The sequence below is a fragment of the Delphinapterus leucas genome, chromosome X (assembly GCF_059928025.1).
Source record: "Delphinapterus leucas isolate spDelLeu-1000000601 "Yukka" chromosome X, BTC_Dleu_Yukka2, whole genome shotgun sequence".
Lineage (NCBI taxonomy): Eukaryota > Metazoa > Chordata > Mammalia > Artiodactyla > Monodontidae > Delphinapterus > Delphinapterus leucas.
The window spans coordinates 112,727,670-112,862,737 of record NC_143150.1 but is presented as its reverse complement, the minus strand read 5'-3'; the positions used below and the strand labels follow the sequence as shown (position 1 = coordinate 112,862,737).

The 135,068-nt window shown below is 40.3% G+C and overlaps 2 protein-coding genes and 1 pseudogene across 4 annotated transcripts; 1 reads left to right on the top strand and 2 right to left on the bottom strand.

Annotated features, from left to right (window-relative positions):
* Window positions 1–14,230: 14,230 nt before the first annotated feature.
* APOO (apolipoprotein O) lies at window positions 14,231–80,433 on the bottom strand. Of its 3 annotated transcripts, XR_002642834.3 has the most exons (12): window positions 80,237–80,423; window positions 57,755–57,862; window positions 56,535–56,654; window positions 52,765–52,819; window positions 49,616–49,711; window positions 41,359–41,450; window positions 37,852–37,932; window positions 26,344–26,409; window positions 22,885–22,964; window positions 22,450–22,545; window positions 22,283–22,363; window positions 14,231–21,731 (listed from the first exon to the last, which is right to left on the bottom strand). XR_002642834.3 is itself a non-coding variant. In XM_022560480.2 (9 exons), the coding sequence occupies exons 1-8, from the start codon at window positions 80,243–80,245 to the stop codon at window positions 26,374–26,376; spliced, it is 597 nt and encodes a 198-aa protein (XP_022416188.1). In that variant the 5' UTR covers window positions 80,246–80,423; the 3' UTR covers window positions 22,577–22,964; window positions 26,344–26,373. The 3 variants fall into 3 exon arrangements, 2 of the variants coding, with proteins under 2 accessions (XP_089760800.1, XP_022416188.1); XM_022560480.2 differs by lacking the exons at window positions 14,231–21,731; window positions 22,283–22,363; window positions 22,450–22,545 and having other exon boundaries at window positions 22,577–22,964; XM_089904674.1 differs by lacking the exons at window positions 14,231–21,731; window positions 22,283–22,363; window positions 22,450–22,545; window positions 49,616–49,711 and having other exon boundaries at window positions 22,572–22,964; window positions 80,237–80,433.
* On the bottom strand, window positions 62,976–63,535 carry LOC111167512 (peptidyl-prolyl cis-trans isomerase A pseudogene; annotated as a pseudogene).
* Window positions 80,376–107,426, top strand: CXHXorf58 (chromosome X CXorf58 homolog). Its single transcript, XM_089904675.1, has 9 exons — window positions 80,376–80,759; window positions 84,014–84,149; window positions 85,143–85,242; window positions 87,894–88,006; window positions 88,650–88,761; window positions 98,997–99,128; window positions 103,875–104,104; window positions 106,256–106,418; window positions 106,960–107,426. The coding sequence occupies exons 2-9, from the start codon at window positions 84,034–84,036 to the stop codon at window positions 107,134–107,136; spliced, it is 1,143 nt and encodes a 380-aa protein (XP_089760801.1). The 5' UTR covers window positions 80,376–80,759; window positions 84,014–84,033; the 3' UTR covers window positions 107,137–107,426.
* Window positions 107,427–135,068: the final 27,642 nt, after the last annotated feature.

Sequence of the window (135,068 nt, the reverse complement as noted above, 5' to 3'; positions counted from 1 at the left end):
CATTAGAAGTGGAAGGGAGATAATATTTAACATTTATTTGAATTGAAAAATAAAGTCAGATTTTCTTTAAGGATTTCCATTCCCTTTCACCTAATTAACTCCTACTCTTCCTCAACTCTCCACTTAAATGTCACTTCCTCAGGGAAGCCCTCCCAGACCACCTCCTAGTATACATTCCACTAACACCTCCTTCATTGCAGTCTTCCCATTTGTGACTTGCTGTTTATCTGTGAAATTCTTTAAGATCTATCTCTCTCATTAGAACAGAAGCTCACAACGGCAAGAATCATGTCAGTTTTAGGTCCACCATTGGTTGGTGAGCAGGGAGAGGGTTAATATTTTGCACATCTCTTTAAAAGTTAGTTTGCTTTGGCTGATTGGTTTGACAATGAGGACTGGCTGTGCCATTAGGTGTACAGCAGGCACTTTCCATTAACTGAATGAGCTAAGTGAGCTGTGCTGAGATTTCAAAGCAATAAAAATAGATTTAAAGTATGTGCATAATGTACAGTACATCAGAAATCATGTTCTTTGCAACTATTTAACCTATGATTTTACAAATATAAAATGTCAATTCAAAATGTACAAGAGAAAATTTGAAAATTAAATTTTTAAAAGATGAAATATATGGAGAGGTACATAGCTGTTCAAAATTCTTTTGAACAGAAATGCTTGAACGAAACTGAAATAGTACAATCACTGCATGCACACAGGACTCCCACTTCTACTCCTCCTGGGTGGGCGTCAGTCAGCATCTGCTTGAACACATTCTGTGCTGGGGAAGTTACTACCCTACATGCTAGCTCAAAGCACTGTTGGAAAGCTCCATTTGTGAAAAAGTTCACCTAGCTTGAAGTCGAAAACTGTCTCTTTGTTGTTTCTATTCACCCAACTGTGGCCTTAACTCTGCCACTGGAGCTGGAATAGCCCCTCACCCACTGAGCAGGCTTTTAATGATTCCAAGATAGACACATCCAATATCCAATCCTTTAAAAATTCTGTATTATATTATTTCTTGGCAGGGCACCATCCTTCTTTGAAGATCTCCATTCCCCTTCACCTAATTATAGACTCCTACTCTTCCTCAGTAATCAGCTTATTTATTTTATTTTATTTTTTTTGCAGTACACGGGCCTCTCACTGTTGTAGCCTCTCCTGTTGTGGAGCACAGGCTCCGAACACGCAGGCTCAGCGGCCTTGGCTCACGGGCCCAGCCGCTCCGCGGCATGTGGGATCCTCCCGGACCGGGGCACGAACCCGTGTCCCTTGCATCGGCAGGCGGACTCTCAACCACTGCACCACCAGGGAAGCCCTCAGCAATCAGCTTAAATGTCACTTCCGGCACCTCCAAGCAATGTGTCCATTTTCTACGCAGGGAAAGGGGGAAGGCAGAAGGTAAAATACACAGCCTGTCCTTAAACAGCTTGTCCTTTTAAAAAAAATTCTGTAGCAAGCCATCTCAAAAAAAAAAAGAAAGAAAGAAAAAAGAAAGCCTTCTCTAATCACTTCCATCTACATTTCATTGGCTGGGACGTGTCACAAACTTTACCACTAAGCAAACTCTTAGTGGTAAAGGAGGCTGGGAATTCTAGTATGTTGCTTTCCGATTACTCTTATAGAAAGCCATGGGTATAAGGTGAGCAAAGTGATAAATCACATATTGGAAAAATTACAAGCTATGGTTTTAGAAGTTATTTGGAAGACTGTAAAGTAAACTAAATAATCGGCTAACAAAGTAGTTATTAAGACAAAACAAACCTTTGACAATGTGTAAAGCTACGCAATTTTCTAGCTGGGTCAAAGCAAAAATATAAACAGTTCACCAAAAAATGTAGATTCGCAAAAAAATAAAAGGTAGTATACATGGCCTGACATTGCTTTGCTCTTAAAATTTTCCAGTGACTTCTCTTTCCACTCCCAACTCCAACCACCCCACCCCAAAGTGTTAAGTGGTTGTGACGTCCACGTTTCCTAATCAGCATGTAAGTCAGAAATTCTTAAAATGCATTTTAAATTGTGAATCACACCAGGACATGACTTTGTCTATAAAGCAATTTGATTTTTAAGGCAACTTAATTTTAAAAAGACTTGCACACAAATGTTCAGTTGATTACGATTAAGACCATTTTCTTCTGGTGAATCAGCATGATTTCTTCATCAAATTATGCATTTTGTCTGCTTTGTGGAACATTGGCAGTTTCATTTCCTGTTAAGGAAACAGTATCTTCAAAACTCAGATAAACCTTTGCCTTTACTATTTGAGTACTGGAAATAAACCAGGAAAAATCTCAAATAAGTCTTCATGATTATTTAAAGGTTTAGAAGGGGATTATTTGTTCTGATTGAAAAAAATTATCTTTTCATGTGAGTACTTTATATGGAAGGTCATTTCTGAAGCTTCTGTGGCTGATGTGGTTGGATTCGTACCTAACTTCTTTCTTCTTGTAAAATAGAATCCTGTCATCATCACAATCTATACTCTCCCACCTGGACTCTCAGCAGGAACCCTGGGGTGGCTCCAGGGGTAAGAGCCCCAGTTCTCTCAGTATACACTGCATACAAACATCCTAACAACTTTTTTCAAAGTGTTTCATTATTAGTGTTTTGTTTGAGAAAAAGTCCAAAAGAGGATCTGGTGAAAAGTCTACAGGATAAGGAACATGAGGAGAAAGAGACAGCATTTTAAAATAGAATCACATGATTTGCAAGCAGGGAAAAAGCAAGAAGAAAAAAAAAGAGGGGTGGTGAGAAATCATAGAGAAATTGTGCTGAGTGGCAGGGAAGAGAGGCTAGTACCATACTGAACATTTTTTGAAGTGTCTCTATAGGCGTTGGTATGACAGTGACCTTAATGTACCAATAGCATCCTGTAGACAATACAGGGGGGCTACATATAAGGTTGTTTGGTTTCTGTTTTTTTTATGGAACGGTCCAGATTTTTAGTTTTCTGTCTAGAAAGCAAAAAAATCAAAAGTGCAAATACCATGGCCTGCAGAGGCTCTAGTTTTCGCCCAGCCCACTCCCCATCTCCCTCCTTCTGTTCATTAGCAGAACTCCCCTTCCACCTACATGGTCCCGGTGTCCTGGTAAGATTATCAGTCAGGATGCCCTGCTCCTTTCGAAGCTCCCATCACCCCAGGACTTGGCTCAGGGCTGGGTGTACCCAGGCTCCACAGCTCCCACTAGTTCACAGGCTAGAGGCTGTAGCCAGGGGCTGTTGGCTGCCACCTTCCTCGCCTTGAGGGAGCATCTGCTGTGAGAGGCCTGTGGGAACCAGAGCCAAGCGCTGGGTTTGACATGTTCCTCCTCCCCTTGAACTCTTAGCTCACGCTCCACCGTGAACCACAGCCTCCCCATTTATAGGTTGCCTCATATTCTTGAATCTACCCCATGAGGGTGGCTCTTCTCCCCACCTAGGTGCTAAATGGCTTGGCAGCAGGCCATGTTGTGTTGAGTTTTTTTCCCCAAGAAACAAGGAAATGTAGTTAAGATCTGTTCAATTATTTTCTTGTGACAGAAAGTATACTAAAACCAGAATGTTTTTCTAATAAGCGAGCACACTAGGTGGTTGCTTAAAAAACAGCATTTATGGTACAGAACTTACATTATCTCATTTAATCTGCACACGTAACCTGTGAGGTGGATGTTCAAGTTTATGACCTTGGAATTTTGAGCTGAATTATAAATTGCAATGAACGCAAGTAACTCTGACTCCAAATTCTGTATAAGAAAACAAACGGCCCATAACGCCTCCTCTTCATGCCCCCCCCCCCGCCCCCGGCAGCTAACAAGCAAACTTGCACCACCTTGTTATTCCTGGTTATCTCAGGGATAAAGGATGTTCAAAGACAAGGCCTTACAAGCTGAATAAACTGGACAAATTATCCACTTGAATTTCATCAAATACATTTCCCAAGCAACAAAGTAGGTGATTCAGCATAGAAAAAACTAACTGCTCATGAAGATAACACATTTTCTGAGAGTGCCTTTGGCCAACCTTAATAACTGTCTCCGCAGGAGAGGCCTACATTTGGGGAATGGAGGGAGGGAGGACAAGCCAGTTGTTGGACTGGGACCTTCCAGAACCACAGATGTGACCCTTAACAAGATAGCTGACCTGGGCCTTTCATTTCTTTGACTTTATTTATGCTTTTAATTCCAAAGTTGCAAATAACAGGAAATGAACCACAGTGTTAGCCAGTTAACATCAAAGGTAGAAGGAGAACAGGAGGCCGACTGTGAAAAAGAATTAAAAGGGTAAACATTCCAGTGAGTCACAAGCATTCAAAACTCACTAGAACCACAAGAAGCAAATAGTGTGGGAACCCAGAAGTGGACACCCCAAGGAAGAGCAGACCTGGAGCTCTTTGAAAAGTATAAAGTTCTATACAAATGTGAGAAATAAGACATAAGTCACAGGGAAAATATTCATAAGATAGAAAAATGATTTTTAATGGGAATTGATTTGGAGATATACTGACCTGCACTACGTACACGCTAGCCATTTGTTCTTTCTTGTAGAGAGAATAATCCTTGAAGGATACTTGCTCTTATATTTTTCAGACCGTAAATATCACAGATTATATGGTACTTCAACTTTGAAATGAAAGTTTGTGTGCTGTGTTTTAATAAAAATGGTAAATTTACAAATCATGGTGCTGAGAGGAAAGCAGTAGCAATCTGCTTTTTCTCTTTGGCACAGTGGTTCCCAGCCTTGGGGAGTCTTACAAAATACTGATGACTGGGTTCCCCCCGCTCGCCTGCCGGAGAGAACCTGATGTCATTGGTCTGAGTACAGCCTGGACATCGGACATTTAAAAATCACCCCAGGTGATTCATATGTGTGGTTAAGGGCAAGAAACACTGTCCTCAAAATTGCTTAGAAAGCAAGGCAGCTGTCCAGAGAAAGAAGGGAATTTCTTTTGAAAAAAAAAATTATTTATTTGGCTGCTCTGGGTCTTAGTTGCAGCACGTGGGATCTTAGTTGCCGCATGGGCATGCAGGATCTTTAGTTGGGGCACGCAGGATCTAGTTCCCTAACCAGGGATCGACCCGGGGCCCCTGCATTGGGAGCACTGAGTCTTAACCACTGGACCACCAGGGAAGTCTCGGGGAATTTGAGGTAGATGGAATCCATAGTTCTGATTCCATCCCCCTTAGCTTAGCACCCTCCACCACAGCTGTATCCTCAGAGAGTTTCTACTCCAAGAAATCTGGGCATCAAAAAAAACTTTTAGGGAATTCCCTGGGGTTCCAGTGGTTAGGACTCCACACTTTCACTGCCGAGGGCGCAGGTTCAAACCCCGGTCAGGGAACTAAGATCCTGCAAGCCACTCGGTGTGGCCAAATTAAAAAAACAAAACAAAAAAACACCTTTTAATTTTCCCATTCTTTCAGATGTTTGGGAGAAAAGGGTATAAAGGAAAAGTTCCACGGCTGGCATCTGTCATGCTGGGTTTGCTCACCACCACTTAGGCTGAGTTTGAACGCCAAAAATGTTCGAAGTTAGACTGTTTAAGGGATGTGACCTGCATGTGTGTGTGTGTTTTAACGACAATCAGAGAAATCTGGTGTAAAGGTGCATGACATCACACTTATTGCTACCTCCATCTGACCAAAAGCTCAGGTAACTTTAGTCATAAAAATATTTATGTAATGATGCACAAGCGGGTGCTTTAGTTTCTGTCTAGGTTTATTTCACCTAACAATTAAACAGCGCTAGATGAGGGAAAAAGTGATCTGTAACTTCCCTTTGTCTCTGAGAACTCATTCTAGTAAAGTAAAATGAGGTTTAATGAGAGGAGGTAAAAAAATAGTATAAAGAAGTGAAAATCAGATTGAAAATGAAGATACATTTTCAAGTCTGATCTCGAAATGAAACGTTCACTGCTGTGACTTCATTACAATTTCATTTTGATCATTTCAATTTGATATAAATTCTGTTCCACCTTTTTTTCTGTGTCTGCCAAAAACATTGGTATTTCCTTGATGTACACTTCTGAATCTGCAAAGAGATTAAGATTTACATATCTCTGGGTTAAAACTGAAAGAGAAAAACAGCATGGAAGTTCCTCAAAAAGTTAAAAATAGAACTACCACATGATCCAGCAATCCCACTTCTGAGTATTTATCTAAAATGGCTGAAAGCAGGTTCAAAGAGATATCTGTACACTCAGGTTCATAGCAACATTATTCACAATAGCCCAGAGGCAGAAGCAACCCAAATGTCCTTAGATGTATGAACAGATGAACAAAATGTGGTATATACATACAGTGGAATATTATTTAGCACTAAAAAGGAATCCTGTCACATGCTACAATGTGGATGAACCTCGAGGATATTATGCTAAGTGAAATAAGGGCAGTCACTAAGGACAAATACTATATTATTTCATTTATATGAGGTATCTATCTAGTCAAATTCATAGAAACAGAAAGCAGAATGGTGGTTCTCAGGGGCTGTGGGGAGAAACAGGGAGTTGTCATTTAATCGGTATTATAGGGGAGCAAAACTTGCCATCCCAAAATGTGTCTCTTCGGCATGTGGATTATTTCGAGCTGAAAACAACCAAGGCCCAAGACTCAGAAAGAACCTCTGACCTGCCGCCTAACTGCCTAAAAGAATTTAGGTAAAAGGCCTGCTCCCCAAATAGAGCTATCACCAGAGATCTCTGTAAAGAACATGGGCGAGGTGTGATGAAGGAGACTCAGCAGGGCCTACAGAGATCAGAGTCTACTATGTACCCCACTGTCTCTGCCTGGCCCAGCAAACATTGTTTATGAAACATTTGCTTATGGTTCCATCTTCACAATGAATTGCCTTCCTCTCCTTTGAAGTCCCAAACCACTACCCCCAACATGCTCTTTTGTCTTTAGCTGAAGATGGTATTCAAGGTGAGGGCTTAGGCCGTTTTGGGGAATGACTTAGTTTCCCTGGGTCTCTCCCATGTATACATGTTATTAAACTTTTGTTTGATTTTCTCCTATTAATTTTTTCATGTCAATTTAATTCTTAGACCAGCCAGAAAAACCTAGGAGGGCAAAGGAAAATTTCTTCCTCCCCAACAGTACAGGGTTTTAGTTTTGCAAGATGAAAAAGTTCTGGAGATTTTTTCACATCAATGGGACTATATTTACTACTACTAAACTGTACACTTTAAAATGGTAAATTTTATGTTATGTGGTTTTTATGACAAGTTTTTAAAAATCTTGGTTTCAAACGTCAGAAACAGAATCTGGGTACCTTAAAGGAAGAAAATTTGGAAGATGACGTGACCACTCATGGATCAAATCTGAGAAGGCTGAAGATCCAAACTGTAAGAACAAGAAAGACTGGGAATCAGGAAATTGGGTGGTCCCTTGAAGTTGGTGAGTTTTGCATGTTCCTTTGACTGGGAAGCATCCAGTAATAAATCTCGGGTTCATAAATATCATGGAGGAAAAAAAACTAAAAAAGGAAGGCTGAGCTAAAGGAAGTCAAAGGGTTTAGGCAGCAGGTGCCCTCCGTTCTAAATTAGGACAGGAACAGTCATGCAATTGCAGACTCTGAAACAATAAAAGGCAGAGGACTCAACAGTACTCCGAAAAGGTATTCCATTGTGATGTATTTTGATCTGAGTCTGTTCTCATTCTATTAAAAGAAAAGTCTCTCTTTGGTGGGAACTAAAAACAAAATCTGATTCATATTGAATTTTTTCCCAAAAGTTACACAAAGGGAAATAATAATGCCAACTGTGAGAATTGAAGTGGAAATCAGATCTCAGCCCGACTAGAACAACCAATGGGGACAATAGACAATAACTGTGACTCTAATGAAATTCATTTCTCAGCTGAAGGCACTGGGCCTATGTTTCTCTTGTTCTATTCTTAGTACTAAATTTAACTTTTCCCTTTCAGGGAAACAGCTCTCTTCAGTTTGAAACAATAGATATTCACACTGCATTCCGTATTTTCTGGGTTCTCAGTGTTGCCTAAAATGTCATGACCTCCTCTCTTCCCCCACAATATTTCCCCTTCTGGGGGGGGGTCACAGCTGTTTTCAGCACATGAGAGTGGAGAGTTGGGGTAGGCGGTGCAAATCTACGCAGCAGGAGCAGTAGTGATGAAGTGAGGGAAGGCACAAAAGCTGTATCTTACTCATCTCTTCCTCTCCAGTGCTATGCTGCCATTTGCTGGCATTCAGGAAATTTTGTTGAATGAATAGGACAGACAAATTTAGTATCTTTCTACACATGAAAATGAGCTAAAAAATTTTAAAGTAAAAGTGGTTGTTGCATTACAACACCTCAATAAATGCTAAAGTAATGTGTGGCTGAATGAACTAGATTTCCTAGTAACCATGCCCGCTGTTGCCTTTTAGGTTGTTGTGGTGCAGGGCCCAGCTGCCTACCAAATACACTCTCCAATCTCTCTCACATTAAGAGAGTCCCAGTTTTTCACTTGGCATATTGTTTCTCAGCTAAAAGACATTTGTCAGACTCCATTGTAGCTAGGTTAAGTTATAGTCAACAAGTAAGCTGAAGTAATGGGTGGAAGTTCTGGGAAGTCTTGGAAGGGAGATGGCATATGCACCATCCTCTCTTCTTCTATCCTGCTGCTTGGAACTATGGTGTGATGGCTGGAGCTCCAGCAGCCATTTTAGACCATAAGGATGAAGAGTCTATCCTAGAGATGGCAGAGCGGAAAGCTGAAGGGAGCCTTAGTCCCTATGACCATGAAGCTGTCACACCAGCCCTTGGACTGCTTACTCCTAAGGTTATTTTATTGGGGAAATAAACTTCTGTATTTTCAGCCACTAGTTTTAGGCTGAACCCAATCCTAAGAGATACAGCTGTGATCTCAGAAAATAAAGAACTAGGAGAGAGGTCTCATACCCTCCCCTTTCTCTCCTTAACACATCACACTCAGTTTAGGGAGGGTACCAGTCCTCTACCTTACAAAGGTACCCCTTTGTTTTCATGATATATTCCTGTATTACTGCAAAGGTAGTTTAATTTGACTGGCAGTCTCCTGGCTCCTGACTCCTCTTCCGTATTGCTAGAAGACAGTTCAGTGCCACGGTGCTTACCAAAGACTCCCCTTGGCCTCTCTGCCGCCTTCCCTTGTGACCTCTTCTAGGCCTGCCTTCTCCCTACGGCAAAACTGTCCAACACCCTCTTGCAATCTGATTAAACTGATTCACAGTGAGAATGAATAATAGTCTTCATCTAGGGAGAAGGGTAGGCGAGCACACATTCTATGGGTGTATAATTCAGAATGCATTTGTCACTTGGGGAGAGTGAGAGTGGAACATGGTTGTAAAATGATTTGTGAGGTCACAAAGGCGGTGAGGCACAGGTCTGGGACACGAATCCAGGCCTTCTACCTCCTGGTTCAGTGTTCTTTCCTTCAAGCCAAGGAGTCAGGCACATTAGGCACTCCACTTCAAAACCGGTGTTGCCATGTCCAGGAAGAGCATGTGGAGGGTGAGACGAGTGCCTTATGAGCTCTGCCAAGTTATAATCTGTTGGCAGAGCTGAAGCCACAGGAGTGGGAGGCACATGGGGAGGATCACAGGCTGAACTTTTAACCCAAAGGCTCTGAGCGGCACATGATGGGAAAGGGAAGAGGCTCCCACTGTGTGCACGTGACTTCTCTCGTGTGGCTCTTTCATGGAAGGCTTGTGAGGAATAGATGAAACTGCCCAGAAGGCATCTCTATTGCTTCTTCCAGGGCTAAATTTGTGGTATGGGTCTCGTATCTTCTTGGTGATATTCAGAAAACAGGCTATATAGAAATCTTTTTTTTAAGTTGTAAAATTAACATAATGTAAAATTTACCATCTTAACCATTTTTAAGCATACAGCTCAGTGTCATTAAATACATTCACATTGTTGTGCTACCATCACAACCATCCATCCACAGGACTCTTTTCATCTTCCCCAACTGAAACTCTCTTCTCATTAAACACTAAGCCCCTGTTCCTTTCTCTGCAGCCCTCAACAATCACCATCCAACTTTCCGTCTCTATGCATTTGACTACTCTAGGTGCCTCATATAAGTAAAATCATACAGCATTTGTCCTTTTGTGTCAGGCTTATTTCACTTACCTTAATGTCTTCAAGGCGCATCCACGTGGTAGCATGTGTCAGAATTTTATTCCTTCCAGGGCTGAATTATGTTTCATTGTATGGAGAGATATAGGAATTGTTTTTAAAGAAAAGATACATACATGTGTACATAAACAAAGACACTGAAGTTATCTGATACTGTACAAAGGGGTTGAATTTTGAGTCTATGCTTCGTGCGGTGAGTATAGAAGGAGCTGGACCATGGACTCTGTCTCCCTGCTCTGAGCCCTTGCAGCAACATGTTCTGATGTCTCATGACCTTACAGCCACATATTAGGTGCCAGTGAAGAGAGACAATACAATGTGGGCCCGTCCTTCAAGACAGCTCACAGTCAACCTGGGAGGCAGACACAAGTAGCTTTAATATGACAAACGTTACATCAAAATAGAGGTGAAACAGATGAATTCTCCCTAGGAGGCGTCAGAATGATTACAGGGTGACCTTTTTTTTCAGCGTGACCTTTGACTAGGCCTTTGAGAACAACGAAGACGGGAGTATCTGGACTGGCGATCTCAATGTCAGGACTGAAACTCTCACAGGTGTTATGTGGGGTTCCTGTTGCGATGGTGGTGAAACAAATTATACCCAAACTTGGAAGCGGAAAAACAGCCCTTTATTTATGCTCATGGATTCTGTGAGTTGTCAATTCCATCACGGCTCAGCAGACACAGAGGGTTGCTGCTCCACTGCATCTCGGCTGGAAGACCTGAAGCCTGGCTCAGTCGCATGTCTGACAGTCTGCCAAGATCATAGCTGGAACCATCAGTGGAACACCTACACTTGGCCTCTCCGTGCGACCCGGGCTTCCTCACAGCATGGCGCCTGGGTTCTGAGGGCAAGCTTAGTGAGGCGACCAGGTGGAAGTCACATTGCCTTTTCTGACCTAACCTCAAAAGTCATGCAGCTCACTTCTGCTGCATCCAATTTGATATGAGGAAATCACTAAGGTCGGCCCGCACTCAAAGGTTGGAGAATTAGATTCCTCCTTTTGGTGGGAGGTATGGCCAGGTTCTACAAGAACATGTGGAACCAGAAATACTGCTATGGCCATATTTGATCATAGCAGGTTTGGCGGTACATGCCAGAGGCTGGAACTATCTTGGCATGGGGACTCCCTGTGGGACAAAGGCCGAGTCCACGAGTACAAATCAGCTACAGGAATATAAAGAGTGGTAATCTTAGGCCACCATTCCAGCCCTTGCAATGACTAATTTCAGTAGTGAGCAGGTAGTAATGGCCATGTGTCTATCTTTCATTTAGGACTGACCGATTCAGACCTACTAAGCCCCTAGGGTTCTTGAATACAATGGGGGGGGGGTTTGAGAGAGAGAGTGCAATATTGGATTGGCTACTAATTTGGGTATGTGGGTGTTTGAGCAATTAACTTGGTTACAGGGAAGTGACATTTGTACCTCCAAGCTGGTGAAAAGGTCATACCTACTACAACTTTCATATGCTAATTTGTGGGCCTACCTGCCCCTCCCACCAGATTAGAAGCTCTTTTAAGGACAGGACCCATCTTACCTGGTCTCCCCAAAGGATTTAACAACAAGCTTGGCCTTTGGAATTACACAATTCTTTCTTTTTTAACATCTTTATTGGAGTATAATTGCTTTACAATGGTGTGTTAGTTTCTGCTATATAACAAAGTGATCAGCTATACATATACATATATCCCCATATCTCATCCCTCTTGCATCTCCCTCCCACCCCTCTAGGTGGTCACAGAGCACCAAGCTGATCTCCCTGTGTTATGCAGCTGCTTCCCACTAGCTAGCTATTTTACATTTGGTAGCGTATATATCTCCATGCCACTCTCTCACTTCGTCCCAGCTTACCCTTCCCCCTCCCCATATCGTCAAGTCCATTCTCTATGTCTTCGTCTTTATTCCTGTCCTGCCCCTAGGTTCTTCAGAACCATTTTTTTAGATTCCATATGTATGTGTTAGCATACAGTATTTGTTTTTCTCTTTCTGACTTACTTCACTCTGTATGACAGACTCTAGGTCCATCCACCTCACTACAAATAACTCAATTTCATTTCTTTTTATGGCTGAGTAATATTCCATTGTATATATGTGCCACATCTTCTTTATCCATTCATCTGTCGATGGACACTTAGGTTGCTTCCATGTCCTGGCTATTGTAAACAGAGCTGCAATGAACATTTTGGTACATGACTCTTTTTGAATTATGGTTTTCTCAGGGTATATGCCCAGCAGTGGGATTGCTGGGTCGTATGGTAGTTCTATTTTTAGTATTTTAGGGAACCTCCATACTGTTCTCCATCGTGGCTGTACCAATTTACATTCCCACCAACAGTGCAAGAGGGTTCCCTTTTCTCCAGACCCTCTCCAGCATTTATTGTTTCTAGATTTTTTGATGATGGCCATTCTGACGGGTGTGAGGTGATACCTCATTGTAGTTCTGACTTGCATTTCTCTAATGATTAGTGATGTTCAGCATCCTTTCATGCGTTTGTTGGCAATCTGTAAATCTTCTTTGGAGAAATGTCTATTTAGGTCTTCTGCCCATTTTTGGATTGGGTTGTTTGTTTTTTTGATATTGAGCTGCAAGAGCTGCTTGTAAATTTTGGAGATTAATCCTTTGTCAGTTGCTTCATTTACAAATATTTTCTCCCATTCTGAGGGTTGTCTTTTCGTCTTGTTTGTGGTTTCCTTTGCTGTGCAAAACTTTTAAGTTTCATTAGGTTCCATTTGTTTTTGTTTTTATTTCCATTTCTCTAGGAGGTGGGTCAAAAAGGATCTTGCTGTGATGTCATAGAGTGTTCTGCCTATGTTTTCCTCTAAGAGTTTTATAGTGTCTGGCCTTATGTTTAGGTCTTTAATCCATTTTGAGTTTATTTTTGTGTATGGTGGAATCACACAATTCTTGATTTAAGTCTCAACTCTGCCACGTGCTAGTTGTGTGGACTTGATCATGCCAGACTTAAGGGTCCTCATCTCAGAATTATTAAAATGATTCAATGACATTATTTTGCCCTGCACCAAGAAGGCAGCCAATAAATATTAGTTTCTTTCTTTCCCACTCAAAAATGTATGGTCAGGGGCTTCCCTGGTGGCGCAGTGGTTGCGAGTCCGCCTGCCGATGCAGAGGACACGGGTTCGTGCCCCGGACCGGGAAGATCCCACATGGAGCGGCTGGCCCCGTGAGCCAAGGCTGCTGAGCCTGCGCGTCTGGAGCCTGTGCTCTGCAACGGGAGAGGCCACAACAATGAGAGGCCCGTGTACCGCAAAATAAAAAAAGTATGGTTCCCCAATTCCCACAATGATAGGAGGAGGAGTTGGGAAGCAGGAAGGGACCAGGGGCTTTAGGAATAAGAAAGAGGAGCTGGCATGCCTTGGGGAGCAGGGAGGAAGCCCAGTTACTAGAGCAAGTTAAATCCATTTCATTCATTGATGAAATAAATATTGATTCCATCTCACTAGGTCCTAAAGACTATGCAAGAAGCTGGGGATACAGCAATGAGGAAGAACAAGGTCTCTATCTAATCTTTGCAGACTTTTGGAATTTATACTAGTCATTAGTATATTCTATGTGGGGAAAAGATGGTGTAGACAAAAGATAGACAAACAAAACATAGTGATAGTGCAAGAAGGAAAATAAAACTACCTTACACTGGTTGATTGGAACCCACCCAACTGAAGATCGATTTAGGTCAAGACCTGGATGTCAAGGAGCTAGGCTTGCAAAGATCCAGAGCAGGGCTGCTAACCCCCAGCACTACTGACATTTGGGGATGGATCATTCTTTGTTGTGAGACTGTCCTGTGCATTGCCAGAAGTTCAGTAGCATCCCTGGCCTCTGCCCACAAGATGCCAATGGCACCCACTCTCCTAAGTTGAGACAGTCAGAAATGTCTCCAGACATTGTCCAAGTGTCACCTGGGGGGCAGAATTGCCTGATTGAGAACCACTGGGCCCAGCCTGCTTGGCCTCACCAGTTCCAGCTGCCCCTCCCTCTCAGTGAATCTGTCAACTGCGACAACTGGCAATAGATCTTGAAGATGAAAGAGGTAAACCACGAAGTGAGAATACTTCCTGGTTCAACCTTTCTTCATGGGCTGCTCTTCTTCCCCACTTGCAGCCTGCAACTGGGGTGAGATAGTATCAGAATACCACAGAGTACACAGTCAGGCGGGTACCATGGGACTGGGTTCTGCGTCACTCCCCTGAAGAGGACCCCCCAGCAGTCCATCAAACTTAGAGGAGGGCCAGGCAGCCACATTTCTATCATTCAAGACCGGATTTTTAGTTGCTTTTAGCAGTTGTCTTAGTTAACTGGAGAAAATAAATGTAAACAACTCTACCTCAAATTTTATCATGTAAACTCACCATCTCTAAATATCATCAGCTTCCTAGAAATAAGCCACAAATAGAAGTAACTGAGCTAATATCACTTGAACTTCCTAAGTATACTTTTATTACATTTTGAGAAATTCCCTCATTTTCATTTCAGAGACTATGTATAACACGATATGGGACAGAACAGGGTGTTGGGGCAGAGTTCAGGTAATAGGGGTGTTGCTTGGGCAATGCAGGACACAAGGTCTTTTTTTTTTTCATTTTTAAAATTGTGATTTAAAAAAACAACATAAAACCTACCATCTTAACCATTTTTAAGTATGCTATTTTTAAGTTCAGTACTGTTAAGTATATTTACATTGCTATGCAAAAGAACTTTTCCATCTTGAACTTTTTCATTTTGCAAATCTGAAACTCCAGAACTCCAGAACCTTTCCATTTTGCAAATCTGAAACTGTACCCATTAAACAAGAACTCACCCTAGTTCCTGGCAACTGCCATTCTTTCTGTTTCTATGAATTTGACTATAGTAATACCCCCTTAACCATGGGGGATACATTGTTCCAAGACCCCCAGTGGATGCCTGAAACCACAGATAATACCGAACCCTATATACATACAGGCATACCTCATTTTATTGCATTTCACTTTATTGTACCTTGTAGACACCGCATTTTTTACAAATTGAAGGTTTGTGGCAACTCTGTGTCAAGCAAGTCTTTTGGTGCGATTTTTCCAAACATTTGCTCATTTCAGGAGGTCTCTGTGTCACATTTTGGTAATTCTTGCAGTATTTTAAACTTCTTCATTATTATTATACTTGTTATGGTGATCTGTGATCTTTGACGTTACTATTACAAAAAGATTATGACTTGCTAAAGGCTGATGATGGTCAGCATTTTTTTAGTAATAAAGTTTTGGTTTTTTTTTTGCGGTACGCAGGCCTCTCACTGTTGTGGCCTCTCCCATTGCGGAGCACAGGCTCCGGACGCGCAGGCCCAGCGGCCACGGCTCACGGGCCCAGCCGCTCCGCAGCATGTGGGATCTTCCTGGACCAGGGCACGAACCCGCGTCCCCTGCATCGGCAGGCGGACTCTCAACCACTGCGCCACCAGGGAAGCCCAGTAATAAAGTATTTTTACTTAAGGTACATACATTGCTTTTTTAGACAAAATGCTATTGCACACAATAAACTACAATACAATATAAACATAACTTTTATATGTCCCAGGTGGGATGGCGCAAGATTTCATCACACTACTCATAATGGTAATTTAAAACTTACAAATTGTTTATTTCTGGAACTTTCCATTTAATATATTGGGAACTTGGTTGACTATGGGTAACTGAAACTGGGTAACTGAAACTGCAGAAAGCAAAACCATGGATAAGGGGGGACCACTGTACTTTAGATACCATATCAGTGGAATCACACAGTATTTGTCCTTTTGTGACTTATTTCAATTAGAATAATGTCCTCAAGTTTCATCTATATTGTAGCATGTTGACAGGGTTTCTTTCCTTTTTAAAAAAATTTTTTTGGTTTTAGATTTCCTTCATTTTTAAGGCTGAGTAATATTCCATTTATGGATATATTCCATTTTATTTATCTGTCGATGGGCATTTGGGTTGCTTCCACCCCCCAGCTATTGTGAATAGTGTTGCTATAAACACAGGTATGCAAATACATACACAGTCTTTTAAAAAACATCTTTATTGAGATATAATTCACAAACCATACAATTCACCCATTTAAAGTGTACAATTCAATAGTTTTCCATATATTCAGAGTTGTACAACCATCACCTCACTTTTAGAACATATTCATCACCTCAAAAAGAAAACCATTAGCAGTCACTTTCCCTCCATGCCACTGCCCATGATGGTCAGTTTTATGTATCAACTTGGCTAGACTACAGTCCCTAGGTGTCCAATCAAACACTAATCTAGGTACTGCTGTGAAAGTTATTTTCTAGATGTGATTAAGTCCATAATCAGTTGACTTAAATCTAAGTGGGCCTGATTCAATCAGCTGAAAGGCCTAAAAGCAGAACTGAGGTTTCCCTGAAGAAGAAATTCCACTTATGGACTATAGCTTCAGCTCACACCTGAGAGCCTGCCCTTCCTGATGCTCTGTCCTATGGATTCTGGACTTGCCTAGCTAACCCCCACAATCACCTAAGCAAATTCCTTGCAATAAACCTCTCAGTATATATCTCCTACTTGTTCTGTTGCTCTAGTTGAACCCTGACTGATAACACTCAACTCCACTCCCACCATGCACAGCCCTAAGCAACCACTAATCTACTTTCTGTCTCTATGGATTTGCCTATTCTAGACATCTCAAGTAAATGGAATCATACCATATGTGGTCTTACAATACAATATGTGACTGGTTTCTTTCACTCAGCATAAGGTTTTAAAGTGTCATCGATGTAGCATTTATCAGTACGTCATTCCTTTCCATGGCTGAATAATATTCCATTGTGTGAAAATACATTTTGTTTACCTATTCATCTGTTGATGGACATTCAGTTGTTTCCACTGTTTGGCTGTTATGAATAATGATGCTATGGACATGTGTGTACAAGTTTTCATGAGGACCATGTTTTCATTTCTCTTGGGTATATACCTAGGAATGGAATTCCTGGGTCATATGAATACTCTAGGCTCAATATTTTGAGGAACTGCTGGACTGTTTTCTTCACATTCTCATCAATGCTTGTTATTGTCTGCCTTTTCTATTATAGCCATCCTAGTAGATGTGATGTGGTATCTCACTGTGGTCTTCACTTGTATTGCCCTAATGACTAAGGATGTTGAACATCTTTTTCATGTATTTATTGGCCATTTGTATACCTTCTTTGGAAAAATGTCTGTTCAAATCCTTTGCCCAGTTTTAACTGGGTTATTTGTCTTTCTGTTGTTGAGTTGTAAAAGTTCTTCATATATCTGGACACCGACTCTTATCAGATATACGTCTTATTATACAAATATTTTCTGCACTCAATGGGTTGTCTTTTAATTTTCTTGATAGTATTGTTTATAGCACTAAAGTTTTAAAATTTTGAGATAGCCCAATTTATCTGTCCTGTCGCTTGTACTTTTGGTGTTGTATCAAAGGAACCATTGCCCAACCCAAGGTCATGATTTACTCCTTTACCAAGATTTACTCCTATGTCATCTTCTGAGAGTTCTGGTTTCAGCTCTTACATTTAGGTCTATGATCCCACACAGTCTAAAAGTCTTACCTATTTGGTAGTGCTTTCCCAGGGAAATATTTATGGCACCATCGAAAAACAAACAAACTATTGTGTTTAAAACAAAATGTGCAATGTGTGCTCTTTAGCATTCTGATCTGGGCTGAGAACAATATTTGAAATGAGCTAGTGCTCTCTCTGTAGGACAAATAAATGCTTTCATAAGTACGTCACTTTTGAATGGAGTGCAGTTTATGACCTATTTACTTATGAACTAGCCCAAACAGCTTGCCTCCATAGCGTGAGGGAAGGAAGAAAGACTCTATTGTAAGAATCAGAAAAAAAAAATCCAATCACTAATTTGGTCTAAATAAGGAAGCTTAGTTTTTGGTGGCTTTCAAAAACTACTTTCTTGTTGCTTGAGGAAGACAAATAAAAACTGTTTTTTAATGTCTTGTGACCTGGAAATATTTAATGTAAATATAATAGTCCTTTTATATTTATGTTTTTCCTCTAAAGCAGAGGGGAAGATGGCACAACATAAATGAGACAAATAGCAGCTCAACATGCTGTTTTGCGTGTCCCCAAGATTACCCACACATTCGGCAATTCGCTGAGATGACTCACAGGACAGCATATGGTTGTCCTCGTGGCTTAGGTTTATCACGGCAAAGGGTACACAACAAGACCAGCAAGAGAAAAAGACAAGGGCAGAATCTGGAGAAATGCACGCATAAGCTTCAGAGGCTCTCTCCCGCCCAGCCTAACAGGGATACATGAGTGTCTTCCCTTCTCCAGCAGAAAAACTGCCACCACACATGTGCAGTGCTTCTGCCGCAGGGAAGCCCATTAAAGAGACTCAGCACCCAAGGTTTTTACTAGGGGCTGGTCGCAGAAGCAGCCCCTGCCTAGCAACTACCAAAATTCACGATCCCCAGATGGAAATCAGGTGTTTGCCATAAATCACATCATTTGCACAAACAATCTACGTGACCTGACAGAGCAGAGTCTGGTGCCTCAGCCTTTATCAGCTTGGGGAACTTCTGAGAAGCTGAGTTTCCTAAGGGCCAACCCTGCAAGAAAGTCTTTCTAAAGATGGCAGTCTCAGGCCTGCTATGTTAACTCTCTTCTGCACAGAGGCCATCGCATTCACTTAAGCTCTAATTTGAAATTTACTTAAGGAAACATCCAAATTTGGTGTCTAATGATATTCTGATTTTGTCATCATTTTAGTGAGATGAAGTTTATACTATCAATGAATTTTAAAAAGTATATTACAACAGTAGATATTGTATGGTGCATGTTTAAGCTAAGAGATTTTTAAAGGACAGTGGCATACCTTACTATGCAAACAGATATTAATTTTAAATTAAACATATCTATCCATTAAAGCACGACTTGCAGGATCTCAACTGGTACTACTCTTAGCCAGACATTTAAATTCCTATTCATACTGAAAGTAATAAGACATTAAATCTTGTCTAGGACTTCCCTGGTGGTGCAGTGGTTAAGTATCCGCCTGCCAATGCAGGGGACATAGGTTCGATCCCTGGTCCAGGAAGATGCCACATGCCTTGGAATAACTAAGACCGTGCGCCATAACTATTTAGCCTGCACTCTAGAGCCCGCGCACCACAACTACTGAGCCCGCATGCTGCAACTACTGAAGCCCACGTGCCTAGAGCCCGTGCTCCGCAACAAGAGAGGCCACCATGATGAGAAGCCCGTGCACCGCAATGAAGAGTAGCCCCCGCTCACCGCAACTAGAGAAAGCAGCAAATACCCAGTGCAGCCAAAAATAAAATAAATAAATTTATTAAAAAAAATCATTCCTCCAACCACACTCAAATTTGGGGTCACTAACAAAATCCCAGTATTGTGTCAAATAAGCATTTAAAGGACTCACTAATGACTTCACTTTTGAGTGTGGGGAGCAGTCTTCGCATCCTGGATTTTCCTCCATCTTTGCATTTGTTTTTTGTTCCACCTGTCCTGTACACTCCCAAAACAGGCCAGCACTGAAGTGAGTCTTCAGTGTGTACCTTCAGGGTGTACCTGAGAGGAGAGAGAATTTACGGAGTGACTTTGCCAATGCTGAGTCTGAAGACTACGTCACAGGTGGGAGGGTGGGCAGGGAGAAGAGTCACTTCCTTTGCTTTTCTTTTGCCTTCAAGAGTCACAGCTAAAGTTGAACAACTAAGTTCTAGAGCTGATTAAGATGATAAAGGCCCTTAAATATGAAATACAGGTGACTCAGCACTGAACAAAATGTGAAATAGTGAAACGCTTGTTTATGAAAACAAACTTTTCTCCCACTGAGAAATGTGCTTGGCTATCATTTCATAAACTTAAATAAGCCTGAACTTCGGTTATATCTGGAGTTTGACCTAATTGTACCTTTAGAACTATGTGCTGGCTAATTATTGACTTGGAATCTGAACCTCTCAGAAGGGAAACAAAACATCAGACAGGAGGTAGACAGGGTGAAAACCAAAACCTCAAGCAAGTTTCTTTCAACCAGTGCTGAACAAAACCATTATTGCAAATATTTACTTTTAATTAAAATTAAGCCTCGGATGAGGGTGTAGTCCCACAAATATACTGCTGGTCCCTCTGACAGTGGTTTTTGCATTAACTTGGGTGGGTGCAATGAATTAAATAAAAAGTGAAAACGTACACTCACGGTAAATTCCTCAGCTCCTATAAATAATCATGAATAGTGCTGGTCACAGACGAAAATGTTCCTCTAAATACCCAGCCTTTTCCAAAAGATTGTGCCAAGTGTGTTCATCAAGATAGGACAATGAGGAAAACATAATCTCTTTTTTTTGCTGAGCTCAAGCATTCTGAATTTTATCTTTAAACTAATGAAAATCATCATTACTCATTACTTGGCCTAATTTTAACTGTCACAGATTTGCTATTTAACCACAAGCTAGTTGCATTTTTCTATCTCTGTATGTGAACACAGGCATTTTACATATATTTTGAATTTTCTTTGAGCCATTTAGATATAATGTCATTGATCCATTAGGGAAGTGCTTTGCATCACACAGGCCTCTACTGGGCTGGGATCCAGCACTGCACTTAGCACAAAAGCTGCTGACCCAGCAGCCCAGGCACCTGCTACTCCACTGCCTGGGTGGGTAGTCCCTCAGCGGGCCTCGATTCTTCTATCTACTACTATTATTGTGACTCTGTCCCAAGGCGTGACATAGGTGATAAGATTGATGAAGGCATTCTTTAGCGCCACTAGTCTCTTTCTTTCCCACTGAAACAATTGCTTTTAAATCTTGATTTTTGACAAAGCAATCTTTCTTAGGACACATTATTACAGAATAAAACATGCCACATCTGTCTCTTCAGAGAAGCTTAAATCACTCTGTATGGTAGAGAACGTTGTCTCCAAAGCCCTAAAGTTATTCAAATAGAACCATCCTGATTAAGTTAGAGATAAATTGGATTGAGAGTCAGTCTTATTATAAGAAAAAAATGGTCATAAGAAACAGAGTAAAGAGTGTAAATGTAAGTAGAGAGTACTACCTCAGGACAGAGAAAAACAGAGTACAAATGCACCGAGGTCAGGAAATAAGCCAAAAAGGAAAGATAGAAAATAGCATTAGAAAAGTATAAACAGCTAGGGAAATGTAAGATACTATAATATGCAAAATTTATATTCCCTGCAGTTCAAAGTTCATGGAAGGCATGCAAAAAGTATTAAATACAAAAAAAGGCAGCACTGGATACAAACAGCCATGAAAGGAAAAGATCATAGTATAAAAGCAACTGAGTTGCCCTGGGTGATTCACTTGTTATCCTAAATATGGGCCAGATACTACTGGGTGCCAGCTCTGTGAGACCCACCGTCCTTGGAGGAGTTAAGAGATTTTAAGGCAATGTTTCAACACGACTAAAGTATTAAAAATGGAAGTAATACCTTCCAATTAGGAGACTCTGAAACACCTTTTGATTGATGATCTCCAGAGCACACTGTGGTGGGGGCCATTCCTTCATCTTCTCTAGATCAAGAGTGAGGAAACCTGTGGATTCTCTACTTTCTGGAGGTGACAGAGGAAGCCAAGCCAACGGGAAAAGCCTGAAACAATAATAGTATATTTATAGTGAGATATTATAATTTAGGCACAGCTTTAATGTATTTGGTTGACTGGTATAGTAACACGAAAGTATTTCAGTATAGCAGGAAATAAAAGATTTCTGGGTCACTAGGGGGATTATTCTGGAGACAAATATGCTTCGGCTCATTAATCCAGTAACAATGCTGGCACCGTTCCTGTCATCTTGGCTCTGTCAAATGTATTTAACATTAACATGTGCATGTTCCATTTGTGTATTGCTATCTTACCAACTGCTATCGGTTCTGGAAGGTCAACAATTTAGGAATTAAATTGACACTATAAGAATACAAAGATGACTTATAATTTCTAAGCTTGACTGAGATTTGGAAATTCTCAATCCTCTTTCATATAGTTTCCCCACCCATCCTTCCTGGCTGGCTGACAAGTCAAAAGAAACTCCTGCTGTTCCCACCAGCACCGGGAAGACGGAGTTCAGTGAGCTGTGCATTTAGAGGCCACAAAGGCAAATACAAGGCCTACATACAGAGAACCAACACACACAACCACATACCATTCCTCCGCTGGCAGAGGACAGAGACTACGTCATTATGCATCTCCCGCTGGCAGTCAAGAACCGGAAGATCTGTACAAGCTGGGAGGCAATGGCACACAATAAGGGGTCACGGTCACTGTTCTTTTGTATGTCTTCTCATCAGGGTCAGGCAAACTTTTACTTACAAGTTTTGCTCCTTGTGCTGGCAATAGAAGCATCGTCTCTCTGCTCCAGAGCCACTTTTCTCAACTTGACCTTTGGAGACTGCCTGACAGCTGATGCTAAGAAGCAGAGTGAATGGTTTTAACATACACACATACCATGCACACACGCATACCCCCCCACACACATACAGGTACACTCAGAGACACACACAGGGACATGAGATACACTTAAACTGTCACTCAATAAATAATAAGAGAAAAAAAAGCAGGACAACTTTTTTTTTAACTTAGAATTTTAATTATGTACATAAATAGCAACATGAGAACGAGGAGTTCTAAGGCTTATACATTATCTCTAGGTGAAAGAATTTCAGATTAGTCCACTTGGAGTATGGCATCACCCAAGATAACAAAGAGGCCTAGTATAGTTTTTCCTGAAGAAGAATGCCAACTTACTACATTCAGTACTGACTTCTCTGCCATTTTTCTGTAGAAATACTGGTTTATCATATGGAGTTTCCAATGTTTACCTATAACTAAAAGAAAAAGAAAACCATAAACAAACAGTTCCCCCCAAAATAAAAACAGCTCTAAGATTTTGCAGTTTGAAAATTCTTTAGGTTTAAGTGATCACATCAAATACTTATAATACCATTATATGACCATGAGGATGACAATGAGCCAGAGAAATCTGTAATTATTTCCATTTTATAAATGGGTACACTAAAAACCAGAAAGGTTTTGTGTTACATCAATACTACATGCAGATTCTCAGCTAGCTGGGTATGTGAGATAAACAGATGGATGGGTGAATAAATTAAAAATAAACGCTTAAATGGCACAGGACACACTACATCGCTCCCCTTCTGAAAACCAAACAACTACATTTCCATCCATCTGCTGGAGGAGAGCACGATTACATCATTGCTAGTCTGACGCATACCTTTCCTCACATCACCCCATCATTCTTTTCTGGAATGAAACACACATCAAATCCAAAGACAACAAAGACAAACCAACTCTTCTCCAGATTGCCTTTTTCCTAATACATAATGAATCTACTTAGCAATTAGAGGTTTATAAATATTTTAGTTTTAATATAAAACTAAAAATTCTTAAACATCTAAACCACTAACTTACCTTTTCTATCTCTGTTTATTAATCTGTTTTGAACTTCTCTAAGAATTCAGTAGATTTACTGCATTGTTAAAAAAAAACTACAAACTGCCAGTAATCTATATTAATAAGGATTCAATAGATCATGGTAGTCCCTACTAGGAAATTATGAAGCAGCTAAAGGAGGAATGAGATAGATCTATAAGTACCAACAGGGAAAGATGTACACAACATATTAAGTGAAAAAAAAAGCAAGTTCGTTCAACATAACTAAACATAACACTGCCTACAAAGTATTCTTACCAAAAAATTGAACCTAAATCTGATTTAGCCTTCAGATCCAACTATCAGTTTATGGGAAATGCAGAGAGGAGAGGAACCAAGAGATAAACAGAATGACACTAAATGGATGCACTCAGCCACAGCCAGAGCATGGGAAATTTAGAGGACAAATAAGCCCAGTTTTTCAACAAATAAATGATAAGAGAAAAATGAGGGAGAAGGAACTATTACAGTTTAAAAGGGACTTAAAACAGCTGAAAATAAAGACAGTTTATATCTTTGTAAAAAAATTAAAAAACAAAAAAATAAAAGGGACTTAAGAGACTCATCAGTCAAATGCAGTGGCAGATCTTGTTTGGATCATGACTCAAACAAAATAACTGTAAAAAGTTATTAATGAGACAATCAGGGAAATCTGCAAACTACCTGAATATTAGATGATATTACAGAATTAGTGTTAATTTCTTTAGGTGTGATAATAAAACTGCACTATGTGCCTGCATGGAGCTTTCAGTATACTTGCAAAACAGTACAAGGAATATGATCTCATTCTATCAAAAACCCAAAAGCATGTATGGATGCGTGTGCATGTGCATGTGCGTGTGTGTGTGTGTGTATGTTACACATAAAGAAAAAAGTCTGGAATGATGTACCAAACTATCAACAGAAATTACCTCTGGGAAAGGAATGGAGGACAAGACAAGCTTTAAAAATATTTATCTAAAAAAACTCTTTACAACAAATATGCATCACTTTTATAATTAAAAATTACGTCTCCAATAAAGAGCTAACAAAAATTAAAAATGAAATCAAGGCTGTGTATATAGTAAGCTGAACTCTGGCCCAGAATATTTTTGAAAGAATGAAGTGGATATGTACATGGTTTTCCTTTATTCTGTGGCTCGTTGCCCCTGTAAAGAAATATAACCATATTCAGTGTAAAGTCTCTGAAGGACATGTGTGACTTCCTGGCTGCTTACCCACCAGTCGCCTTTCTAACAGCATATCTGATGCACATCGGGCTCCACTTTCCAGAGATGCCAGTTCTGCGGTGGGGTCTACGCCTCTGCTTTTTAACAAGCTTCCCAGGTAATTTGTATAACAAAATTTGAGAAATGCTGATTTGGGGTTACTATATGAAAGGCTGTGATGTGAAAGAGGATCTGGATTTATTTTCTGTGACTGCTAAGGCAAGATCAGACCATTGTGTAGGAGTTACAAGAAGACGTATTTTTGCTTAGTATAAGAAACAGCTCCCTAAAAATTAGGACTGCCCAAAGATGGCTGTCCTGTGGGGTGCTTTTCCTATCAGTGGAGGTGAAAAGTGGGAACACACAGGGCTACAGAGAACTTACACTTGAGGCTGGGGGTTGGGCCAGATGATCCTTTTCAAATTCTAAGATTATATGACTCTCTAGGTCTCTGAAAACACAGAGACAACTTGAGAAAGAAAACCTCAAACCCAGAGCTTTCATGAGTTTTAAATAGTAGCCATGCCTTATGATAAATGTGACACTGATTTTTTTAAACAAATTTCTATTATAAAGAAAATGCATATTCATTGCAAAAAATTTAAAAATACATAAAGTTATATAGAAGAAAAAATATAAAAATCACCCATAATCCTACTATCTGAAGATACATACTTAAATTTTTGTTGTATTTCCTGGTCATTATCCTCTCTAAAAATGTATCACACTAGCCTTTTTTTTTTTAATTTAATAATTGTGCATATGTTCCCATGCAATTAAATATTATTGAAACATAATAACATTCCTCTTTATGGACATACCATAATTAAACCATTTTCCTGTAGCTGAATATTTACATTGTTTCCAAATTCAATATAATCTAATTACCATGAAATCATAAGTGCTATTATATAATTTTTAATATATACACAAAATACTATTAACATAACTAGTGTTTTCTACTTAGCAAGTACTCAATGGGTAAATATTGAACATATGAATGAAAACAAATGGTGAATTGAGTATACGACCAGAAGAAATCACACTGATTGACTTTATCAGATACTATCCTAAATTTCTCTAGACTCAAGTTACTCAAATCCACAAAGAAAGACAACGACACCTATGAATTCCCTATGTCACTTACTCTATATAATTTTGAGCTTCTCTACAATAGTCATGCATTCATCAAATGTTTATTGAATGATTATTAGATGCATACAACTGTGCTTACTATAGTGAAATGCTGTCTGAAAAAAAAATAAGCCTAGGAAATAATTGTTTGAAATAGGTTTATAGACAAATCCCAAATGTCGAGTTCTAGCTTGTATAAAAAACCCAGGTACTTCTCAGGAACAAACACAATTAAAAAGTCACAGCACTTAAGCCCAGAAATTAAAGATGGAAGGAAATATCATCCTGACCCTTATGTGTCCACACGAAGTTGAAATGGCTATAATTAATCAAATTAAATTAATTAAAGACAAGTCATTTCAATTGGTGCTAATAATGCTAAAAATAACCACAGAGTTTTCTTGTTCTTTACCTGATTAAAATGGGCAGAGCATGGAGTATTCTACTTATTTCCGGGTGAATTCTTCACATTTTCCGACTTGTAAAACAGAAAGTAAGAATATTAATGCAGTTTGAAAAGAAATAGTAAAACTTCTAAAGAAATGGTAGACTGTTTCAAAGTGCACATCTTCACCATGTGACTGAATATTATCTGATGCAAAGTGACCCATGTCTCGGTAAACTGAAGGAATTCCTAGGGCTCCCTGAGGGCCCTGCTATAGAAAGTGACTCAGGCACAGAGGAGAGCAGGAAATAAAGCTCCATTAATCCTCACTACACAGATTCGGCCAACAGCTGATTTGATAAAAAATCCAATCAATAGTGAAAAGATTTCTTTACTACTTCATGCCACTGTAATTGTTAAAGAAGGTTACTGAATCACTTTGCTGTACACCTGAAACTAACACAACACTGTATACTCCAATAAAAAAAAAAAAGAATAGTCATCATGATCTGAAACTAAAAAAAAAAGGTTTCACACCTATGGGGCGGTTTCCTGTGGGTACTCCGCTCCATATATCATCCACCATAGGGGCTAAATCACAAAACATGTTTACTCTGGAAGAGGTTATAACCAGACGGCACCCATTCCGCCTGGCCACCATCTGGGAACATATAATTAGGTCACGTCATCAATGAAAAGTAAGGTAGGAAAGGTTCTAGTGGGAAAAGTTCACGTGCTAAATGTTTAAGGCCTTACTTGCTTTCCCAGATGTTTTTAAGACTTTAACTCTGAAAACACATTAATAAGACCTGCTGTACGTCGAGGATCTGAGCTCTCATGAGATGGCAATCTGAAAAACACTAGGCTGTAGTTGGGTGGGCAATAGGGCTGTGATTCTGTGGTCTAGACTTGGTGCAGGTTCTGCCGGTGGCCTTCGCTCAGAGTTATCCATGGGTGAAGGAGGGGGGGAATGTGAGAAAGCAGGAACACATGCCTAACCCTGTAATTTCAGAGCATGGCTCCTAGGCAACTTCAGGCTTACTGAAGTGGTTGAGAGCCTGTCTCTAAGCATAGTGATCATACATCTTGGCTTGCCCAAGTTATACATACTGGTTTATACTTATTGTCCCAGCATAATTAATAGTGCCCCGTTTCACTCTCAAGAGTATCCTGGTTTGGATGATAAATTGGATGGTCACCCTATCTACAGACCACATTCACTTGATGATGGAGTTCTGGGGAAACAGGCCATACGTATTGCTTGGTGGATCATCACACAATATCCAGGTCTACTTGTTGCTCTGAACAGAGCTCTACAGGACTCAGCGCCTATGCCTTACGCTATTCCTTGAGAGCCACTTTCACACACACACACACACACCAGAGGCATTCTTGCTGTTGCTCTTCCAACTTGCCAAGCTCTTTCCTGGGATAGGACCTTTGCAAAATAAATCCCTTGACCTAGACTGGTCAATCCCAATTTTGGTCTGGCTAAATGCTATTCATCCTTTAGATCAAGGCTTTCCCCTGTCCTCTGCCCTTCGATTCAGATAAGAACCTTTTATTCACATTGATAGCATCCATGCACTTCCTGATTTGTGTAATTCTTTCATTCATGTTTGAATCCTTCACAAATATATATAAGTTTCATGAGGGCACAATACTCCTAGGACCTCCTAGCACACAGTATTCAAACATTTGTTGAATAAACAAATGAAATGAGGTAGAACCTAGAGACCTGATGAGTGTTTAAAAAAAAGTTTGGGTATGTAATTAATGAAGAAGAGATAAAAAGAGGCTTATGAAGGCAAGTGAGATAACTATGTCCAACAATTGGGTCTGTCATAAAAACCATGTGGTTCCCTACTTAGTTAATCAAAAATATAAGATATATTATCTTAGAATAAGATAAGAACATAAGATGCTAAATTCATAAACTTTTTTTATCCTTTGGACATTAAGAAAATGAGTACATAAAGACATTCTTCTGGTTGAAGAAAACAACTGTTGCTAGGAAATTTTTCTTGTTTGATTACATATCACTTATAGTATAACAAAACATGACAGCCAAATATCTCACTAATGAAGTATTGAACCCATCCACCCTATTACAAATCAGATCTCTCTTGGCAGAAACCATCATCATCTCAGCAAAAACAACATTCTGACTTCAAAAGACAGTTTGTGACTTAGCACAAGCCAGAAATCAAATTTTTTTGCATTTTCGGACAGTTTTATTTAAAATATTTTACAATGCAACCATTCTCCTTATATCTAATTTCAATACATATTGGGTTTCATTGTTTTTTTAAAGTGATTGATACATTTTATTTAACCCAACACATCTAAAATACTATTATTTCAACATGTAATCAATATAACATCAATCAACATTAAAATTATGAGATAGTTTACAATCTTTTTATTTGTACCATGTCTTCTAAATTTGGTGTGAATTTGCGCTTACAGCATACCTCAGTTCAGATTAGCTACACTTCATGTAGTCAACATCTGGTGCCTGCCATATTGGATTGCAAAGGGCTAGAGGAATAAGCTAAACAGCACTGCACTGTGATGGTTAATTTTATGTGTCAACTTGGCTAAGCTACAGTAGAAATTTTATTTTCTTACCATGTCCATGAACATGAATAATAATTTCTATTAGCAAAATTGAAACATTTGTTTTAATAAAAATATTTATTTCTAATTAGTATGCACTGCCATATGAAGGGGGATTTCTAGCCAAACCTCTGAGGTACAGCAATCCACTTGAAATGTCTGATCGCCTCACCAGTTGAATTATTTTGATCAATTACTTAACTCCTCCAAAATGCAGTTTCCTCGTTTATAACATGGAGATAATAATAGAACCTGCCTCACAGACTCTTCCTGAGCATACAGTTAGCACACAGGGCCAAGCTCACAGCAAGTGCTCAATAAAAAAGACCTATCCCAAAAGAAGCGAAACTGAGTTATCTGTAGTGACGTGGATGGACCTAGAGACGGTCATACAGAGTGAAGTAAGTCAGAAGGAGAAAAACAAATACCGTATGCTAACACATATATATGGAATCTAAAAAAAAAAGGTTCTGATGAACCTAGGGGCAGGACAGGAATAAAGACACAGACGTAGAGAATGGACTTGAGGACACGGGGAGGGGGACGGGTAAGCTGGGGCGAAGTGAGAGAGTGGCATGAACAAATATACACTACCAAACGTAAAACAGATAGCTAGTGGGAAGCAGCCGCATAGCACAGGGAGATCAGCTCGGTGCTTGCTAGAGGGGTGGGATAGGGAGGGTGGGAGGGAGACGCAAGAGGGAGGAGATATGGGGTATCTGTATATGTATAGCTGAGTCACTTTGTTATAAAGCAGAAACTAACACACCATTGTAAAGCAATTATACTCCAATAAAGATGTTAAAAAAAAAACTACCTATCCTATGTGGTAGGTCACTTAACTTTTTTGATGAGGAAATAAAAGGTAAACATAAATGACCTGTTACAGACCCCAGTGAAATTCCAGTTCACTGGATGTGGTAGGCAGAATAACGGCCCCCTCAAAGATGTTTCCACCCTAATCCTGGAACCTGTGACTGTGCTACCGTACATGGCAAAGGAGAATTACAGTGGCACTGGAGTTAAGGCTGCTAACCAGCTGACCTTACAATAGGGAGATTATCTTGGATTATCTGGGTGGGCCCAATCGAATCACATGGGTTCCTATAGTCTAAGAGGATGGAAGACAGGGTCAAAGAAATGGGACATGAAAAGGACTCATTTGCAGCAGCTGGCTCTGAAGATGAAGGAAGAGGGCTGGGAGTCAAGGAATGCTGCAGCCTCTAGAAGCTGGGAACTACCCTCAGCTGACAGCTAGCAAAGCAGACCTTGGTCCTATAACTGCCAAGAAACTAAATTCTGTCAACAACCTCAAGGAGCAGGAAGCGGATTCTCCCCTGGAACCTCCAGAAAGGAATGCAGCCCTGCTGACACCTTGATTTACCACCGGACTCCTGACCTACAGAGTCTAAGATAATAAATTTGTATTACTTTCAGCCAGTAAATTTGTGGTCATTTGTTATGGCTGCAATAGGAAACTAAAACAGATAGGAGGACTTTTGACTAAGGAGTATAATAAGCCCTAGGGCTCCATTTTCCATCAGGAAATGTTACCTTCTCCTAAGCAGATGTCACATGACATCTATCATGGTTACCATTTCTAAAGTCTGTCCATTTTCTCAGCTTCTCACATGGATAAACTCAATCCTTGAAACAGCCCCATGAGGTAGTACCCCCATTTCCCAAGAGCACCAGAGCAATTTCCCAAGGTTTCAAGGCTTGTAAGAGGTGGGGGTGGGGTGGGAGTGGGGGAAGAGCCCGGTGCACCCACTCTGGAGTCCACTCTCTTGGCCACTAGGCCATGCTGCATCCTGCCTTGTCTACCTTTCCTCATACCAAAAGTGTATGCCTTTCGAAAAAGGAGACTTTTTTTTTCAGGATTTCTTACTTTTTATTTTGTTAAGTAATGATGTTTAAAAAAAAAGAAAGGGACTTCCCTGATGGCACAGTGGTTAGGAATCTGCCTGCCAACGCAGGAGACACAGGCTCAATCCCTGGTCCGGGAAGATCTCACATGCCGCGGAGCAACTAAGCCCATGCGTCACAACTACTGAGCCTGCGATCCAGAGCCCACGAGCCACAAATACTGAGCCTGTGTGCCACAACTACTGAAGCCTGTGCGCCTAGAGCCTGTGCTCCGCAACAAGAGAAGCCCACGCACCGCGACGAAGGGTAGCCCCTGCTCCCCACAACTAGAGAAAGCCCGCGCATAGCAATGAAGACCCAACGCAGCTAAGAAAAAAAAAAAGAAAAATCATTGCCTAGTACCTTTATTTCTTAGAATTTTAAACAGCAAAAACTAGAAAGGGCACAAATTCAGAACAAATTTAGCTTTATGGAAAACCCACCACATTGTCCTTATTTTTATTTTATTGTGGTAAGAACGCTTAATATGAGATCTGCCCTCCTGACAAATTTTTAAGTGTACAATACAGTAATGTTAACTATAGGCACTATATTGTACAGCAGGTCTCTAGAATGTATTCATCTTGCATAACTGAAACTTTATACCCATTGATTAGCAACTCCCCATTTTCCACTCCCCCCAGCCCCTGGCAACCACCACTCTACTCTCTTCTTCTATAAATTTGACTATTTTAGATACTTCATTTAAGTGGAATCATACAGTATTTCTCCTTCTGTGACTGCCTTATTTCAAAGATGATCACTTTAAAATCACATAACTTACAGCAAAACTTGAGTGTGTTTAGAAAGCTAAGGAATTTCGAATGGAGAAAAAGAAAGCAGGACACATTTATTCAGATTGATGGCTGCTGCTTCCCTTTCAATTTCCTGCTGAGCCAGCAAAGGCTTGAATACAACTATAAAAAGCTCAGCTTTAGAAGTTCTGCTCAGTTTTCATGTTAGTAACAGGTTTACATTTCTTTTATATTTTCCTTACCTTCAAAGAATTATTAAGATTTTTCTTTTTAGTTATTGTTGGTCTTTAACAGTCATTCTACAATTCTTTGATAGTAACTTGTCACATTTTTAAAAAATCTAGTGAAAATTAAACATGACTTTTAATGAAACACACTGCTGTGTTTGGCTAATGTAGAAGACAACTCCAAAAGAGCTATCTGTGACCCTGGGGCCTGACACCCACAAATAGCCTCCATCTCTGAAACTCAGGCTTTGAGCTGGGACTATTCTGAAAGGGTTTCAGATTAGCAATGGACAATCAACAGTTTCATGCTTTTATTAAACATCTAGAGTCAAAGAGTGAAAACCGTAATGGAAAAGATCTATGAATCAACTACATTAAGTACTTCTGATCATCAAAAGGCACCAAAACTGAAGAAACAAGCCTCAAACTGGGAGAAGACATCTGCAAACATGTGACCAAAAATATTAGTATCTAGGAAAAAATAAAGAACTCTTATAAATCATTAAGAAAGGAACTAATGACCCACATGAAAAATGGCCAAAAAGGGCTTCCCTGGTGGCGCAGTGGTTGGGAGTCTGCCTGCCGATGCAGGGGACACGGGTTCGTGCACCGGTCCGGGAAGATTCCACATGCCGCGGAGCGGCTGGGCCCGTGAGCCATGGCTGCTGAGCCTGCACGTCTGGAGCCTGTGCTCCGCAACGGGAGAGGCCACAACAGTGAAAGGCCCGCGTACCGGAAAAAAAAAAAAAAGGCCAAAAGACACGAACAGGCATTTCAAGAAGAAACCAATAAACATGTGAAAAGATGCTCAACCTCATTAGTAATCAAAGGAACATACATTAAAACAACAATGAGAGATTCTGAGACCATTTTGACATGCCAGACAGCGAGGAAACTATTGCAGAGTCCTTGTGTCATGTCAAAAGGACGCAGAGCCAACTTCTACTGGCCAAAATGGAACAATCTGAACTCCAACAAGGATAAGAAATACAAAGCATTCAAACCCAAATATATTTAAATCTACAAATTCAAAATGATTCTAAAAAAAACCCCCACTAATTGGTGACCTTCTGAGGATGAGAGGGAACCAATTTATTATTTTGAAAACCAGATAAATAAGAGCAAAAATTGAGCATTTATCCTATCTTTCCTATAACTGTGTAACTAAATAGTATATGAGGGGAAGTAGTTCCTTATTAAAGTGTTCTAGCTATTATGTGAAAATGAAATGACAGAAATAGAATATCACCATTTTCCAACTCCCAGTGAGTCAGTAGGTCTAGGCATTGAGCCTCAATAGCCACTAACACCAAAATGGTAAAGTGAAGCAAAAACTTAGATGCCTACATAGACTTTGCCAATAGGATCAAACACGAACTTGATTAGCCAGCCTCTGGATCCAGTGGCCAATCTACAGGAAACGTAGAGGAGAAAGGAACACGTTCAACTGCACCGTAAGTGTGCAAACCGCAAAACCCAAACTGTTGGAAACTCTACAGGTCTGACACGCCAGGTTCCTTTAACAGATACAGTGTAAGGAAAATAAGAGGATGGAAGGGGAACCAGTAGATTAAGTGACTTAAAAGGGAAAAAAAAAAGACTTAAAAGGAATATCAAGTCAGAAATAATCATGGGCAAGACTAAAGTGACAGGGATAAAGACTTAGGTGATAAAGCCATTAAGAAAAACAGGGAAGTTACTTCCTACTATGGAAGTCAGGATAGTAGGTAGTTTTGGATGGAAAGAGAGGAATGTGATTGGGGTGAGCTACATGGAAGGGCTTCTGGGGAGGCTGGCAAAATTCTGGGTTTTTGTCCTAGATGATGGTTACAAGGGTGTGTGCCTTATAATAATTCACTCAGCTATAAAAAAATCAATTTAAAAATTGTTGAAGGAAAGCACGTTATTGTGGCAACTGAGGAAATCTGACTATGGACTGTATATTAGATAATGATTATGTAAACAATGAAATGTCAACTTTCCTGAGCATGATAATGGTATTGTGATTATATCAGTAAATGACCATGTTCTTTAGAAATATATGCTGAATTAGATATGGGTAGAAAGCGCAGTATCTACAACTAACTCTCAAATGGTTCAGAAAAATAAAATACACATGTGTGTGAGCACCCAAGCATGTGTAAAAAGACAAAGCAAATGTAGCAAAACGTTAATTGGTGAATCTATGTGAAGGGTATATTCATTATACTATTCCTGCAACTGTTCTGTAGTTTTGAAATATTTTTTCAAAATAAAAATTGGGGAACAAAGTAAAGACATACACACGCACACACACACACACACACGCACAGACAAACAAACACACCCCACAGTGAAAAACTATTTCAAAGGCACCAGACTGGCAAAAATGGAAAACTTGTCATCTAGTAAAATTGATGTGCAGACATTATGAACTAGGAATCCTGGCCTAGAAAAACTCTTTTTTTTAATTTAATTTAATTTAATTTAATTTTTGGCTGTGTTGGGTCTTCGTTGCTGAGCGCGGGCTCTCTCTAGTTATGGCAAGTGGGGGCTACTCTTTGTTGCGGTGCGTGGGCTTCTCGTTGCAGTGGCTTCTCTTGTTGTGGAGCACGGGCTCTAGGCGCGCAGGCTCAAGTAGTTGCCGCATGTGGGCTCAGTAGTTGTGGTGCACAAGCTTAGTTGCTCCGCAGCGTGTGGGATCTTCCTGGACCAGGGATCGAACCCGTGTCCCCTGCATTGGCAGGCGGATTCTTAACCACTGTGCCACCAGGGAAGTCCCTGGCATAAGAAACTCTTAATAAACCATGACACATGTACAGAAATATGCTCAAAGCTGTGTGTGCAACGACAATATACTGAAAGCCACCTAGTTAGCCATCAACACGGGTATCTTCCCACAAAGAAATATTCCATAGCAGTGTAAATTAATAAATTACGGGCATACACAACCCATTAACATAATGTTTAGGGAACAAAACAACTTGCAAAATAACACATATAGTAAGACTCCATCTAAACTATATATTTATTTATATGTATATTTGATAGTTATTTATATTATAAAGGCAAAAAACAGGCAAGCTCAACTACAGTGTTTTAGAATAAATACGTTATGTGGTTCAACTAAAAGAAAAAGTTTAAAGAAAAACAATGGAATGAAAAGCACAAAATTCTGGATAGTGGTTCTCTCTGGGGAGATGGAAGGGCCCAGGAAGAACTTGGAAGACATTGGTAATTTCCTATTTTTAAAGATGGATGGTTTGTTGGTATATGTATGGTCATTATATTGTTGGATTTTAAACTGTAAATATACATATATATGCAGTTATTTTATATTATATATGTTGTGTTTTATGACATATTTTATATGTTCTTTTATCTCAAAAAAAGAAAAAAACCTAGACCCATTATGATGACAATATTTCTGGACACACCCATCTTTGCTTCACAGTTCAGACAAAGAATTCATTTTAGCTGAAGCAGATAAATTCCTCTTCACTGACCAATGACAGGACTGAAAGACCACCTCATCCAAACTTCGTTGATAGAAGACTCAGTGCAAACATTAGAATTAATTCCTAAAAGGGAAAAGAGATGTGGCAGAGCAAAAAATGCCACAGACTGAAGGTTTCTGAGAGTAATACAGCTCCATGGGAAATAATATAATTGAGAACTGAACCATCATTCATACCACTTAAAATTTCAGGGCCCCATTATTTGATAGTGAAATGCCATTGTCTTTTATTGATTTCCCTGCCCCCCACTTGTTGGACTTTGTGGGTTTCAGTATTTTTTGTTTGTTTTTGCTTTATTAACGAGAGCAAAGACTTAAGCTACCCTGGAACAGGAATCTTTGGGGGCCCGGCAATTCTTTGAAGGGAACTGAAGAACACCTCATGGAGGAGATATTTGTTTCTTAGCATGTCTGGAAATTGGTTTTCAAGTTAGGCTTCAATTACCAGTCTCAATTAGGTGCAATCTGATTCATAATTGTTTGTACTATAATAATGTAACAGATGTACCTACTTTTGGTTGTAAGTAGTCAAAGAAATTTGTGGAATACGGGGATCTAGTTCCCCTGCACTGGAAGTACAGAACCTTAACCACTGGACCACCAGGGAAGTCCCTCAGGGCCCCATTTTAAACACAATGTCCACAAATTTCTTTGACTATTTACCACCAAAAGTATGTACATATCAAATAATTCCCCAAATCTAACTATATCGAATCTTGAATTAATAAGGCCTTCTGATATTTTTCATTTAAAACTTGTGCTAAATGTTTAAGTAGTCAACATCCATTTTATTATCTTCTATTCACAACAGATAGCTGTCAGGACAACTGTGCTTTGAGAGTAAGTGAATGGAAGAACACTAAGCTCTCAGTGACGCTCAAGAGGGCAAGAGCATAGAAGGAAGACCAGAGAAGACATGCAGACCAACCCCAGGCTAATTAGGCATCTTTACTATCTCGCTCCCCAAAGACTTGCATGTAAATACGAGTAGCTATAATATCCAACGTCTTCAAATTACAATAAAATGCTGTTCTGCTTAGCTTGCATTCCAACCACAGTCCCATTGGTGTGCACGTGTCTGCCTGACACCACAGTGAGCGCTCAGAGGCTCCCAGGGGATCCCCCCCCCACCATAGCTTTCATGTGCATCGGTTCTGCACTGACACCACAGTGAGCACTCAGAACTGAGGAGTTTCATTTTCTACATTTCTTTCTAAGGCTGTGTATAGTTTTCCTGACATTCTGTTTCCTTTCCCATATTAAACTCAGTGTGGACTTCAGGAATTTTTTAAACAGGAAAGAAAGCTTCCAAAGAAAATGTCAGAGAAATGAAAATAAAACTATGAGCATTTATTCTTTAAAAGGGATTGCCAAAGGGCACTTGATATTAATATAGAACTTCCTACTCAAGAGCTAGTTTAAACAGGCTCAACAGAGACTAATTCATTTACAAATCACCAGTACAATAATTAGTCTTAAGATTTCACTGGAAGATTATTTATGTAACTAATGAGGAGGGCTTATAATTTATTCTGTTAATGTTACTTCCAAATTCCAGTTTGAAATCCTGGGTTTTGAGATAGGTATGTATGTATTTATCTATTTATCTATCTATTTATTTATGGGCCATGCCGCATAGCATGCGAGATCTTAGTTCCCCGACCAGGGATCAAACCCATGCCCTCTGCAGTGGAAGCTCGGAGCCTAACCACTGGACCACCAGGGAATTCCCTAGGTATTTATACTTTTTAAAAGGGTATTCTGATTTGAGATGACAGGAGTCAAAAGTGTTCTATGATACAGAAGGTATGTTAATAATAAGAACCCTAATTCTTCCTTATCGAGCTGTGCCTCTGAGTGCTTGGAGGAGGCATGATGCCTTGTTCTATACTCTCTAATCCTTATCAGAGGAAAGAGAGAATGTCCCAGCAAACATGGGCAACATTTAATCAGCTAAGTGGCTGTGAGAAGAGACAAAAAAATGACCTGTCCTTATAATTCCACAACCTTTTCCCCTCTGCTGTTTGCCCACCAGTCAGCACAATGGCCTGTAACTGGTGGCTGGTCCCGTATATGCCCTTAACTGGGCCCATAGGCTAGGGGATGAACAGTTACAGTACTGATAACGCGAAGAACAAAGCCTATGGTGAATGAAATATCAAGAGGAGTCTTGGTTATTTGTCTTTTGCTGGGAGCATAGCATGTTCCCTTTGAATCTAGTTTTGATAAAACTTTCAGATAATATGCAACACTTGGAGCAAACTGTAAATACAATACAGTGGAAATTATGGTCTAAGACTGGGGTGGAATATATTTTATGGCCCCCACTTATTCAGCCCTGCTGAAAATAATCAAATGCACAGAGGTTCTATTGCTCCTCCAATAAAGGCCACCAGAGAATCTGAGCTAGAAGCATAAGGAAATACAAACAGAAAAAGCAAGAGCAAGCAACAGGGCATCAAGAATTTTATAAAACCCGACAGAAACCACATATTTAAACCAAAAGGAAGATAATGAAAAAGATCTTTCTCACCTTTTGAATGTTCTCCTTCCACAAATCTTCTACGACTATGTATCCACGTAAACCCCAGTCATATAATTTCTCCCCACTGACCTTGAAACAAAATATAAAAGATCCATTGCTATTCCATACATGAAGTAGTAAGGAAGAGAATTTTGTTTTCTTTTGCCCTGTTTCCAAAAGAACTGTATTTAAGCATACGACAAACACAGGAATCTTGGAACATACACATTAAAACTGTGCAATGTAAGCAAATAAAAGATAGTAAGAATGATAGCATAAAAAGAAAAAATAGTTTCCCAGTGTGTAGTTACTGTTTAAAATAATTTGCCATAAATTATAGGTGTATATTTCAAACTTTCACAATTTCAAGGAAAAAAAATGTAGATCATTGCTGATATGGGAAATGCCTGAAGATCAGACAAGAAGGAAGGCTTCTACCTATCACATCTAGCACGTAACAGCCAAACAAGTCTGAAAATCAAGCTTAAAATCAATCATTCATTTTTGGGGCTAGGTAAAAAAAATAGGTGAGCCCAGTAAAGATACTCTCAGTCTTCCCAGATCCCTCAAAACATAAAGTCTTTGAGTTTCTACAGCGATTTTGCCTCCTGTTTCAAAATCCTTTCTACAACATCCTGAGAGGTAGGCCCCAGGGTCAGAGAATATTTTGGGGTCAGTGAGCTCACTACCTTAAAATGCACTTGTCCAACTTTGGCCTGTTGGCTTTAATTGTTGGAAACTTTTTTTTTAAATATTGAGCTTTCTTAAAAAAAAATGCTTCCAATAATCTGCATTTGTTCGTCCTACTTATGACCATATTGATTATTCTTCTAAATGACAGTACTTCAATTTTCTGAAAGCAGTTATTATTCTCTTCCTAATTTTTATAATAATTTGTCTGCGTATAGCATTTTACTTTACAAAGCACATTCACATGATTTATCTCTATTCTATACAACAACCCTATGTGGTAAGTAGGCAAAGACTGTAAGGAAATATTCAGAGGCCGAGTGACTCGTCCAAGATCACAGTGCTAGTAAATCCGGGGGTTGCTGCAACATGCTGGTTTCTTAGAAGTTATATTCTTCCAGTTGCTCCAACTGTTCTTAGGATATGATATGATTCTCACACCCACTGGTAGACATATCAAGCATTTATCATGAGTATGGCACTGTTTTCAGTGCTTTAAATTTGAGAGAAAAATAATATTTGCCATCACTTTAAGGGTTTTCTTACAGTACTTTTCTCCAAACACTACTGAACAGAAAACAGAATATAAGTGATTAAGTGGCTTGTCCAAGGTCATGGCATTCATTAAAAAAAAAAAGAAAAAAAAAGAAGAGGAAGTAGAAAAGAAACTGTGAAATAGGAACTAAATGACGCTAAAACGGTATCAGAAATTCTCTTTCAGTCGCTGATGTTGCTTTGTTTTATTGTGGCAAATACACATAATATAACATTTACCATTTTAACCACTTTTAGGTGTACAATTCAGTGGCATTAACTACATTCACAATGCTATGCAGCCATCACCACCATCCATTTTCAAAACGTTTTCATCATCCCAAACAGATCACTAATGTTTTATATCTAGTGAAACTAGTTAATTGCTTTGCTCTGGCTTACCCTAGGTACAAAATAAAAGACAAAACTCCTTCCCACTGACTTTAAAAATAAATTACAATACAACTCAGATTTGCATGCTACTATCTTGGTTGTGAATATAAAAAATCTTTTGCAACATACGCTGTGGCATATAAGATAAAAAAAGGCCTCTACTCAGAGGGCAGCCACATATGCTTCTCAACCAGCAGCCAATTTACTATTTAAACCATAACAGACTGAGATGATGTTTGATTATTTTTATGATCTAGGGCAGGCAGACACGATTCACTGTTCCAGAGCTGGGGCTGAAGCAGGCAGAGGATCAGTAACTGTCTGCCTCCAGGACTGCTGTAAGCAATGACAAGGCCATGCTACGAAGATCTTACTGGTATTTGCCACCAAAGGCAACAATTTCCCGCAGCTGGAGCCACTGGGCTCCCACCTGCAACTGCAGCACCGTCTAGGAATGTAGACTCGATACTGTCACAAGGACTGCAGGGGGCACAGTTTCAGGTCATTTTGGCTCAGAGCCCTCAGGGCCGAAATCTGGTGATGGCACTGCTATTCCTCCTAGGACCAAGTGTCAGTGTGAGATGGCAATTCTGGCAAATGAGTCCTTGTCTCCGTAAGTTGTCTAGGACCTCAAAACCTCGAGTCTGCCTTGCTCTTGCCAGTTTTCCAAGGGACTCTACATGTAGAGTCGCACTAAGTCCACACACCACTGCCCTGAGAGACTCTAGTCTTTATCAGTGGTTCTCAAATATTATGGGCTTGCTAAAAATCCCCCGGAGGGCTTGCTAAACCACATATTGCTGGCCCTAACCCTCAGAGTGTCTGAGTCAGTAGGTCCGGGTTGGGGCCTGAAAATTTGCATTTCTAACAAGTTCCCAGGTGATCCTGATGCTGCTGGTCCAGGGACTACACTCTGAGAACTGCTGGTCCAGCTGTTATGGACTGAATTGTATCCCCCAAAATTCATATACTGAAGCCCTAACCCACAGTGTTAATACAGTAGACTGTATTTGGAGACAGGGCCTTTAGAGAGGTAATTAAGGTCAAGTGCATCATAAGGGTAGAGCTCTAATCTAACTACTGTCATTATAAGACAAGGATGATACACCAGGGGAGTGCACGCACAATGACAAGGCCATGTGAAGACACAGGGAGAAGGTGGCCATCTGCAAGTCACGGAGAGAGGCCTCAGGAGAAACCAACCTTGCTGATACCTTGATCTTGGACTTCCAGCCTCCAGAACTGTGAGAAAATAAATTTCTGTTATTTAAGCCTCACAGTCTGTGGTATTTTGTTACGACAGCTCAAGCTGACTAAGGCATCAGCTTCACCCGTGTTCTTGCCACTGTGTTCTACTTGCCAGGATGCCATCAAACTGAGGCCTGAAGGGTAGGAAAGGAGCAGCCAATTGACAGCCCTGAGAAAGGCGTTCCCAGCAGAAGGGACTGCACTCCCTGTAGTCCCCAGCAAGGAAAGCGAGGCTAGCACCATGATGAGGGAGAAGGCACAGGGGGCCAGAGCACAGGCCTGTGCCTGCAACTCCAAGGAGGGCAGGTTGTGACCAGATAAGCCCAAACTGAGAATGACCTGTAACTAGCAGCTTTGGAATTTGAGTCTCTAGATTTCCATGTAATTATGCAAAAAAAAAAAGGCATAGCAAATTTTCTTTGATTAATATTCAAATTAGCATGCATTCTCTGAATACTGACATTGGAAGGAGGGCCAGAACTGAGGTACATAGTGCAGAAAAACATTTAAATTTGTTGTAGTTCATTTACATGTGCAAACAAATTTTAGTCTGGTGTTAGAAAGGCTGCAAAATAAAATTAAATTAAGCAGTAAACCCATACATACATAAGCAAGAACAAAGGACATGCAAGCTTACTGAATCTAACTTACCTGGACAAATACAATGGCTTGTTGTGGATAATAAAGAGAGGCAGCTAATCCCATGAAAACAGGTGGATACACCAGCTTCTTTATTTTTGAACCTATTAAAAAAAAGGTTATGGACACCATCAGAGTATTCATTATCTTTACCATTACAGTTTGTGTCATATATCTAACATTGAATAAGACTTCTTTGGTCTTAGACTGACAGAGAATGTGCCTAATATATGAACCAAAAAGGACCACCACATTTTCATAGCTTTAGGAAGATACAATTCACACAACTCACCCACTTAAATTGTATCATTCAATGGCTTTTAGTGTATTCACAGAGGTACAAGGCCATCACCACAATCAATTTTAGAAGTCATCACCCCAAAAGAATCCCCACATCCGTGAGTAGTCACTCCCCAATTCCTCCATGACCTCCAGCCCTAGGAAACCATTAATCTACTTTCTAACTCTATGGATTTGCCTACTCTGGACATTTTGTATAAATGGAATTATATAATACATAGTCTTTTGCACCTGGCTTTTTTCATCAATACAATGTTTTCAAGAGAACCACCATTTCTAAGGAAACAGAAAAAAAGATTGTTTTAAAAAGAAAACCACATGTTATTTTGGTTTCTAAGGTTTACATTCTTTCATAGTAAACTGGCTTCCTATTTAAATACTGAATGCAAGCATTCCTCTCCTCTTCTTTCCAATACCCCATAAAAATAACAGTAAAAGAATAAAACACAGATAATAAGCCCACAACAAAGAGAAAATGTATGGAGGGGCTATTGGCTATTAAGAAGGGTCAACCAAGGTTCAGAAAACGGAGAGTGGATGGGAGCAAAAGGACAGACAGCCTTTAAATCCTGAGGAGGGGCCACAGCAGAGGAGGGAGCAGAATGTCCCTGGCAGCCCAGAGATGTCAGGTACCATGCAGGGTGGAGAGGGCAAACAGGGATCAAAATAGGGGGAGAAATACAAGTCCTGTGCGTGGACCAGGTGAGCCTCTCCTGCCTCCATGCCATGCCTGTGCAAAACTGCCTGTGGCCATGCCATCTCGCCAGACAAAATCTTAAAAGGGGGCAGGGTATCGCTAAAGAAATGCCATGGATTTGCTGCTAAGAACCGAGACAGCTGGTGTGAGTGCATGTGCGTGTTAGTGCTGAAGACTCCAGCCTTCCTCAGGTGGGCACTGTCACCCCCCCACCTAAGGGCAGGCCCCTTTTGGCTCACCCTGAGGGAGAACCTGCTTGCCAGCAAGCCCCATCTACACGCAAAATGTTATTAGAGTTTCAATTGCCTTGTTCTTTCTTGTTTTGTTTTTTGCCTTGTTCTTAAACATGACTGTACAACTGAGGAAAGCCTGCAACATACAAGAGAAGATCAAGACAAGCAAGAAGGAAAAATGACCCTAAAGGAAAGAGAAGAACTTAAAAACAAAACTAAACCTGTTATTAGGTATCATCAATAAATTCAAGAAGCTACTGCATTAAAAGAAAAATGAGTTCTGTGAAGAGAGAGCAGAAAAGAGCTCTTGGAAATGACCAAAGTAAACTAATGCAAAAAGAATAAAATAGTCAAGAAAATACAAGAGACACATGGGGTCAGTTTAAATAGCTCAATCACAAATGAATTCGAGTTCAGGAAAGAAAAAGAATGAGAGGAAATTTTCAAATAAATACAAGATATATATTTGCCTACAGCTGAGGGCTGCAAGCCACCAAAATGCCCAACCAAAGAATGAAAACATCTATATGTAGTCACAGCACCATGCAAGTTTAGAACACTGCAGACTAAGAGAAGATCCTCAAAGCTTCCAGAAAAAAAGAAAAAAATGAATCACTTCATAAGGAACAATCACGCAGACTGGTTGCTGACTCTCACACCTGCAACGCTGGGTGCTAGAAGATGCAGCCAGAAAAGTTTTGATGGAGAACAAATTCTACAACCAACCAAATGATCACTAGGTATGAGTCCTTTCAGACTTGCAAAAACTTGGAAAGTTTACCTCCAACATAGGCTTTTTTGAAAGTGACTTAAGCATGTAGTTCAACAACATGGCAGCAAATCTAGGAGAAGACAACACGGACCCCAGGCAAAGGGGGTCAAACCCAAGAAAGCGTGGAGCCATGGCCCAAGACAACAGCTGTGTTGACTGAGTCTCAGTCTAGACTGTGAGAATGCGTAGAGCCCTGGGAAAGGGGAAATGAACAGACAGAAGGATGGAGAGCTGGGAGAAATGAGAATGAGATTAAGAAAACTGGTAGAGGGTAAAACTGGAGAATACACTAGAAATGGACTTGACACAAGAAACAGTCTCCACTCAGAGGCACGGGGTTTTTGAGATGGGACGCATATAGATGCTAGTGCAATGTATGTTACTCACATTTACAAAGAAGAATGTAAGTGCTGTTTATCGGTCTTAAACTTTAAACAGACAAATCCCCCAAAATGGAACTGGGGTTACAGAAGAGAATACAAATACTATCAATCTAGACTCTTAATATTATGTTTCTCTCCCTGTCCTATTGCCTTGACCAAAAGGCTATAATTACTCCAGAAGAGAAAAGCCTTTTACACCCCTGGAAGCCCACCTGTACACTTGAAGCTTTAAGCACCTGGGCAGCTCATGAAGGTGAGGACCAGGTGGAGGACAGCAAACCCTCCAACCAGCCATTTTTCACTCCTCTAGGGAAAGCTGATAGGCAGCAGCTCTTGAGCTTCTAGCTCCTAGTGGTTCACACAATGAGCTGGGGGCCCCAGAACTTCTGGAAGAAAGTGCAATCCCCTGTCTCCCTGCCTATCTCCACACCCACACCTCCCAAGAAGCCAGTGGTCTAAACTGTAACCGTCAGCATTGCCAGAGGGGAACCACTGGCTGCCAGTGCTGCAGGGAGCCACCAGAAGGCAACAGTGGTGGGCAACGACCACCTGCCACCCTTGGGTGTCCTGGTTGGGCCCACTTCCTCTGAATGATCATCCACTCATCTCTCTTCCAGAGAAGTACCTCTTGTCCTCACCACAGTCCTGGCCACCCTCACCACCATTATCTGCTGAATGCTCAAGAAACCTATCCATATGATCCAGCAATCCCTCTTCTGGGTATATACCCAAAGGAAATGAAATCAGTATCTTGAAGTATCCCATGTTCACTGCAGCATTATTCACAATAGCCAAGACATGAAACCAAACTAAGTGTCTTTCAATGGAAGAATGGATAAAGAAATTGTGGTATATATTTACCATGGAATATTATTCAGCCTTTAAAAGGAAGGACATTGTACCATGTGCAAAAATATGGATGAACCTGGAGGACATTATGCTAAGTGAAATAAGCCAGACAGAGAAAGAAAAAACAGTGCAAGATCTCACTGATATGTAGAATCTAAAAAAGTCAAATACATAGAAGCAGAGAGTAGAAGGGTGGTTATCAGGAGTGGGGAGGTGGGAGAAATGGGGAGGTGTTGGTCAAAGGGTACAAAGGTGCAGCTATGTAGGATGAATAAGCCTAGAGATCGAATGTACGGCATGATGACTACAGTTAGTAATACTGAACCCTGGACATTTACTAAGAGAGGAGATTTCAAGTGCTCTCATCACAAAAAAGGTAACTATATGAGAAGATATATTAATTAGCTCGACTCTAGTAATAATTTCACTATGTATACGTGTATCAAGACATCATGTTGTACACCTTAAATACATATAATTTTTATTAAAAAATAAAATTAAAATAAATAAAATGTTAGACTGAAAAAAAAGAAGAAAAGAAACTCCACCAGGAGGGACCTTCTGAGGACCTGCTGCCAGCATAGGGGACCAGGAGGGGCCTGAAAATCATTCTGACCACCCATGAACATACCTACCCTCCCACTCCCCACTCATCTTGCTTAGGGACCCCCCACCCCAATGTTGTACCCCAGCACCCACGGGAAAAGATCTGTTGTTTGGTACGTGCGCATGAGTATGTGTGCATGTGTACTTTTCTGAAAAAGAATTAAGGTTTTAAATTATTTTAATACAACCGAGCCCTCTCAGGAAAAGGAAGAAGAGAGAGGAACAAGCAAGAAAACAAAAGCAAAGGCAAAGGACCCGCAGTAGTGGTGTCCTTCTGCTGCTGTTCTGCCCAGGAGAGCATAGTCCCCAGTCGTCCGCAGGACAGTTACCACAGTGGATGTGCAGGAGATAAACACAGTTTAAAGAGCACACATGGCACAGGGAGCTCTCTTTAGGGCTGTAAAACTGCTCCACGTGCTCTACCCATGGAGAGGGAAGGAGGAAGCTAATTTCACTTGATTCCACGTTCCTGGCTCCCTAACACCCAGTCAAATTCCAACACCCTGGCCTTGGGATCTTCATAAATTCTAAACACTATCTAAATAACATAGGAATGCTTTCCTAGACAGCTTTACAGAAGGAAGGGAAAGAAGTTTGGGACAAAAAGCTGGTTCAACTATTGCCCAAGCTGATTAGTAACAACAAACTGCATTTAATTCTTATATATTCTGCACAAGACGGGAGGAGGACACAAAAACTACAACAGGAGTTCATTCCACACACTGGGGGAGTGGCACCAGGGTAGCATTCTTCCAGATTCTAAAAGTGCGGTTAAGGCATGTATAGGAAGGGTTTGTTTGTTTGTTTTTGTTTGTTTGTTCTTTTGTGGTACGCGGGCCTCTCACTGCTGTGGCCTCTCCCATTGCGGAGCACAGGCTCCGGATGCGCAGGCCCAGCGGCCATGGCTCACGGGCCCAGCCGCTCCACGGCATGTGGGATCTTCCCGGACCGGGGCACGAACCGTGTCCCCTGCATCGGCAGGCGGACCCTCAACCACTGCGCCACCAGGGAAGCCCCGGCATGTATAGGAAGGTTTTTAATATTGAGAAATGGTTATCAACTAGTCTCTATAGTTATCTTTTATGGGGACCGATTACAGGGTTCATAATCTTTATAATTTAGGAATTTTTGTGAAGTCTGAATTTTACAATCAATGAAACTTCAAGTAGCTCATAAATTCATCTCATTATAATGAAGTATTTTATCATCCTGTATTTCCTATAAATGTTTTGTAATCCAGCAGTAAGGTGTAGTAATATCTTTAAGTTGATATTTGTTAGCTTTTAATTCTAAGTATATATATATATTTTTTGCGGTATGCAGGCCTCTCACTGTTGTGGCCTCTCCCGCTGTGGAGCACAGGCTCCGGACGCGCAGGCTCAGCGGCCATGGCTCACGGGCCCAGCCGCTCCACGGCATGTGGGATCCTCCCGGACCAGGGCACGAACCCATGTCCCCTGCATCGGCAGGTGGACTCTCAACCACTGCACCACCAGAGAAGCCCCTAATTTTAAGTATATTTTTAAAAACTATTTATTTATTTCACTGCATTAGGTCTTAGTTGCGGCACGCGGAATCCTTGTGGCATGCAGGCTCTTCGTTGCAGAGCATGGGCTTCTCTCTAGTTATGGCGCATGGGCTCTAGAGCACAGGGGCTCAGTAGTTGTGATGCACAGGCTCTCTAGTCGTGGTGCAAAGGCTCCAGAGTGTGCGGGCTCAGTAGTTGCAGCACACAGGCTTAGTTGCCCTGTGGCATGTGGGATCCTAGTTCCCTGACCACGAATGGAACCTGCGTCCTCTGCACTGGAAGGTGGATTCTTAACCACTGGACCCCAGGGAAGTCCCTAATTTTAAGTATTTTTACAAGTTTTTATCGTCACTGACTGAAGGTACAATACATCAAGAAATTAATAAACTCTCCATTAAATCACTGTTACTAGGAATAATAGCCTGATCTTTTATTTTAATATAAATTTATGTTATTTATTTTTGGCTGCATTGGGTCTTCAATGTTGTGCATGGGCTTTCTCTAGTTGCAGAGAGTGGGGCCACTATTCGTTGTGGTGCGTGGACTTCTCATTGAGGTGGCTTCTCTTATTGTGGAGCATGGGCTCTAGGCACGTGGGCTTCAGTAGTTGTGGCACGTGGGCTTCAGTAGTTGTGGCTCGCAGGCTCTAGAGCGCAGGCTCAGTAGGTGTGGTGCACGGGCCCAGTCGCTCTGTGGCATGTGCAATCTTCCCAGGCCAGGGCTCAAATCCACATCCCCTGCATTGGCAGGCGGATTTTTAACCACTGCACCAACAGGGAAGCCCTAATAGCTTAATCTTACTAGTGAAACATTTACAGTTTCTCAGGTGTGACAGATCTTCATTAATGAAAGTTCACTCTTTCTGTATCAAAGAGCAACAGGAATTTGACCAAGTAAATGTGCCTATAAAGGATAACTAATTTCTTTTTCTTTTTTTATTCTAATTAATTTTTTTATTGGCGTATAGTTGATTTACAACGCTGTGTTAGTTTCTGCTGTACAGCAAAGTGAGTCAGTTATACATATACATATATCCACTCTTTTCTATACTCTATTCCCATATAGGTCATCACAGAGTATTGAATAGAGTTCCCTGTGATATTCAGTAGGTTCTTATTAGAGAAAATGATCTTTTTTTTTTTTTTTTTTCCCGGTACGCGGGCCTCTCACTGCTGTGGCCTCTCCCATTGCGGAGCACAGGCTCCGGACACGCAGGCTCAGCGGCCATGGCTCACGGGCCCAACCGCTCCACGGTATGTGGGATCTTCCCAGACCGGGGCACGAACCCGCGTCCCCTGCATCGGCAGACGGACTCTCAACCACTGTGCCACCAGGGAAGCCCCTGATCTTTTTTTTTTTTTTAACATCTTTATTGGGGTATAATTGCTTTACAATGGTGTGTTAGTTTCTGCTTTATAACGAAGTGAATCAGTTATACATATACATATGTTCCCATATCTCTTCCCTCTTGCATCTCCCTCCCTCCCACCCTCCCTATCCCACCCCTCTAGGTGGTCACAAACCACCGAGCTGATCTCCCTGTGCTATGCGACTGCTTCCCACTAGCTAGCTATTTTACGTTTGGTAGTGTATATATGTCCATGCCACTCTCTCACTTTGTCACAGCTTACCCTTCCCTCCCCCCATATCCTCAAGTCCATTCTCTAGTAGGTCTGTGTCTTTATTCCCATCTTGCCCTTAGATTCTTCACCATCTTTTTTCTTTCTTCGTAGATTCCATATATATGTGTTAGCATACAGTATTTGTTTTTCTCTTTCTGACTTACTTCACTCTGTATGACAGACTCTAGGTCCATCCACCTCACTACAAATAACTCAATTTCATTTCTTTTCATGGCTGAGTTAATACTCCATTGTATATATGTGCCACATCTTCTTTATCCATTCATCTGTCGATGGACACTTAGGTTGCCTCCATGTCCTGGCTATTGTAAATAGAGCTGCAGTGAACATTTTGGTACATGACTCTTTTTGAATTATGGTTTTCTCAGGGTATATGCCCAGCAGTGGGATTGCTGGGTCGTATGGTAGTTCTATTTTTAGTTTTTTAAGGAACCTCCATACTGTTCTCCGTAGTGGCTGTATCAATTTACATTCCCACCAACAGAGCAAGAGGGTTCCCTTTTCTCCACACCCTCTCTAGCATTTATTGTTTGTAGATTTTTTGATGATGGCCATTCTGCCCAGTGTGAGGTGATACCTCATTGTAGTTTTGATTTGCATTTCTCTAATGATTAATGATGTTGAGCATTCTTTCATGTGTTTGTTGGCAATCTGTATATCTTCTTTGGAGAAATGTCTATTTAGGTCTTCTGCCCATTTTTGGATTGGGTTGTTTTTTTGATATTGAGCTGCATGAGCTGCTTGTAAATTTTGGAGATTAATCCTTTGTCAGTTGCTTCATTTGCAAATATTTTCTCCCATTCTGAGGGTTGTCTTTTCGCCTTGTTTATGGTTTCCTTTGCTGTGCAAAAGCTTTGAAGTTTCATTAGGTCCCAGTTGTTTATTTTTGTTTTTATTTCCTTTCTCTAGGAGGTGGGTCAAAAAGGATCTTGCTGTGATGTATGTCATAGAGTGTTCTGCCTATGCTTTCCTCTAAGAGTTTGATAGTGTCTGGCCTTACATTTAGGTCTTTAATCCATTTTGAGTTTTCTTTTTGTAACCAAAAGTATATAATTTCTTTCATTTTATTTTTTTACAATTTCTATATATGTTTAAAATCAAATATACTGGAGAAAACAACCACATCAATTATACATCAAGAAGGCCATATTCAGGAACTAACTCATTATTCCAAAAACTGGTAAGTGAAAAGAATCAAATGTATATGTTATGTCTCCCTTATGAACTGTTTAAAAAAAAACTACAAAATTGTACCTACCTCTAGCCAAAAGGAGTCCAACAACTCCAGAAAAACCAATAACACCAAGTCTTGGAAAAAATCCAGGAGGTGCATTTTGGAGATATTCATAGCTGTCTATAATAGAATCAGACCAGGAAACAGTTTTATAAATTGCTCATTAAAAAACAAAACATGTACATCAACTATATTTCAATTAAACATAAACAAAAAGAACAAAACAAAAAAGTCAAATATAAGCAGCGTATGTAGTAGCAAATGCTTTTCAAATAATGTATTCTTTGCTTTCTGTTAATATGCTTCTTTTCAACAAGTTCTTTTTATGTAAGAGATAAACATGATTTACTAGTTACATCGCAAGTATCCAATTTTCAAACACTTTTTAGCCTGATGACATTCTGACAATAAAGTAATGTTAGATTACCTTCATATTCCTGAAGGCAACAGATCTGAATCAATTATTCATAAGGGCAGAAAGACAAATACAGGAACCCCTTGCTATCCAAATAGAGAAACAGAATAAATTTGGATAAATCTTTGGATAGATCTGTCGCTATCTGAAGCTTTGCTGCTTGCTCTCTAAAATTCAGGAACCAAATACATTAGACTCAGGAAAAAAAATGTATCTTTTGCCATCTGAATTCATTATTTAAACTCAAGAATAACTCTGGATAATGAAGGAAATTTGTAGTGCAAGTATATGCAGGAAATAGTCACTGTTGATAGATAAAATAAATACAAATAAATGCAACATGTGAGTCTACTTGCCACGCCTGACCATGCATTATGACCTCATTTGCATGAGGCCGCCTCTCCTCTCCCCTGAGCCAATGCCACCAAATAAAAGCTAGCTTAAGTCCTACCTCCTCAGAAAAGCCTTTCCTATACTCATCAGCCCACACCCCTCTTTCTCCTCTAAAGTCCCACCATATTTATTTTCTCTACCGTCATTTGGTGCCTAATTGTACGGCCCTTGTTTTTAATTATTCAGGGTGTATTTTATGTCTCCTCAAAGAGAATATCTGCTCCTTAATGGTGGACTGCTTAGACTTCTATGCCATTTTCCCCCAGTGGTAAATAGTGGATGTTCACTCAACAGATACTTATTTGAAGCCCTGCTAGGAGTTAATGGATACTGAATGAATTAACAAAGGGATTTCAGCTAGGTCACGACTTGAAAAGCCTGCAGGTCTCTCAACCTCATCTTCAGCACTCCCGATCTGCTTCCAGTTCCCGGCACATGCAACACTAAGTCACCACTCCAAGTCTTGGTCATGCTGTGCCCTCGGTGTGGAATGCCTCCCAATTCCCACCCCCATGTTTTGGTGTGGCTAACTGTTCCTTCAAGACTCATCTCAGAACTCCTTCCCTGACTGCTCCCATCTCCCCAATCTCTGTTAAACTAGTCTCTTTCCTCTGTACCTTCAATGGTGGTCTACGACTGTCTCTGTATTTGTGCTAGTATTGAATACTTTATTATATGCACCTCAGTGGCTGTGACCACTGGCTCAATCAGCCTCTCTCTTCAATGCCTGCCATGATGGTGACTTAACAGACGTACATGGAACTGAATTAACTGGAATACTCAATAATTCACTCGTCTAGATAATACTAGGCATGTGCCAGTTATCCTTTTCTTGGCTTCTTTGGGAAATGTGGTGATCATTTTAAATACTACTATAGGGCTTGTGTTCTTTGCACCAATTCCTGTCTGGCCTTTTACTTATTTTGCCTTTAACCTGGTTTTAACTTTTCATCCTCTTGTCTGGGTCATTTGAGGCAATTTTCTGCTTCCCTTTATTTTTGCCTACCAGCATGGTATTTTCAATTCTAGACAGGCACACAGAGCAGGTGATAGAAGGACACCCAGATGCCTTGGTGAGCTGAGCCAAAGTGGGAAAATCACAAAGAAATGGGAAAGAAGATATGCTGTAAGACTACACTAAATATGAAGCCCAGCTTCTAGCAACATGTCTTGGCTATGACTCCTGGGAAATGGACTGGTTGCCTTGGCAGACAACAATGCAACTCATAATGGAACGTTTCTTCTTAAGTCTTTGCAGTAACTATGAGTCCAGGAGAAGAAAAACAAGACTCATATTGCAAATACTGCCTACTGCTGTGAATCAATGGGGAATGATAGGCGACAATGAAGAGACACCTCAGTCACACATATAGATAAAAGATCAGGAGTTCTTTAGCGTCCTCAGGTAAAAAATGAAGGTAGCAAAGTACCTAACTGCCAAGGTTGTTATGAGGATTGTACATAAATTAATACTTTCAAAGCACTTAGACTAGTTTCTGACACCTAATAAGCACTAAATAAGTGTTTATAAAATTAAGATATTAACATACATGAATAATTTAAAGAAGTGGTAAGCTACTAATATGTCTGTCTTCAAATGAAGAATTTACTTATATAGTAGTCTCAGCGGTATCAGTGTATCAATACTATGATAATCTTCACTAAGAAATAAATTGTACTCATGCTTATTTTATTGTCACGGAAACACTTGTAAAAACAAGAGGATGACTGGCTGAGATGTCCAATAAAGGGAATGAAATATGATCAATGTCTATTAATTTATTAGTTCCTGATATTAGTTAGAACATAGACTGTGAAACCAGTTTATGAGTGTATGTGTTAAGTGAATGTGAAAAACAATCAAAGGCGATAAAGAACAAATGAAAACATGTAAGAACACTATGAATTATGCAATAAAGCCTTTCCTAGGCACACCAGCCCAGTTTCTTCCTGCCTCTAAACTTCTGTAACATGTATTAATAGCTGTGCCAATGAGCTATCCTGATTCTGAAAACCTATAGATGAGTTAGGACATTGCACCTGGAGATAGATTTAAAGAAAGAAAATCCAGTGTATCTGCATCTGCTAGGCCAACAATCCTAATGATCTTGAAGAGACTTACCTGAGTGTTTGGGGACACTAGTTCTCTGAAATCTGATGAAAAAAATAGATTCTCTTTCCAGAAAAATCCAAATAGCTCTAAAATTCTACATACAATTTTAAGGAATTCACAGATCTCCTGGAGCCCATCCATGGCCTCTCAGTTAAACAATCCAATGTCAAAAAACAAAAAAAACAAAAAAAAAACAAAAAAAAGAATCCAATGTTAAACAAACTGATTATGCCTAATTAAAAATCGACTTACCTAACCCCCACTGAACCAAACTTTGCATCTTGGGCTTAGTTTGGGAGTACATTTCCTAAAAAGATGAGAAAAAAAAGAATTAATAGGATTTGCTGATTAGAAAGTAGCAATAAATATATTTGTCTTTACTGAATAAATTATCATGTTATTAGCACTTTCTGAACAAAGGGATATACTCTCTACCTGGGTTTTTTGTGTTGTTTTTCCTTTTCTAATTTCCCCTTCACCACAAATTGCTCAGCAGAATGGCTTATTATTGCCACAGGAAGCAAACATTTCAAGTAGAGTGGTTTCAACAATCCAGCCTTTTCGTTCTTCTATTGAAATTGAAGAGGATGAAAAAAAATCAATCCCCTTGATAATTAAAGTGGATATTCTTTCCCTGTGAGATTAAATCATTCATATTAAGTCTACTTCCTGATTTGCCATGATTTTAGAGCCTATATCTGAAAACTGCCCATTTGAAGCAGGAATGACCAGCTTTAATGGGACAAAGGAGTCTATATCCAGGTTTGGAGAAACATTTACCCCAATTGAGCAAATGAAGTATCAACATTCTCTTAACCATAACAGTAAAAAGGCTTTGTACATGAACATCAGATGATCCTAAAGAAAGCAAGGGACTACTTCAAAAAGTGTACAGTAAAGATGGGAAAAGAGATATGTGGGTATCAGAAGATATCAGAACCTGTTGCCACATGGAAAAGGATTTGTTTATTTTAATTCAGTTCAAGTCAGAGCAAGTTATCCTAATACTGTTAAATGGCCTTAAATAATAAGTGCTGAATTTGGGGGAGGACATAAAGAACATTAAAAAAACCTGAGTGCTGCTTCATTAAAATCCATTATTAGTTTTTTTCTGCACATGAAAAGAGAAAAACTACAGATCAATGTCTAGACTGACTGCCCACTTCTTTTGCTAGCATAATCTGTTTACTATGAAGAAAAATTAAATCAGCTCTTGAAGAAAGGGACTAGAACTTGTAGGCCTGAAAATGGAGCCAGGAATGAGAAAATTTTTCATTCATGAAGACTTCAATCTATAGGAAAATAAAACCAGTGTAATCACACAAAAAAGCTTTTTTTTACATATAACTAGTACAAATAAACATGTTGATAACTATTCTGAGGGGTTTTGTTGCACTAAGCATCATGCACAGATGAAAATGTAAAAACCAAAAAGCAACCTTGGGTTGAAAGGTAGAGACAAAGTACTTTTATAACTACAAAAAAAAAAGAGCAAGAGAGAAATAACAGTAGTCATGCCTACATGATACAGAAATAGTTGCAAATGTGCTGACCTTATCTTAACCACCGGCAGATGGTTTAAAAATCTTCTAGTCCATTCTCTACGTCTGCGGCTTTATTCCTGTCCTGCCCCTAGGTTCTTCAGAACCATTTTTTTTTAATATTCCATATATATGTGTTAGCATACAGTATTTGTTTTTCTCTTTCTGACTTACTTCACTCTGTATGACAGACTCTAGGTCCATCCACTACAAATAACTCAATTTCATTTCTTTTTATGGCTGAGTAATATTCCATTGTATATATGTGCCACACCTTCTTTATCCATTCATCTGTTGATGGACACTATGTCCTGGCTATTGTAAATAGAGCTGCAATGAACATTGTGGTACATGACTCTTCTTGAATTATGGTTTTCTCAGGGTATATGCCCAGCAGTGGGATTGCTGGGATGTATGGTAGTTCTATTTTCAGTTTGGGTTTTTTTTATTGTTTTTTTTTTGCGGTACATGGGCCTCTCACTGTTGTGGCCTCTCCCGTTGTGGTGCACAGGCTCCGGATGCGCAGGCCCAGCGGCCATGGCTCACGGGCCCAGCTGCTCCACGGCATGTGGGATCTTCCTGGACCAGGGCACGAACCTGTGTCCCCTGCATCAGCAGGCGGACTCCCAACCACTGCGCCACCAGGGAAGCCCCTATTTTCAGCTTTTTAAGGAACCTCCATACTGTTCTCCATAGTGGCTTGAGGACACGGGGAGGGGGAAGGGTAAGCTGGGACAAAATGAGAGAGTGGTAATGGACATATATGTACTACCAAATGTAAAATAGATAGCTAGTGGGAAGCAGCCGCATAGCACAGGGAGATCAGCTCGGTGCTTTGTGACCACGTAGAGGGGTGGGATAGGGAGGGTGGGAAGGAGACACAAGATGGAGGAGATATGGGGATATATGTATATGTATAGCTGATTCACTTTGTTATAAAGCAGAAACTAACACACAATTGTAAAGCAAGTATACTCCAATAAAGATGTTAAAATTAAAAAATCTTCTAGAACAAGAGAATAAAGTTTAAGTGTGTTACAACACATTATGTATAAAGTCTTTAGGTATTTCATAACTCAATAATATGGTTACGGTACTTTAGTATAATGGCCTAATTTATGCTATTTTCTTTCTAAATTGGTGAACAAAAGTTCAGCATTGGCACAGACAGTGGAAATTAAAAATTCTAAAACAAGTTCTTGATGAAAATTGAGTTTATCATCTCAAGCAAAGTAAATCTAGACCACGTCACACACATCTACATTCTTTTACTTTGTCATCAGTTTTCAAAATCAAGATCAAGTGTGGCAAATATACATATCAAAGCCCACGAAAACATTCTGTAGACTGTAAATTTTGGTTTCCAGTGTTAAAAATTGCACACATGCTTTCATGAACATAACGACAAATGCCTGATTTAAAACCTGAGCAGTAAAAGTCAATCTGTATATGCAGATCTTTGGTCACTAAGGGAAACAGTTAAGTACTCAAGTATGTAATTCCACCCTCTTGTAGTTATCTACCCTCCTATTATAGCATTCAAAATCCTCTGTACCCATTCCTGTTTAAAGTGGTACTGGGATTTCCCTGGTGGCACACTTGTTAAGAATCTGCCTGCCAATGCAGGGGACACGGGTTTGAGCCCTGGTCCAGGAGGATCCCACATGCTGCAGGGCAACTAAGGCCGTATGCCGCAACTACTGAGCCTGCGGTCTAGAGCCCGTGAGCCACAACTATTGAGCCCGCGCGCTACAACTACTGAAGCCCGTGCGCCTAGAGCCCGTGCTCTGCAACAAGAGAAGCCACCTCAATCAGAAGCCTGCGCACCACAACGAAGAGTAGCCCTGGCTCGCTGCAACTAGAGAAAGCCAGCATGCAGCAACAAATACCCAACACAGCCAATAATAAATAATTAATTAATTAAAAAATAAAATAAAATAAAGTGGTACTGACTTGTAGAATCTCTGTGGGGAGAGAAACTTCCTAATTTTGATATAAATGTTTACATAGTTCCAGCCCCATATCCTCCCCTGGTGGACAATAATGTTTTCATAGCCGCAACCAACAAGATAGGCACCATGGGGGAATTCCCTGGCGGTCCAGTAGTTAGGACTCGGCGCTTTCACTGCCGTGGCCCATGTTCAAGTCCTGGTCGGGGAACTAAGATCCCACAAGCCAAACGGCCAGCCGAAACAAAAAAAAAAGATAGGTACCATGGGCCTCTGCTCTCTAGTCAACATGACACAGGCTGCCCAGTGGGAGGGAAACTCTCTCTGCAGCTATGGCGACAGCTGCCACCAGGAAGCTAGGGCTCTCTGCTCCCCTCCAGAGATGGCACTGACGAACATTTTTAAGTCAGGCACTCTTAAGTTGGGGCCCTTTATTGTGCCTTTTTCTGAAAACATGCAGCCAGTACAGACTTTTTAGTACTGACTTTAAACAGAAATGCATTCATTCCATTTTCAGAACAGCTCTCTGTACCTGACACCAACTTGTATATGGTTCGCAATAATGTCGGAGATGGGAGATGCTTTCTTCAAGTTGGGTCCTTGGCTCTTCCACATATTTAGACTGACCCTCAGGAACAGAGTAGAGTGAAAGCTGCAAAGATTGAAAAACAAAATAAAAAGAAATTAAGAAGTGTATACAGTAATGAAATAACAATCAATTATTAAATTTGTAATAATTCACAAACTACAATGAATAAGGGTTATGTGCACCCTGAACCTTGCTTCAGACGATCTTTGCACCTTAATCAATAAGGACAAGGCCAAGAGAGCAGGGCTATGAGGTGTCCTAGCCTCCCCCAACCCTACTCATAGCAGATAAAGCAGTCCCCTTTTACCCATTTTATATATTAGTATTTGTTATTTCATCTTAGATTTAGTTTGGAAAAAGGATTCTATTACTCTAAATGGTGGGTCGGAGGTGGGATAGGAAAAAAAAGCTTGAGGATAACTGAATAGCATATGACTTAGTTCTAGTGATCAGTCTAGTGCTAATCAAAGCAGAATAGCAGGTTTGTTCCCCACCAGAGAGGAAACGTTTCACAGCCACCACTGGCTGCCTTCTTCACCCTCAAAAATGCCACTGTCCCAAGGCCTGAGAAGAAGAGAGTAAAGGGCAAAAAAACAAGCTATTTAGCTTTAGGTAAACACCATTCAAGTAACCCTGACCATAACTGAAGGTAGATCTTTATGACACTTTACTCAAAGTCAAAAGAAACCAAATATCTAAAATAATCAGTGGGAAGTATAGACAAAAAGGAATGTAAACAATGGAGAGATGATTTCCTGTTTTATTTATTTAGGATTTATTAAGCATCTACTTATGAGCCTCTAATCCAGCCAAGAAGCAGGATGAACCCTGGTCTTTAATTTCTTAGGAGAGGGAAAAATGTGAATGTTTTCCTGGCTTGATAAGCAGTCTGGAAGCAGGCAGATCACTTAGAAGTGACTTGTGCTTACAATCTACTGGGACAGAGCAGATTCCCCACTAAAAATCTAGGAAATATTCCTTAATTATGCCCTTAGCTAAGTACCGTTAATTAAAGTTGAAAAAGCCATAGTCTAGCAGCTTCTCACAAGGAAGCGCTATTTCCTCCTTTTAAATATCTTCTGAATTGTCCTATCTTCCTGATATTCAATTTGTATGCTTCCCATAGTAACCAAATCACATATACAAAATGTATCACATGTTACCTCATTAACCTTCACAGAAGCTTTGTGAGATGAGTCCTTTTTTGCTGATGCATAGACTTTGAAGGTGAGCAGGCTCAGGCTGGCCGGCCCCACAGACCTCTGAATTACCTGAAACACAGAAACAATCTTAAGCCTTCTCTCAATTCCACAAACTGAAGGTACATAACGTGGGCACATTTGCAACCTCAGCCACTCCTGCCCTGAGAGGCTTATTGTGCGTTATGAGAAATGTATTCCCGAAGTTTTATGGAAGTCAGAAACAAAAGAACATGTTCTCGTGGACTTAAAATTCCAGGTCACCTTTATCTTCATTTCCAAAACAGTAGTTCCTGAGTTTTCTACTTAGCCTTTCAAGGAAAATAAAAAATACACCTCCCCTACCCTCCCCAATAACAACAGGGGAAGGAGCTTTTTTTTTTTTGGCTGCATTGGGTCTTCGTTGCCATGCACAGGCTTTCTCTAGTTGCAGCGAGCGGGGGCTACTCTTGGTTGTGCTGCGCGGGCTACTCATTGCGGTGGCTTCTCTTGTTGTGGAGCATGGGGTTTAGGCGCACAGGCTTCAGTAGTTGTGGCACACAGGATCAGTACTTGTGGCTCTTGGGCTCTAGAGTGCAGGCTCAGCAGTTGTGGCACACGGGCTTAGTTGCTCCGCGGCATGTGGGATCTTCCCGGACCAGGGCTTGAACCCGTGTCCCCTGCATTAGCAGGTGGATTCTTTAACCACTGAGCCACCAGGGAAGCCTGGGAAGGAGTTTTTAATGATCTCACCTAGTGATTCATTGAACAGGGTGAAGATTCTTTCGATAATTCCAATAATCAAACTTTGAGCAGCTCTCCCTTTCCATTCCCACTCAGAACCGCTCTCTCCCAGCCTCAGTTCCCAAACTCAGTCTCTTTCTGTGCCTTGCTCTCCCTGACTAGGTCACTCATGCCCATGGCTTCAACATGAAGCGTGATCCCTAGATATGCAGCTCCAGCCCAGAGCTCTCTCCTGAGTTCCCAACTCATTTATCCTATTACTTCTGGACATTTCCACTTGGATGGGACACAAGCTCCCTACACCAAGAATACCCAAAACCAACTCATCAGGATCCTGTCTGTGCCTCCAAGTCTATACTAGGCCTGATAGGTGAATGTGTGCTGTGGAATCTAGAAAGTTTTAAAAGTGACACATTTTAAAAATTAATACACAGCACTTGACCACCTTGCATCCTTACCCCAGAAATGCCCCCTCTTCCTCTACTTCATCTCTCAGGAATGGTGCCACCATCCAACTAGACAACCCAATCGGAAACTCTGAGGTCATCTCCACTGCCTCCCCCCACCATCCTATTGGTCATTAAGTCCTGTTAATTCTGCCTATTAAATAAACTTATTCACTCTCTCCTCTTTATCTTCTCCTGTACAATCTTCCCTTGGGCCCTTGTTTCTTTCCTGGATTGTTTCAACAGCTTAATTCTAAATGTTCACCTGGCCCTCTGATGACTCAAACCACCACAATGCAAAAGAATGATCTTTCTGAACTGCAAACCCGAGTATCTTCTATCCTTATTTGAGATCCTTTGCTATTCATTACCTAGGACTTTTATGTGAGCCAAACAAGGCCCATTTATGATCTGACCCCAACCACCTTCTTAACTTCATCTGTCACTCTGCCTTTTCCCACAAAACTTGAACTCCCTATATTTCTCCCATGCTGCTTCCCAGCCTCATGGGTTCACACATGCTGGTTCCTCTGCCTAGAATGTTCCATATTTGCTTTGCCTTTCTGCACAATTGCCTAAGAGCATGGAGACTTATTGCTTTTCTTTTCTTATTTATCCATTTATTTATGTCTATCAAGTTCCCCCTCCCAAACTGGAAGCCCTTTCAGGATGTGGCTGTGTCTTACCCTGTATTCCTCATGTCTATAACTGTGCCTAACACATAAGAAATGCTCAAGAACTGTTTAATGCCTGCATGAATGGACAGAGAGAGGCAAAAAATAAATGACTGGTTGACTTGTTCTAACTACTTAGGCATGATTTGGCATCACAGAAATCATATTCCCGAGATCTGCAGTGCCCGTAATGTGAAAGACTTCGCTACTCTGTAATACTCACAAAACATATAATGCTAAATAAAATCTAAAAAGGTCTGTTGAAATGTATGCCTTGGGCTTCCCTGGTGGTACAGTGGTTAAGAATCCACCTGCCAATGCAGGGCACATGGGTTCAAGCCCTGGTCCGGGAAGATCCCACGTGCCACGGAGCAACTAAGCCCATGCGCCACAACTACTGAGCCTGAGCTCTAGAGCCCGCGATCCACAACTACTAAGCCCAGGCACCACAACTACTGAAGCCCGCACACCTAGAGCCCGTGCTCCGTGACAAGAGAAGCCACTGCAGTGAGAAGCCCGCGCACTGCAATGAAGAGTAACCCCCACTCGCCTCAACTAAAGAAAGCCCGCACGCAACAACGAAGACCCAATGCAGCCAAAAAAAATGAATAAAATAAAAAAATTTTTTAAAATGTATGCCTGAAGTCACACACAAAAACAGAAATACCCATATTTCAGAAGCAAATAAAGAGCTAGAAGCTATTTTTAAAAGGAGTGGTTATTACTTAAACTGGTTTAAAAATAACACACCCTAAAGCATTAAGTGGAATACTTAAAAGATATTTATTTCCAGGCAATATTGCCACTAACTTTTTTTGCCTCCAGGATAAAGGTTAGTGAGCCACTGCTGACAGTCAGTGTGGTCCCTCCCTACTTCCCAGGAGAGGGCCTATGAGGCTGCTGGTATCTACAGGTGCCAACTCACTGCTCTCTGCCTTCTGGGTTTGTCCACAACCTACTGACAACACTGCTTAAACTGGGGACTTTCCACTGAGCCAGCTGGCAGGCACCGCCCCAACTTTGTTTCAGATTCCCTTTCTTACTGTCAATAGCTGGTGCCCCACCCCTTTTCCCACTTCCTCATCCAAGCATTTTGGGTTCATGTTGTCCCCTTTTTCATCCTCATTTGATATAATGCCTTGTGTTGACCTTTTAAATTCTTTTCTTTTTTAATAAATTTACTTATTTTTGGCTGCGTTGGGTCTTTGTTCCTGCATGCGAGAGCTCTTTGGTTGTGGCGAGCGGGGGCTACTCTTCGTTGCGGTGCGCAGCTTTCTCATTGCAGTAGCTTCTCTTGTTGTGGAGCATGGGCTCTATGCGTATGAGCTTCAGCAGTTGTGGCTCATGGGCTCCAGAGTGCAGGCTCAGTAGGTGTGATGCACAGGCTTAGCTGCTCACTGCATGTGGGATCTTCCCGGACCAGGGATTGAACCCGTGTCCCCTGCACTGGCAGGCGCATTCCTAACCACTGCGCCACCAGGGAAGTCCCCAGATACCTTTTTGAGTTAGTGTTTTTGTTTCCTTTTGATATATTCCTGGAAGTGGAATTGCTGGATCATATGGTAGGTCTATTTTTAATTTTTTTTGAAGAACCTCCATACTGTTTTCCATGGTAGCCGCACCAATTTACAATTCCATCAGCAGCGCACAAGGGTTCCCTTTTCTCCATATCCATGCCAGCATTCATCTCGTCTTTTCTTTTTTAACATATATATTTATCTACTTATTTTATTATTTATTTTTGGCTGCGTCGGGTCTCAGCTGCAGCATGCAGGCTCTTCGTTGCGGTGCGCAGGCTCTTCATTGCAGGGTGTGGGCTTCTCTCTAGTTGTGGCGTGCAGGTTTTCTCTCTCTAGTTGTGGCTCTCAGGCTCCAGAGTGTGTGGGCTCCGTAGTTTGCAGCATGCATGCACAGTAGTTGTGGCGCGTGGGCTCAGTTGCCCCACAGCATGAGGGATCTTAGTTCCCTGATCAGGGATCGAACCCACGTCCCCGCATTGGAAGGCAGATTCTTAACCACTGGACCACCAGGGAAGTCCCTCATCTCTTGTCTTTTTGATGATGGCCATTGTAACAGAGGTGAGGTGGTATGTCATGGTGGTTTTTCTTTTTAAAGAAGGTGTTCGGGTAGGAGTTTATTAATTTATTTATTTTTGCTGTGTTGCGTCTTTGTTTCTGTGAAAGGGCTTTCTCTAGTTGTGGCAAGCGGGGGCCACTCTTCATCGCAGTGCGCAGGCCTCTCTCACTATGGCGGCCTCTCTTGTTGCAGAGCACAGGCTCCAGACGGGCAGGCTCAGTAGTTGTTGCTCACGGGCCCAGTTGCTCCACGCCATGTGGGATCCTCCCAGACCAGGGCTCGAACCCGTGTCCCCTGCATTAGCAGGCAGATTCTCAACCACTGCGCCACCAGGGAAGCCCCATGGTGGTTTTAATTTGCATTTTCCAAAAGACTTGTGATGTTGAGCATCTTTTCATGTACCTTCTGGCCTTTTGTATATCTTATTTGGGGAAATGTCTACTCAGGTCCTTTGCCCATTTTTTAATTGGGTTATTTTTTGTTCGTTTTTTGCTATTGAGTTGTATGTGTTCTTTATATACTTTAGATATTAACCCCTTATCAGATATATGGTGTGCAAATATTTTTTTCCTGTTCTGTAGGTTGTCTTTTCGCTTTGTTGATGGTTTCTTTTGCTGTGCAGAGGTTTTTCAGTTTGATGTAGTCTCACCTGTTTATTTTTTATTTTGCTGCTTGTACTTTACGTGTCATTAATTTCTACTTTATTTTTCCCTCTTGTCCATTTTTCTAGTTTTAATATTATGCTAAGACTGCCCTTTTATTGCCCAAGTTGTTTTCTTCATCTCCCTCTTCTCCTGTTAGTCACTCCCATTCCACAGCAAGAACTGTGGCCACAAGGGTGGTAGCACTCAAGAAAGGTCCCTCTTGCAGTTGCCCTTTCCGTTTCCTGCAAGCCCTCAACAAACAAAGCAAACAAAAACCAAACATAAAACAAACCTCATCCCCAGAGACTTGGGAGATCCAGAGATTAACACTCCCCAGGGCCACAATTCTCTCTGCAGAGGTATACTTCAGGGTTTATCAATCTCAGCACTGTTGACATTTTGAGCTGGATCATCCTTTGTTGGGAGGCTGTCCTGTGCACTGTAGGAGGCTTAGCAGCATCCCTGGCCTCTACCCACTAGATGCCACTGCCAACCACTCCCAGCCATAAGTCAAAAATGTGTCTAGACATTGTCAAAAGTCTCCTGGGGGGCATCCTCCCGCCTTGAGAAGCACCAATTTACATGAATAAGTATTATTTTCTGATATCTCTCACCATCTAGATTTTTTTTTAAGATAAAACACAACTCAAATTTATTGTTAGATTTGTCCACAGTCAGCAGTAGTGATCTTCTTGCTGGTCTTGCCATTCCTGAAACCAAAGCGCTCCATGGCTTCCACAATATTCATGCCCTCTTCCACCTTGCCAAAGACCACATGCTTGCCATCCAACCACTCATTCTTGGCAGTGCAGATGAAAAACTGGGAACCGTTTGTGTTGGGGCCAGCATTTGCCATGGACAAGATGCCAGGACCCGTATGCTTCAGGAGGAAATTCTCATCAGCAAATTTCTCCCCATAGATGGACTTGCCACCAGTGCCATTATGGCATGTGAAGTCACCACCCTGGCACAGAAATCCCGGAATTATTCTGTGAAAGCAGGAACCTTTATAACCAAAGCCTTTCTCCCCAGTGCTCAGAGCATGAAAGTTTTCTACTGTCTTTGAACTTTGCCTGCAAACAGCTCCAATCTCTTAACATAGCTTTATGGATTGGATGAGCAGTCACTTCTTGGTTTCCAGGCCCCTTACCTTGAAGGAGACACGGCCCAAGGGCTCACCATCGATGGCAATGTCAAAGAACACGGTAGGGGGCTTCCCTGGTGGCACAGTGGTTGAGAGTCCGCCTGCCGATGCAGGAGACACGGGTTCGTGCCCTGGTCCAGGAAGATCCCACATGCCGTGGAACGGCTGGGCCCGTGAGCCATGGCCGCTGAGCCTGCGCGTCAGGAGCCTGTGCTCCGCAACGGGAGAGGCCACAACAGTGAGAGGCCCGCGTACCGCAAAAAAAAAAAAAAAAAAAAAGAACACGGTAGGGCCGACCATGTTTGGGCAGCGTGGGAGGTTCTGGGGTTACGGCGTCTGCAAATCAGCCACCATCTAGATTTTAAGATCTGTGGCCTTAAACCTAATACACAGTGATATAAATCAGAATAGTCGATGCCTGGGAGGTGAAGTTTGCATGGGGTAGACTTACTAAGAAGGGGGCACAAGGGAACTTTCTGCAGTGACAGAAATGATCTATATCTTCATTGGGTGTGAGTTACAGAAGGTGTATACACTTGTCAAAACTCAAATTGTTGCACGATCTGTACAACGTACAATCTGTGCATCTCACTGTATGTAAATTACATGTCAAAAAAAAATCCACACACACCTAAACCATGTTAAGTTTATGCCAAAATATGGGTGGGAACTGCAGGTCAAGGGTCATTCTTAGGAAGGAGTCAGCCATACATCTGGCCATGGTAAGGATCTAGGTGGTACTGACCTGTGCAATGGAAACTCACAGGAAGCGCCTGGGTAAAAGGTCCACAGGCAGACAAGCCTGACACTGATGCAATACCCAGCATCTTGGGTGGTTCACTTTCTTTTTTGGCATCAAAGAGGGCTCCTCATAGTGAGAGACTACCCCGTCCTGCCTTGACCAGATGTTATCACAAACGGGGATTTCTCAATGCCGAGTCCCTACTGGGTGGCTATCATAATTTGTTACAGCTCATATTGATTATACAGGCTAACCCATTCAATATCAGAATTTAAGAAGGTCTGTTAAAATGGGCAGAGATCACCCCAGGAAAGTGTGAGGGCAATAAAGGGGGCAAAGAATCTTCTTCTTCAACCTTTTGTCTACCCAAGGAAGAAAAAGAACATGAATCTGGAAGTTAGATCTCCTGAAGAAAGATTTAACCAACTGGGTCATAATCACTAAAGCTCTAGCTTTATCACCTTTTCTCCCATGGGTACTCCTATTGGGTTGCCTTGTGAGACACGAACACAAAGGCTTTCTCTCTCCATGAGGGGTCCTGACCCATTATGGTACAACCAGAATGAAAATACCTCCTGGGAAGTGAGATCTCCCCTGGACCTCTTCTGATGAGGGGCTGGAACCTCTAGACTGTGTGTACCCATGGCCTGAGCACTCACTGTCCCAAGTGACAGTCCTTGAGAATCCTTGTTTGCCAGGCTCACTCTCCACCCAGGGCAGATGGCTTGGCTCAGAAGCTGGGTACACATGCACCTTCCAAGAGCTGATTAAACATTCTCTACTATGGATTAGGTGAGTTTGGCTTGCTAGATCAAAGTCAAGCCCACTCTGTTAAGAGCTGTATGTTCAACGAGTGCTAAGCTATAGCTACAGACTAACTAGATCCAAAGGCTGCATTGCTTTACATCCAGCCTATCCTCTGGAGTGTGCCCTTCAGTCACTAGATGCCCCTCCTGGAATTCAGCTAGGTGAGGGTCTTAAATTAAGGACCCAACGTATTGGCTTCTTTGAGGTTTTAAATATAGCTGTAAGAGACCCATAGTCATAGGGGAAACAGGTGAGTTGGTGACCCTGAGCTTTGCAAACCTCAGAGGGAGTGTCACCGAGTTCCCTGGCTCATGTGGTTAAAACACTCTTTCTTTCTGTCTGATTATATTCCCCAGCAAGATATCTTATATACTCTGCCTATCAAGGTATATTCTCCATCTTAGACCTTTGGACTCTCTTTGCTCTCAACTTTTGTTGAGTCCTCAGAGCGCTTAACTGTCAACGGAAACTGAGCACCAGGACTGGCAGTTGGTTGGATGGGGCCCTAACAAGAAGTGTTGTAAAGGAGTAGGTCACCACTGTCTAAAAGGCTTTTGCTTCTTACTCTCTCCACTGGAGCTCATCAAGGACTGATGAGAACAAAACAAATCTGGCTAGGAAAGCAGGGTTATGTATGATATAACAATTGGAAGCAGTCAACTGAATTTTATTTCAAAAACAAATATTTATTACATACCTATTCCACATCAGGTACCATGCTAAACAGGACACAACACTTAAGCAGACATAGTCCCTACCCTTACAGAGTTTCTAGGAAGCTTATGAGTTTACTCAAAAAAAACTCAGGTTACAATTTTTTATTTATTTATTTATTTTGCGGTACGCGGGCCTCTCACTGCTGTGGCCTCTTCCGTTGCGGAGCACAGGCTCTGGATGCACAGGCTCAGTGGCCATGGCTCACAGGCCCAGCCGCTCCGCGGCATGTGGGATCTTCCCGGACCGGGGCACGAACCCGTGTCGCCTGCATCGGCAGGCGGACTCTCAACCACTGCGCCATCAGGGAAGCCCCAGGTTACAACTTTAAAAAATAAATGTTTTTTAAGGCTGAGGCATAAGATTGAGTTTAGCCTTCAGCTCTAGCAGCAAGGGCAGATTCTTGTACACAGTTAACTAAGATATGAATCGGGTGAGGTTACACTCAGATCATCATGGGTACCCAGAAGACTAAACTATCCTTGTTTTGCAAAAGAAGTGTACTGCTCAGAACTCTAGTTCCAGGACCACTTCCTGATTGTGTCCCAGTAAAACTGCTTCAAGGACAAATAAAACTCTCAAACTGAATAAGCCACCCTCAGAATTATTCAAGGATGCTCAGGAATGGTGGGGCTCAAAGCCCTGACAATTTGCTTTCTCTATCAACTTTATGGAAAACCCAGTATATAGTCTCTCTCATTATTAAGAAGGGTATGCTTTTGGCTTCCCTGGTGGCACAGTGGTTAAGAATCCGCCTGCCAATGCAGGGGACACGGGTTCAAGCCCTGGCCCGGGAAGATCCCACATGCCACGGAGCAACTAAGCCCGTGCGCCACAACTACTGAGCCTGCGCTCTAGAGCCCGCGAGTCACAAATACTGAAGCCCGCGTGCCTAGAGCCTGTGCTCCACAACAAGAGAAGCCACTGCAATGAGAAGCCCGTGCACTGCAAGGAAGAGTAGCCCCCGCTCGCCACAACTAGAGAAAGCCCGTGTGCAGCAACAACAACCCAACACAGCCAAAAATAAATGAACAAAAAAAGGGTACACTTTTATTCCCCCACAATTACAGATCTATTATTTTATTAGACCTTCCACTAAAAATATATACCAGTTTCCTAACACATTTTAAATCAACTATAATTCAGTAAAAAAAATTTAAAATATATACATACATACACCAGTTTCCTTTTTGATAAAACGTAAGCTTCACTTTCCAGGACTGTGTAAAATAAAAAGTTTCAGAATCACCTGAATCACAGATTCCATTGCCTTCCCCCAGAGTATCTGACTCAGTAAACCTAAGAGAGTCCCAAGAATCTATTCCCATAATCAGCCAAGTTTAGAAAACCACTATTCTAAAAGCAGATGCTTGGGGAACAGTTATTCAACTTAAGTTTGTATAAACACTCAATCGTACTTACTTTTAAAAACATTTGAAAGAATGAAATGAAAACTGTCCTAAACATAAAAAGACACAGTGACTGGTCAACCAGTCTAGAGAAGTTATGGGATTTATTTACATTCAAGAAAATCTTTCCCATCTTAAACACAACACAAACAATACCCTCCACCCCTAATCCCCTTTCTAACTACCACCCTATTCTTCTATCTCCCTCCACTGACAAAATTATTTTTAAAAAAAGACTGGTTAGCAGGCAGAATAATGGATATCCTTAGCAAGCTGGGGAGTGACTGGAAGGGCCCTGAAGGCTTCTCGAGTGCAAGATATACCAGTATGGTCAGTTTGCAAAAATTCCTTGTGATCTGTGCACCTTCCTGTATGTATGTTATATGTCAACACAAAGTTAGAAAGATAGATTCTGCCTGCTTTCTCTGCTTTATTCCCTCCTCCCCTCACTACTCAAGATATCTAAAAGTGGCTTTCCCAAAGCCACCAATGGCCTCCCAGTAACTAAACTCCAATGGACATCTGGCACCTCAGTTGTACCCTGAAACTGGTGACCACTCCACCATCTTCAAAGTCTCTCTTCCTTTGGTTTCCAAGTTTCTACTCTAGCTCCATTCTATAAGCTTTGTAGGGCACTCCTTCCATCTCTCTTTGGGCCTTCTCTTCCTCTGTCTGCCCATCTCTTCAAGGCTGACGAGTCAGAGTAGTACTTAACCAACCCTCTTCTCACTCCAGAGCAATTTCACTTAAATCTAACTCTTCGGGCTTCCCTGGTGGCGCAATGGTTGAGAGTCCGCCTGTCGATGCAGGGGACACGGGTTCGTGCCCCGGTCCGGGAAGATCCCACATGCCGCGGAGCGGCTGGGCCCGTGAGGAGCCATGGCCGCTGAGCCTGCGTGTCCGGAGTCTGTGCTCCGCAACGGGAGAGGCCACAACAGTAAGAGGGCCGCGTATTGCAAAACAAAAAGAAAAAAAAAATCTAACTCTTCAACTCCCACCCTATGCTATTGATACCCAAATCAGTATTCCCAGGCCTGGCCACTCCCTAAGGCTCAGGCTTGTGTCTAACTCCCCATGGACATCTTCACCACGTTTTTCAATTGCTACCTCATAATGAATTCTCTTTCTCCAAAAACCTCTTTTTCTCTGGGTTTCCCTACCTCATTTAATAGCCTTACAAGCCACACAAAGGACAACATCAAAGCAACTCTTTAATGAAACAATGAAAATAGACTTCAAAGACAATAAGATGTGGTCGCTGCCTCCACAATCTAATAAAGTGGATAAACGAATAATTACATCACTTGTGATAAGTGCATTACCAGAAAAAGGACAGGAGTAACACAGAAAAAGGAATAATGTACCACGACTGGAAATTCTGGGAAACAACTGTAGAGAGAAGCAGAATCAACAAAGTTTATGCGTTTCTGCCTGCCTTCCTCCCTTTCTTTTTTTTTTTTTTTTTTTTTTCCCCCATGTGGCGGAGCACAGGCTCCGGACGCACAGGCTCAGCGGCCATGGCTCACGGGCCCAGCCACTCCGCGGCATGTGGGATCTTCCCAGACCGGGCCACGAACCTGCGTCCCCTGCATCGGCAGGCGGACTCTCAACCACTGCGCCACCAGGGAAGCCCCTTCCTTTCTGTTTTAAGCAAAGTCACCCAACAGATTGATGTAAACACTCAGCGTCGCTAGGAACAGCCTCTGTAAAGAGCAGTAACAAAAGAAACAAAGGTCTGGAACATGAGGATGATTTCTGACACACTACAATCTTTTCAGCTATACTCATAAGTAGCTACAATCTCTAGATGGAGCAAATATAGGCAACCGTAAACCATGACTGCTACATATCAACATTCTCAATCCACAAGTTCCCTTTTAATATCGAGATCAGATGAGGTGGGACTTCCCTGGTGGCACAATGGTTAAGAATCCACCTGCCAATGCAGGGGACACGGGTTCAAGCCCTGGTCTGGAAGATCACACATGCTGTGGAGCAACTAAGCCCGTGTGCCACAACTACTGAGCCTGCACTCTAGAGCCCGCGAGCCACAACTACTGGGCCCACGTGCTACAACTACTGAAGCCCAAGCACCTAGAGCCCGTGCTCTGCAACAAGAGAAGCCACCGCAATGAGAAGCCCGTGCACCACAACGAAGAGTGGCCCCCACTCACCACAACTAGAGAAAGCCCGTGCGCAGAAACAAAGACCCGATGCAGCCAAAAATAAATGAATAAAATAAATTTTTTAATTATGAAAAAATAAAATAAAATTAGATATTCCTCTATTTACAGGAAATGAGACACAATTATGTATTTTTTCCCTAAATGTTACACTGCTTCTTTGATCTTCAATCAATCTTTTCTGCAAAAATTTCCATCTGAAAGCATTTTTCATTTAAAAACAAAATGCTTTTAATCTGATTCTTTTCAGTTGTTTAAGAGGTAAAAATCTGATAGGGATTGTTAAACGTCTATGAAAAGTGACAATACTTTTGAGATTATTCTTGTTCTAAAAAAAGAACATAAAACAAAAAATAAATTATGTAAAAGAATTTAGGGTAAAACAAAATGATGAAAACAATCAACAATTTTGCCCACATCAGCCTGCATTGCTGTCCTTAGTAATGTGTCACAAACTGAATTAATAAAGAGAAACTAAATGAGTCCATAATCTCCAAAGATCAAAAGAATATGCCTCCCCCCAGAGTGAGCATTCAGTACAGTTCCTACGCTTTATACAGCAATCCTTTCTAATCTGTAGGGCCATACACCAAACTGGTAACAGAGGCTTTCTCTGAGAAGAGAATTAGAAGGAAGCAGATGATGGGAACCATATAATTATCATAACTGTACTGTTTGACTTTTTACAAGTTATTTCAGCATTACTTATACAATTTTTAAAATAGGTATTTTCTTACCTCATACCCCTCAGGATGGCCACTATCAAAAAAACAGAAAATAACAAGTGTTGGAGAAGATATAGAGAAACTGGAACCCTTGTGCACTGTTGGTGGGATTATAAAATGGTGCAATCACTAAGGAAAACAATATGGAGGTTCTGTAAAAAATTAAAAATAGAATTACCATATGATTCAGCAACTCCCCTTTTGGGTATACATCCAAAAGAACTGAAAGCAGGGTCTCAGGGATGTATCTGCACACCCATGTTCATAGCAGCATTATTCACAACAGCCAAAAGGTGAAAAGTCACCCAAGTGTCCATGGACAGATGCATGGATAAATAAAATGTATATACATACAATGAAATATTATATAGAACCTCGAGGATATTATGTTAAGAGAAATAAGTTAGCTCACAAAAGACAAATACTGTATGATTTCATCTATATGAAGTGTCTAAAGTAGTCAAATTCATAGAAACAGAAAGCAGACTGGTGGTTACCAGAAGCTGTGGGGGAGGAGAAAATGGGGAGGAGAAAATGGGGAGTTTTTGTTAAATGGGTACAGAGTTTCAGTTTGGCAACATGAAAAAGTTCTGGACATCTTTTCCACAACAATGTGAATATATGTAACACAACTAAACTGTACACTTAAAAATGGTTAAGACAGTAAATTTTATGTTATGTGGGTTTTATCAGCATAATTAAAAACTAGGGAACTTAAAAAATGCAACCAGAAAAAAAAAATAAACAGTATGCCTCCTCCTCCTCAAAAATAAGTATTTTCTCTCCAAAGCAGTAACCTTGATGGATCATACCAGAACCCACTGTAACTATTTATACAACAAATTAATAAAGGAAATTTACTTTTAATATGTGATCATACAGCTTCCATTTCTAAATGCCTTCACATCAAATTTTAAGCCTGTAAGAAAATCAGTCTCAATATATTCGAAATAAAAGCAGATTAGAAAATGAAATAAATTAAATTGTTTTAAAAAGAGGGGGGAGGATTTGTGAGGTTTTTGAAAAATGTTAAACTGAGGAGGTCTATTTAAGTATGCCCAGAAATGAGTCTGAAAACGATGTTAACAATGGTTATCTACAGGTGGTAGGATTAAGGGTGACTCTTCAGTATTAACTGAATTTCCTGAAGTTTTTGCAATGAATATTAATTTGTTTTGTAACATGCAAGAAACAAAAATAGCTGGCTCCTGAGGATATTCTAAAGAATCTGTCAGAGATTATGACGATAACTCCAAATGAAAAAGGACAAAATGTTTTGATCAGGGATGATATTTCTGGAACAAATATATTGATCAGTGACAGCGTGTTTGGAAGAGATGTATTGACAAGATAATTAAATCTGTCCTCTCAATAACGACTGTTTTGACAGGCACTCATTTGGATGTATAAATCTGGGAGCACTTACACTTCGACAACAACAAGACAAACCACAATCATTTCAATCTGTTTCATAGTGAATGGATTATGAAGCCAATATTTTAAGAGTTCAGACTTTAACCAACAAAAAGAAAAACTGTCTTCCAACTATGACAAACATAGAACTATCTTATGATAAACTTTCAATTCTGTAATTCTGTACTGGGGTAACTGATATTTCCTAGTTCTTCCTCATCCACCATAAACACACTGGTCTAAAGAGATAAGTGAAGAAAAAAACCAAGGCTGTTTTCAAGATTAACATTACCTTTTTTTTTTTTTAAGAGAAAACCAGCTTCTATATTATCTTTGGAGGGCAGAATTCACCCAAAATTAGGTCAGCAAAGCAAAGCAAGTATGTTTCATTTGCAATTGTTTTACCTTTAAAAATAATCATCATTGGATTTTGTTAAATTCATGCAAAAAAATAATAAACTTGTCTGATAAACAGGAAGGAAATGTCAGAGCCAAAGAGTGAGATAATTGTTCGTTCAGGCAGGTTTTGAGTCATCTGGTTGGGCTGTACTGGTTTCACAGTCTTGGAACACAGATGACACATAATTTACCATGTTGCAAATTTATTTTGAACTTCCTCATTCAGACAGAAACTTAACAGTGCTTACCTAAAACTCCAAACAATATATATATTTCTTTTCTCTCTTGGAATGGCATCCCAAGATCCATTCAATCTTTAATGAGTTAAGGAAATATAGGCAGGAAAAAAAGTCACAGAGGAACATTTACTTCAAGATTTGCCTTTCAAATGCTTCTACATTTTCAAACAACTAAAAAAAATTCCATTTTCTAAGAGGAAGAGGTATTCTGTCAAAGTAAAGTCTATCTAGACCCAAGTTTCGTTTCCTAATAGACCGCTGTGTGCACAGTGAATGCCGAACTCACTGACAACAAACTGCCTTCAACCTCATCTCAGTTATTCACAGGCTTTTCCTTCTTTAAGGAAAAGGAAACTACAACATTCTTTTGGAAAAAAAATCATGGGCAAGGCTCAATTCAGCTGATGACAATCTGGATTCATAATGAAAATCTCTGTGAAAATAAGGAACAAAAACAAGAGAAGTCAATATTTGGACTAAACACAGCAATTTTTAACAGTGCTCCCGAAAGATGTGACTCCACACACAGGCTCAGTCAATATTTGCCAAGTGAGGTAAGTCATCAACAAACGATTTAGGAAACTTGTTGGAGTCCCTGTATCACTTGGTTCTTACTCACTCACCAGTTTAACCCATGTCATAATACGACACACGAAGCAGCACCTCTAATGGGAGAGGAGATTCATTTCAGCAAGCACAAAGAAAAGCAGGCTGTTATTTCACAATGACTGACGTCTATGGAATGGGGAAAAAACAAAAATGAACCTATATTATTTTCATATATCCTATTTAAAAAGACTGTTCAAAGGAATGAATAGGAACATCTGAAAAAAAGAAACCACTGGGTATCGCTCCCAACTAAAGCAATGAACATGCACTTGTGAACCTATCTCTGGCTCCCACAGAGGGCTCCTCATCCTCACCCAAGCAAACAAAGACGTCCTTAAGTTGGAGCCAGTGTGGGCTTTGAACAAAACACGCTGCATTGCTTCAAAGACTTAGAAAGAAGTAGGAAGACAAAGTGTGACTGTATTTAAAGTGCCTTTAAAACAATATTCATTCAAAATACAACTTACTGTCTATAATGGTATTATCATGAAAATATAGCTTCATATTTAAAGTTATAGGCTCTCGGCATAATGAAAACTCTACAACCCTTGCTCTAAATTCTTCCTTCTACAAGTTTTAGTGTACAATGAACACAAGTTTTAAAACCCACTAAATGTCTATAATGGTATTATCATGAAAATATAGCTTCATATTTAAAGTTATAGGCTCTCGGCATAATGAAAACTCTACAACCCTTGCTCTAAATTCTTCCTTCTACAAGTTTTAGTGTACAATGAACACAAGTTTTAAAACCCACTAAATTAAGAAACTGGCACTGTTCCAGTTTTCTAATAAAACTGGCATAAGGCCATGCAAAAATCAGGAAAAATTCAGCAAAAGTGAAAAACAAATAGCTTCCAAATTCTAAAATATACCTCTAGACTGAGGTTTTTTTTCCCCTGAAAATATCCACATAAAGTTTCATGCTGTATGCACTAACCATAAATTTCCACTTAAGCATTACTGGGGAAATTTAACTGATACAAACTATAATTCCTCAAGGAGAATTCCCTCGGAGATGTTTTAACTGTAAGGGCAAAAAATCTTTATTATCTTTCAAAATATGTGACATTTAAAATAATATTCAAGTAAAATAAACTTACAGTACTTTTCCAATTTACAGATGATTTTCCTTTTCCAGTTATCAGTGTAATTCTCCCCTTAGTTTGTACTAGTAACATACTATTCACGATAAGAAAATTAATTTCAGGACTTCCCTGATGGCATGGTGGTTAAGAATCCGCCTGCCAGTGCAGGGGACATGGGTTCGAGCCCTGGTCTGGGAAGATCCCACGTATCGTGGAGCAACTAAGCCCGTGCACCACAACTACTGAAGCCCACACTCTAAAGCCCACAAGCCACAACTACTGAGCCTGCGTGCCACAACTACTGAAGCCCAGTGCTCTAGAGCCCATGGGCCGCAACTACTGAAGCCCGTGCGCTCTAGGGCCTGCATGCCACAACTACCGAGCCCGTGTGCTGCAACTACTGAAGCCTGCACGCCTAGAGCCCGTGCTCCGCCACAAGAAGCCATCAAGCCACTGCAATGAGAAGCCCGCACACCGCAACAAAGAGCAGCCCCCGCTCGACGCAACTAGAGAAAGCCTGTGCTCACCAAGGAAGACCCAATGCAGCCAAAAAAAAAAAAAAGAAAATTTAATTCAGAAAGATAGGCAATAAAGGCATTACATCAAGACCAAAGAGCCACAATAGGTAATAATGCCTTATAGCCAAGGATACGGTCACCTCAGGCTCCTATGAGCAGTGAGCTCTGAGCGGAGCTCACATTTCCGTCCTTCAGGAAGGAAGTGATGCCGACCAGCTTTCACTAGGCCATCTTTTGGCCCTTGAAGCATCTGATGATTCCTCCATCTCCAGCCCACATCTCTCTCAGGAAAACTACTCACTCCTGGATTCCATGTCAACTGATTACCACCTCTTAATGTCCACAGATACTTCTCCAAGTCCAGCCTATTCAAAAGCAAGTTATCACCTCCCCGCAAACCGAACTCAGCCTTCTTCCCCTTTCCCATCTCAATCAACAGTTCTAAGAGCCACTCAACTTTCCAAGCCAAAAGCCTGGGCAGCATCCTTAAATTCTCCTTCTCCCAACTCTGCCACATCCAATGAACTACCAAGATTTGACACTAAAAAATACTTTTGGAAAGTCCCAAGACTGTGCACCACCATAACACTACCGTAGCAGCCTCCTACAAGACGCCAACTAAAAGTTATTAATAGCTCACATTTACAGAGAACTTACTTTGTACCAAACACTGTGCTAAACTTTGGGTCTGAGTTAATTTAATCCACGCAACAATTTAAGGTTGGTACTAGTCTTTTTTTTTTTTACATCTTTATTGGAGTATAATTGCTTTACAATGGTGTGTTAGTTTCTGCTTTATAACAAAGTGAATCAGTTATACATATACATATGTTCCCATATCTCTTCCCTCTTGCATCTCCCTCCCTCCCACCCTCCCTATCCCACCCCTCCAGGCGGTGATCTCCCTGTGCTATGCGGCTGCTTCCGGTACTAGTCTTATCCTTGTTTTATAGATGAGGACACAGCTACAGAGTGGCTACAGAGACACTTTAGTGTCTCACCCCAGGTAACACGGTTTTAACTTGGCACTGAACTCTCACTTCTGTATCCTTGCATGAGCTTTTCTGCTCTGCTTGGAAGGCCCTTTCAACCATGTCTGCTCAGCTTCAAAGGCATGTTCTCCTCTATCAAGTCTCCTGATGCCCCCTGCTGGTGCTTGTTCCTCTAAGTCAGTAGTTCTCAAGGTTGGCTACATGCCCTATATGCCCTATAAACTAGATGCCTAAATCTCAACCCCAGAGATTCTGATAGCACTGGTCTGGGTACAGTCTGGGCACAGGGACATATAAAAGCAACCCAGGTGGGTCTAACATGCAGGCAAGGTTGAGACCTACTGCTCTACATTTCCCCAACCCTTTTACATCAGAGCACTTATCCCACTGCATCTGAATGAACTGTTCCTGTCTGTGCCACTAATTACATTGTGAGCTCCTGAAACCCAAGTTTCACAGTCATCTCGGGGGGCTTTCTCAAAACTAGAGATTCCTGGACCTCACTTAAAAACTAAATCCGACCCATGGTCAGGGCCTTGGAAACTGTCTCACAAATAATTCTGATATGTGGCCAAATTGGGGGACTCTCTCCTAGGTAAAAAATGGGTCTTTTCATTTATACCTGCCAAGGTACCGCAAAGTGCCCAGCCCATAGATGAACTGTGATAAACATTTGTGCAACAAATGAAATCTAGTAACATGAATCTGAAGACTGGGTGTATGTAGTCAGTATTCAAGCTTCTTGCAGCAGCACCTGGAAAAGCTGCTTCCTGCAATAGAATGCAAACACTGGGCAGCTTTTCAAATGTGTTTTGTGATCCACCAGTGCCCCCTACTGACTTGAAGATGGACAGCTAAATCAAAACAATGGTTAAAACAAATATTTTAATTGTATATGCATATTACTAGCCACACAAACTGTACTTTTTCCACCAACACCTATACTATTAACTCTTCTGCCCTCCAGTCCTAGTTGACCCAAGCTGATCAAGCCCTACCATGTGCTCAGCCCCACTCCCGGGCTGCGATCATGAAAGGGCCAGTAGCAGTTCTCAGCAGCGCCCTCAAAGCCTCTCACTTATCTTTTTTGTTCTTTGGTCAATGTCTCTTCCAAATCCCACCACACTCATAAAATCACTCACCTGGAAAACACAAGAAACCATTCATCTACCAGTTTGCCTCAGTTCTTACTATTCATATTACTATGACAGGAGACGAGCAACATCTACATCACCCAGGAGCTTGTTAGAAAATGAGGACTCTGAGGCCCCCACCCAGACCTCCTGGATCAGAATCTGCATTTTAACAAGAGTCGCATGCACATGAAAGCTTGAGAAGCACTGGTCCTCACCTACTAGACCTGACACCGCCATTTTATGACAAATAATTTTCTAAGTAACTCTTGCTATCTTGAAGTAAAATTCATCACCCACCTACATACATAAGTCCAAAAAAAAAAGAGACCCATATATTAATTTGACGGTAACACAATGGAGAACAAAAAGGAGAGACTTATAAGCGTTATATTTCAGCATATGAATGTTCAACACAACTAAATTAAAGATGTGAAGAAGAACCAACCAAGTTTCTAAAACACGCTCGAGGCAGGTGATACCATCCAGATGAGAACCACTAGTCTACAATTACTGTCATCCTTCGCTCCCTTCCATCTCACAGGTGGAAGGGACTATCTCTCCTCCTTTTCAAAGCTAAGGAATTCTTTTTTATAAAAGTTCCCTCCCTACATTCCTCCCGAGGCCATAAACATTGCCAAATCTTGAATACTGGAACAACGACAAAACAACTCTAGAATCTTGACCAAACATGTCCCTCTAGTTACTATATTCTCCCTCCTTCCCTTGACAGTCAAGCTTATAAATCCCATTTACTCATATTTCAGCTACCAACCCATATTAATCTAGCTTTCACTTCCATCAGTAAACCTACATGTATAAACATTGTGAAAGCCTTCCAACCAAACTGCCCAAAACAGTGAACATTTCTCCAAACCCATCTAACTCATCTTTCTGTAATAGACATTGTCGTTGCACATCCAGTCTCCATTCCCCCACTGTGTTCATGGATTCATTTCTCTCCCAGGTGATTAATGTAGTGATCCCATTCTGAGCTGATCCTGTTTAGTCTAAGCCAATCAGGGCATGGCATTCCCCTGGCACTGGCTATTGGGTCAGGGGCGCTGGTCCAATCAGACTGAAGAGTGTAATCCAAGTCTGGGAATTTTGTCCTCTCTCTTTCTCTTGCTCTAGTGGATGGGAAAGCATGTGTTACTGGCAGTCATCTTGCAACCATAAGGGGAACCAATCTTACTTCGGAAAGCCAAGAAAAGAGATGGGGACCTTGAGGACATCGTTGACCCACCGGAGTCCACACTTCCTCTGGACTTTGTGAGATAATTTTCCTTACTATTTAAGCAATTGGGTTTCCCCAACTGGAAGCACCCTAACAAAGCCTGTCCTTGAAACTTTCCTCCCTTAATTTTCTAAACATCACTCTTGTGCTCCTACTTTACTTATCAAAAGTTGCTTCTCGAAAATCTCTGGCCTCCCCTCTTCCTCTTCCTCCTCCTTACATTTTGGTATCCACCAAGGTCTGTCGTGAGTTTTTCTACTCAAAGCACATATTTCAACAATTTCAGCTCCCTTTAGCTTTCCCTTGATACAGCACAGCTGAGCTACTGGCACTTCCTCAATGGAGTACCACTGCTGCTGTTCCCCAGCTCATCCACCTGAGGAACTCCTGTCTCTCAAAACTTGTCTCCCCTGAAGTCCCCAGGGGTTCCTTGCCTTTTTTGTGCCATAGACCGCTTTGGCAGTCTGGTGAGCCCTATGGACCCCTTCTCAAAATAATGCTTCTAATTGCATAAATGCCAATTATAGTGCAATATAATTGTTTTTAAGACCCAAAATCTGATACAGTAATATGTGCTTCTTTATTAGCTCATTAATACTAAAAAGACCTAGTAGTGAGTCATAACTACTATAACTTTGATGTAGTGATGAGCATAAATGATATTTGGAGATTTGCAACAACTGTAATGTGACATGAAAATGTCTGTGACATGCACTGGTCCTGTTAACTTCGACTGGTGACAGGTACTGCTAATACTACTGTAGTTTGTTGCTGTAGTAGCTTATTAAATGAATTGCTCCCAATCAACCACATGTCCTCACATCCATGCTCTGTGTAGTCCCCCACCATATTGATTCTGGGCTTGGCCATATGACTCATTATGACACCAACAAATGTGACGCAAGCAGGTGTTTAGCATCAGGACTAGCCTTCTTGGAACCCAGTAACCATGTTAGGAAGCCCAAGATGGCCACACTGAGGGGCCCTAGACCCACAGATATGGGATTAAGTCCACGTCATAGTCTAGCACCAGCTGAATTCAGCCACTGGGAGATGCCAGCAGAACTGCCCAGCCAACCTATAGATGGTGAGAAATAATAAATCACTGTCGTTTTATCTGGAAATAGATAACAAACAGTTACCTACATTCATAACTGAAGGAAATGCTAAACTGCAGTGAAAGATTAGTGAAAAAGAGTATTTTTCCCCTCAGAGTTCAGGGACCTCCTGAATGCTATTCACAGACCCTCTGAAGGGCCAATAACCACAAACCCCTGGTAAGACAGATTCCTGCTCTTTTTACTACCACAGTACATTGATAACCATATAAACTGATCACAGCATATCCTTTGCTGTTCCAACCTTAAAGCTGTGCCGAGCTCCTAGCACATAATAGATGTTCAACAAAAATTTATCAAATGAACCAAGTTTCTTACGGGATCTGTTGTCCTAACTAAACGGTGAGCTGCCTGAAAACAAAATAAAAGCAAATACTTGGATGTCACTTCTATGTGCCAGGACCTCTTCCAAGTGCTTAACACATACTAACTTATTCCTTATAACAACCCTAAGAGGTAGATGTTATTTCCCCAACTTCACCAATAGGAAAACAGGCTCAGAGAGGTTAAGTGACTTGTCCAAGGTGACACAGCTAGAAAGTGGCAATGCCATGATTGGATGGCCAAATCCATGTTCTGATTTTATTGTCTGTCCTAATGCACCCAAAGCACATTGCAGAAGCTCAATAAGACTTTTAAATGAGTAGTGTAATTCTGAGATTTCAATAGCAATATTTTATGGGTGCACTGCTTCTTCAAGACTCGATTTTGTAGACTCCTTTCTAGTAGCCTGCGATGTTTTTCATGATAGAAAATATCATTTACTTTTTTTAAAACTAGGAGAATAACACCTTCATGTGTACAGATTTTCGAAACAGTCTTCCCTGTAAAAGTGTATTTCTTTCAAAGGACACGAGTTCATAGAATGTAAAGAAGGGAGCTGACCTATCCATACTATATACTGTTCACTGGAAATAGCAGAGAAGTTCCAACTTCTCCCTCTCACCCAGGCATTCCCATGCCAGCCTCCCCGACCTCCTGCAGCAGCTTCTCTGAAGGTGACTCTCCCCCATTCATACACCAGGTTCTGAAACCTGACCTTGTCAGGCAACCAGAACCGAACCCCGCAGTGCCCTGAGGTGGCCTAACCCTACTCACGAACCCAAGAGGGCACCAAACGGAGGGTGGATACTTTGTACTTTAATTTTTTAAGTGTTTTATTCACGAAAGCACAACCCAAAGGGCCCCACCCACCCCCCCCCGGGTCTCACGCCTCAGCCCGGCAGCGCCTCGCTCCAAGCGGACCGCTGAATGAACTGCGGGGCCGGGACGCAGCCGGCCCGGAGGCGGGAAAAACCTCGGGGCGAGCCGGGCCTGGTCCCCGGAGAGGCCCACTAGAGCGCGGGGGGGGGGGGGGGCTCCGGGAGGCCGAGAAGGGGCTGTGACAGCTGTGACCCGGCTCCACTCTCTCACCTTGAACATGTCGCTTGCAGCGGCGTCTCCGGCGGGGGTCACCCGGCCTTGACCCCGCCCACTACAGAGAGGTGGCTACGGCGGCCGGCTAGGGCCCGATTCCTCCGACGCAAACGGGCCGCGGTGCGGGTGACGACCGTACAGCCAATTCGATCCGGCCAAGGCTTAGCTAGGAAGCCTCGGCTGGAAACCGCGACGTTGAGCTGCAGCGCGTCGCGCCTCGAGCGGCGATCGAACTCAAGCCCCGCCTCTCACAGGCTCCACCCCTGCGCCGGCGGTTGCTAGGCGGCGGGAAAGCGCCACCTCAGTGTGGGCGGCACGCGGGGGTGAGAGGAGGGAGGTCCCGGCCCCGCGCCCCGCTGGGAATCGGCCTTCGCCGTTGCGATTGGGCGCCCAGTGGTGTGGGCTGAGAATCGTGTGTGCGGAGGCCGCCGGGCGGGGGCGCTCGGCAGGCCTCGGGCGGCTTCGAAAGCCTAGCAGCCGCAGCCGCCGACCTCTGGGGCCTGGATTTACCTCACAAAAGGTTTTTAGTTTTGTGGGGATTTTGTTGTTGTTGTTGTTGTTGTTGTTGTTTTACTCTGGGCTGGACATTTCTAAGATTTTAAATTTTAACTAATTTGCCACGTCCTTTAATCTCGAAAGACCTGACATTTTTTTTTCCTCTTGAAAATGCTTAAGCTTCTGTCCCTCACTGGGAATCAAATGTTTGTCCCTTAATACTAGTAGAAATAAGTAGTAATGACAATAATTATCTTATTAACAAGAGTAGCAACCACCAATAGCGTTTACTATATGCCAGGCTCTGACCTAAACTCCTTGTCCATAGTCGTCTTCTCTTTCCAACAACCCAAGTAGGTGGGCACGATTATTACTTCCCATCTAATAGATGAAGAAACTGAGGCACAGACAAGTAATATGTGCAAGGCCACACAGAAGGAAAGTGGGAAGTCTGGATCCAAATCTAAGTTGTCGGCCTTTAAAGCCTGTGATCTCACCTAAACAATTGTTACAGTGGCTCATAATAGGGTACTGTTTTATATTTCATTCTGTATTTTATATTCTAACCCTATAGCAAGTGTAAGCCCATCCAGGCAGGCATCCAGAAGATTTGGGGGATTTTTGTGGTGCTGTGTCACTGCCCTCCAGCCAAAGACCACTAGGAACACATCTGTAGTTGAACAAGTTGGGTTTTTTTCTTGTTGCTGCTAGGAAAACGCACACCTTGGGAAACAGTGGGGAATCTCAGTAAGAGGGTGTTAGAAAGATTTATTCTAGGATTTGGGCTTTGGTTGGGTGATTTGGGGGCGGGTTCAAGGAAGCAAGGCTTTGCTCTGGGTTCGGTGGTGTTAGGAAGCCAGGGTTAACACTAAAGCCCAGCTGTGAGTGCCAGGCCAGGTCCTGGATATTTTTTTTTAATATAGATTTATTTATTTATTTATTTATGGCTGCATTGGGTCTTCATTGCTGCACGTGGGCTTTTCTCTAGTTGTGGTGAGCAGGGGCTACTTTTCATTGCGGTGTGCAGGCTTCTCATTGTGGTGGCTTCTCTTTGCGGACCACGGGCTCTAGGCACACGAGCTTCAGTAGTTGTGGCTCGCGGGCTCAGTAGTTGTGACTTGCGGGCTCTAGAGCGTAGGCTCAGTAGTTGTGGTGCATGGGCTTAGTTGCTCTGTGCCATGTGGGATCTTCCTGGACCAGGGCTTGAACCCGTGTCCCCTGCACTGGCAGGTGGATTCTTAACCACTGTGCCACCAGAGAAGCCCCAGCTCCTGGATATTAAGGAATGCTTTTCTCTTTCTCGAGAGAATAGTGTATTCCAAGCCATCCACATCCCCATCCCTAAGGAGAAATATTAAGGAGACTCTGAAGGCTCTGCATCAGTAATGAAATGTCATATGTATATAAAAGTGTGACTTATAAGTGATAAATTAAGGCAGGAATTCTTAATTTAGGGGGTACATGAACTTGGGGAAAAATTGCAACTTTATTTTCACTAACGTCTAACTGAACTTTAGCATTTCTTTCAATTATAGTGTAGGTAACAAACCACAGTAGTATCAGCAGCACCCGTGACTTTGTCATCCATAGAAAGCACAGTATTTTCATATCATGTTACAGTCACGGCAGATTTCTTGAAATATCGTTTCTGCTCATTACCACTTCACAAGTACAGTGATTATTAGCACTCTCGTATTATTTAATGCATAAAGAAGACACATTTCTATAATTTTGTTTTTGAAAATGTTTTGACAATGATTTCAATATAATTGGAGTCTTTTGTAATCCCATATAGTTTATGTTATGTATCTTAAAAAACATAGTTCGTAGAAGGAGTTTGTCCATAGGGGTCCATGGCACCAAAAGAAAAGATAAAGAGGACCTAGTTTAGTACAAGATACTAAGCAGTGACTAAGAATTTGGCAGCTGCTTCCAAATTGGAGTAATGTGTCAAAGGATAGAAAATCAGAAATGAAATCAGATCACTTACTACACGTCCTCTCACTTTACCAGGGAGGGAACTGAGCTCCTGAAAGGTTAAGGGACTTGCCCAAAGTCTCACAGCTATTCCATGGTAAAACCAGGATGAAAAGTTTTTGGAAAGCATGTAAAAACCCTCCACTCTGATAGGCACTGGGGATTCCATAGTTAGCAAAATGCCTCCTGCCTTCAACAAGCTTGTGGGGTGACAGCCAAGAAACCAAATTATGATGCAATACGAGAAGTACTGTAAAAGAAAAACATATACAGTATTATGGGACCTTGGAGACAGTAGTCAGTAGTTCTGGAAAAAAGATAGTGGGAAACTTCAGGGAAGAGGCATCAATTAGCTGGGGTCTTGAAGGATGAATTGATGTTTGCTGGTGGTAGGGAAGTCATTCCAGGTAGAGGAAATGGCATGATCAGCAGCACAGAGTCGTAAAACATTGATTTTGGCAAGAAGTTCTTGTTCTCACAGAGTATAGAGAGGAATGCTAGTGGAAAGTTGATATTTTGAGATTTGAGAAAGAATGGAACTGGATTGTGAAAAGAGTTGAACGCAATTCTAAGGAGTTGGACTTTAGCTTGGAGGAAATGAGGTGTCCCTGAAAGATTTTAAGTTGAAGAGTGATAAGGTTGGATTATTGCTCTGAAAAGTTAACTCCAGCTGCAGTGTGGAGGATGGAAGAGACTGCAGACAGGGAGGCAAGTTAGAAGGCTATGGATAGATCCACTTGTCTTTCCCATATACCTCATAATATTTGTAGTACACAAAGAATGTAAGCAACATTAAGAGATCTAGGAATAAAGACGCGGACATAGAGAATGGACTTGAGGACACGGGGACGGGGAAGGGTAAGCTGGGAGGAAGTGAGAGAGTGGTATGGACATATATACACTACCAAATGTAAAACAGATAGCTAGTGGGAAGCAGCCACATAGCACAGGGAGATCAGCTCGGTGCTTTGTGACCACCTAGAGGGGTGGGATAGGGAGGGTGGGAGGGAGGGAGACGCAAGAGGGAAGAGATATGGGGACATATGTATATGTATAACTGATTCACTTTGTTATAAAGCAGAAACTAACACACCATTGTAAAGCAATTATATTCCAATAAAGATGTTAAAAAAAAAAGAAAAAAAAGTGTTACTCGTGACTCAAAAAAAAAAAAAGAGATCTATGAAACCTTCCTTTTTCAGGGGTTCTGGAATTAGCACAACAATCATAATGGCACTTGAGTCTCATCCAAACAGTGTAATAACAGATTTTGACCTCAAATGTTTAATTTATGTATTTCAGAGTACTTCATTGTGAGGAAAATGAGTCATTCCCCAAAGATATCAGTTACTGGTGTCCCCAAATCAGATAGTCCACGCTTGGGAAAAGGTCACAAAGTACATTTGTCAAATGCTATAAAGACAAAGGGAAAACAACAGTAAGTAGCCATTTTTCGCCTGGTATCATCTTCCACAACTGGACAGTTTCTGTATGGTATTTACCCAGCTAACATCAAACACTTCTTGTTTTGTAAATTAGAGGTTTTTTGTGTGTTTTAAAAATACTTGTGAATTGAATAATAATTATTATAATTATAGTATTTCATAATTGACAAAGCATGTTAACACACATCTCTTTGATCCTCACACAACCCTGTGATGTAGTCTTGTTATTACATCTTATAAGTGAGGAAGTAGCAACTGGAACAAGGTAACTGATTTGCAGAAGGCTAAACAGCTAGTAAATGGCATCAGCTAGTATTCAAGGGTCTGTTTCCATACTTCAGGCCTTTTCTACTCTACATCTTGTAGTCTGCACTTTGCCAGTCAACAGTGGCATTATAGAGGAGTACCTACCTCTCTTTGTAGCTCTGTGAGGGGTAATGATGGGGTTGGGGGGCAGTTCTTGGAGAGTGAGATCCCTATTATCTGCCAGGGCTGGGACATGATCAAAAGTAGAATAATGCTCTGACCTGACTGGGATGAGCCTGGTTCAAACAAAGATCAGAGAAGAGAGTTTCTTTTTCTAGGGCATGGTCATCCGGTCCCAGAAGAAAATTTGGGCCTACTGTAACTTCTGTACATTCTATTTTCTTAGCACTTGAACTAGTTGGACAGTGTTTTTAAGAACTATAATGGAATCATTTTAGGTCATGGATGTTTTTAGAAAGCACATTTTTTTGATGATAAAGTTTTAGCCAGGATTTTTTTTAATCTCAAGGGAAATATTCTCAAGCATTTCTTATCCTCATTCTGACTAGATTCGGCAGATGACCAGTTCTAATTACCACATCCAAATGTTCCTCATTAGGTCAGTCTTAGGGTGGAGGATGGGGAGATGCAAGAGGAGGAAGCATAAATCCAGAGTTCCCCAAGATTTTAGGAAAATGAAAACTACTTCACAAATCTTAAGCTCTTTTTTTTCCTTTCAGAAATAATAAAGATATTTCAGCTTACACGATACAGAGAGTGTGGTTCTCTCATCTTGACAAATCAATGTTTCAACTCCTTAAGTGTACAATTTGTGCAGCGGTATGTATTTTGCTTTTTGTTTGCTCTGACAGATATAATTACTTATCAAGGTAAAAGGTGTGTTAAATAAAGAAAGAATATATAACCTTTTAAAATCCCGTCTATTTGAATCTAATAATATTGCATGGGGTTATGGGATTTCTTCTTTGGTTAACTCTAAATGAATATTTCTGTATTTACTTTTTTTTTTTTGCGGTACACGGGCCTCTCACTGTTGTGGCCTCTCCCGTTGCGGAGCACAGGCTCCGGACGTGCAGGCTCAGTGGCCATGGCTCACGGGCCCAGCCACTCTGCGGCATGTGGGGTCTTCCCAGACCTGGGCACGAACCCACATCCCCTGCATCAGCAGGCGGACTCTCAACCACTGTGCCACCAGGGAAGCCCTGGATTTACTTTTAACATGGGTAACTACTGTGTCTTTTTCTGAAACCAATATGATTTTTTTAAATCTATTTCTTATTTGAAGATGTGAGACAGTGATCTTCTAGCACTAAAAATCTCTGTATTAAAAGTGCCTTTGCCTTCCACCCAGCAATTTCACTTGTAGGAATCCATTCTACAATCTATGTACAGTTTCATTGCAGTATTGTTTGTAACAGCAAAGGAAGTAAACCCTATAATGTCCATCGATAGGATACTGGTTAAATAAATGTTGGTGCTTTCCTACTGTTAAGGCTTGCAGCCTTGCATATGAATCTGCAATAGAAAAATAGCTAAAATATCTCATTAGTGAAAAGGCAAGTGCAGAACATTATGAATAATATAATCCTATTTGAATAAAAACAAAGAAACGAACAAAAAGGTGCACATCCCCCCACTCCCCAAACAACTCTGGCAACGCTGGCAGAGTATTGTCTTCTTTCATATAGTACTAAATATTCTCCTAATAAAATCACCTGTGATTACAGTAATCTATAATTAGTAATAGTCACATTAAGGGAATTTTAGCAGCTCTGAAAAAAATGATAAACTCTGAGAAATGTGTACACTTTTTTACCATCTGACCCACAGACCCACTGCTTTATTTATTTTTAAAATTTATTTATTTAAAAAAATTTGTTTTCCCTCTTGCATCTCCCTCCCTCCCACCCTCCCTATCCCACCCCTCTAGGTGGTCACAAAGCACTGAGCTGATCTCCCTGTGCTATGCGACTGCTTCCCACTAGCTAGCTATTTTACATTTGGTAGTGTATATATGTCCATATATACACTACCACTCTCACTTTGTCCCAGCTTACCCTTCCCTCGCCCCGTGTCCTCAAGTCCATTCTCTAGTAGGTCTGCGTCTTTATTCCCATCTTGCCCCTAGGTTCTTCATGACCATTTTCTTTTTTTTTTTTAGATTCCATATATATGTGTAAGCATATGGTATTTGTTTTTCTCTTTCTGACTTACTTCACTCTGTATGACAGACTCTAGGTCCATCCACCTCACTACAAATAACTCAATTTTGTTCCTTTTTATGGCTGAGTAATATTCCATTGTATATATGTGCCACATCTTCTTTATCCCTTCATCTGTCGATGGACATTTAGGTTGCTTCCATGTCCTGGCTATTGTAAATAGAGCTGCAATGAACATTTTGGTACATGACTCTTTTTGAATTATGGTTTTCTCAGGGTATATGCCCAGTAGTGGGATTGCTGGGTCGTATGGTAGTTCTATTTTTAGTTTTTTAGGGAACCTCCATACTGCTCTCCATAGTGGCTGTATCAATTTACCCCACCAACAGTGCAAGAGTCTTCCCTTTTCTCCAGACCCTCTCCAGCATTTATTGTTTCTAGATTTTTTGATGATGGCCATTCTGCCCGGTGTGAGATGATACCTCATTGTAGTTTTGATTTTCATTTCTCTAATAATTAATGATGTTGAGCATTGTTTCATGTGTTTGTTGGCAATCTGTATATCTTCTTTGGAGAAATGTCTATTTAGGTCTTCTGCCCATTTTTGGATTGGGTTGTTTGTTTTTTTGATATTGAGCTGCATGAGCTGCTTGTAAATTTTGGAGATTAATCCTTTGTCAGTTGCTTCATTGGCAAATATTTTCTCCCATTTTGAGGGTTGTCTTTTCGTCTTGTTTATGGTTTCCTTTGCTGTGCAAAAGCTTTTAAGTTTCATTAGGTCCCATTTGTTTATTTTTGGTTTTATTTCCATCTCTCTATGAAGTGGGTCAAAAAGGATCTTGCTATGATTTATGTCAATAGAGTGTTCTGCCTATGTTTTCCTCTAAGAGTTTGATGATGTCTGGCCTTACATTTAGGTCTTTAATCCATTTTGAGTTTATTTCTGTGTATGGTGTTAGGGAGTGTTCTAATTTCATTCTTTTACATGTAGCTGTCCAGTTTTTCCAGCACCACTTATTGAAGAGGCTGTCTTTTCTCCATTGTATATTCTTGCCTCCTTTATCAAAGATAAGGTGACCATATGTGCGTGGGTTTATCTCTGGGCTTTCTATCCTGTTCCATTGATCTATATTTCTGTTTTTGTGCCAGTACCATACTGTCTTGCTTACTGTAGCTTTGTAATATAGCCTGAAGTCAGGGAGCCTGATTCCTCCAGCTCCGTTTTTCTGGTGTACTGTCACTTTGCCATGCCCCCTCTGTTATTTTCAATAGATTGTGCCTGGGCAGGGTACTGCATTCCACTTATAGCACCATCATCTATTTCAGGAACATCATGTGACACATGAAATTTTGAAGAAAGTGAGCCCTTTAGAGGCTGAGCTTGTTAAAGATCCTTGCTTGAAGTGTAAAGTTAGATTCAGGTAATGTTTTTATGCTGATTTACTTCAAGCAGTGCTTCGTTAATGTGAAGGAATCTTAGAAATTTATTTTCTTAAGTCCTCATATGTAATTACAAAGTAAATGTGTTGTTCTTATTTACATTTATTATGTGAAGAAACTGAGGCATGACTCTTGGGCCAAATGTTGCCTTGAAAGTAGCTCTCATCTCTCATGATGTGTTCAGTCTGACACACATATGAGAATAACTGTGAGCACACATGCCAAAGTGTGGCTCTTTCATACTCTGTGATCCGTTTCATTACCAGTTCTTTTTTTTTTTTTTTTTTTTTTTTTGCGGTACGCGGGCCTCTCACTGCCGTGGCCTCTCCCGCTGCGGAGCACAGGCTCCAGACGCGCAGGCTCAGCAGCCATGGCTCACGGGCCCAGCCGCTCCGCGGCATGTGGGATCTTCCCGGACCGGGGCACGAACCCGCGTCCCCTGCATTGGCAGGCGGACTCTCAACCACTGTGCCACCAGGGAAGCCCTCATTACCAGTTCTTTTTATGCTCTGGTATAGCTTTTACCCTGCATGCAAAAAATTATGTGAATGATCTTAAGTACAAGGAGGAGAAGTGACAGCTCCAAACCTGATGCGAAATGACTAATTTTGGTCTTTATTTCAGATTTAGTGGCGAAACATTTCCACCTTTCATCGTGTTTAAAATTTTTCTTCATACTGAAGGCCTTGGTTACAAGTATTTCAGTGGAAAAAATTTATTAAAGCCGTCAAGTGAGGTGATGTTTCATGATGTAGAGTTTGTGTTAATTTAGCTTTTTAACATCTATGCAGTATCTGAATTGCATTCAAAGTATACAGACTATGTTATTTCACCATTAAACAGCCCAGCAAGCAGGTAGTATTTTTTTTAAGCATCATGTTTCAAAGTGACTCTGTTTATTAGCTAAAAAAATATTTGGAATGAATTTCTTATATAAGGCCCTAAAATATACCCATCAGTTTTCTTTGTATGAAAATTTTGGTTTGCTAATAATGAATTACAGTGGCCTGTTGGTCAGGGCTTTTTAATTATGCAGAACATTTATGCAATTTTGTTTTAATGGTATTTTATCATTGTTTCTTTGATTCTGGTAGCATGTTTAGAAAAAGTGTGCTACAGTATTGAAAAGGAACTTTTAAAATGTTTATCCTTTTTAAAATGAGTTCTCATACTTTTAACTTTTGTGAATATTCATCATAATTGTGTCTACAGCATAGGACTCACGTGAGGATCTTATTAAAATGCAGTTTTTGATTCAGTAAATCTGGGACGGGTCCTGAGATTCTGCATTTCTACCCAGCTCCCAGCAGCTGCCACTGCTGCTGATCCATGTACCACATTTTTAATAGTGAGGATCTACAGCATAGGTTTTATTCCTTTGACCCTTATATATGACTATAGTCGAGAAAAATGTGTACATTCTCATATTTAGCCTTTTATAAACCACATATCAAAGGTTGTTTTCTTGTAGCCTTCTGAAAATATCTTACATGAAAAGTATGACCCACCTGAAATCATCAGTAATGGCATGTATTCAGGATAGAAGACCACACAGCCTGGCAGTTTCTGACCAGATCCAGCATGTGCAGCATATATTCTCTGAAGAATATTAGAAAAGGAAAAGAGACTGCTTTTCTATGTCTTCTCAGGCAATATCAGAGAAAATTTAGTTTGGTTTCAGAAATGTATCAAAAGGACTAGTGGTTTCATGTGGAATATGGTATTTCAGAAACATTAATATTTGTTCATTTATATAGAATGACTTCAAATGGGAAAGTAGATGTTTATTCTCCATTCCAGAGATAAATTCATGCCACATTTATCTACAGAATAAGCTTATAGTTGTCCCTATAAAATTTCATCAACTGTTGCTTTTCTGAGGTTATATAATGTGGCTTTTTTAGGAACTGAAATTTTCCCAAGACAGCTCCTGGCAGACCCTGCTATGCCCAGGCTGGAGCAAATGAGAACCTTAGAGGCCATGACTGGAAAGCACTGTGTATATATCATAATTCATTAAAATGCTGTATAATAACTTAAATTTTATTTTAATTACAAAGTAACTTAAAAGAAATAGCACAGAGATTTTTTTTAAAAGGAAAATATGTCTTTATGCCTTTCTTCTTTGTGCTGCAACTTTCATTCACCTTGGGTGATCACTGTTAATAGTTTATTGTGTATGCTTCATATTTTTCCATAAAAATACACATATTATTGCACATATTTTTCCATAAAAATATATTTTTATTTAAATATATTTTAAATTTTTTCATTCTTATTTTTAAAATGTGATTATACTATTCAGTTTGAGTTTTTCACTAAACATTATAAGGGGTTACAAATGATCAGAACATACCCAACTTGGAGAGAACAGGTTAGGATTCCTTTTTCCTTTAGTTCAGGTTGAAAACAAATTCTGGCAATTCTTGGATTCATAGTTAATAGAAAGCCTGTAGAAATGGAAATTTTCTCACTTTAAGTTCACTCAACTTTTTTGCTCTTTGAATGTAGACACTGTGTCTTTAGCAAACTGATACAACTTTACTAAGTTTATTTATTTCTCCATGTGAAAGAAATAAGTCAGTTGTAGTCCATTCAGATGTTTAATCTAAGTTCATTTATGAAGGAGGGGAGTTTCACCAATTCTTTTTGGTTCCATCTTTTCCCTCGTTCTTATATCCAATTCTAGTTTCATTTCCTTCTCATTTTCCAACAGCATTTCTCATGTATTTACAAACACACACACACAAACACACACACACACACATACACACACACAAAAGCAAAAACAAGTGAAAGGATGTAGAATAGCCTGAATAACTTTGGAGAAGAAGAACGAAATTAGACTATTTACACTACCTGATTCCAAGACTTAAAATGCTATAGTAGAGGGCAGACAGCAGAAGCAAGAAGAACTACAATCCTGCAGCCTGTGGAACAAAAACCACATTCACAGAAAGATAGACAAGATGAAAAGGCAGAGGGCTATGCACCAGAGGAGGAAGGAACAAGATAAAACCTCAGAAAAACAACTAAATGAAATGGAGATAGGAAATCTTCCAGAAAAAGAATTCAGAATAATGATAGTGAAGATGATCCAGGACCTACGAAAAAGAATGGAGGCAAAGATAGAGAAGATGCAAGAAACGTTTAACAAAGATCTAGAAGAATTAAAGAACAAACAACCAGAGATGAACAATACAATAAATGAAATGAAAACTACACTAGAAGGAATCAATAGCAGAATAACTGAGGCAGAAGAACAGATAAGTGACCTGGAAGACAGAATGGTGGAATTCACTGCTGCAGAACAGAATAAAGAAGAAAGAATGAAAAGAAATGAAAACAGTCTAAGAGACCTCTGGGACAACATTAAACACAACAACATTTGCATTATAGGGGTCCCAGAAGGAGAAGAGAGAGAGAAAGGACCCGAGAAAATATTTGAAGAGATTATAGTTGAAAACTTCCCTAACATGGGAAAAGAAATAGCCACCCAAGTCCAGGAAGTGCAGAGAGTCCCATACAGGATAAACACAAGGAGAAACACGCCAAGACACGTAGTAATCAAATTGGCAAAAATTAAAGACAAAGAAAAATTATTGAAAGCAGCAAGGGAAAAACGACAAATAACATACAAGGGAACTGCGATAAGGTTAACAGCTGATTTCTCAGCAGAAATGCTACAAGCCAGAAGGGAGTGGCATGATATACTTAAAGTGATGAAAGGGAAGAACCTACAACCAAGATTACTCTACCTGGCAAGGATCTCATTCAGATTCGATGGAGAAATCAAAAGCTTTACAGACAAGCAAAAGCTAAGAGAATTCAGCACCACCAAACCAGCTCTACAACAAATGCTAAAGGAACTTCCCTAAGTGGGAAACACAAGAGAAGAAAAGGACCTACAAAAACAAACCCATAACAATTAAGAAAATGGTCATAGGAACATACATATAAATAATTACCTTAAAGGTGAATGGATTAAATACTCCAACCAAAAGACACAGGCTTGCTGAATGGATACAAAAACAAGACCCATATATATGCTGTCTACAAGAGACCCACTTCAGACCTAGGGACACATACAGACTAAAAGTGAGGGGTTGGAAAAAGATATTCCATGCAAATGGAAATCAAAAGAAAGCTGGGGTAGCAATACTCCTATCAGGTAAAATAGACTTTAAAATAAAGACTGCTACAAGAGATAAGGAGGAACACTACATAATGATCAAGGGATCAATCCAAGAAGAAGATATAACAATTATAAATATCTATGCATCCAACATAGGAGCACCGCAATACACAAGGCAACTGCTAACAGCTATAAAACAGGAAATCGACAGTAACGCAATAACAGTAGGGGGCTTTAACACCTCACACCAATGGACAGATCATCCAAAATGAAAATTAATAAGGAAACACAGCTTTAAATGACACGATAGACCAGATAGATTTAATTGATATTTATAGGACATTCCATCCAAAAACAGCAGATTACACTTTCTTCTCAAGTGTGCATGGAACATTCCCCAGGATAGATCACATCTTGGGTCACAAATCAAGCCTCAGTAAATTTAAGAAAATTGAAATCATATCAAGCATCTTTTCTGACCAAAACGCTATGAGATTAGAAATCAATTACAGGGAAAAAAAACGTAGAACACACAAACACATGGAGGCTAAATAATATGTTACTAAATAACCAAGAGATCACTGAAGAAATCAAAGAGGAAATCAAAAAGTACCTAGAGACAAATGACAATGAAAACACAATGATCCAAAACCTATGGGATGCAGCAAACGCAGTTCTAAGAAGGAAGTTTATAGCTTTACAAGTCTACCTCAAGAAACCAGAAAAATCTCAAATAAACAATCTAACCTTACACCTAAAGGAACTAGAGAAAGAACAACAAACAAAACCCAAAGTTAGCAGAAGGAAAGAAATCATAACGATCAGAGCAGAAATAAATGAAATAGAAACAAAGAAAACAATAGCAAAGATCAATAAAACTAAAATCTGGTTCTTTGGGAAGATAAACAAAATTGATAAACCTTTAGCCAGACTCATCAAGAAAAAGAGGGAGAGGGCTCAAATCAATAAAATTAGAAATGAAAAAGGAGAAGTTACAACAGACACCGCAGAGATACAAAGCATCCTAAGAGACTACTACAAGCAACTGTATGCCAATAAAATGGACAACCTGGAAGAAATGGACAAATTCTTACACAGGTATAGCCTTCCAAGACTGAACCAGGAAGAAATAGAAAATATGAACATACCAATCACAAGTAATGAAATTGAAACTGTGATTAAAAATCTTCCAACAAACAAAAGTCCAGGACCAGTTGGCTTCACAGGTGAATTCTATCAAACATTTAGAGAAGAGGCAACACCCATCTTTCTCAAACTCTTCTAAAAAATTGCAGAGGAAGGAACACTCCCAAACTCGTTCTATGAGGCCACCATCACCCTGATACCAAAACCAGACAAAGATACTACAAAAAGGAAAATTACAGACCAATATCACTCATGAATATAGATGCAAATATCCTCAACAAAATACTAGCAAACAGAATCCAACAACACATTAAAAGGATCATACACCATGATCAAGTGGGATTTATCCCAGGGATGCAAGGATTCTTCAATATACGCAAATCAATCAATGTGATACACCATATTAACAAATTGAAGGAGAAAAACCATATGATCATCTCAATAGATGCAGAGAAAGCTTTTGACAAAATTCAACACCCATTTATGACAAAAACTCTCCAGAAAGTTGACATAGAGGGAACCTACCTCAACATAATAAAGGCCATATACAACAAACCCACAGCAAACATCATTCTCAATGGTGAAAAACGGAAGGCATTTCCTCTAAGATGAGGAACAAGACAAGAATGTCCACTCTCACCACTATTATTCGACATAGTTTTGGAAGTCCTGGCCACGGCAATCAGAGAAGAAAAAGAAATAAACGGAATACAAATTGGAAAAGAAGAAGTAAAACTGTCACTGTTTGCAGATGACATGATACTGTACATAGAGAATCCTAAAGATGCCACCAGAAAACTACTAGAGCTAATCAATGAATTTGGTAAAGTTGCAGGATACAAAATTAATGCACAGAAATCCCTTGCATTCCTATACACTAATGATGAAAAATCTGAAAGTGAAACTAAGAAAACACTCCCATTTACCATTGCAACAAAAAGAATAAAATACCTAGGAATAAACCTACCTAGAGAGACAAAAGACCTGTATGCCGAAAACTATGACACTGATGAAAGAAATTAAAGATGATACCAACAGATGGAGAGATATATACCACGTTCTTGGATTGGAAGAATCAATATTGTGAAAATGGCTATACTAACCAAAGCAATCTACAGATTCAATGCAATCCCTATCAAATTACCAATGGCATTTTTTGCAGAACTAGATCAAAGAATCTTAAAATTTGTATGGAGACACAAAAGACCCCGAATAGCCAAAGCAGTCTTGAGGGAAAAAAATGGAGCTGGGCAAATCAGACTCCCTGACTTCAGAGTATACTACAAAGCTACAGTAATCAAGATAGTATTGTACTGGCACAGAAACAGAAATATAGATCAATGGAACAGGATAGAAAGCCCAGAGATAAACCCACGCACAGATGGTCACGTTATCTTTGATAAAGGAGGCAAGAATATACAATGCAGAAAAGGCAGCCTCTTCAATAAGTGGTGCTGGGAAAACTGGACAGCTACATGTAAAAGAATGAAATTAGAACACTCCCTAACACCATACACAAAAATAAACTCAAAATGGATTAGAGACCTAAATGTAAGACCGGGCACTATAAAACTCTTAGAGGAAAACACAGGAAGAACACTCTTTGACATAAATCACAGCAAGATATTTTTTGATCCACCTCCTACAGTAATGGAAATAAAAACAAAAATAAACAAATGGGACCTAATGCAACTTAAAAGCTTTTGCACAGCAAAGGAAACCATAAACAAGACGAAAAGACAACCCTCAGAATGGGAGAAAATATTTGCAAACGAATCAACTGACAAAGGATTAATCTCCAAAATATATAAACAGCTCATGCAGCTCAGTCTTATAAAAATAAACAACCCAATCCAAAAATGGGCAGAAGATCTAAACAGACATTTCTCCAAAGAAGACATACAGATGGCCAAGAAGCACATGAAAAGCTGCTCAACATCACTAATTATTAGAGAAGTGCAAATCAAAACTACAATGAAGTATCACCTCACCCCAGTTAGAATGGGCATCATCAGAAAATCTACAAACAATAAATGCTGGAGAGGGTGTGGAGAAAAGGGAACCCTCTTGCACTGTTGGTGGGAATGTACATTGATACAGCCACTATGGAGAACAGTATGGAGGTTCCTTAAAAAACTAACAACAGAATTACCATATGACCCAGCAATCCCACTACTGGGCATATACCCAGAGAAAACCATAATTCAAAAAGAGTCATGCACCCCAATGTTCATTGCAGCACTATTTACAGTAGCCTGGTCATGGAAGCAACCTAAGTGCCCATGGACAGACGAATGGACAAAGAAGATGTGGTACATATATACAATGGAATATTACTCAGCCATAAAAAGGAACGAAATTGGGTCATTTGTAGAGATGTGGATGTATCTAGAGACTGTCATACAGAGTGAGATAAGTCAGAAAGAGAAAAACAAATATTGTATATTAATGCATATATGTGGAACCTAGAAAATGGTACAGATGAACCGGTTTGCAGAGCAGAAATTGAGACACAGAAGTAGAGAAAAACGTATGGACACCAAGGGGGCAAAGCGGCTGGGAGTGGAGGTGGTGGGATGAATTGGGAGATTGGGATTGACATGGATACACTAATGTGTATAAAATTGATGACTAATAAGGAAAAAAAATACATAAAAGTTGAATGGAAATATAAAGAAAAAAAACGCTATAGTAATCCCAGCGGTGTAGTGATGGCAAAAAGGCAAACATGTAGATCAATGAAATAGAACAGTTCAGAAATAGACCCACATATATATGATCAGTTGCTTTTCATCAAAGGTGTGAAGGCAGTTTAAATGGTGCTAGAACAATTGGATAGCCATGTGTATAAAAAAGAGATCTCAATTCAGTTACCTACTTTGATGATCTATTTTCAGAGCTATGCTTATTTAAAGAGGGTTGTCACTATCGTAGTCCACCAACTATATTTAGAATATCCTAAAGCCTTGCTACTCAAAGTGTGGTCTGCAAAGATAAAAATAAAAAAAAAATTTAAAACAAAAATTTTTTTTTAATAAATAAAAAATAAAATAAACAAAGTGTGGTCTGCAGACCTGCAGCAATGGCATCCCCTGGAGCTTATTAGAAATGCAGGCTGTCAGGCCCCACCTCACACCCACTAAATTAGCCTATGCATTTTAACCAGACCCCCAGATGATCCTAGGCACAATATAGTCTGACAAGCACTGTCCTAAAGGTGCCCTCCCCCATGACCTGGACACCTCTGGGTAATTGACAGTTCTTAAACATGAACATCCAGTAATTGTTATTTTAAATTGAAGATCCCAGTTCTTTTTGAGGATTGGGCATTTATGTAAAAAGGAAAAACGTTATTAATAATAGCGGCCCTTATTGAGCACTGTCAAGTATGATGTTAAACATTTAATGTGCATTATCATTTAATTCTCATAAACTCTAGAATGTAGATTCTGTTATTGTCTTCATTTTAAAAAGACTAAGTAACTTGCCTAAGGTCTCACACCTACAAAGTGAAGGAACTGACATGAAGACCCAGTGAGCCTGACTCCAGAGCCCATGCTCTTAACTACTTCTGTGTCAGGAACCCTGGTAAATACATTCTCTTATATGGCCCCCTGATAATTCTGATGAGGTACATGTCATTCCCATTTTGCCTGTGTGGAAGCTGGAACTTGGAGAGGCTCGTCCGGGCCAGAACTGAGACTTCACTTCTACATATATCCGCTTGACAAGCCTAACTGTAGATGTTGCCCAGCAGGTAGCCGCAGAGCTGTGGGGGAGTGATGATGGCTCTCAGGGGAGGAGTCAAATTTAGAGATGCCCGCCTCTGACCCTTTGAGTCGCCCACCAAGAATGGAACCTTCCTCTTGAATCCTAGTCTGATTGGCTGCTCACCTGGAATCGTTGCCTAGTTTTCACCCTTCCCTTTCTCCTGGGGCTGGGCTCTTTATTCCCATCCCTTCCTATCCAGAAGGACTTTCCTGAATCTGGCCATACACGGCCAATGTCTGAGAAAGAACATCTTGACCACTGGAGGGCAAACTTTTTTCAAACCCCTGTCACAAGTGGGCAACAAGCCTGCCCTGTGCTGCCAGGCATGGGGTTTTTTTGGCTGAGAGACTGAGATGGGCTTGACAAATCTGAGCCACACAGCTGAGGCACTGTATGAATAAGGAAACTGGGACTTGGAGAGATTGGTGGTGGTGGCTGAGTGGAGTAGAGTAGGAACTGACAAGAAATACCTTTTCTAAGTAACTTGAGCTAGTAAAATATAGTTATATCTAAAGAAATTCGCAAGGCAGAAATTATAGGGTTTTCAGACCTGTTCTGCGTACAACTATTTGCTTTTACCTTTAGTGTCACTGTGGGGATGGTTAATTAGAACCCACAGGAAATAAATTGCAAGAAAGCATAATGGAGATATGTGCCAATACTGCCTTTTCTTTAGATGCATAGTGTTTAAAGAAACTAATGAAACGGAAAGCCAAAATGATCTGCCTAAAGGAAGGTTCCATCACATTTTTAGTAAACTGTTTCTGTCCCTTCGATTTAGTGCATTAGGAATCAAACTACAACCATTTGAATATTTTCTTTCACTTTCCCTATGTGTCTGTGTTCTAAGCTTTGGAATTTAAATAAAGAAATAAATAGGAAATATTCTGGATAAGAAAAGTGAGAATTGGAATAAGAAGTACATTAAGGCTTGCTATTATTTTGCGTGTTAAGTAAAAACAGATTCCGAGTTTTAGTCCTGTCTCAACCACTATTCTATAGTCTTATATCAGCATTAAAACACAGAGTTCCCATACTTTCACAGTATCACATTCTGAGATACAAAGGAAAAAAGAAACTGATCTGGAATCAAATGATGCTTGAATTTTCATCTACGCCAGCCTCCCTTCACATAAGCATAACCTTTGTGGCCAGAAGCACAGATATGTAATATAAATATGTATTAGAATAGTCAGCACATACTTACGGGGGGTGGGAAGGAGGGTGGGGAAGCACTTAATTCTCTATTCACAGTCTATGTATATAGCTCTTAGCACAAGGATAGGTATACGTAGAGGGGTATGGTGCAAATACAGCCAGACTGGATTGGAGTCTCCATGTTTTCTGTGATTCTTCTGTCTCTGCCCTCTCAGGTGCTTTCCTTGAGTAGAAAATGTTGACATTTGTGAGAGAAAAAAAAAAAACCTTTGTTTGCTACTCTTTTGCTACTGAGAAAAGCCTAAAGGAGAGGGAGGTCTCAGCCCTCTGAAACGTACATGTTTCCATTTGAGGGCGAGATATTAACAGCCACATAAAAGAGAGCTGGCCCCAGTACCTTTCATTGCGGTTCCTAGGGCAACCTGTTTAATAACCAGATAAGCTTTCTCTGCATTGACAGCATGAATAGTTAGTGGTTTGTTTTGTTTTTTAAAGGAAAATAATGTCCTCTGAGGATTGTGGACTCCTCTACTCCTCTAGCTACATTTTAAAACTATTTAGATATGGTTATGGAAACAAATTTTAAGTGGTTTAAAAATCTATATAATCTTTTCTTTGTAAATAGTCTTTTTATTGAATAGCACGCTACTAGAAGAAAGGAACAATATTTGATGCATTTGTCTCAAAAAATATGTAAAGTGTGTGCTGATAGTTATTGCTATTATACTACTATTTTTAAAGTATTTTTTTCCTCTTTATAGGCTGTGGTTGATGCTTGTAAAATAATGGGGAAAAAGAAATTTTATCATCAAATTATGGAAGATGAACGTCTTTTCCAGAAGTTCAAAATAACTGATGAAATAGATATTGTCACCCTGAAAGATTACATGCAAGTAAGGAATTTAGATTTGGATTTAGATATTGCAATTTAGATATTGAAAACAACAAAATAAGCCTCGTGACCCTATCCTCCAGGAAGAATCATGTATCAGTTTACTGTGGTGAAATACACACAATATAAAATGTATCATTTTAAAGTGTACATTTCAGTGGCATTAAGTACCTTCACAGTGTTGTGCAAACATCACTACCGTCTAGTTTAAGAACCTTTTTGTCACCCCGAAGGAAACCTCACATCCATTAAGCAGTCACTCCCCATTCCTCTGTCACTCCAGCCCCTATCAGCCACTAATCTGCTTTCTGTCTCTCTGAATTTGCCTGTTCTGGACGTTTCCTATTAATGGAATCATATATGTGGCCTTTTGTGTCTGGGGAGTGATAGGTAAGGAATGTAGGGTTTTTTCCAGGGGTGATGGAAACGTTTTGGAATTAGTAGTGATAGATATTGTGAATTTACTAAAAAAAAAACCAAAACACTGAATTTTATACTTTAAAATGGTAAATTTTATATTATGTGAATTTTATCTCAATAAAAAAATCAAAAATAAATACATGGTGCTAAAAAGAATACATGACGGGGATTTGACTTAGTAAGGAAGGGGTCTATTATTGTTTCGATGCTTTCTGCTACAAGGAACAGAATATCCCCAAGCACAAGAGGCTTAAACAATAAAGGACATTGTCCCGTGTTAGGGAGTCCCTGGACAGGTGCGTCCTGGGATAGCTAGTGTCGCAGCTCAAGGACATCAGGGTTGTTGGTCAGCTTCACTACAGTCCTCTCAGCTTCCTTCACATAGTAACAAGATGACTATCACATTCTCAACTACATTCAAAGGCAGGAAGAAGAGGACTCAGCATCTTTTTCTCTAAATCTCAAGAAGAAAAATCTTTCCCAGAAGCCCCCAACAGACTTCCTCTCAGGTCCCATTGGTCAGAACTGGATCACATGCTCCCCCTAAACCAATCACTGTAAAGGGAAATGGGATCGTTTCCCATAATTGACTTAGAACAATCATGGTTCAGGTGCTGGGGCTTTCCTTCCCAGAGCATATGTCTGTTCCATATGTGAAAAAAAAAATCAGGGCTCCATAAGTAAGGGAGAAGAGGGAAATGGGTGATAGGCAGGCAATCAACAATGTGTCACAGCCTCGGTCTGCGGCTGAACGGGTGGTGCACCCCAGGCAAAGGCTCTGTGGCAGGACGAACTGCAGGGCATGAAAGCAGGTTTGTGGACCTGGAGAAGGGAGAGCACGGAAGGTGTGGTATGCAGTCAGGCTAGAGGGCTGGTAAGAGATCATGATGCAGGGCTTTTGACCATAGTAAGGTGTTTATTTTTTTCCTTGATTGTGTGTGCAATGAGAAGCTGGTGCAGTGTTTCGGGAAATGCGGTGACCTAATCTAATATGTGAAGAGACCCATCTGGCTGCAATGTATTATAGCTAAAGGATTAGAAGACAGCAAGAGCCTCCTTCTAGTTTGGAGGTTCCTGCAATATTTTAGGAGAGATGGTGATATCTTGGTTTAGGGCTGTGAGGCTGGAGATGCAAGAGATAACTAGAGAATAAAAGCAGTGGGCCTTGGGGACAGAGAGGTAAGCTAAAAGAAAGTGTCCAACATGGCTTCTAGGTTTCTGGTTTGTATAACTGGTCGGACAGCAGTGCTGAATCAGGGAACTTAAACTAGATACCTGAATAGTAATAATAGCAAATGCTGGTGTAATAACTCCTTTTATTCTCATAACAACCCTAAGAAGCAGGTACTATTATTACCCCTGTTTTATAAGTTCTAAAGAAACAAGGGATCCCAAAATTCTAGCTCATAATAATAATAATAATATATGGCCTTAACTGTTCACCCAGTTGCTTGCATGTGAAACATGAAATTAATGCGGTGCTTTAGAGACTCCCAATTGTGTTATCTTTCTTTTAGAGCCTTAACCTAGAAGATTTGGGGACTGAACCAGGAAATAAGTAGAGCTTGGGGATGTCAGCTATCTTTGCTAAGGACATGGGTGGCATACTTCCAGGCTGTCCCTATGCCAAGGATTGGTGTCATAGAAAGAAGTTCCCAGATAGACATATTGGAAGAGAGAGATCTGATGATCGCTGACATTTATTGAGCCCTTTATGGACACAGCATTGTTTTTAGCTCTTTAAATGCATATTATCTCCTTTAATCTTCAAGTTTGTAAATTATGTGACCCTTTAAGAGATGAGGAAAATGGAGCTTAATGAGATTTTTAAAAACTTACTCAAGGTCGTATAGCTAGCTAATAGGTGCAGAGCAGATCATAGACAGTTCTGAGATGTTTACCCATTTTACCATTCCACTATCGGGAAATAAAATATACAGGCAGTCCTCGCTTTGCATGGTAGTGCAGGGCCATAAAAGCTGAAACCATGCAAGCTGAAACCATGCAGAGCAAACTTAATCATCAATGGGAAAAATCGTGATTGTTCCGTGCCTTTAAAAAAATCTTATCAAAACATTAAAAACTCTCTTACTCTCTGTTATAAATATATAGGAAAATGGAAAAAAGCAAAACATTTATTTAGTACACTATAATTTAAAACATTAGAAACATTCAGAATTTAAAATGTTTTATTTCTTTGTAAAAAGCTTATCAACTGTGAATATACTAGAAACTATTGAATTATATACTTTAAATAGGTGAATTATATGAGACATGAATCTCAATAAATCTGTAAAAAAAATCGTTTTATCAAGAGTAGTTTAAACAGTGCTTACCTTCTTGTTCTCATATAATTTACAATAAGGAGTGAGCATCTTCTCTATGCCCTGGCAAATTGTCATACTCCTTTCTAAGTTTGGATCACCCGCCAACATTTTATCCTCTGTACTTTTATTGGCCACACCACGCAGCTTGCAGGATCTTAGTTCCCTCACCAGGAATCAAACCCAGGGCCCTGGGAGTAAGGGCACCGAGTCATAACCATCGGACCGCCAAGGAATTCCCTATCCTTTGTACTTTAAATGTTATGAAATGTTTCAGAGCTCCTTTAATATGAAGCTTCTTTTTTGCCAACATTACTTCCTCTGAGAAAACTTTACCCTTTTCAGCAGTGCCATTTTCCCCATTTATGTTGATAAGTTCACCTTCACCAAATTCGTCTAGCAGCCTCGCTCCAGTGTCTTGAATGATGGCAGTGTCAGCATCCCCATGGTCACCTATTTCTTCTAGAACTCTATTTACATTTGATTTGAATTTCACTTCCAGCTTTACCACTTTTTCTTTCTTTGTTTGACCTTTCCCTCTTTTTTTTTTTTTTTTTTTGTGGTACACGGGCCTCTCACTGCTGTGGCCTCTCCCGTTGCGGAGCATAGGCTCCGGATGCGCAGGCCCAGCGGCCATGGCTCACAGGCCCAGCCACTCCACGGCATGTGGGATCTTCCTGGACCGGGGCAGGCGGACTCTCAACCACTGCGCCACCAGGGAAGCCCTGACCTTTCCCTCTTTTGATTATCTTTATTTGTAAAATGTCATATGGATTTATCACTGGGAGACAAAGAGGTAACACAATTACACACTTTGCTGTCTGTGAGTGAACTAAAAAGCAGATCTACAGTGACCAATCAGTGACACACTTCGAAAGAACTGACGTGATTTGTCATTTATCACCATGCACATCTGTTATTTATGTAGTAATCTATGGACTGAAGAGCTAGCAGCAGAGTTTGTACTTTATGCATTTAACTCAGTTTTACTGTGGTAACTGAAATTTGAACTGTGTTATTGAAGGACTGAGCTTATTTGACTAAATGGTGGTGATTGATTGAAATTCGTGCATGCCTAAATGATACAAAGGGAGCACTGCCTGTATGTGTGTGAGTGCGAGAGCACAAGAGGGAGAGAGAGAGAGTGTACATGTGTTATACCCTAAATGCCAGAATTGTAGCTCCTCCTGCCCTATTCCTATGTCTTAAATGAACATTTATAAGGTTGAATTGATTATATATATTTATATTTTTAAATTCCTAATTTGATATTTTAAATTAAAAACAAAAAGAGGGCTTCTCTGGTGGCGCAGTGGTTGAGAGTCCGCCTGCCGACGCAGGGGACACGGGCTTGTGCCCTGGTCCGGGAGGATCCCGCATGCCACGGAGCGGTGGGGGCCGTGAGCCATGGCCGCTGAGCCTGTGCATCCGGAGCCTGTGCTCCGCAGCAGGAGAGGCCACAGCAATGAGAGGCCTGCGTACTGCAAAAAAAAAAAAAAAGTGGGATTTCTACAAATACTCCAAATGAAAATAGTGAAATTTGCCACTTAGCACCAGAGGTGAACTAATTATTTCTAAAAAGGTTTGTGCAAATGTCCTTTCAATGCAAGCATGTCATGAACAAGTATTGCCAGGTATGTAGATCACATAGCTATTTTCAGTTTTCAGGCCCATCCTGAGTTTAATTTATCTGAGTTATATTTGCCTTAAAGATTTAGTGTTTATGCATTAAATAAATATTTAATGAGCGTGGTACTATGTGCATGATACTGTGTGACAAGGATCCTGCCTTGTCACAGTAGGGGAGCTAAAACATACACAGATAGCTAGAACATCAAGTAGTCAGTAATAAGAGTCATAGAAGTGAGATACCAATACAGTTCAGAGACGGGATCAAGGAATGCTTTTGCATGAAGTAATATTTGAGTGGATCCTTGGGAAATGTGTCTAAAAACATTCGAGAACACCACAGCCAATCATGCTTAGTTATTTTTTCCATATAGTATTCCAGTCTTCTGGATGAGATCCCTGCATCTTCTGGTGGCAGAAATAACTACTGGCGAAGATTAAATCTCGAAAACATTCCTAGGACAATGATAATGTATGACATAGTTGATTATGCGGAGTCTGGAATAATCTCAAACCGTCTAAAAAAAGAAATGAAGTATCTATTACAAAGACCAAAAACAGAAGAGATGCGTCAGCACCAGCTACAGATTGTTTCTCAAATTAGGTAAAAAGTGATCCTTCACTGGGGTTACAATACTAGGGGCATTTCTAGAAATGTTCACATTCTGCCAAATAACTCATGAAAAATAATAACAGAGCATATGGGGAAAAAGGGGTTGGGGCAGATTGCTCAAGACTTATGCAACTTTGCAAACAGAGCACTAACGAAAAGGACAATTGGTACCTGGGAAGATACCTTGTACCACCAGACAGGCCACCACAGCAAATGTAAAAAATGTACAATAGAGTGAAAATGCTGGCGGCTCTTTCATTAGAGCAGGTAGTGGGCACCGAGACAGTGCAGATGGAAGTGGAGCCCTGGGCCAATGTGGTGGCCTTTTAAGTGGACATGAGAGGCAGTGTGACCTGCCAGGAACCATGAACCGCTCAAGGCAGGGAGTAGGGAAGAGGGCAGTAAGGGTGGATCGTGTGTGTGTGCGGGGGAGTGCCTCTCTTGGGAGAGAGCCCTAGGTGCCGGTGCTCATTCTTGTTTTCATGAATGCAGCCAAAAGGGCTCCCTTTGCCCATGCTGCACAGAGGAGAACTTTTTCCTTTTCTGCTGAAGGTTATAATTCTAGTCTTGATATTCTAGCTCCCTTTGCAGAGGATAAATTGCATATAAATTACAGTGACATTATTCCCTTCTTTACCAATAACATGTGCGCCATTTCACATTATAAAAGAGCATGTTGTAGCAAAATAGACTGTATTATGATTTGAAACAACATGGACGGACTATGACTGCACCAGTTATCTTCCTTTTTTCTTTCCATTACCAAGTCTCACCTAGCCCATCTTATTTACAAATTAAGCTTTTTTTCTTAAGAAAAAGAAAGAGATAATAAGACTGAAGAGGACCTGTTGGTAGTCTATTTTCACACAGTCATATTTGAAATGAAAAATACTCCTTTAGTACATGAAAAGACACTGGTGACCCACTGTCAGGCAAACACACTGGTTGTTTTTTTTTCAGGAGTAGAGATGAGTGGGTGCTGACCCAATAACATAATTTAGCCCATTTATTTTATGATCAAGGCTATACATTTGCCAGACAGATGGCCTAGTGTAGGGCGCAGTCTGTCATCATGAAATAGATTTTCTCTAACTCATCCGTCTAAGCACTGAATATGGAACTTAACTCTGTTACCACCAAGGTCAAGTAAATGATGTAATTTTCTCTGCCACCATATATAACTGTAGGCTCCCTGCTATTTAGACTCATGCTACTGATTATCCTAGAATGAGTCACTTAAAGAACTAAACAAGTAGCCAAATTCTAAATCAACTGAAGAGGGAAAAGTACTTTCTTAACGGCTCCTTTGAAGGCAGTTCAAAGTTTGGGATCTCCCAGAAGCAAACCCTGAGGAAAGTATTTGAGTATGAGTAGTTTATTTGGGAGGTGATCCCAGGAACCACTGATGAGAGGGGTAGAGAAGTGAAACAGGGAAGAGCAGGCAGCCAGAACAGTGTATGTTAACAAGCAGGTTGTCACTGTGGGTAACTGGAGCTTAATCTCTCCTGGGAATGTCCTGGCCAGTGTAGAACACACAACTCAAGTTATCCCACAGAGGGGAAGGGAGTTGGGATATTTATACACCAACACCCATCAGTCACTGGTTAAGGGTAGCTTAGGAGGGGCGGTATTAATTCTGGGGCCCTTTCCCTGCACAAGGGCTCTTGTTTTCATAAGAAAGCTCTCAGGCTAAGTGAGGCCAGTGTGCGCTATGGCCCAAGGGGACTATGAGCATGGCACCAACTGTGTCTGGTCCCAACACTGATAAAAACAACTTGTTTCAGCCATTATGAAATTTAATACTTTTTGGTGTTAGTATATAGTATATCTTTTAAAAAGATTCAAATGGCTACTACACGGTATTTTCCCGGAAGACTGATTTTAAATTGATATAACATTTTATAATTTTCACTATCATTGTTGTAAACATCATCTATACACCTTCATAAGTGGCAAAGAACTATGCTATGTAACTCAAGCAGAAATGATAACTTTGGCCTAAAAACTTACGTGCAGTATTGCTCCAAGCACTGAGGTCTAGGATATATTTACCAGAGGATGCTTTAATAAAATTTGGAACTTGCTTAAATTTAAAATTTTATTTTGTACAATTTTTCTGTCTATACTACAAATATTTTCTAGGTGCCCTTCATCCTTATCAAGTCTTCAACCTTTATATCGGCCCTACCAACAGCAAATTCAAATTAAACACCTGGGACGTCGATCCGAGCAAGCTCAAATGAAAGTTGAAAAAATGAAAAAAGCTTATAAGATGGCTAAAGAAAAAATTGCTTCTGCGGGAACTGTAAGTTTAACTTGTACTGAATTCATTGTTTTGGACAATATTCAAACTGTAAGTAATTCTACTTCCTTAAGTAGAATTTTCCTAATCTACAAGTTCAAGGATGAAACACATACATTTGGTATATACCTTGGATAGTATAAAGCTACATTCCTCTTGGTAACGCATATTTAAAAAATTTTTAAACAATATGAGTAGCTATTCTGATAAATACCAGCCATTTTGACTCCACATGAGCATGAGTTGGCAAAAACCCTATTGTTTCTGTATATTGGCACTGTTGATTCAGCACATCTCTAATGGTGCTTTTCTCATTTCTATTTACACTTATTAAGACCTGTAGTGTGGAAAGTCAGCTTCAGTATACTACATTGCAGGAATATTTACAATGAACATGTATTCATGTTTTACTTTGTAATTTTTAAAAAATCTGCTATATATTTTTTTGAGATGAGGCTAAGTGTGAACAGTCAAATATAAAAAACATAAAATAGTAAAAACCAAATATAAAACACTTTCCGCTTTTATTTATAATTCTACCTAGGAACTGAAAATGGACACACCAGGTACAAAGCAAAACGAGACGATGGTCTTCTCCACCCCATTCTTTGACATTGTAAAAGTTAATGAGGTCATGTCAGATGACGAATTGGAAAAAGAGGAAAAGGAATTATTTGCCTGGTGTCAAGACTTGTATATTAATAATTCTCCATCATGTTAAAGCACAGCTAATTGACAGAAAACCAGTTATTCAACAATCTGCTTGTCTGTCTATAAATGATGAGTATATGCGTTAAAGGAAAACAAAACATAAACAAGCCCTCAGTATGCTCTCTTAACCAAATGTGTGACAGATTTTAAAGCCCTTTTTGTATTACCATAGGTACAAGTATTTTTTACTAACAGAATTTTAATCTAAATAAATTAAATTGAATCAACTAGATGCCCTCAAACTAACTGTGTATGGTTTTGTTCAAGAAATGGTATTTCGTCCCTGGAACTTTTATTCAATTGTGATTTTCCTTCATTTAAAAAAAATATCGAACAGACCATGCTTAGCATAAATATTAGAATTCACAGAATAAACGGCTGCTCTTGAGTCAGCCTCCAGTGTCTTTTTTTTTTTTTGTAGCATGTTGTTTTTTACAGAACAGCTTGTGATTTACCTATTCTGAGTTATAATAAAAATAATAATGAATTTGTTGCTACAGTAGGCATGACATAGCATACCTAGTCATTACTGAGCATTGTAAGCACCTGGGGCAGAATGTTGCATCTGCTTCAATGTTGTACTTTGTATTTTTTTAAGTATAAAGACTGTTTTGAGTAATATTTATCAATTTCCTTTTCCTTTTAAATTGATAAATTCTCATTCCTGATGTAGTACAAATTATTGATATTTTTTTTGATCCAGGCTCTTAGATTATATCAAACCTTACTTGAGGCTGTGATAATTAAACAAAGTGCATTATTTATTGAACTTTAAAAATACAATTTTTTTGAATTTTACTTTATTTTATTTTTATACAGCAGGTTCTTATTAGTTATCTATTTTATGCATATTAGTGTATATATGTCGATCCCAATCTCCCAATTCATCTCACCACCACCATCTGCCCCTGCCACTTTCCCCCCTTGGTGTCCATGCATTTGTTCTCTACATCTGTGTCTCTATTTCTGCCTTGCAAACTGGTTCATCTGTACCATTTTTCTAGATTCCACATATATGTGATAATATACAATATTTGTTTTTCTCTTCCTGACTTACTACACTCTGTATGACAGTCTCTAGATTCATCCACGTCTCTACAAATGACCCAATTTCATTCCTTTTTATGGCTGAGTAACATTCCATTGTATATATGTACCACATCTTCTTTATCCATTCATCTGCCGATGGGCATTTAGGTTGCTATCTAGCCATGACCTGGCTATTGTAAGCAGTGCTGCAGTGAACATTGGGGTGCATGTGTCTTTTTGAATTATGGTTTTCTCTGGGTATATGCCCAGTAGTGGGATTGCTGGGTCATATGGTAGTTCTATTTTTAGTTTTTTAAGGAGCCTCCTTACTGTTCTCCGTAGTGGCTGTATCAATTTACATTCCCATCAACACTGCAAGAGGGTTCCCTTTTCTCCACACCCTCTCCAGCATTTGTTGTTTGTAGATTTTTGATGATGGCCATTCTGACCGGTGTGAGATGATACCTCATTGTAGTTTTGATTTGCATTTCCCTAATGATTAGAGATGTTGAGCAGCTTTTCATGTGCTTCTTGGCCATCTGTATGTCTTCTTTGGAGAAATGTCTATTTAGGTCTTCTGCCCATTTTTGGATTGGGGTGTTTGTTTTTTTAATATTGAGCTGCATGAGCTGTTTATGTATTTTGGAGATTAATCCTTTGTCCATTGATTCATTGGCAAATATTTTCTCCCATTCTGAGGGTTGTCTTTTCGTCTTGTTTGTAGTTTCCTTTGCTGTGCAAAAGCTTTTAAGTTTCATTAGGTTCCATTTGTTTATTTTTGTTTTTATTTCCATTACTCTAGGAGGTGGATCAAAAAAGATGTTGCTGTGATTTATGTCAAAGAGTGTTCTTCCTATGTTTTCCTCTAAGAGTTTTATAGTGTCTAGCCTTACATTTAGGTCTTTAACCCATTTTGAGTTTATTTTTGAGTATGGTGTTAGGGAGTGTTCTAATTTCATTCTTTTACATGTAGCTGTCCAGTTTTCCCAGCACCACTTATTGAAGAGACATTCTTTTCTCCATTGTATATCCTTGCCTCCTTTGTCATAGATTAGTTGACCATAGGTGCGTGGATTTATCTCTGGGCTTTCTTTGTTTGATTTTGCTTGACATTTAAAATGTAGAGGTTGATTCCTGATTTAACTTAGGCAAAGCAGCCTATAAATGGATCTCATCCTCTGCTAAAACGTTGTCTTAAATGATAAAGAATATTGGAGTAAATGTATATAATTCCCACTAGAATATATTTTACATAAATGTGTACTCTTCAATATTAATATATCCTCATTAGATTTCCAAAAATAGGATGGATAATCCTGTTGTTTTCAGAGCTTGTACTGGACACCGCTTGAATAGAAAATACATATTTGTCCTCATGAGTCACACATATTCTCATTCATTAAGTTGGGAAGCAGTCCCTCATCTAATCAAATGCATATCAGATCTAGTCCACCCATAGTATGTGCAATAACAAAACTAAGGAAGATTTCAGGTAACGAGGTGAAGGAAAAGGTCAAAGAAAGGATAGACTCTTTACGTTGAAGGGCACACACTTCTCATATTTTATTAGCTATGACTTTGTCCCATCATAATGCCTGACTACAGGGGAGGCTGAGAAATGTACTCCTGTTTTGGGCAGTTATGTACCCAACTAAAATTCTGCTGTTATAAAAGAAAGGGATAATGGATATTAAGGCATAACTAGGGGCTTCCCTGGTGGTGCAGTGGTTAAGAATCTGCCTGCCAATGCAGGGGACGCGGGTTCGAGCCCTGGTCTGGGAAGATCCCACATGCTGCAGAGCAACTAAGCCCGTGCACCACAACTACTGAGCCTGTGCTCTAGAGCCCGTGAGCCACAACTACTGAGCCTGCATGCTACAACTACTGAAGCCCGAGTGCCTAGAGCCCGTGCTCTGCAACAAGAGTAGCCACCGCAATGAGAAGCCTGCGCACTGCAATGAAGAGCAGCCCCTGCTCGCTGCAACTAGAGAAAGCCTGCACACAGCAACGAAGACCCAATGCAGGCAAAAATCAATCAATAAAATAAATACTTTTTTTTAAAAAAAGGCATAACTAACATCAGCTGCCAGACAGAGATGTGCCTTCTATTATTCTTTTAACTCACATTAAACAATGAAACCACATCACAAAAAAAGTACCTTTTCGGGCTTCCCTGGTGGCACAGGGGTTGAGAGTCCGCCTGCTGATGCAGGGGACGCGGGTTCGTGCCCCGGTCCAGGAAGATCCCACATGCCGCGGAGCGGCTGGGCCTGTGAGCCATGGCCGCTGAGCCTGAGCATCCGGAGCCTGTGCTCTGCAACGGGAGAGGCCACAACGGTGAGAGGCCTGCTTACCGCAAAAAAAAAAAAAAAAGTACCTTTTAAAAGTAGAATTACAGGGTTTCCCTGGTGGCTCAGTGGTTAAGAATCCGCCTGCCAATGCAGGGGACATGGGTTCAAGCCCTGGTCCCGGAAGATCCCACATGGTGCAGAGCAACTAAGCCCATGTGCCACAACTACTGAGCCTGCACTCTAGAGCCCGCAAACCACAACTACTGAAGCCCGTGTGACTAGAGCCCGTGCTCCACAACAAGAAAAGCCAACACGTTGAGAAGCCCGTGCACAGCATCAAAGAGTAGCCCCCACTCACCGCAAATAGAGAGACCATGTGCACAAGGAAGACCGAACGCAGCCAAAAATAAATAAATAAAAATTTTTTAAAAAAGTAGAATTACATGTAATCCCATCACTATAATATAGTAACTGTTTTCATTTGCTCATATTTTTCTTTCTTTCTTTCTTTCTTTTTTTTGGCTGTGTTGGGTCTTCGTTGCTGCACATGGGCTTTCTCTAGTTGCAGCAATCGGGGGCTACTCTTCATTGCGGTGATGGTCTTCTCATTGCAGTGGCTTCTCTTGTTTTGGAGCACGGGCTCTAGGCACGCAGGCCTCAGTAGTTGTGGCGTGCGTGCTCAGTAGTTGTGGCTCGTGGGCTCTAGAGCGCAGGCTCAGTAGTTGTGGTGCACGGACTTTGTTGCTCCACGGCATGTGGGATCTTCCTGGACCAGGGCTCGAACCCATGTCCCCTGCATTGGCAGGTGGATTCTTAACCACTGCACCACCAGGGAAGTCCCTCATATCTTTCTGATCTGTCTAAATGCACACATATTTTCACATACAGTAAGTCCTCTACATATGAACGTCCAAGTTGCGAACTTTCAAAGATGCAAATGTGCATTCAGATGTCCAATCACATAAGTTAGTTCACGTGTCTGGCGTACTTTGTCACGTGTGTGCATCCTTTACATATGGACCAGGGAGTTATAGCGACTGTCAAGAAATATTATTTACACCACACTTTTCGTCAGGTAGTAAAGGCGAGTGACAAATCAAGAACAACCTTGCGACAATTTTGGAAGGTCTATAACATCTACAAGGCCATAAAAAATAGACTTTGCTTGGCGTGAGGTTACGGCTGTCACCATGAATAGGGTTTGGAGGAAACTTTGCCCAAAGTTTGTTCATGATTTTCATGGATTTGAGAAGGTGGATGAGGAGTCCAAAGAGGTCTTCAACAACTTAGTGACCCTCAGCGAGAAGCTGGAGCTAGATCTGCAAGAAGGCAACTTCATTGAACTCCTGGCTGTGCAACACGAGGAGCTTACTAATGAAGACCTGATGGAATTGGAGGCCCAGAGAAAGGACGAAGAGAGACAAGAGGAAGAAGAAGTAACTGAAGAACCGAAGATATTCATGACACAGGAAATAGCAAGGGGATTTTCTTTATCTGAGGAGGCACTGTTAGTTTTTGAGGCATAGGACCTGAATGTAGAACAGTACATGAAGGTCGCAGCAGCCATTCAGAATGCAATCCAGTGCTACCGTGTCATCTGTGATGAGAAAAAAAGAGCTACTACCCAGACATCACTGGATCGTTTTTTCAAGAGGGTAGATAGAATTGAGTCCAGCAAGGAACCAGAACCTGTGCCATCGACGTCAGGCATGAGTGAAACTGCAGCTTGCCCTTCATCTTCTATTACTGACGATCCTTCAGCTCTACCATCTCCCACCTCCTCTCCCTCCTCCAGTCAGTAATTCTTCTTGCCTGTTCACTCAATGCCAGCCCCTGTGTGCCAGCTGTTGTACTGTACTACTTGTACTTTTCAAGGTACTGTGCTGTAAGATTTAAAAATGTTTTCTTTATTTTATGTGTTTGTTTTTTATGTATTATTTGTGTGAAAAGTATTATAAACCTGTTACAGTACAGTACTATATAGCCGATTGTGTTAGTTGGGTACCTAGGCTAACTTTGTTGGACTTATAAACAAATTGAACTTATGAACGTGCTCTCGGAACAGAGCTCGTTCATATGTAGGGAACTTACTGTAGTTGTAATCATATAATATTAAGTGAAAATTTAGAATCTATCTTAAATATAGTCTATTTTAAAATAAATTAGGAGTTTGGAATTAACATATACACACTACTATATATAAAATAAACAACAAGGACCTACTGTATAGCACAGGGAACTATATTCAATATCTTGTAATAACCTATAATGGATAACTGAATCACTTTGCTGTACACCTGAAACTAACACAAAAAATAAAAAATAAAAAAATTTTGGGAATTCACTGGTGGTCCAGCGGTTAGGACTCCGTGCTTTCACTGCCGAGAGCACGGGTTCAACCCCTTCTCGGGGAACTAAGATTCTGCAAGCCACATGGAAAAAAATATTAGAAAGTAGAATTACATATAATCTCATTACTCTAATATAACAACTGTTTTCGTTTGCTCATATTGTTCTAATGTGTCTAAATACACACATTTTCACATGGTTGTAATCATAAGTAACATATAGATTCTAAATTTTCACTTAATATTACATCTTGAAGATAGTCTATTTTAAAAAAATAATTTTTAATAGCCACATGATACCCCATTGGGTTGATGAGGCATAATTTACTTAACCATACCCATATCACTGGATATTTCAGTGATTCTAATTTTTCACTATTGTAGGTAATTAACACTAGAGTGAACATCTTCATACACAGTCTTCTCCCTTTTGGTTATCTTTCTGTTATTTATTTTTAACCCAATTGCACTGTAATCAGAGAATATGATTTGTATGATACTGATCCTGGGAAACTTGTTGAGACTGGCTTTATAGCCAAGTATATGGTCAGTTTTTATAAGTCTTTCTTGTACTCTTAAGAAAAATGTACATTCTCTATAGTTAGGTCCAACATTCTGTACATGTCCTTTAGATCAAGCTTGTTAATTTTATTATTTATATTTTCTATACTATGCTACTAATTTTTGGTCTGTATGCTATCAGTTACTGAGAAAGATATATGTTATATCCTATGATGGTGGTGGACTTGTTGGTTTCTCCTCATAAGTCTGTGAATTTTTGCTTTATGTTATTTGAAAATATCATTAGGTACATATATAATTTCAGAAACTGCATCTCTTCCTGGCGAATTGAATCTGTTATCATTACGTATTATAGTTACTATCTTTATTCCTAATAATACATTTTTCTTTGAAGACTTGTCCATTATGAACAGAGCTACTCTAGCATTCTTCTGGTTAGTGTCTTCCTGGCATATCCTTTTGCATCTTTTCTTATTTTCAACATTTTTATGTGCCAGAGACTGGCTAGATGTTCACTAATTCCATTTCCTCTTCCTGGGAACACAAGACTACATTTCCCAGCTCTTTTTGCAGTTATGTTGGGACCACCAGAGGAATGTGGGCAGAAGTGATGTATACCCTTTCTAGGCTTGACCCCTAAAATGTTATACATGGTCTTCGATGTACTCTTTCAGCTGCTCACATGGCTCAAGGCAAAACTCCAAAATGGTAGAACTAGGATTGAAAGATCTTAGATTCCTATGTCACCGATTGAAGGCGCAACAGTCGAAGCAGCACCCTGACCTGATGAACTGTGATGTGAGCAAGAAATAAACTTTGTTGTGTTAAGTAAGCCCCAGGGATCTTAGGGGTGGTTTGTTACAGCAGCTAACATTAATTATTCTGATATACCATGTCTTTGTGTTTTAGGTTTTCTCTAGGATAACAGCAAATATCTGGATTGTTTTGTTTTGTTTTGTTTTAGTCCAGGCTGAGGATATCTTTCTTTTAACTGGTGAGTTTAGACCATTTACACTTTATTGTGATTTTAATTAATTGTTGATGTGTTCAATTATCTTTACCATTTTATTTTGTGCTATCTGTCCTGATTTTTTCTGTCTTTTCTCCCATTTCCTGTTTTCTTTCAGATTGTTCTTTTGATTCCACATTTTCCCCTCTATTATTTTGGAAGTTATAACTCTATTTTTTTCTTAGTGATTACTCTTAAAGTTTAGCATGTGTACTTGAAATCTAAATCAATAGTTCCCCCCCTCTCCAAATTTATCCAAGGGTCTTAGAATGCTAATCACCATCCCCTTGTCTTAAAAGTTATTGTTATCCAATATTTTAGCACCACCTTGTTTTCAACCTCCAAATTAGACATTATTGTTGTTTTATAAATCTCAGACTTTTTTCTAAGATTATTTTTCTTTATCCTGATGAACAAGCTTGAAAACTTCTTTAATGAGCATCATTTGGTGAGAACTCTGTTTTTGGTTTTCTGAAAATGTCTTTATTTCACCCTTATTCTTAAATACATAATTTCAGTAGGTATCAAATTCTACATTGACAATGGTTTTCTCTCAGCAGTCTGAAGTTATTGTTCCCCTGTTGCTGCCAGTCTATTTGTGCCTATGTTGTGCCTTTTAGATGCTCTCTCTTTTCTCTTTGTATTTTGTGCTCTTCAGTTGTACTGAAGAAGATTGTCCCACATTCTCTCTCTTCCATCTCCGTTTTGTTTCACCTCACTGTTCTTTGAGAGTCTGGCTTTATGTGGAGGTCTCAGTTCCAACCTTACCTGAGCCCACGATTTTGTCTCCCACATACATGAGATCATTAAAACCTGAGACTTCAGGGACTTCCCCGGTGGTCCAGTGGTTAAGACTCCCCACTTTCACTGCAGGGGGTTTGATCCCACATGCCATGAGATGTGGCAAAAAATAAATAAGTAAACAAATAAAATGAAAACCTGAGACTTTAGGTTCCAGGGAGTGACAAATGTGCTAGTGTGTAGCTCCCTCTTTATTTTTCACTCCTGAGGATTTTCATTCTTACAAGTTCAACTATACCTTTTTTTTCTCCCTTTTCTTTCTTTTTTTTTTTTTGGCCGTACCACGCGGCATGTGGGATCTTAGTTCCTCCACCAGGGATCAAACCTGCGCCCCCCACCCCAGCAGTGGAAGCTCAGAGTCTTAACCACTGGACCACCAGGGAAGTTCCTCAACTATACCTTTTGAAAGATTTTAAGTTTTATTTTATCTAGGGTTTCTGTGGCTTTTGCAGTGGGATGTTTTTTCAGAATATTTAGTCTACCATTTTCTCATAAGTGAAAGTTCACATTGTCATTTAATTCTGTTGAATTACATCCTTAGGATAAAATGTTGAGAGTGGTACTACTTACTGCGTCAGAGATTTTAAATATTTTTATAGCTGTTCATATTTTGAGTGGTGAGTACTATATTGATGTTTGTTTATCCACTTCATGGAGGCAGAGTAGTATCATAGAGTATTGGTTTAAATCACCCAAATCTGCTTCTCTCTCCCTACCCCATCTCTCTCTATTCTGCCACTATTCACACATATACAGATTAGAGAAACTCTTTCCCTAAAAAGTTTTGTTGTGGTTTGAGATGCAAGAGAATTAAGAAAGAATTAATTAATTCTTCCCTTTGAAAAGGAGAGAATTAAGATATGTGTAGAAGAACTTCTGACTAAAAATGCTGGCTTGAATATCTATCGTAGTCTCTTCTCCCTCGCCAAAACCCACTAACAGTAAAAAGATTTTTTTGAAGCATAAACTTTCAATGATAAAGAGATTTCAGAGAAAACAGTGGCAAAATTTTGTCAGTTGGAAAACTTACAAGTTTTTGACATAGTTGATGTAGCATGTCTGAGAAAACTGTATCTGAAACTGGCTAAGGAAAGCTAAGAAGCAAACCAATTTACACCGTGTGACCCCCCCCCAAGAAGACTCAGGAATTGGCAACAACTAACAGGTTATTTTTGGAAGTGAGGGGTGAAGTGAACGAGAAAGAACTGGCTGAAAATCTGTTAAAGAAGCAATTAAAACACCAAATCCCTTTCCCACTGTTATGGGTTGAATTGTGTCCCATCCTCTTCCACAGAAAATATATGTTGAAGTCCTAACCCCTAGTACCTCAGAATGTGACCTTATTTGGAAACAGAGTTGTTGCAGATGTAATTATTTAAGATGAGGTCATCCTAGAATAGGGTGGGCCCCTAATCCAATAAGACGGGGTGTCTTTATAGGAAGACAGCCATGTGAAGACAGAATCAGTTAAAAGAATTGAAATGGTTGCCTGTAAGGATGCGAAAATGGGAGAAAGAGGAGCAGTCTAGTGGATTTTAGAGCAATCATTGTAGAACTCTTTGACTTTTAAAACTCTGTGCAAGTATGCATTTGACTTTAAAAACTAAATTTTTTAAAAGATACAAGAAAGCAAGAGAATTGTTGGGATGCAGACAGTAGTGTGTCAGAGCAGCTCATACTTAGCTTGCTCAAGCTGGTTGTTAAATTTCCAGGAATTTCATAAGCCAGTTGTTGAATATAGCCATTATTAAAAATTAAATTAGATATGCTTACAATTAAATAGACTATTATATTAAAAGCACAGTTAGTTACTCGAAACTCATCACTTCCTATTTATCTTACTACATTTTACTATGGTCTATGACCTTGCTGTTATTTATATCTATTTTATCTGTCTGGTAGAAATGCTATATAATGTTGTGCTACTGGACATCTCTTCTGAACTCCGTGTTGTCGTATCATGTTGGAAAGTAACTTGAAAATATATGTATTTCTTGTTTACTTCTTAAACTTTTTTATTGTTAAATATAACACATCTATAGAAAACTATATAATACTAATATATAGTATAATGAATTATTGGAAGCCAAAACACCTTTGTAACTACGATCCATGTCAGAAAAAGAACCATGGCTAACCACCCCAGAAGCTCTCCAGCTGCTCCCCTTCTAAGAGTAACCATACTTCTGACTTTTACGTTAGTCACTTCATTACTTTATAGTTTCATCACCTAAGCATGCATCCATAAACACTACGGTTTAGTTTCAACTATTATTTTTATATGGCTTTTACCTCTTTTTAACCTGTAGGTTCCCCATCCACCTCTTTTTCTCCCCCTTCCAATTTGTTGACAAAACTGGATCATTTATCTCTAGCATCTCCCATGATCTGGATTTTGCTGATTGAATTCCCATGGGGTAGCTTAACATGTTCTTCTGTTCTGTGTATTTCCTATAAATTGGTAGGTGGATCTAGAGACTCGCTCTTTATTATTAACAACAATGACAACAGCAAAAATAGTAATTCAGTAAATATATATTGAACATTTATTACATGCCTTAATGGGATGCTATAAAAATACGAAGTAATTTTTAAGGACTTTCATTATTTTCAGGTAACTGACAGAATCTTCTTGAGGGACAAGTTGTTATACTTCACTCTATAGCATTAGCTTGGTCGTCAGCTCAGGATGCATCTCCAAAAGTGTGAGGTTTTATATGTGAAATGTTTATTAACTGACAGAGGGACTCCTGATAATAGCATAGCAGTAGTGCAACAATGCCTTCCTGAAGAAATTATTAACTGCATAACCACTTGTATAGAAACCTCTGTCTGTTTTTTCAAGGCTAGTACATTTACCAGACACCACTGACAATGACTGCAAATTTTATAGAAACAAGTTTGTAGGAACTCATCAGTAAAGGACTTTTTAAAAGAAAAGGAGGGAATTTGTTTACATAGTTCTAAGTAATCAGAACCTGGGAATTCCCTGGCGGTCCAGTGGTTAGGACTCGGACCTTTCATTGCCAGGGCCCAGGTTCGATCCCTGGTTGGGGAACTAAGACCCTGCAAGCCGTGCGGCGTGGCCAAAAAATAAAATAAAATAAAAAATCAGAACCTTAAGTTTAAAATAGGACACAGAACAGTAAGATTCTATAACTTGATGCTCTCTGTAACTTTTTCCCATGATGAACCAAAATACAGTCTCCTTAACTAATACTAATTATTTCTAGAATAATATTGAAACTTGAAGAACTGTTGATTTGCTTTACATCAAACATCAAGGCTTCCTGTTCATAAACAGTACTAGGCTAAATTATTTAAAGTGTGGTTTAATTTAGAATAGTTTTGGGGCTTATTTTCATAGTGTACTAGTGAATGTTTTACATATGTATATTATGCTGATAAAATTAATGAAGTTTTAGTAAGAAGAATTTACTTCACCTCTACTATTCAATCTTTGCTTGGAAGTAAGGTGAGATGCTCAGATTTGTGGACCAGAAAGATAAGAAAGAATGAAGATTGCCCAAATACCAAAAAATTTCAACCCTATTCTGTAAATTTACAGTATTATATTCAGCTATGATTCATAGGAATGACATTAAGTTTAAAATATTCATGTGTATCATTTTTTAAAGTTCTCCAAGAGTAAGTCATTCCTTCTGTATTTTTGGAAAAGTGAATATTCATTTCTCCCTGGTAATATTAAATTTTGACAATCTTTGGCATTAAAATTAACCTGTCAAATTATACTCTCCAACATTTGCAGAGATATGAGAAACTTCTAAAAGTGAAAATACCAATGATGGTTATGGACCAGACTAAAAAAATAAATACCAAAAATTATAGCATTCAGTCATGAAACATTAAGAAAGAATCAAACACAACCTGAGCTTATTTTGGATCAATAATTATTACAAGTTTCTATAAATAAAAATCCTCCAGTGTTAAAAGACGTTGGATCAGCATTTCTGGAAATCTATGACTAATGCCATTATACTATCTGTCCCAGGGAGTTTTATTATGACATCATCTCTTGAGAAACTTTAAATATTAATGTATAGGTTATTCTCAGCATGGAATCCATTACTTGTTTTCCTCATTCAGAGTACTTTCTCATTTAGTGCACATCAGTTGATGTAATCCTTTTAACATGCTAAATAGGATCAGATGATGATATTCAGGTTTGCATTAATTTAAAGTGAATAAAAATGCTCTATGCAAAGACTATGCATTGCCAGTCCCTTATTGCCTTCACAGATTATTTCTGAAGGCATAGCATCAAAGGGCTATTATTTTTGACAAAAATCTTATAGTGTCACTCCCAGGAATATGTTCCTATAGTTTGAGTAATTTTGGAATAAATTAAATCATGATATTCATATTTTCCTTCTAAAATCACACAAATCTTTCTCTGCAAGGTAATTTCACTGTCTCCAAAATGCGATTCCCCTTCCCAGCTATGGCAGATGCTGTAGATGTGTTGTGTGTATCCCTTCCCCTTTACCACTTCCGTGCACACAGCCTAACTTCCAACTTACCAACCCCTGACCACCTTTTTTCCTCTTATTCATAAAATTCTGTGTTCATATTTAATATCATCATTAGGAAGACCACTGCAATGTACTAATGGTAAACAACTTTTTAAATTTAAGCCTGGGAGAATGTATTTGAGAATTGTCAGTATAGAGAGATGAAGAACCACAAAAAGAAGAGGAGTGGATTAAGAAAGGAATGCAAAACCTGGAACAATAATAAATATTGAGACCCACAGGTAAAACCGTTGCTTTTGTTTTTGTTTTGTGTGTGCTTGGCTTTTTGTTTGGTAAGCAGACTGATCTTTGTTTAGGGCATTCTGCTGCTGGTTTTTACATAGCAGGCCAAAAGTGCCAGGGAATTAATGCCTCTCAAGAGTGACTCTAATGCAATGCCTGAAAGAACTTGGTGTATAATTATCCCAGCTCCTTCTGTCTTTGGTGGAGTAACTGAGGTGTGTGTGTGCCTTACACTGGTTCTCAGAATTTCACCAGCACGATTAAGTTCCAGTCACCCATAGTGGCAATGGACTTAATAATTCACTCTATTGGCTGCCCTGCCTTCCTTGTCTTACTTTCCCAATAACTTCCTCATTCTCCTACTGAGGTGTTTGTTTGTTTGTTTTTCTACCTTCTAAATAAGCTACCTGCGCTGGAATCCTTGCCTCAGAGTCAGCTTCTGGGGAAAACCAACCAAAGACCAGCCCTTACTGCTTTGGTTCATTCTTTCCTCAACATTTGAATTTATTTGTCATTTCCTGGTTTTATAGTGCAATGAAGAGAACAAATATCACCTTTGTTAGGAAATGACTGTTCAGCTCCTTCTGAACATACTATCCTCTTTCTATTCTGTGTCAAGAATAGTCATTTTAATTCCTTTGCTAATCCTCCAAGGTATAGAAATCTACAATTAAATTTGGCTACCTGGAGAGAAAAAATGGGGTCTCTGGTGTCCCTATAGTCAAATCAAGGTCCTAGTCAGTACTCGATTTCAAAGGTGCCTTCCAGCTTTAAAATTCTATGAGTTTTAGCACCAATTCTACAGAAACTCTTCCACAAAGTTGAAGAGGATGGAATGCTTCCCAGCTCATTTTGAGGACAATATAATAATACCCAAACCAGATAAAAGCAGCGCAAAAAGAAAACTATTGAATAATATCACGCATGAACTTAGACACAAAAATTCTCAAAAAAATTTTTTAGCAAATCAAATCTTGCAATATATAAAAAGAAGTATATACACCATAATCAAGTGGGGTTTATTCCAGGATGTAAAGGTCAAATATTAAAAAATCATATGAACAGGCTAAAGTAGAATAATCACATGATAATATAACTGATGCAGAAAAATCATTTAACAAAATTAAACAGTCATTCATAATAAACACTCAGCAAATTAGGAATATAGGGGAACTTCCTCACCTGATAAAGAGCATTGAAAAAAACCCCTAAAGGGTTTTTTTCATACACAACGGTAAAAAACTGAGTACTTTCTCCCTAGGATCAGGAACAAGGCAAGGATGTCCACTCTCACCACTCTCATTCAACGCAGCACTGTGAGTCCCAGCCAGTGCAATAAAGCGATAAAAGGAAATAAGATGCATACATATCAGAAAGAAAGACTGAAAGCTATTCCTATTTGCAGATGGCTTGATTGTCTACATAAAAAATCCCAAGGAATCTACCACAAAAACTTATAGAACTAATGAGTTCAACAAGGTTGCAGAGTACAAGGTAAATACCCTGAAATCAGTCTATTCCTGTATACTAGCAAGAAACATGTGGAAACTGAAAAAGAATACCGTCTCATATCATTACTGAAAACACCCCCACCCAGGTGCAAATCTAAACAATCATGTAAAACATATGTATGCTGAAAATTTTTAAATATGGATGAAAGAAACCAAAGATTTAAATAAATGGAGAGACATACTGTGTTCATGAATGGGCAGACAATATAGTAAAGGTGTTAATTATCTCTAAATTGATATACAGATTTAACACAATTCCTGTCAAACTCCCAGTAAGACTTTTTTGTAGATATGGAAAAGCTTATTCTAAAAGTTATATGGGACTTCCCTGGTGGCACAGTGGTTAAGAATCCGTCTGCCAACGCAGGGGACGTGAGTTCGAGCTCTGGTCCGGGAAGATCCCACATGCCTCGGAGCAACTAAGCCCGTGCGCCACAACTACTGAGGCTATGCTCTAAAGCCTGTGCTCCGCAACAAGAGAAGCCACCGCAGTGAGAAGCCCGCGCACCCCAACGAAGAGTAGCCCCCGCTCGCCGCAACTAGAGAAAGCCTGCGTGCAGCAACGAAGACCCAATGCAGCCAAAAATAAATAAATAAATTTATTTTTTTAAAAATAAAAATAAAAGTTATATGGAAAGGCAAAGGAACTGAAATAGCTACAACATTTTGAAAAACAGGTATAAAGTGGCAATAATCACTCTACCTGATGTTAACATACTATATAGCTACAGTAATCAAGGCAGTGTGATACTGGTGAAGGAAAAGATACATAGATCAATAGAACAAAATAGAACCCAGAAATAAACCAAAATAAATACACCAAATTGATTTTTTACGAACATGCAAAAGCAATTCAACAGAGGAAGAATAGTCATCTCAACAAATGGTGCTTGACCAATTGGACATCCATAAGCAAAAATAGAAGAACGTTAACTTGAACCTCACATCAATATTTCCCATATTTCGAGCTTGCTTTACTCTGATTAATTTTTCATATGCCAGTATTATTGCTTCCAGTTGTCTTTTCAGAAAGGGACACGACTCCTTAAATGTCTGAAATGTTTGCCTTTGCACATGAAGAATAGCTGGAACAGGGGCTGAATTATAGCGTCACATTCCTTTTCTGACAGAACTCTATTTTTTTCTATCATTTGATTCTAGACTTGAAGCTCCATGCTAGTGAAATTAATAATACTTTAATAGTATTTTGGTCAGATTGAGATGAGAGATCAACAGTGATAATGGACAAAGCAGTATGGTAAAATTTTTCAAATTTAAGTTTTATCTTTCATTTATTTCCTTCCTGACTTTACTAAAATGTTTCACATTTTAGCCAAATGTTGAAGTGCATTGATTGAATAAGTTTAATTCTGCAAATAAAAGATGAATAATTTTCAAAGAGGAGAAAAATATCTTAGCCTTTGAATCCCTGTTTTTCTGCCTCTGATAACTAATAAATGGCGAGTGTCTGGTCAAGCATGACTATGGTTATAATCCTCACATAGAAAATTGGGCCAGGGAAAAATATTCTCAATACACAGTACAGGGACTTCCCTCGTGGCGCAGTGGTTGAGAATCCGCCTGCCAGTGCAGGGGACACGGGTTCGAGCCCTGGTCCAGGAAGATCCCACATGCCACGGAGCAACTAAGCCTGTGCGCCACAACTACTGAGCCTGCGCTCTAGAGCCCGTGAGCCACAACTACTGAGCCCACGTGCCACAACTACTGAAGCCCACGCACCTAGAGCCCGTGCTCTGCAACAAGAGAAGCCACTGCAAGGAGAAGCCTGCGCACCGCAAAGATGAGTAGTCCCCGCTCACCGCAACTAGAGAAAGCCCGTGAGCAGCAACGAAGACCCAACGCAGCCAAAAATATAAATAAATAAATTAATTAATTAAAAAAAACTGCACAATACACAAATCTTAATTTTAAAAATTGCAACTGCTTTGTTGAGGTGTACTAGACATACAATAAATCATACATATTGAAAAGGACAATTTGCGAAGTTTTGACCTATGTATATACCCATAAAACCATCACCACAGTCAAAGTAGTGAACATGTCCTCCATCCCCATAAGTTTCTTCACGCCACTTTAGTCCCTTCCTTATGCCCTTCCCGGCCCCCATCTCCAAGCAACCACTGATGTGCTTTCTGTCAGTATAAATTCGTTTGCATTTTCTAGCATTCTATATAAGTGGAATCAAATGACATGTGCTCTTTTTTTGCCCAGCTTCTTTCACTCAACATAATTATCTTGACATTCATCTGTGTTGTTGCACGTACTCATCTGAGTAGTATTTCATTGTTTGGATAGAGCACAATTTGTTTATCCATGTTGGGTAGTTCACCTGTAAATGGACATTTGAGTTGTATCCAGTTTTGGGACTATTACCAATAAAACTACTGCTTTGAACATTTATGTACAGTCTTTGTGTGGACATAGACTTTCATTTCTCTTGACATCATCAGTCTTTTTAATTTTAGCCATTCTGATAAGTGTGAAGTGATATCTTACTGATACATAATTTAATATGTATTTCCTCAAGGACTAATGATGTCGAACATCTTTTCATGTGCTTATTTGCCATTCATATATCTTCTTTGGTGAAGTATCTTGCCAAATCTTTTGCCCATATTTTTATTGGGTTGTTTTCTTATTGGATATTGAGAGTTTTTACATACTCTGGATACAAATCCTTTATCAGATATACTCTCTGAAGAGATTTTCTCCCAGTCTGTGGCTTGTCTTTTCATCACAAGTGTTTTTTGAAGACCAGTTCTTTTTTTTTTTAATATTTATTTATTTGGCTGCATGGGGTCTTAGTTGTGGCATGCGGGATCTTTTGTTGCCACGCACGGGCTTCTCTCTAGTTGTGGCGCGCAGGCTTAGTTGCCCCGCAGGTGTGGGATCTTAGTTCCATGACCAGGAATTGAACCTACATCCCCTGCATTGGAAGGTGGATTCTTAACCACTGGACCACCAGGGAAGTCTCCTGAAGACCAGTTCTTAATTTTGATGAAGTCTAATTTATGTTTGGTTTTTAATGGATTATGCTTTTGCTGTCCTATCTAAGAAATCTTCACCTAACTCAAGGTCACAAAGATTTTCTCATATGTTTTCTTATAGTTTTATAGTTATAGGTTTTACATTTAGGTATATGATCCATTTTCAATTAATTTTGGTGTATGGTGAGTATATAGTGTGAGGCATGTATCCAAGTTCCTTTTGTTTTTTGGGGGTTTTTTGCATGTGGATAACCAACTGTTACAGTACCATTTGTTGAAAAGGCTATTCTTTCTCCACTGCATTGCCTTTGCACCGTTGTAAAAAATAAGTTGTTCATATATGTGTGGATTTATTCCTGAACTCTCTATTTTATTCCATTAATCTGTTTGTCAATATTTTACCCAAAAAAGATCCTGCTAAGACTTTGGGATTGCATTCAATTTTTGATCAATGTGGGAGAGAATTAACATCTTAATATTGAGTCTTCAATATTAAGAAGACACATGCCATACAATTCACCCATTTATTTTTTTAATTAATTTATTTAATTTATTTATTTTTGGCTGCACTGTGTCTTCGCTGTGCATGGGCTTTTTCTAGTTGCGGCGAGCGGGGGCTACTCTTCTTCGTTGCAGTGCGCGGGCTTCTCATTGCGGTGGCTTCTCTTGTTGCGGAGCATGGGCTCTAGGCACAAGGGCTTCAGTAGTTGTGGCGCACGGGCTTAGTCGCTCCGTGGCACGTGGGATCTTCTGGGACAAGGACTCAAACCCGTGTCCCTTGCATTGGCAGGCGGATTCTTAACCACTGCACCACCAGGGAAGCCCCAATTCACCCTTTAAACTAAGTATATCTTGTCATTAATTTAGTCTTTTAAAATCTCTCTCAGCAATATTTTGTAGTTTTCAGAGTGTAGGTCTTTCACATCTTTGGGCAAGTTAATCCCCAAATATTTAATGTTTTATGCTATTATAAATAAAATTTTTTCAAAATTTCAATTTTCAACTGTTTACTGTGAATATATAGAAGTAAAATTGATGTTTGTTTATTGTTCTTGTATCCTACTACCTTGCTAAACTCATTAGTTCTAGTAGCTTTTTTGTAGATTCCATCAGATTTTCTACATAGATAATCTTGTACAAGACAATTTTACTTCCTTTTTCCAATCAGGATGCCTTTTTAAAACAGCTTAATTGAAATACAATTCACATACCATACAATTCACCCATTTAAAGTGTACAATTTTATGATTATTAGTATATTCACAGAGTTGTGAAACCGTCACTGCAGTCAATTCTAGAACATTTTCATACAGCAAAAGGAAATCTCATACCCGTTATCAGTCACTCTCCATTTACCGCCTACCACTGTCCCCACCCCTAGCCCTAGGCAACCACCAGTCTACTTTATGTCTCTATAGATTTGCCTATTCTGGGCATTTCATATAAATGGAATCATACAATATGTGACCTTTATTATTATTATTATTTTTTTTCGGTACGCGGGCCTCTCACTGTTGCAGCCTCTCCCGTTGCAGAGCACAGGCTCCGGATGCGCAGGCCCAGCAGCCATGGCTCACGGGCCCAGCCGCTCCGTGGCATGTGGGATCCTCCCAGACCGGGGCACGAACCCGCGTCCCCTGCATCGGCAGGCGGACTCCCAACCACTGCGCCACCAGGGAAGCCCCAGTGTGTAGTTTTTTGAACCTAGATTCTTTCACTTAGCATAATGCATTTGAGATTCTTCCATAATGTTGCATGCATCAGTAGTTCCTTTTTAATGCTGAATATTATTCCATTTTATTGATGTACCATATTTTGTTTATCCACTCAGCAGTAGAATGATATCTGGGTTGCATCCAGTTTTTGACAACTGTGAATAATGCTACCATACACAGTTGCAGGGTTTTGTTTAAACATATGTTTTCATTTGTCTTAAGTAAATATCTAGGAGTGGGATTGCTGTGTGGTATGGCAAGTTGTATTAGTTGTTGTATTAGTTGTATTAGTTTCCTATTGCTGTTGTAACAAATTACCAAAAACTTACTGGCTTAAAACAACACATATTTATTCTCCTACAGTTCTGGGGGTCAGAAGTCCAAAAGGAGTCTTTTTTTTTTTTTTAGTATTTATTTATTTGGCTGCGCCGGGTCTTAGTTGTGGCATGCAGGATCTTTAGTTACGGCATGTGGGATCTACTTCCCTGACCAGGGATTGAACCCGGGCCCCCTGCATTGGGAGCGTGGAGTTTTAGCCACTGGACCACCAGGGAAGTCCTGAAAATGAGTCTTAAGTGGCTAAAATCAAGATGTCAGTAGGGCTGATTCCTTCTGGAGGCTATGAGGACAGATCCTTTTCCTTGCCTTTTTCAGTTTCTAGTGGCCACTTGTATTCTTTCTTCAGGTGGAATACAGAAGGATGGATGAAGGTCTCTTCTTCCATCTTCAAAGCTCATCACTCCAATTCTCTGCTTCCATCGTCACATTACATTCTCCTCTTACTGACTTCTCTTGCATCCCTCTTATAAGTACCACTGTGATTACGTGAGGCCCACCCAGATAATCCAGGATTATTCCCTCATCCCAATAGCCTTAACTTAATCACATCTGCTTGTTCCTTTTACCATGTAAAGTAACTTTCACAAATTCCAGGGATTAGGATGTGGACACATTTGGAAGGTCATTATTCAGGCTGTGTGTGTTTAACTTTGTAAGTGTATGTTTAACTTTACAAGAAACTGCCAAACTCTTTTCCAAAGTGGCCATAACATTTTGCATTCTCACCAGCAATGTATAAGAGTTCTAATGGCGCCACAGCCTTGCTTTGTGCTTGATATTATTAGTTGTCTTAATCTTAGCCATTCTAGAGGGAGTAGAGTGGTATTTCATCGTGGTTTTAATTTGCGTTTCCCTAATAACTAATGATGTCAAGCAGCTTTTCGTCATCCATATATCTTCTTTAGTGAAGTATCTGTTTAAATATATATATTTTATTTTATTTTATTTATTTATTTTTTGCAGTACACGGGCCTCTCACTGTTGCGGCGTCTCCCGTTGCGGAGCACAGGCTCCGGACGCGCAGGCCCAGCGGCCATGGCTCATGGGCCCAGCCGCTCCGCGGCACGCGGGATCCTCCCGGACCGGGGCACGAACCCGTGTCCCCTGCATCGGCAGGCGGACTCTCAACCACTGCGCCACCAGGGAAGCCCTGTTTAAATATTTTGACCATTTTTTAGTTCGGTTGTTTGTGTTCTTAGTGAGTTTTCAGAGTTCATTATGTATTCTGCCTACAATTCCTTTATCAGATATGTATTTTGCAAATATTTTTCTCAGACTGTGGTTTGTCTGTTTCCTTTTCTTAAAAATGTTTTTCAAAGAGCAGAATTTTAGGGAAGTCCAGCATCAATTTTTTATAGATTGTCCTTTTACTGTCAGAGATAAGGATTCCTTGTCTAACAAAAGTCACAAAGATTTCATTCTAAAAGTTTTCTGCTTTAGATTTTACATCTAGTTCTGTGATCCATGCTTAATTCATTTGTGTATATGACGTGAGGTATACAATGAAGTTCTCTTGTTTGTTTTCCCCTGTGACTGTTCAGTGGTTCCAGCAACATTTGTTGAAGAAATTATCTATTTAAAAATTGCCTTTGTGCCTATGTTAAAAATCAATTGACCATATATGTGTGGGTTTATTTCTGGATTCTCTGTTCTATTTCATGGTCTATGGGTCTTTTTGCCAATACCACACTTAATTACTCTAGCTTTATATCACATCTTGAAATCAGGCACTGTGAGCCCTCCAGCTCTGCTCTTTTTTTTCAAAATTATTTTGACTATTCTAGTTCCTTTGCTTTACCATATCAATTTTAGAGGCAGATTGACAATTTCTACAAAAAGTCTTTCTGAGATTTTTGATTGGGATTGCATGGAATCTATCCATCAATTTGGGGAAAATTGACATAGTATTATCTATTACTACATAACAGACTAGCCTAAAATTAACCAGTCTACACCATCAAATATTTATTACCTCACAGATTCTGTGGATTAGGTGTCTCAGCTTAGCAGGGTGCCTCTGCCTCATGTCTTTTCACCAGCTTGCAATAAGTTGTCAGCCAGGGCTTGGTTGAAGGCTCAACTTGTGGAGGTTCTCCTTCCAAACTCACTCATGTGGTTGTTGGCAAGATTCAGTTCCTTTTGGGGTGTTGGCTGGAAGCCTCCCTCAGTTCCTTTACCCATGGGCCTTTCTGAAGAGCAGCTCACAACATGGTAGCTCGTTTTCCTCTGAGCAACAGGGTGAGAGAGTGCTCAAGACAAAACCACAGAATCTTTGCAACCTAATCTAGGAAGCAACATCATTTTTGCCCTATTCTGTTCGTTAGATGTGCATGATCCTATGTAGATCACCTTCAATGGGAGGAGTTAGTGCAAGGCCATGAGTACCAGAAGGCAGGGATCATTAAGGGCCATCTTTTTTTTTTTTTTGACATCTTTATTGGAGAATAATTGCTTTATAACGGTGTGTTAGTTTCTGCTTTATAACAAGGTGAATCAGCTATACATATACATATATCCCCATATCTCCTCCCTCTTGCATCTCCCTCCCACTGTCCCTATCCCACCCGTCTAGGTGGTCACAAAGCACCTAACTGATCTCCCTGTGCTATGCAGTTGCTTCTTAAGGGCCATCTTAAAGGCTGCCTAGCACAGACATCTTAACAATGAATCTTCCACTTTATGAAGATAATATATCATTATGTATTGAGGTCTTCTTTGATTTCTTTCACTGATATTTTGTAATTTTCAGCATACTGATCTTGCACATATTTTATAAGAATCATACCCAAGGATTTCATGTTTCTGGTGCTCTTGTAAATAGGACTATTTTCAATTCTCAATTTCCAATTGTTTATTACTAGTATACAGAAATACAGTTGATTTTCACATATTGACCTCCTGTCCTATAACCTTGATAAACTCACTTACTGTTTCTAGTAGTTTTTTCATAGACTCTTTGGGTTTTTATACATGGAAGGGTTGTTTGTCAATATAAATGATTTTATTTCTTTTCTGATATGTATGCTGTTTATTTCTTTTTCTTGCCTTTTTTCACTGGCAATGTCCCAGATGTTCCTCTTATAATCATTTTTATCCTTCTGGGATATATTCTTTAAAAGTTCTTTTAATGATGTCTGTTTATGTCTGAAAATATCTCTATTTTACCATAATTCATAAAAGTTTATTTGCTGGTGGGACTTCCCTGGTGGCGCAGTGGTTAAGAATCTGCCTGTCAATGCAGGGGACATGGGTTCCATCCCTGGTCAGGGAAGATCCCACATACCGCGGAGCAGCTAAGCCCGTGTGTCACAACTACTGAAGCTCGCGCGCACCTGGAACCTGTGCTACGCAAGAGGAGAAGCCCGCGCACCTCAATGAGAAGTGGCCCCCCGCTCGCCGCAGCTAGGGAAAGCCTGCGCACAGCAACGAAGACCCAACACAGCCCAAAATAAATTAATTAATTTAAAAAAAGTTTATTTGCTGGTATAAAATTCTAGGTTCACAGTTATTTCTCTTGCTGCTTCAAATATACTATTTTATTGTCTTCTGGCTACCATTACTGGAAAGTCTTCTGCTTGTCTTTGGTATACTGAAGTTTTATTACTACGTGTTTAAGTGTGAATTTATTTTAATTATCCTGCTTAAAATTCTTAGGTTTCTGCATTTAAAGATTGGTGTCCTTCATAATGACTGAAAACTTATCTCTTTATATATTGCGTTTTCCTCTATTATCATTCTTCTCTCCTTCTGGAATTCCACTTGGAACATATATTGGACCTTTTCCATGCTCTATTTCTCTTAACCTCTAATTAATATTTTCTATCATTGTCTTTTTTCCTATATTGGTAATTTATTTAGATCTATCTTCTAATTCTCTGATTTTATCTTTAGTTCTATTTGCTGTTTGTAACATCCTTTGAGTTTCTAATTTAAATTATTACCTTTTTATTGTATAAACTCCTATTTGATTTTCTTTCAAACTTACCCTAGTCAGTTTTGATAGTCGCTTTGCCCTTAATTGTCAAGCCTATTTAAAAGTTTTTTTAATGTATTTATTTATTTATTTTTGGCTGTGTTGGGTCTTCATTGCTGCGTGCAGGCTTTCTCTAGTTGCAGCGAGTGGGGGCTGCTCTTCGTTGTGGTACGTGGGCTTTTCGTTGTGGTGGCTTCTCTTGTTGCGGAGCACGGGCTCTAGGTGCTTGGGGTTCAGTAGCTGTGGCTCGCGGGCTCTAGAGCTCAGGCTCAGTAGTTTTGGCGCACAGGCTTAGTTGCTCCACGGCATGTGGGATCTTCCCGGACCAGGGCTCGAACCCGTGTCCCCTGCATTGGCAGGCGGATTCTTAACCTCTGCGCCACCAGGGAAGTCCCTAATTCTTTATATACAACAAGCATTGCTATTTTATAATTGGTACATGAATATCCCATATCTATTGTTTTGTGTGTGTATGTAGCTGAGTCTGAATTTTGATGTTCATACTGACTCTCGTGGATTTAGTGATTTACTTATTATTCTGAATTAGTAACTTTATGGTAATTCTTTAAAGCTGGTAAACGTGTTCCTTCAAAGAAAAATTTTTGTTTTCTTCTGGCAGTTTTCTGAGGGCACTACCAAGGACCACTTTGAACTCTGTTTTGGGCATGGGGTTTATTTTGGCCACAGTGATTCACGTTTAGGTCTGGCCCACACTCATGTGAGTTCGCTTGTGCGTGGCTGTTCCCATGAAGTTTACTTCCCCCAGTTCCATCTGCAGGGTGGGCTTTTTCTAGCTGAATTTCTTGAGGCTGTTGCTCTTTGGCTCTCCGGCCTTTATGCAAGCGTCTCCATCCTGACCTCTCACACTGCTTGGGCTCTAGGATTTGTCTCCTGTCCCCCACAGCAATGGCTCATTAAAAGCTGGCTCTAGACCATCAGGAATCAGCAGATACCTCCAGAGTAATATGATCTCTAACTCCTGTGGATTTGTGCTTTCTTATCATTCCTGCCCCCACCCCAGGAATTCCCTTACTTTCCCACCACTACCCTATGTATTAAAATATTAAAACTAGGGGACTTCCCTGGCGGTCCAGTGGTTAAGACTCCACGCTTCCAATGCAGGGGGTGCAGGTTTGATCCCTGGTCAGGGAACTAAGATCCCACACGCTACACGGCCAAAAAATAAAATGTTAAAACTTCTTTTTTTGGCATTTAATGGCTTCTGGACTAGGAGTTTCTCTAAATATCTAGTTCAGCATATTGCTAGAAAACACAAGTTCTGCTGTTAAATTATTAGTGTTTTCCGTTATGGAAATTTTTTCCATGCAGATATGTCATCTGTACAATAAGAAAACACCATGCATACTGCTTTATAACTTGTTGTTGTGTCATTTAGCAATATATTTTGAACATCTTTTTCACGTGAATAAATGTGTCAGCAGTGCTGTGGGTGGGGTTCCCCAGGAAACGGACTCTGAAGAGATTTGAGCGCAGGAAGTTTATCTGGGACAACTCTTAAGATCAACACCATCGGGAAAGGGAATACAGTAGGACTAGGAAGAAGGGGAAGTTAGGCAATGGTGCAGTAGTCGCAAGGGCTCCAGCTCTGGAGCTGGGAGGGCCCTGCAAATCGAAGAAGGAAGGCTGGGTCTTTACACTTCTGTGGACAGGTTGATGTGGGCTGCCTCCTGGGAGGGGGAATGTGACATTGAGCAAGGCAGCCAACTTCAAGTGAGTGCAATTCCTGGAGATAGCTGGCAGGTGAAGGCTGGCAGCCTGGAGCACTCCTAGTATCTGGGAGCCCTGAAGGGAGATCTGAGGAAGCACATCACAACATCCATCAAGTTAGAGACACTTTGGGCTCCAAACAACAGAAAACCCAAGCAACTCTTGCTTAACAAATAGTTAAAATTTTCTTCCTTAATATAAGGTCTGCAGTAGATGATTATTGGCATCAACCGAACCTTTCCCTTTGATTAGGAAAGCAACAAACTTCCTCAAAGCCCCCAGTAGACTTCTCCTTAGATTTCATTGACCAGAACCGGATCACATGTCCACTCCTAGGTGCAAGGGAAGCTGGGAAAGTGGGAACAGGATTGTCATGATTTTCTGCCTTCGAAGTGAGCATTGCTGCCCTGAAAAATATCTGGGTTCTGTCACTATAGAGGAAGAGGGGAAAGGATTTTAGACATGCAATTAACAAAGCCTGCCACAATAGACCTCGACAAAATTATTTTGAATAATTAGACATGTATATAACTTAGTGAAGCAGTCCCCATATTGCTGGACATTTTCATTATTTCCAGTATTTTGCTATTATACACTGCACTGCAGTAAACATCCTTGCCTGCCCATATCCTCAGTTATTTACTCGAAATGCCAAATATGTAACTTCTGAGCCAAGAGAATCCTTTTTAAGGATTTTGATATAGATACCAAGATGTACCTGAGAAAGGGTCTACAGATGTATGTTTCCAGGAGCAGTAAATGTAGAAGCCTAGTTCCCCTGGATCCTTACTAACACTAGATGTTAACATTCTTGTGACTTTTCATCAGACTTATATTCTCAAAAATGTACCTTATTATAATTTGCATTTTTGATAACTTTGTACTCATCATATTTATTCATTTTTTGAATTATGGTCCAAAAATAGGGTTTGTATGGTTTCAGCATTTTGGAAATTATTGAGTTATACTTTGTGCTTTGCTATTGCACTATAAAGGTTAATCACAGCAGATCTGCAATTAACCTGAGCTGTTTGGTAAAATTAAACCTCCTGATTGACACTGACTCCTGGTCACGGCAGGAAACATTGATGTGTAGTGTCTCTATGTAACCATGAATCCAAAGAGTTTCAGGGTAGTTTGGCCCAGCTTGTCTGCCTTGTTTATTAACAGTGAGATTGAAGAGTTGCACCTGGTTTGGTGTGATACTCCCCAGCCCCCGCCCCAGAGTTCTGCTGGTTCTGCAGCAGGGCTATGCCTAGGTGGTGAGCAAAATGTAAACAACCTCAGCAAAGACTTCATTTTAGTCTCCCTGGTTCTGAAGTGTTCTGTGCATACATCAGTGGTTCCTGATCCACAAGACATCTGGCCTGGCCTCTCCAGCAAGAGGACGATAGGAGCCTGCACCTGGCCTCTCCAGACCCCTGCTGTGAGTCATATGCTCTGATGTATGTTCTGACTTTCACGCTCTTGCTATACTGTGTCCTTTCCCTGGTTGGGGAACTAAGATCCCACATGCCACGCAGCATGGCTAAAACAAATATAATAAAATAAAAAGTGTGTGTTGATGATATGTTTTTGAACCCTGACAGTGTGGAAGAGCGGTTCCCAGCATGGGCTTAGAAGATCAGATTGCCTAGGCACCATCCTGGCTCTTAGATAAGGTACTCAATCTCTCTAGGCTTCAGTTTCCTCATCTGTAAAATGAGGATAATAAGAATTTCTGTCTTACAGGGTTGCCCATGGAGTGCATGAGTCAATATATATAAAGCACTTAGAACAGTGCCTGTCACAGAGGGTGTGGTTTTCTTTTTTTTTTTGGGCCGCCCCGCGTGCATGCGGACCAGGGATCAAACCTCTGCCCCCTGCAGTGGAAGCATGGACTTAACCACTGGACCACTGGGGAAGTCCACACAGGGTGTCTTTAATATCTGTTCCGTATTATTGTGAAAGACAATTTGGCAGAGCACGCAAATCTTTGGTTACAATCTTTTTCTCCACAAAGTCTAGCTGTTGCTCCATTTTCTTCTGAAAGCTGAGGCTGCAGAGAAGCCTGAAACCAAACTGGTCTTGTTGCCTTATAGCAGAGTGGTTAAGAGCCCTGGTCAGACTGCCTCGGTTTGTGTCCTGGCTCTTCAACTCACCCTGGATGTGCGACCTTGGGCAAGTTACTCGACCTCTCTAATCCTTACTGTCGTCATCTGTAAAGTGGGGCAGCTCCTAGACCTCCCTGTCGTGGACCCTTTGCATTTGTTAGCCAAACCATCCTTCCTCTCTTTTATTTGTCTATTTTTTTCTCACTCTAATCTGTTAGTTCTGGGACTTCTAATCACAGTGTCCTCAGCCCCTGGCCAAGTATCTTCCTCCCTCCTCTTGGCCACCGCGGTGGATCCAAGGGCAAGCACAGAACATAAAGACAACCGGTGTCCTTCTGTGGTGAAATCAGAAGAGGGACCCTGCCTTTCTTCCGGGGTAACTGAGCTGGGACAACGTGAGCCCAGAGCCGCGTGTGCCGCTCTGGGGGAAGCCTGCCTGCTCCCACGTGGAGTGAGAGAGCTGAGGCAGCTGGAGAGCACAGGGATCCTGACAAGATCGTCCGAGTTTCTGAATCCAGTCCACTTAAAGGCCAGCACCGCCACTTTACTGGAATGCTCGAGGGTTAAATGAGAGCGTTCACGGAAAGCACCAAGTGGCGTGTGGAACTCAAGGTAAGCCCTCAATTAATGATGACTTGTTTTCTCCTGCCGTAACGATCACAGGGTGTTTTCCCCTTGTTAAAAGTTGTTGCCAAATGTGTCTGCGTGTAGGTAGTTCATTTTCCCTGAAGTGTGGCAAGTTCTTGCGGTCTGCAGTTACAGGTCTTCCTCAAGCTTAGGAAGACCATTTTCTCGAAGAT

Coding starts and splice junctions, on each gene's coding strand:
- APOO (XM_022560480.2), bottom strand. Junction 49,712..52,764: donor TTTGGTTCAGTGGGGGTTAG/GTAAGTCGATTT, acceptor ATTCTATTATAG/ACAGCTATGAATATCTCCAA. Junction 41,451..49,615: donor TGGACTCCTTTTGGCTAGAG/GTAGGTACAATT, acceptor TTTTTTTAATAG/GTTCAAAAATAAAGAAGCTG.
- CXHXorf58 (XM_089904675.1), top strand. CDS start 84,034: ATGAGTCATTCCCCAAAGATATCAGTTACTGGTGTCCCCAAATCAGAT. Junction 88,007..88,649: donor AAGTGTAAAGTTAGATTCAG/GTAATGTTTTTA, acceptor TCTTTATTTCAG/ATTTAGTGGCGAAACATTTC. Junction 88,762..98,996: donor TATTAAAGCCGTCAAGTGAG/GTGATGTTTCAT, acceptor TCCTCTTTATAG/GCTGTGGTTGATGCTTGTAA.